Source organism: Mya arenaria, chromosome 8, assembly GCF_026914265.1.
Source record: "Mya arenaria isolate MELC-2E11 chromosome 8, ASM2691426v1".
Taxonomy (NCBI): domain Eukaryota; kingdom Metazoa; phylum Mollusca; class Bivalvia; order Myida; family Myidae; genus Mya; species Mya arenaria.
Window position 1 is genome coordinate 34,267,956 of NC_069129.1, and position 119,822 is coordinate 34,387,777.

Here is a 119,822-nt window from a genome sequence, read left to right on the forward strand (position 1 = left end):
TCAATAACCTGGTAAAATGAATGTGTTTTTTTTTGCGATATTGAGGACTGCCGTTTGATGCTTCAATTCAGCTGGGATAAAGAAACATGCAAAGGTCATCAAAGACTGCACATTCCATTGATTTTAAAAATAGGTGGGAAAACTTGCGAGTTATCATGGTAACGTGTAAACAAAATGGCGACTAACAGCGCGTGCGTCAGCTAATTGATGGCTAATCTTTTATCTTCGTTGTATTGTGTATTGATCGGAGTTGACATTCTCCTGAGTTTAATAGAGATCTCTGATCGCGTGAACTTTTACAGTCTGATTTATTTCATGTGAACATTTCCTAAAAATGGATTTAACTATTGGGCAAGGCCCAGGGGTGGGACCGCCCGGGACAGCAGGGCAGGGGTCAAAAAAGGGGAGACTTACGGGACTGGCGCTAGGAGAAAATATAAAAGAGAAGCAGGTATTTTTAACAAGTTGATGATTGTTTTTTTCTTTACTTTAACTGTGGTCAAAATTATCACAAGCCACAGCTAGAGCTCTGCACTGGTTAAATGCTCAAATCTGGAGTCTACTTAGCTAAAAAATATTTTTTTATAGAATGGTCAGCGCTATTTCACCAAATACATGTATTTTAATTATTTGGGCTACAGTTCATCCAATAGTCTTATTCCCATGATTGTACTTAATTGCTTTGTAATTTATTATTCTAAACCAGTGGTGTGATGTTTTTTTATATAGAATTTAACTTTGAATAGTAAGATAAAATAGAAGAATGAAGAGCTTTTTGAGATCTTTGGGTGTATTAAGTTACATGTTCAATTTATGCATGAAAACATTTTGCTATCACTTCACTTTGAGTGCTTTTAAAAAAGGCTTTGTAATGAATGTGTCATCCATAGTTATATAAAAACTTTGTAAACTGAAAAGGACTCACTAATGTTTTTGGACCAAATTTAATGATTGAAATTTATAAAAACACAAGAAAACATAAAATAACAAATTGATTCATGAATGTATTGTTGTTGTTTTTGTACAAGGGTAATTGTTGATGAAAAGCTACACTTTTAAAGGTCATTATTACTCTAAATACCATAATTACACTTGTTGCATATAACCAACTTTAAAATCCAGTTATTTGGATTTGCTTTTACATCAGTATAGAAGTGGAATTATATCTATCCAATTACAATTAGCCTAAATTTGGTTAAATCCCCTTTGTTCTATAGTTCATTAATTTTGCAACTTGAAACTTTTGTTTATTTATGCATTGGCATGATTGAATATATCATGTTCAGCATAATTATTAAATCTTGACAAGGTCGTATTGTATTTTATTTTTTATACTTCATTTTTTTGACAGATTGCTTACTATTTAATGGTATTTTCCCACCCATGTTTCTACAATAGGACCTTTGTGATTCTTCTTTTTTCCTTGAGCATTCATGTATACATTTTGTAGATATGAAATCAATACAATTAGTAAAAAAAACATCTATGAATATTTTTATTTTATTTTTGGTCTTCAAAACCATTATGTTGGCAGGCTTGATGCAGACTGCACCCTTTTAATTGTTTAGAAGATCAAAAATAAATAATTACTATCTATAAGTGCTTTGCATGAAACATAGCCAACAGTTGGGCAACCATTTTATAATCCACTAAAAAAATGTTAAGTGACTTATTAAATGAAAATAAGGCAGTCGTTTCAGTCAGAAGCTTTCTAAATGATCATATCAAAGCAATAATGGAATTTTTCTTGTGATCCTTTTTGCCCCCCCCCCCCCTCCCCCAAAAAAACAACACAACAACAAACAAACTATTTTTTAAACAGGATTCTGGTAGAAAATGAGAGTATGAAGTATAAATTATGAGACACAAGGGGGAGGGAGGCTGCTTCCCAATTACTCGCAATTATTATCACAGAAGTATTGCAATTTAAATGGAAACATATTTGGAAAAAAACAGACAATTTTTATCTATAGAGAAGGGAAATATTATATTTAGAGACCTGTGTTCATCAGTAAATTAATGTTGTGTGCAAACCAAGGCCTAAAAACAGAGCCACTTGAATATCTAAGTGTGATCTTTGTTTGTTCTTGATCTACAGAAGGGCACAGTGGGAAGTTTATGGCATTTCTCTAAATATTTACTCCCATTCTCAGATCAAACACGAATATTCACTTATCTCAAGACTGGGTGATTTAGAAATTTTGTCTTTAATATACAGTAGAATACCCACATGTTAATTTGTCATGAATTTTGAACAACTTTGAGTTTCAATATCAAGTCCTCCTGTCAAAAAGGGGATTGGTGCCATTGATTTGTTAATTAAGCAAATTACATTATAGAATTAAGTGTTAGAGAGGTGCATAGTACCTAGGGACATGTCTCCCCCACCAACCCTTCAGATTGTCTAAATATATAAGGAATAAACATGATGTAGAGCACTCAAGGTCCAGCTTGTCCTGAGAAAACTCAAATGATATATGTCTAAATGTAATGCATAATTCTTCTGTATTCTCAACAATTTTGTTCTAGAATTTCTAGCACCAGTCACTAAAACTCAACCTTTGGTTGTACAAGCCTAAGTCTTAACACTAGAGCTTGGCAACTGCCATCATATTTCTAAACAAGTTTTGATTTATAAAATACAGAAAGTGAGCAAGCCTGGAGGACACACTTGCTTGTGCCAGTTTTAATGTTTTTTTATTAGTGTGTTAATACTTTCTGGACCGAAGCAGCTGTAACAAAAAATCCTAACTTAATTGTAGAAAGTGTAAAGCAGAACAATTATTAGAGGAATTGAACAATTAAAACTCTACCTCAAAGCAAACCTACAACAATGACATGTTTATCTTTGATTTGAAGAACAAAGGTGATTATGTGTATACATTTTTCTACGTAAATTGCTCCAAAATCAGGCAATTGATATTATTGGAACTACAAGAAAGTACTTCCCTCTCATTATTCTCAATAGAGACTTCTAAATCATAAAAAAATTGTAAAGCCCCTTTAATAATGAATGCCATTCTCTGGTTTCATTGTAATGTGGAAGATTTATTTATCAAACCTTTTGGTGTCTTGGATTTTTTATTGAAGCCAGCTGAAAAAGCTCTATTTAACTATACAAGGACTGTTATTGACTGAAACCAAATAAAAGATTGAAATTTAAAGGCTTTTAATAGAATCAAACCATTGCACGTTCATGATATATTTTTAATATAATTATGTGTATTAACAGCTTAAACTATTTTGGTACAACTTAAGACATGATTGTAATTAGCCTTATTCAGTTGTTGCAAGACCAGGAGAAAAATAAGTTTTTTGAGGAAATTTAAGTGGCATTTTATAATCAAAATTGTTTAATTAAGTATTGCTGGTACATGTATGACTGTGTTCATTCTTGTTGACTGCAGTAAGGCAGGAGAGAAAATCCACATATACCATTGATGAAGTAATGTCCCGCTAATTCTAACAAAGCGCAATATTGAAATAAACAATGACTTCATAACCCAATATGAATCATGCAATATGAACATCCAGTAAAAATGTATAACTTTAAATCCATCCCATTCCCTATCAACCTCCCATCACTTCCAGGGAGATACTTGCTATGCTGTATATTTACTACGTGTACATGCTCCAACATTTATAAAATAATATAACATATCTGGTGCTCTTTTCATAGATTACTAACACAAACAATACCAGAATATTTATAAGGACCAGTGTCCATACTATACAAGCAACTTGAGAATTATTCTAATATTCATCTGAGTAGCAATTTTTGAAAAGTTGTATTTCTTGATACAACTGTGTCTTTAAAATTGTGTTATGGTTTTTAAATTACTGTAGTTTAAATGTTTTAATTTTAATGAGTACACATTTATCATAACTCTTTCTTCTGTAACAATAAAACATTTAAGGAAATTTTTAAATTTTTGGAAAAGGTAAAAATTCAGCTCAAGATGCTTCTGTAATATGTTGACATAATTGGTATTTGACATGGTGCTGATTTACCCTGATTTGAATATTCATAACCATTAAACCTCTGACAAGTTGTACACCTTGGACAAACAAGTGCACATGGACTTGGATTCAGTAGATTTGTTCGTTAAACAAACTTAAAAATTACCATTGGCAACCATGAGTTAAACAGATTTTAGCGTCATGTAAATTCCGAAATCACTTAAGTTAAAAATCAATACATTTTTGTTTTGTTAATTCAGGATGATTGATGAATATATTAGAGTATTTTCAAACTTATGGCTAGTATTTACATAAGCAAACATAACTATCTTAATCAATATTCCCTTGTTTTGTACTGTTTGTCTCCCTTTGCTTATAGTGTTATTTGACAACATTCATATCATCAATGGCTGGTACAATACGCATTTTGTCAATGTTTATGAATCATGATGTCGTCAGCTTATGCCTACACATTTTTTTTTAATGTCGTGATTCCTGCCATCATTGGCTTGTACAGTACGCATTCTGTTGATGTTCATGATTCCTGCCATTGTCGGCTTGTACAGTACGCATTCTGTTGATGTTCATGATTCCTGCCATTGTCGGCTTGTACAGTACACATTCTGTTGATGTTCATGATTCCTGCCATTGTCGGCTTGTACAGTACACATTCTGTTGATGTTCATGATTCTTGCCATTGTCGGCTTGTACAGTACACATTCTGTTGATGTTCATGATTCTTGCCATTGTCTGCTTGTACAGTACACATTCTGTTGATGTTCATGATTCCTGCCATTGTCTGCTTGTACAGTACACATTCTGTTGATGTTCATGATTCTTGCCATTGTCTGCTTGTACAGTACACATTACTGTGATGTTCATGATTCTTGCCACTGTCAGCTTGTACAGTACACATTCTGTTGATGTTCATGATTCCTGCCACTGTCAGCTTGTACAGTACACATTCTGTTGATGTTCATGATTCCTGCCACTGTCAGCTTGTACAGTACACATTCTGTTGATGTTCATGATTCCTGCCATTGTCTGCTTGTACAGTACACATTCTGTTGATGTTCATGATTCCTGCCACTGTCAGCTTGTACAGTACACATTCTGTTGATGTTCATGGTTCCTGCCATTGTCGGCTTGTACAGTACACATTCTGTTGATGTTCATGATTCCTGCCATTGTCGGCTTGTACAGTACGCATTACTGTGATGTTCATGATTCCTGCCATTGTCTGCTTGTACAGTACACATTCTGTTGATGTTCATGATTCCTGCCATTGTCTGCTTGTACAGTACACATTCTGTTGATGTTCATGATTCCTGCCATTGTCTGCTTGTACAGTACGCATTACTGTGATGTTGATGGTTCCTGCCATTGTCGTCTTGTACAGTACGCATTACTGTGATGTTGATGGTTCCTGCCATTGTCGTCTTGTACAGTACGCATTACTGTGATGTTGATGGTTCCTGCCATTGTCGTCTTGTACAGTACGCATTACTGTGATGTTGATGGTTCCTGCCATTGTCGTCTTGTACAGTACGCATTACTGTGATGTTGATGGTTCCTGCCATTGTCGTCTTGTACAGTACGCATTACTGTGATGTTGATGGATCCTGCCATTGTCGGCTTGTACAGTACGCATTACTGTGATGTTGATGGTTCCTGCCATTGTCGGCTTGTACAGTACGCATTACTGTGATGTTGATGGTTCCTGCCATTGTCTGCTTGTACAGTACGCATTACTGTGATGTTCATGATTCCTGCCATTGTCTGCTTGTACAGTACACATTACTGTGATGTTCTTGATTCCTGGCATTGTCGGCTTGTACAGTACACATTACTGTGATGTTCTTGATTCCTGGCATTGTCGGCTTGTACAGTACACATTACTGTGATGTTCTTGATTCCTGGCATTGTCGGCTTGTACAGTACACATTGCTGTGATGTTCATGATTCCTGGCATTGTCGGCTTGTACAGTACACATTACTGTGATGTTCTTGATTCCCGGCATTGTCGGCTTGTACAGTACACATTGCTGTGATGTTCATGATTCCCGCCATTGTCGGCTTGTACAGTACACATTGCTGTGATGTTCATGATTCCCGCCATTGTCGGCTTGTACAGTACACATTGCTGTGATGTTCATGATTCCCGCCATTGTCGGCTTGTACAGTACACATTGCTGTGATGTTCATGATTCCCGCCATTGTCGGCTTGTACAGTACACATTGCTGTGATGTTCATGATTCCCGCCATTGTCGGCTTGTACAGTACACATTGCTGTGATGTTCATGATTCCCGCCATTGTAGGCTTGTACAGTACACATTGCTGTGATGTTCATGATTCCCGCCATTGTCGGCTTGTACAGTACACATTGCTGTGATGTTCATGATTCCCGCCATTGTCGGCTTGTACAGTACACATTGCTGTGATGTTCATGATTCCCGCCATTGTCGGCTTGTACAGTACACATTGCTGTGATGTTCATGATTCCCGCCATTGTCGGCTTGTACAGTACACATTGCTGTGATGTTCATGATTCCCGCCATTGTCGGCTTGTACAGTACACATTGCTGTGATGTTCATGATTCCCGCCATTGTCGGCTTGTACAGTACACATTGCTGTGATGTTCATGATTCCCGCCATTGTCGGCTTGTACAGTACACATTGCTGTGATGTTCATGATTCCCGCCATTGTCGGCTTGTACAGTACACATTGCTGTGATGTTCATGATTCCCGCCATTGTCGGCTTGTACAGTACACATTGCTGTGATGTTCATGATTCCCGCCATTGTCGGCTTGTACAGTACACATTGCTGTGATGTTCATGATTCCCGCCATTGTCGGCTTGTACAGTACACATTGCTGTGATGTTCATGATTCCCGCCATTGTCGGCTTGTACAGTACACATTGCTGTGATGTTCATGATTCCCGCCATTGTCGGCTTGTACAGTACACATTGCTGTGATGTTCATGATTCCCGCCATTGTCGGCTTGTACAGTACACATTGCTGTGATGTTCATGATTCCCGCCATTGTCGGCTTGTACAGTACACATTGCTGTGATGTTCATGATTCCCGCCATTGTCGGCTTGTACAGTACACATTGCTGTGATGTTCATGATTCCCGCCATTGTCGGCTTGTACAGTACACATTGCTGTGATGTTCATGATTCCCGCCATTGTCGGCTTGTACAGTACACATTGCTGTGATGTTCATGATTCCCGCCATTGTCGGCTTGTACAGTACACATTGCTGTGATGTTCATGATTCCCGCCATTGTCGGCTTGTACAGTACACATTGCTGTGATGTTCATGATTCCCGCCATTGTCGGCTTGTACAGTACACATTGCTGTGATGTTCATGATTCCCGCCATTGTCGGCTTGTACAGTACACATTGCTGTGATGTTCATGATTCCCGCCATTGTCGGCTTGTACAGTACACATTGCTGTGATGTTCATGATTCCCGCCATTGTCGGCTTGTACAGTACACATTGCTGTGATGTTCATGATTCCCGCCATTGTCGGCTTGTACAGTACACATTGCTGTGATGTTCATGATTCCCGCCATTGTCGGCTTGTACAGTACACATTGCTGTGATGTTCATGATTCCCGCCATTGTCGGCTTGTACAGTACACATTGCTGTGATGTTCATGATTCCCGCCATTGTCGGCTTGTACAGTACACATTGCTGTGATGTTCATGATTCCCGCCATTGTCGGCTTGTACAGTACACATTGCTGTGATGTTCATGATTCCCGCCATTGTCGGCTTGTACAGTACACATTGCTGTGATGTTCATGATTCCCGCCATTGTCGGCTTGTACAGTACACATTGCTGTGATGTTCATGATTCCCGCCATTGTCGGCTTGTACAGTACACATTGCTGTGATGTTCATGATTCCCGCCATTGTCGGCTTGTACAGTACACATTGCTGTGATGTTCATGATTCCCGCCATTGTCGGCTTGTACAGTACACATTGCTGTGATGTTCATGTTACCCGCCATTGTCGGCTTGTACAGTACACATTGCTGTGATGTTCATGATTCCCGCCATTGTCGGCTTGTACAGTACACATTGCTGTGATGTTCATGATTCCCGCCATTGTCGGCTTGTACAGTACGCATTGCTGTGATGTTCATGATTCCCGCCATTGTCGGCTTGTACAGTACACATTGCTGTGATGTTCATGATTCCCGCCATTGTCGGCTTGTACAGTACACATTGCTGTGATGTTCATGATTCCCGCCATTGTCGGCTTGTACAGTACACATTGCTGTGATGTTCATGATTCCCGCCATTGTCGGCTTGTACAGTACACATTGCTGTGATGTTCATGATTCCCGCCATTGTCGGCTTGTACAGTACGCATTGCTGTGATGTTCATGATTCCCGCCATTGTCGGCTTGTACAGTACGCATTGCTGTGATGTTCATGATTCCCGCCATTGTCGGCTTGTACAGTACGCATTGCTGTGATGTTCATGATTCCCGCCATTGTCGGCTTGTACAGTACGCATTGCTGTGATGTTCATGATTCCCGCCATTGTCGGCTTGTACAGTACGCATTACTGTGATGTTCATGATTCCCGCCATTGTCTGCTTGTACAGTACACATTACTGTGATGTTCATGATACCCGCCATTGTCGGCTTGTACAGTACACATTACTGTGATGTTCATGATTCCCGCCATTGTCGGCTTGTACAGTACACATTACTGTGATGTTCATGATTCCCGTGCCATTGTCGGCTTGTACAGTACACATTACTGTGATGTTCATGATTCCTGCCATTGTCGGCTTGTACAGTACACATTACTGTGATGTTCATGATACCTGCCATTGTCGGCTTGTACAGTACACATTACTGTGATGTTCATGATACCTGCCATTGTCGGCTTGTACAGTACACATTACTGTGATGTTCATGATACCTGCCATTGTCGGCTTGTACAGTACACATTACTGTGATGTTCATGATACCTGCCATTGTCGGCTTGTACAGTACACATTACTGTGATGTTCATGATACCTGCCATTGTCGGCTTGTACAGTACACATTACTGTGATGTTCATGATACCTGCCATTGTCGGCTTGTACAGTACACATTACTGTGATGTTCATGATACCTGCCATTGTCGGCTTGTACAGTACACATTACTGTGATGTTCATGATTCCCGCCATTGTCGGCTTGTACAGTACACATTACTGTGATGTTCATGATTCCCGCCATTGTCGGCTTGTACAGTACACATTACTGTGATGTTCATGATTCCCGCCATTGTCGGCTTGTACAGTACACATTACTGTGATGTTCATGATTCCCGCCATTGTCGGCTTGTACAGTACACATTACTGTGATGTTCATGATTCCCGCCATTGTCGGCTTGTACAGTACACATTACTGTGATGTTCATGATTCCTGCCATTGTCGGTTTGTACAGTACACATTACTGTGATGTTCATGGTTCCTGCCATTGTTGGCTTCTACCACACATATTCTGCTAATCCTACACAAGTACTGTGGGACATTTGAATGACTAAGTTAATTTCAGTTTTAATGATGGTTTTTTTTTAAATGAAATTTGACCAATATGTCATGATTTTGGTGAGACCTGAACCTAAACATCTTTGCGGTCCAGAGTCAGAAGCTTAACCAAATGAGCTATCTTAAATGACATGTACATGAATTTGATCTTAAAAAGTTTAAATATAGAAAACTATATCCCCGCAACAAGTTAATATGGTATACATAAGGTGAATGTGCCTGCTTGACAAAGCGTATATCATTTAGAGAACCTGTATATTGATTTGTACTCAAAAGTCCCATAGATATGAGTATCCTTCTTTAATAAAACGTTGAAGGTAGACTTAAATACTGTATTAATAATCAATAATCCAGCTCAAAAGAGAAAACCTAAATTATTAAACTGTGTTTATCATTACACATTACATCATGAAATAGTAATATTATGTTACCAAATACTATTCAATTTTCTAACTTCATTCTGCGTAAACAAATAATAATAAATTTGAGAGCCTGCTTACCAAATATTGCCAAATCTTTAGTTTTCTGCAAAATGCAATACTGCTGTTTAGAGTCTCAAGTACTCATTAAACAGTCCTTGAGATAACTGCATACCAAAAATAGGTTAAAGTTTTGTGTGCAAGCACACATAGGTTAATATCTCAGCAACTACTTGTATTGCATTGAGACTTGATACAATGGTACTCAACCATACAACGTGCTTACTTTACCAAGTTAGATAACTCTAGTTTGCATTTAATGCAAATAATAGGCCTTTATTATTTGACTTAGAAATTCTGGTTAAGGTTTTGCGTGCAAGCACACATAGGTTAATATCTCAGCAACTACTTGAGGTATTGCATTGAGACTTGATACAATGGTACTCAACCATCCAACGTGCTTAATTAACCAAGTTATATAACTCTAGTTTGCATTTAATGCAAATAATAGGCCTTTATTATTTGACTTAGAAATTCTGGTTAAGGTTTTGCATGCAAGCACACATAGGTTAATATCTCAGCAACTACTTGACGTATCGCATTGGGACTTGATACAATGGTACTCAACCATCCAACGTGCTTAATTTACCAAGTTAGATAACTCTAGTTTGCATTTAATGCAAATAATAGCCCTTTATTATTTGACTTAGAAATTCTGGTTAAGGTTTTGCGTGCAAGCACACATAGGTTAATATCTACTTAAATAACCAAGTAAGATAACTCTAGTTTGCATTAAATTTAAATAATGGCCCCTTTTTTATTCAACATAGAAATTCGGGTTAAGGTTTTGCATGTAACCACTTTTAAGTCAATCCTTCAGCAAATACATCATGTATTGCATTGAAACTTTACACACAGGCTCCCAACCATTTAACCTTCTTATTAAATCAAGTAAGATAAATCTTTCATATTATATAATTTTTGCCCCTTTATTATGCGACTTAGAAATTCTGGTTAAGGTCTTGCATGTTAGCACACATAGGATAATATCTCAGCAACTACTTGATGTATTGCATTGAGACTTTATATAATGGTATTCAACCACCCAACCTAATTGAATAATCAAGTTAGATAACTGTGTTTTGCAAATAATGGCCCTTTATTAATACACTTAAAATTCTGGTTAAAATTTTGCATGTAACCACATTTATGTTAATATCTCCACACATCATGTATTGCATTGAAATCTAATCTAACAGTGATCCATGCATGTTTCGCCAAAACTTTTCAATCCTTACACTGAAAAGCAGCGGAATAGTCGAGCGCGCTGTCTCTGTGACAGCTCTTGTTTATATTTTTAACCAAAGGGAAACCTTAAATTGTTATTAGAATGATGTACACCATTATCGGGGCAGGCCGGCATGAGGGTGACACCAAACGCACCTATGGTATAGAATAATTTTAGTTAGTTTGACAAATGGTGACCAAACTTGATATATAAGTTGAGTTTATTGAGACCTTTCATTGGATTGCATTTTGGCCTCTAGGATCAAGGTAAGGGTCACTGTTACTTAGCATAGAAAAGTGATTGGTACTGAATAAATTTAGTAAGGGTTGACATATTGCATCCAAACTTAGTATAAAGGAAGAATTTATAGAGACCTTTCAAGGGCTATGAGAGTTATGGTCAAGGTCACTGTTACTAAAAATAGGAGAATGGTTGGTACTGAATTCTTTAGTAAGTGTTGATATACTGTGACCAAACTTGGTAAATATGAGTTTATGGAGACCTTTTATGGAATTGCGTTAGGGGCCCCTAGGGTAAAGGTCAATGTCACTGTTTCTTAAAATAGACAACCATTTGGTACTGAATAGAAAAACAGTTAAACCTGAATTTCACAACGAAGGCTGAAGTTGTTTTGTCAATCACTGAAAACATTGTTTCTGCATTTTTTTTATTGAATAGACATGCAAATAATACATCATTATTATATTATTTACTAAGACAAAGCGGCGTATAGTTGAGCATGCTGTACTATGACGGCTGTGCTATGACAGCTCTTGTTTTAAATATTGGTTCACAGGCACCTTAAATTCGTGCAATTTTGACATAGGATATCTTTAATTTTTTTGTGAAACCAGGCTCTAGCTAAAAATTTCCAATTATACCAATTACTATTTTTTAATTCAGAAAGAACTATAAACCATGGTGTTTTATTTCATCAATAATCATTTCCATTAATTGAATGGAATTTTAATTATGAAAACATCCGTAATGGCATCCTCTTTTCAAACACTTTATTTAGGCATTCAGTAGCTTCATGGATTAGTGGATATAAATTGAAAACGTACATTAGAAGTCAGAGGTTTTTTTTTCCATTTCATTGATGTATTGAAAATTTTATGTGCAATTCACTCAGGATCTGTAAAGGAAGTCTAAAGAAAGATGTTAAAGGGACTAAATGTTCACGTTTCATAAGTTCGGACATTCAAACAATTACATTTTGTGTAAAATGTGAATAAAACGTTTGTTGTGTATGAATGATAAAGCATCATGAAAAGATCAATTTAGAACTCATTTTTTAAGCAATATTAAACCAAAAATGGGTCAGAAAATGCAGAAAAGCCATAGTGACGCTTTTGAAAATTGAATCATTTAAATTAAAAAAACATTGTTAAAATGTGTATCTTTGGTGTTTGTTCATAGAAGTCCGTATATTATCTCATTTTTAACAAAGTTTAAAAAAAAATGTTGCGAACATAAAATCTGTGAGTGAGTCCCTTTAAAGTAAGTGGGTTTGAATCATGATTTGCATCTCATATAAATATTGCTAGCTGAACCATAGATGTTACTAGGGATTTTGGTGAAACATTTAAACATTCCTTGCTTCTAGATTGATTCAGAAAGCTGCATTTGTTGGATGTTCCCTCATAAATTCTGTTGGAAACGGTATTGCTGAACTATAGGTTATTTTAAGACCTTTATAACATAATAGTTGCCACCTTTGATTCCTATTGAGTTGATGCAACAAAAAGAGTTTTATTCACTGATTATTGATGATTGTTATTGGAAAGTCTGGGTGACTTGTGTGTGAACTATATTGAGTATGTCTGGAGACGAGGAAAAGAAACAACAGTACAAAAGACGTCAGAGTGTCTTTGTCATTCCAGACAAGATTGTTAGGGTAAGTCATTTTTCTGTATCAAATCCTGATTTCTGTAACAGGCATAGTACTTATATGGAAATTAAAGTCAATGTGGTATCAAAATGTTATATCGTTTTTTTAGAAAAGAAAAGAGTTTGAAAATCCCATTGCCAACCACCTATTTTAGCCATGCCTGCAAGTAATGAAATCTTCAAAGAAGCTAATATTTATGTTTATTAAAAATATTTTTTATTAATTTTAATGATTTTTTTAAACTTCTGTAAAAAAAGGTAAGCTTATGAAAACAAAGAAGAAAATAGTAATGAAATATTTATGCTTCTGGATGGATTCCCTCAAAAAAACCTTGAAACCCTTAAAAGATTTGTAGTCCTGCTTAACAACATTGGCTTCAGCATTAAATTTGAAAAAAATATCAAGTGGAGGTTTTCATAAGGGGTGTGCTACCTAAAGGCAGCATGGGGAATGCCAATGTGTGATATGTGTTTGCCCATTTAGGTTGCAGGGATAGTGGCTATATGTGATATGTGCTTGTCAATTTAGGTAGCATGGAGAATGGCTATATGTGATATGTGCTTGCCCATTAAGGTAGCATGGAGAATGGCTATATGTGATATGTGCTTGCCCATTAAGGTAGCATGGAGAATGCCAATGTGTTATATGTGCTTGCCCATTTAGGAAGCATGGTGAATGCCTATGTGTGATATATGCTTGCCCATTTAGGAAGCATGGTGAATGCCAATGTGTGATATATGCTTGCCCATTTAGGAAGCATGGTGAATGCCAATGTGTGATATGTGTTTGCCCATTTAGGAATCATGGAGAATGGCTAAATGGGATATGTGCTTGTCAATTTAGGTAGCATGGAGAATGGCTATATGTGATATGTGCTTGCCAATTTAGTTAGCATGGAGAATGGCTATATGTGATATGTGCTTGCCCATTTAGGAAGCATGGAGAATGGCTATATGTGATATATGTTTGTCCATAAAGGTAGCATGGAGAATGCCAATGTGGGATATATGCTTGCCCATTTAGGTAGCATGGAGAATGGCTATATGTGATATGTGCTTGCCCATTAAGGTAGCATGGAGAATGCCAATGTGTTATATGTGCTTGCCCATTAAGGTAGCATGGTGAATGCCAATGTGTGATATATGCTTGCCCATTTAGATAGCATGGTGAATGCCAATGTGTGATATATGCTTGCCCATTTAGGAAGCATGGTGAATGCCTATGTGTGATATATGCTTGCCCATTTAGGAAGCATGGTGAATGCCAATGTGTGATATATGCTTGCCCATTTAGGAAGCATGGTGAATGCCAATGTGTGATATGTGTTTGCCCATTAAGGAAGCATGGAGAATGGCTATATGGGATATGTGCTTGTCAATTTAGGTAGCATGGAGAATGGCTATATGTGATATGTGCTTGCCAATTTAGGTAGCATGGAGAATGGCTATATGTGATATGTGCTTGCCCATTTAGGAAGCATGGAGAATGGCTATATGTGATATATGTTTGTCCATAAAGGTAGCATGGAGAATGCCAATGTGTGATATATGCTTGCCCATTTAGGTAGCATGGAGAATGCCAATGTGGGATATATGCTTGCCCATTAAGGTAGCATGGAGAATGCCAATGTGTGATATATGCCTTCCCATTCAGGTAGCATGAAGAATGCCAATGTGTGATATGTGCTTGCCCATCTAGGTAGAATGGCGAATGCTATTGTGTGGTATGTGCTTGCCTATAATAGGGGAGTTTTTTCTTACAAATTACAATTAGGTGATGTGAACATGACCAAGCTGTAGCTGGCACAGAGGATGCCAGTGAGTGATGTGAACATGACCAAGCTGTAGCTGGCACAGAGGATGCCAGTGGGTGTTCACAGTAGGTGATGTGAACATGACCAAGCTTTAACTGGCACAGAGGATGCCAGTGGGTGATGTGAACAAGACCAAGCTGTAACTGGCACAGTGGATGCCAGTAGGTGATGTGAACAAGACCAAGCTGTAACAGGCACAGTGGATGCCAGTAAGTGATGTGAACAAGACCAAGCTGTAACTGGCACAGTGGATGCCAGTAGGTGATGTGTACAAGACCAAGCTGTAACAGGCACAGAGGATGCCAGTGGGTGATGTGAACAAGACCAAGCTGTAACTGGCACAGTGGATGCCAGTAGGTGATGTGTACAAGACCAAGCCGTAACTGGCACAGTGGATGCCAGTAGGTGATGTGAACAAGACCAAGCTGTAACAAGCACAGTGGATGCCAGTGGGTGATGTGAACAAGACCAAGCTGTAGCTGCTGGCACATTTTCTGCCAATGGGTGATATGTAATGCTACGTTTACACTATGTTCCCAGCAGCCACGGCAGCCCCGTTTGCCTGAAACGTATTGCGCCGTGGGATTTTGGCCATTTTTGTCTCCATAAACAAGTTTTGTTAGGTTGTGCTAAGTTTCCTCACTTTTTATCAAGGTAACCGTGACAAGCCAAAAAGTGGTTCATCCAAGCCCCACTAACGTCTGGGCGCGGTCTACCAGGGATGCATGTACGTTGCGTCCCGGTCCGATACATTCTGATGGGATCCCTCACGTTGTTCACGTCTTCATCCAGGTCGGATGCGTTTTCCACGTTTGGCCTCCTATGCATCGAAAGCAAACACCGCAGAGCTTTGGATTACGTTTGTGTCCATGGTATAAAGAAAATCCCCCAAGCAACAGCAATCACTGTATCAGAATACTTCGACAAGTAAACATGAATTCCCAAGATGAAGAAGATTTTGTGATTTCACCGCAAATGAAATGTAATGAAAAGGCTATCGTCCACCCTAGCTTGCCGTGAAAACCGTGACAAAATGAAGCACAGCGTGACAAAACTGGAAAGGAACTTCAGATGCCGGGGATTACATATGATTCCCGCCCCCCTACGGACAATTTATAAGTTGTGTAAAGGCCTATTATGTACTGTCACAAACTGTCGCGTACTGTCACGTGTCATAGGGGCCAAAAAGAGGTTCATCCAAGGCCCACTAACGTCTGGGCGCGGTCTACCAGGGATGCATGTACGTTGCGTCCCGGTCCGATACATTCTGATGGGATCCCTCACGTTGTTCACGTCTTCATCCAGGTCTGATGCGTTTTCCACGTTTGGCCTACTATGCATCGAAAGCGAACACCGCAGAGCTTTGGATTACGTTTGTGTCCATGGTATAAAGAAAATCCCCCAAGCAACAGCAATCACTGTATCAGAATACTTCGACAAGTAAACATGAATTCCCAAGATGAAGAAGATTTTGTGATTTCACTGCAAATGAAATGTAACGAAACGGCTATCGTCCACCCTAGCTTGCCGTGAAAACCGTGACAAAATGAAGCACAGCGTGACAAAACTGGAAAGGAACTTCAGATGCCGGGGATTACATATGATTCCCGACCCCTACGGACAATTTATAAGTTGTGTAAAGGCCTATTACGTACTGTCACAAACTGTCGCGTACTGTCACGTGTCATTGTGTTTACCCCGTTTTACTACGACCTACTACGTTTCTCATCCACACCGTGGCTGCCGTGGCAATTTTTTTGACAGTTTAAAATTCTGGCCCGGCATGTAGGCTATAACGGTCTGTCACGTTTGCATATCTCGTTCCCCCGCGCTGTCTCACGTTTTTCCCGTTTTCTCCACGGTGGTCTGAAACGGGACTGCCGTGGCCACCGGGAACATAGTGTAAATGTAGCATAAATGACCAATATAAGTTGTAGTTAGCCAAAAGTACTTTAACTGTTGATTATTGATTGCCACTGAAGAACTTTTGAGAACAGTCTGATCAAGTAGTAATCTGCTGAAATGCCAGAAAAAAAAGTTTAAAACACCCTTTGGCCAGTCAAAGTTTTGCCATATTTAGACCTTAAATTTAAGGTTGTTGTGTTTCCTTTAAAAGGTTTACTTAAATGTTTTCTTGTACTCGCTTTATTTCAAATTAATAGTTAATTTATATTGCTTTGGATTCTGGAAAAGAAAACATGCAACTTTATGAAAAAAGCTAATTGCTTGTATTAAATGGAGTTAAAGTATGTTGTGTGAATGAAATGTTATGAAAGTTGTGTGTTTTTAAAGAGTATATTGCAGTGTGCCTGCAAGACTGTAGTAACTACCTGTAATTACAGAAGGACATAATACAGTGTTGTATGCATCCTTCGATAGATGGATTGTTTTTGCCAAGATCTGAGCTAAACAGGATCTGTGTCAGATTATACGATGTTTATGGAAGTTGGTTAATCTGTTCGTATGTTTGTCATCCATCTTTCCACAAAAGGTTCATTGAAAAAGATGTCAACAGAAGAATTCCTACTATTGCCCGGTAGCTGATATAATATAAGACAAAGATAAGGGTTCGATTTTTCATGATATCCTGTTGATTTTTGCTTATTCTAAGACAACGTCATTACGTAGGTTTGCCTAATCTTAAAATTTAGGCCATATGTCAATAAAAAGTTGGCAAGTTGATACCCAAAAATATGCGTATTTGCAGATGGATACTCGTGAACTAACTTTTTATGTGGATTTCTTTTTGTTTAGTTTTTATTTAGATGTGAAAAAGGAGGGTGTTTAAACAACATAAGAATTGTTCTTTACCGCTAAATTATGCATGCTGAATAATGAAGTCAGAAAGAAACATTTAATTTGTGGATTTCCAATTATTTAAATTTTATTCAAACTTTATAGTAAATAGAAATTTCAAACGGGAATATATTCTCATTATTTGTATATTACTCTTATCCTTAATGTGAATGAAAAACAATAGGAGTTGTTTTTTTTATTAGATGACATCTTTATTTTTCTTTCAATTATGCTTGCTGAATGATTATTGGTCAACATTAAAAGTTTGACATTTTTCTTTCTAAGCAACAAGTTCCTAAGCAGGTTAAAGAGATTTATTGCTTAAAAACTGTGTTTCATAGGTATTGATGAATTCTATCAATATTAAAGTTACAAAGACAGAAATACAGTGGTAATTGTTTGCTTTTCAAACACATATATCATAATTGTTCTTTCATTTGTCAGATGGGTGTAAATCAGGGATTGGTTCTTCACTCTGTCTTATCAGTAATTTATGGAAGAGTGCAAAAGAGCACAATTGCTCTTGATTGAAAAACATATATATGCTTGTCATTGCTGACTGGATTATTCTAATCTTAAAGATGCAATAAAACTTTTTTCTAGTTTAATATGTCCAGAGGTTTCTTCTTTAAATATACAGAGATAAAAACATACAAAAAAACCCCTTCTATTTCATTGTAAATTATTTAAAATTTCAATAAGTTTTGGTTTAGTTTGGTTGAGTTTTCTTCAACTATGGAACTGGTTTACACTTGCAGTGTTTCATTTTCTCCACCCATTGTAATTTCATGTTTTTGATTTTATTAGCAGAGAAGTGAAAATATTTATGTGAATCTCCAAACTGTTTTCTTATTTATTATATAAAAATATCTTTATGGAATTGAAAATGTAATAGAATATGAAAATGGAATGAACTAATACATTTTACGATTTGAAATACTGGAGGCTTAATTGTTGATAATGAGTCAAGAAAAACGGACTCGTAAAATCAGCTCTGCGCTACAGGCCCCAAATTTTGGGGATGGACAACTTTCTACAATAGACGAATCCCGTCCTTTGAGAAAAGTTAGTCAGGATGCAACAGCTGCTGGTAGAAAAGTTAGTACGGAAAAAGGACTGGGGAAGTTCGATAGGCGGCGAATCAGTTCTGAAAATAAGGATGGTGCTGGACGAAAAGTTAGCACGTTTAACGTTACTGGGAGAAAAAACAAGCACCTACGTGCAGCCTGAGAGACTAATGGCTATGCAGGTGAGGTTATTTGAATCTGTTTCAGAGTTCAGCCTTATTTTTGCACTGATTAACTGTGATCCAAGAGTTTCTGATGTATTGTCATAGGAAGACTAAAAAAGAATGGGGCCATCTTATCAATATTTGTGAGACAAAATTTTTTGTAATATCAAGAATTTTAAAGTGGAACAAGTTCTATAAATTAAGTTATACAAATTTCAAAATTACTCGACTCAACTCAATATTCTTTTATTATATCACAGTTTACATTTAAGTAAAAGCATGTGAAAACGCAATATATATATGTTAACACAGGTATAGATATGTGGGTTAATGGCGGCTTCACAACAGGTTTAGAGTTTATCATTATACAAAACAAATAAAATTAGTACGGGGAATGTGGTTAGTTTAAATAGTATTATTTTTTTATGACAAAACAAATTCATTTATTTGAATTAGGATACAATATAATCGATATAGTTATGAGATATCAAATGAAAAACTATAAAATACATGATCAGATTCGTTTAATAGTGATTAACTAAGATTTTAACAAAAATTGCTGTTTTCCGGTATCTGGGTTCTTACAATTTAAAACTTCACTAAAGTGTAAGACATTAGGTCTTGAGTAAAAACGACTACTTACGTATTTTTTTCTGGTAGGATATAAAAAATGTAAGTAAAAAGTGCAGTTCGTCACCGATATCGTTTAGATTACAAAACGTACACTTTCTATTGACATGTGGTATAGCATTCTGTCTCCATCTACCGACTTTGATAGGGAATTTATGATTACTAGTGCGGAAATGCAAGAATGTAAAAAGTAGAGATTTGGGTAAAATATTAAGGTACTCCTCAAATTTAATATCAGACTTAAACAGAGAATACATTTTACCCTTAGATGAAAGATTAAATTGTTCAAAAGAGGTTTGCTGAAATTGGTCTACAAGGTTAGATTTCACAAGTTTACTGACATGTTTTACAGGTACTCTTGTTTGGTTATGCCAATCGTATGAATAATCCGACTAATGACAATTAACCAAAGCACGGTTTACAAATTCCAAAATTACTAATGACAATTAACCAAAACATGGTTTACAGTGTTGTATGCAATTCACCTTGGTCTCATTGGCAACTTATGACGCCTCGATGCGAGATGTAAAGTTTTATTCTCATCTCTGCTGACTCTTTCGTCCAGGATTCGTTTGAAATTATTATGGATATTTGGATAGATATGTTGTTGAACATACTTCAACACGGTGTTGTTGCAAGGTTTATGCAAAAGATGTGTTACCAGGGCACATACCCAGTGTAGGCCCGTAGGCGACATTGGCATGAACACTGGAATATAATTTGTAGACTGTCCACATTTGGATATTTTGTATCCATAGGTGAACAAGAGTCAACATTGACTAACAATCTTAAGGTTTCATGAGATATATTTTCACTTTACTGAAAGTAGAATATAATGTAATCGAATAATAGTAAATGGGTGCTCAATAATGATCATCCATTGTCAGTTTCGTAGAACTTAATTATTTTATAAAATACAGGTGTATAGTATAGTTTTGTTGGGTCATAACATCATATATCTAAATTGGTGCTATGAATGTACAGACATGATGTTTTGACCTACGTTTATTTTATGAAATATAGAAGACATAAAGTCATTGAAATTAATATAAATAATTTGTTTATACTGATATTTAGTGTTGAAGTCCATTTTTGGTTATTTTCGGTTTCCTGGCCTTAGAAGTTGCAAGAATAAATAGTATGTATGAGGCTATCAAGGGAGTTAATTGAGATAAATATTTTTGAAATGTTCAGAAGAGTTGTGCTTGTTGTCTCCCTTGTTGCTGGGACTTTCACTTTGTTTATTTACATAATTGCCCCTAGCAACCAGTTGTATATTTGGTTATTGAATCAAGGGTATTATAAAATATTGGAAACCCATAAAGCAATGATAAACGACAAAGGTGAAATTCTATACACATATCTTACAGTATGTACTGAAAGTAGATTTCAAGGAGGTCTTACAACTTGACCCTTTCAAATTTTATTGGTCTTCAATAGTTTACTTGTGGTACATTTCTTATAAAGAAAATTAATCAGCTTCATGTATAAGCTAATCAGAGTTGTCAAGATAAACATATCAATGGACTTACATACTGGGTACCACTTATAACTTGAACAAATCAAGAAATACATCCACTGAAACGCTTCATTGGCTTGTGCAATATAATGTTAACTTAAAATGAAAAAGATGTAAAAAGAAATCCACACTTTTATGAACTTGTGAAGTACCAGGGCTTTTTCTGCCCATTTTGGGAAAAAGACCCTAGACATTTTGGGAAATTTTGCATCTTGAAAATGCGGAAATTGGGAAATTTTACAGCGAAAAGAAAAAGCTGTCTAGTCTCCTGTGAATTAGGAAATGATTTAATATTAGTTTATTTTCTCTTTAAAAGACCCACAATGGCTGAAATATCAATCCTTGGGGTGTAAATATCTATTTCAATCAATAAATAATTTCATATCTCTGAATGTGATGAAAATCAATGATTTCTGAGTTCAAGTACCAAAAAAAACTTCACATCACATAATTTATTAGACTGTTGAAAATGAACCAGTACAGGTATAAAGAATTTCTAAAAAAAATTTTTTTTTTTTTTTTTTTTTTTTGGATTGGGATTTTTTTCTGAAGATTGGGAAAAATATCTTATATTTTGCTTTGGGAATGGGTCCGATAGTCGGACCCGTGGGTACTATAGAAAAAGCCCTGAACTGTACCCAATTTATTTTTCCACTGATAGAAAAATAGATGGTCAATGTCATGGCTATAACTTTAAAACTTTTGTGATGTGTTTCCCCTACACCTGTCCCGTCAGCCCCTTTTGTTTTGAAAGTTCCCTTCCCAGTGTAACATTCTTGATATAATTTGTTTTGGTTTTTGCAACTATACAGTATAGAATGTAAGAATTTGAAATATTTTTAGGATATTGGGGTTGTCTTAAGAAAGCATGTCAACATATCTATTGTAGAGATGCATGAATAAATCATCATATATTTAATTATCAATACACCTTTATAAAATTATTCATCATGATGAGTCTTTTATTATTTTGAATATTTCTTTTTAAAGGTGCACAATATAAGTTGATGCAAAAATGATTTTTTTAATGCATGATTGTTTCATGCATGATTATGTTTTATTTTTTTCTTAAATGATCAAAACAATAAAATGTGTATGGATAAAAACATATTGGCAGCATTTTGGCAAGATTTTGAAAGGGGAATGTGAGGCAACGTAGCTATAAAAAGACATTTATAAGGGCTCATATTTTTTCATCTGTACACAAATCATATGTTTTTTTATTATTATTAAAGTCAAATGTGTTAAACATGATAATACATAAAATAAACAAATAAAAGTTTGCATCAGTTGTGTGCCTTTAAATGAATTTTCCATTATTCCGTTTCAAATCAAATTTCTTGATTAATGCTCAAAATTGTTTAAATAATTAAAATATCAAAGAATGAATTGTCTCAGAAATTGAAATTAAAGTTTGAAGTTTTATTTACCGTATACAGCATTAATTACTTTACTCACCATTTCAGTCTCATGTATATAAAATTATACTTTAATATTTGTACAAAGGTTTTTAATAGTACATTCCATGGTAAAATTTACTGTTCTAGTTAAGTGATGACATTATTACAAATTCAAATAAAAATTAGAAAATATCCTGGATTCTTTTTTTATAAATGTGAGTTACGGATTATATTAGATTCAGGGCTCAATTCCAGAATTTGATTCAACTCTGCATCACAGTGAAATTGTACTAGTTAATTGCTATTTGCTTGTATTACAATGATTGTTTGATAAAGTTCAACGTAGTTTGATTAAAGCTAGATACATAATAATGAACAATGCATAATTGACCAAACAAATGAAATATTAACATTCTCCTGGGATGCATTGTCCAGGAGGAATTACCCCAGGAACATGTTATTATTGCACATGTGGGGGCAGGGGAACATCCAGTAATCAAAGATTAATGAACTTTTGAAAGTCTGGATGCTTGTTCTCAGTTCTTCTCTCATTTACCTGCAATTCTTGTAACTACACAGTTACAATATGTAATGCAAAGTGTTCCTTTCTTGATGTATAAGACATAGTGTCATATTTGATTTTGTCATGGCGTAAGATTTAGCAAATGAATATCGACAATCATACTAGTTTGTGGATTATTTTTTTCTGCTGAATTTTGTTATGAACAAGAAACACAATATTCTTGTTGCTGAAATCTTATGTTTTTCACAGTGGTTTTAAATGTCAAGACTATTTGTAGCGACAGGGAAAGAAATATATTTTATAGCACATAATAGTATTTGTAAGTATTAGAGGATATTTTTGTCACTTTGTATTATGGTCCAGGATAAAAAATAAAGACATGTTTAAGATTTGTAATCAACTATGGGCTGAAATAATTCTTTGTGTCTTTATGCAGATTATGGTTTGGATTAAGGTGTATTAATTAACTGACTACAATACCTGTTTTGGATTATCTTCTTAAAATGGATTGTTAGGTAGATACGTCCAACATGTGTCAGCATTGGCTGATATTGTCTTTTTTACTGTGAATGTTTTAGTTCCATATTTAGTTATGACATTTGTTAAAACTTTGGGAAAAAAGAATGCTATTTACAACTCAAAGGATCTATGAAGAAAAACAACTCTTATAGGAGTGTATTGAAAAAAAGGAATTGAATGAATATTAAAAAATAAAACCTAGATAGTAAGAAGTTTTCTTTTCCAAAATGGAATAATTCGTTATAGCTAGAAGGGATAATTATTTCCAAGAATGTTGGCGAAGTTTAAGAAACTTGCAAGAAAGGCTAGCGCGGATGGGTTGGGTAGTGCACGGTCCTCCATTGTCCGCACGGCGTTAGTCATCGGAGATGTTCAGGTATTTTACATATGTTAAGTTTGTTTTGTTTTTCTTATCCCATCCCATATAGCTTGATTGTGTAGAAAGCTTATATCTTATTGAATCACAATAGAGTTCATTTCCTGGGTAGAAACCAGTACACGCTATTACAACTTATATTAATCACTCTCGTTTGCACGATACTGCGTGAGAGTGTGGTCTTGTGCTGTGGGGGAAACCAGAGTATCCGGAGAAAACCCAATTGTCCGGCTTGGTGACCACTAACCACTAACCAAACTCACATGCACCCAGGTCGGGAATCAAACCCGGGTCACCTTGGTGAGAAGCGAGTGCGCTAACCACTGCGCTAACCAATGTTACAGTTGATTACTCCTCCCTTAATGTACACAGTATAATCAGTGGCTTATTATAAAGAACTTGGGACACAAAAGCACAGAAACTCAAAATTTGTCATTCTTAGGTACCAGACTCTCAAAAAATGTTATTGTATATGTTATACAGAGTTCGGAAAGGAAATGAAGGCCTATTCACTTCTGAGGAGGAGAAGGTGAATATTATTCACCCTCGGTACTGTTCTCCATTTTATCCACGAAAAAGTGTTCCTTGCGAGGCCAATACCCACAGCCTCCTCAGTACCAAAATTCAAATGTTCCACATGAGTTTTGAATTAAAAAATACAACGCCCCCTCAACCCATGTTTTATGTGAGAATCTAAAAAAAATTCCCTGCTGATCTGATTTAATACTACTGTTGTAATGAACTTAGTATTTCACGGTTTTGAAAGATCAAATAATCATGGCTTTTGCTCTGCCCAAAACAACCAAGTAAATTTTATCTAAATGCAACATCTATGGCCTGTCTCATTAAAGAAAAGCTGTCTGCCACTGCCAGCAACTTGGGGTATTCTTTTAACTAAGTATCACATGGAACTAACTACTGAAGAGGCAAGCTGTTTACACCCTGTATAGTTTGCACTGGCTTCACTGTAACTGGCCAATTGAATTGTAGTTTAAAATTATATTTGTTTCAATGACAAACAAAATGCTTTAAAGCATTGAAACAGACTTTCTCAAGCCACCGCATTGTCGCCTTAGTGCAAAGTGGGATGAGCAATGAATATACTACTGTTTGCATATCTCAGCAAATAGTCGCTCATCAATCATTTAAACTTCATCACATCCATGTATGGTGAGGAGGAAGATGGCGGTCTAGTGGTAAAAGTGTCCGCCTCTTGCCTTAAAGGTTAAATGTCAGTGTGATTCCATTTAGGGGCACATTGTCAAACAATAAATAGAAACACCATCAAACAGACATGCTGTCTTCACGTGAATTACTTCATCTAAGGACAGACTGCATTATTATTCTATGTATATAAAATATAACAATTTATTATTGATTATAAGCAAATTATGTTTTGTCCAATGGGATGACAGTATTTATTTGGACTTAGATATTTTAGGTAATTCAGTGTTAACCTTTGATAGATATTTAGCTGGGTAAATCGGTTAGTAGACAAAACATGCACTGGTTAATCCTTTTAATATGCATTTATCTTATTGAATTGGACAATTGCCTGACCATATTTGATTTGAAATATGTGTATACAGTATAAAATAATGCATTTAAGCAAAGATAATTTACCTTTATATGCATTGGCTTAGCTCCATGATGGAAACTGTAGGGTTGACCGGAAAGGAGGACTAAAACAAAAACCAGGACAGTCTAAAAGACAGGGCGTAGCTATGCCCCCGCTATTCATATTTACGCCCCCACGCCTCCCCCTTCCCCTCCCATGTTCTACTTGTAGCAATTCAGCTAGTCAGTGGTTGTCAGGGAAGTGTTTCCGTGTATGTGTCTTACATGTCTTCTTGCAATCATCTGTTTAATGTTAGCTTGTACAGGCTGTTTCTAATTGTCGTGCATTGGGGGAATTCAAAATGACTTAGAACAAAATGTTCAGTTGGTTGGTGACCATGATAAGGCAATGTGTCAAATGCAAAACATCTTGGCCATGCAATGTGGGATCTATAAGTATAACTTGGAACAAATGTTGGTCATGAGAAGAAGGTATGTCATGTACATGACCCATGAATGTAGGTCAAAGGTCAAGGTCATACTTATATGTAAGGTTGTTTTAATGTCTGTCTTGTTTGACATCATTGTCATACATCAACTTTCCAATAGTTACATTCTTTGTGAAAGAATTATTCTTCTCAGAACTGTTCCATGATTGTGACAGTGGAAGACTCAACCTTCACACAAACTACCGTAATGTCAAAAAAACACCTGCCCCCACCCCACCTAATCTGGTATAAGGTCAAAAAGGGTTTTGTTAGGGTTATATCATTTTCAAAAACAGGTAGGAAAGGTAGACTTTTTTTAATAAATTTATTTTTATAGTAGGCTTTATGTTAGGACATCATTTTTTACCAACTGACTATAAAACAGGTAGGGTCCTATTTCGTAGGTAGGGTCGGGTAACCCGGACCAAATGTTGTTGTTTTTAGGCCAAAGACCGATAATTTTTGTGAATTCAGCAAGAGTGGAAACTGAGGGGCTGAGTCCCTGACTGTCCCTCTCATGTACCATAGAGCAAGAGTGGGAACTGAGGGGCTGAGTCCCTGACTGTCCCTCTCATGTACCATAGAGCAAGAGTGGGAACTGAGGGGCTGAGTCCCTGACTGTCCCTCTCATGTACCATAGAGCAAGAGTGGGAACTGAGGGGCTGAGTCCCTGACTGTCCCTCTCATGCACCATAGAGCAAGAGTGGGAACTGAGGGGCTGAGTCCCTGACTGTCCCTCTCATGTACCATAGAGCAAGAATGGGAACTGAGGGGCTGAGTCCCTGACTGTCCCTCTCATGTACCATAGAGCAAGAGTGGGAACTGAGGGACTGAGTCCCTGACTGTCCCTCTCATGTACCATAGAGCAAGAGTGGGAACTGAGGGGCTGAGTCCCTGACTGTCCCTCTCATGTACCATAGAATAAAAGAGATGGGCTCTTGCCTTCCATATGATAAATCGATAGTTTGTGACATGGGCAACATGCGTGGCCCATGCAGAATTTTTGCAATAAATCAAAAGGTTCGTTGATTCATTTCTATCATATTTTTCTGCTCACAATTTATTACCAATTGTCACACATAATTATGTAGCTGCGAGATAATGGATGGATGGCAGTGCCAATTGTAACATTTTATAATGAATTGATTTTTGCCTGTCAATAATGATTTTTCCTAAAAGTGCATTGTCAGTGTTTCCTATCAGATTAAGTTTCATATTTATTATTTTGTTTTCATCCATTTTGAATGTCATTCTAAGAAACATTTTGCATAAAACATCTATTTCATTTTTCCTAGTTTTAAATATTGAATTGAAAATGAAAACACAATTTTGAAACCACAAACCCTTGTATTGGTAGGCTTTAGAAATCCTAGTAACTGGACACCACCAGCTAAGATTGGATCAGTTATGTGCAAAGTAAATGAGTCGATCTTAATGAACTTGTAATTGCAATGCTATTTGAGTTACATGTTTTCAGGGAAAAAGATTAAAGTTTAAAAAGTTTTAAAAATAATTGTTTCTCATCCCAACCTGGGTGCAGTGTTAATTGACATATTAATGTCTCAATCAAATGTGTGGATTTAATTGCTTCAGTAACTCCAGAGTTATGCCCCTTTTACATTGAAATAGAGCTGGCTGACTTTTTGAAGCATTAAATATGATAATCAGACAATGTGTTGTTTTACTTCTTAGTTTTTGCTCATGAGAATTGTTTTCTTTTGCCTAATTAATATGCTTTGCAGACTTGAGAGATGCATACAATACATGATTGTGTTTATTATTTATTCATGCATTTTAATTGATTTTGATTAAACTTGTTACTGAAGCTTTCAAATTGATACATTATCATAAAAAAAAATTAAAATTAATATTCTAAAATGAAGAAATCTGAGAATATGCTATTCAGAAATCCGCAATGAGTTAAAATACTTGCATGTTTTATTCATAACCTTTAGAAATTATTTGGTGGTGTATTTTCCAGACTATATCACTTTCTGCCAACTGTGGGAGATATTCAAATGTTAGAAGTTAAACTTGGAGCTTTGATTTTGTGGAAAGTTTACATTGGGATAAAATTACTAATAAAATAGAATCATTATAAATTAAAGCTGTGCAAATAAGCTAAATAGCTTTCAAATTTTTAAATCAACTGAAGTTGAAATGATGAACTTTATGTGTCTGCAAACATAAATGAGGGTTAAGTTATAAACATAAGCTAAAACTTTTTAGGTAAAGTGGACTGAGGACATTTAGTAACTTCAATCTCCCATCATGCTGATATTTAGGTAAAGTGGACTGAGGACATTTAGTAACTTCAATCTCCCATCGATGCTGATATTTAGGTAAAGTGGACTGAGGACATTTAGTAACTTCAATCTCCCATCATGCTGATATTTAGGTAAAGTGGACTGAGGACATTTAGTAACTTCAATCTCCCATCATGCTGATATTTAGGTAAAGTGGACTGAGGACATTTAGTAACTTCAATCTCCCATCATGCTGATATTTAGGTAAAGTGGACTGAGGACATTTAGAAACTTCAATCTCCCATCGATGCTGATATTTAGGTAAAGTGGACTGAGGACATTTAGTAACTTCAATCTCCCATCCATGCTGATATTTAGGTAAAGTGGACTGAGGACATTTAGTAACTTCAATCTCCCATCGATGCTGATATTTAGGTAAAGTGGACTGAGGACATTAGTAACTTCAATCTCCCATCGATGCTGATATTTAGGTAAAGTGGACTGAGGACATTTAGTAACTTCAATCTCCCATCCATGCTGATATTTAGGTAAAGTGGACTGAGGACATTTAGTAACTTCAATCTCCCATCGATGCTGATATTTAGGTAAAGTTGACTGAGGACATTTAGTAACTTCAATCTCCCATCGATGCTGATATTTAGGTAAAGTGGACTGAGGACATTTAGTAACTTCAATCTCCCATCCATGCTGATATTTAGGTAAAGTGGACTGAGGACATTTAGTAACTTCAATCTCCCATCATGCTGATATTTAGGTAAAGTGGACTGAGGACATTTAGTAACTTCAATCTCCCATCGATGCTGATATTTAGGTAAAGTGGACTAAGGACATTTAGTAACTTCAATCTCCCATCGATGCTGATATTTAGGTAAAGTGGACTGAGGACATTTAGTAACTTCAATCTCCCATCATGCTGATATTTAGGTAAAGTGGACTGAGGACATTTAGTAACTTCAATCTCCCATAGATGCTGATATTTAGGTAAAGTGGACTGAGGACATTTAGTAACTTCAATTTCCCATCGATGCTGATATTTAGGTAAAGTGGACTGAGGACATTTAGTAACTTCAATCTCCCATCGATGCTGATATTTAGGTAATGTGGACTGAGGACATTTAGTAACTTCAATCTCCCATCATGCTGATATTTAGGTAAAGTGGACTGAGAACATTTAGTAACTTCAATCTCCCATCATGCTGATATTTAGGTAAAGTGGACTGAGGACATTTAGTAACTTCAATCTCCCATCGATGCTGATATTTAGGTAAAGTGGACTGAGGACATTTAGTAACTTCAATCTCCCATCATGCTGATATTTAGGTAAAGTGGACTGAGGACATTTAGTAACTTCAATCTCCCATCCATGCTGATATTTAGGTAAAGTGGACTGAGGACATTTAGTAACTTCAATCTCCCATCATGCTGATATTTAGGTAAAGTGGACTGAGGACATTTAGTGACTTCAATCTCCCATCATGCTGATATTTAGGTAAAGTGGACTGAGGACATTTAGTAACTTCAATCTCCCATCCATGCTGATATTTAGGTAAAGTGGACTGAGGACATTTAGTAACTTCAATCTCCCATCATGCTGATATTTAGGTAAAGTGGACTGAGGACATTTAGTGACTTTAATCTCCCATCCATGCTGATATTTTATGTTGAGATATTATTGTTTTGAAAAAAAAGTGCAACAGTTTCATGTTCCGCTGTCAGTAATGTATGGTTCTGTTGTCGATAATATTCATTAAAAGGAAAACTGTGTTAACATCCATATTATTGCCTAAAAGGGTTTAAAAGCTTGAAGCGCTTTAGTCTCCTGCAAGTCAGGTAGTGATTTTTCCCTGACAATAAGTTGACAAACATAAATTCAATGAGACTTTCCTATTGTGACTCTTCCGCATTTTAAGTTCTTGGGAATGACATTTGTTATCATTCCGCCACTAATTGATTTCTACCATCTTTGATATGACAAAAGAGATATTAATGTAGCCATGCTGACTGATAATTTCTGTATTTTTACTGGGAGTTAATTTGATGCTACATTTGTGGAAATCAGTGTGAAAACAAAATTGAGGAAAACATGGCAAGTAAAGCAACATTTAAGAAAGCGTTTAGACGTGTGCGTGTACAAGTTCGACAGCAGATTGTTGTTGGGAAAATGGTAAGGATATTTTGGTTATATTTGCGGTAATTATAATGTTGCACAAAGTATTTTTGTATTATATGTAGGATATGTACAACCTGTTTGCAACTATAAGATGCACATTTGTGGATGAATTCCTTAAAATTAAATTTTCTCAACCTGGTTGAACCAAAAAACACAAAAAACTTTGCAATTGCATGCAGTGGAAATCAAGTTTAATCCAAGTGTAGATTTAATTTAAGATATAAAGTTTAAGTATTACAAAATACTAAAGCATCCCTTACACCGTATTTAAATTTGGTACCCTCTTTGCCATGACCACTTAAATTTTCAAGATGTGCTCTCAGATCCTAGAATTTATGACCAAATGATGGTAACAAATTATGGAAAAGCTGTAAATGTGTCATTTTTAATTAAACCAAAAATGTTCTGCAGTAAATATTTACGGTTTTATTGTGTTTCTAGAGTTCTAGGGTGGGTATCTGTGAGTAGCATCTACTGATTTGTCTGAAAATATCTCCTTATTAAGCGAAGAATGGTTTATAGGTTAGGGTAATGTTTGGAAAAGTCTCAGAAGTGGTGCTTGGATATGAATATCAAAGAATTGTTTTTATGAAGAATTGTGGCAATATTTTTTAATGTATTATTGCTTTTTATTGAACAATTTAAGACTTTTTGTATGAAAAATGGAATAGTAATTTTTTAATATTAAATATTCTTTAAATCACCTCAATGGGAAAAAATATTAAAATTGCTGCTTTTGGCTTAATGAAATGTGTAGCGATATAACTTCGATGACTCCGTTTGATGATCATAAAAAGTGACCATGTTTCTACATTCTGAACATGTTTCAAAAAGATACCAAACTGGAATCTACAACTTAAGCATGGAAACTTTCAAGATACCATACCTTAAGTAACAGAGAAAGAAAATAATGGAAGAAAATATGTCGGCACGGCTTCCATATCTGATTTCTGCAACTCCGTATACAATAAGAACTTACGGCATGCGACAAAATCTGCAAAAACTTAGAGTTGTACGAGAATTTGTAAGTCACAATTTACTTGGTTTCTCTATATCAAATTAGCATAAAATTTGACAATTGATTCCCAGCAGGTATTGTAAGCGTTCTTTTTTCATAATTATGCTTCTTTTGGTATTTTAAGGAAATTTTTTAGCCTACCGACACTGGCTATCAGAAATTTGGATAATCTACACTCAAGTCTATGCCAGTAACGAACCACTGGATTGATTCTGATTTAATTTTTACAAAGCTAGTTTCAGCTACTGACAAAGCCAACCCCAAAGTTCAATTTAGCTTTTAATTGGTTTTATATTAAAGTCAGTTATTTAGAAGTGTGGGTATGTAAATTGGTTAGTATAGAGATATTTCACGCTCAATATTAAGATAGTTATTATATATTTTAGGTTTTCTTCAATGAACTAAACAATTTAATTCAGATTAAAATTATGCCCACAAACACACCAGTGTTAAACAAAATTCTTTGAATAGTTGAAATCGACCATTCGAAGCCACTGTTGAGATGGTATAAAGACTTAATGTCTTGTAAGGCTATCAGGTTTTAATTATCTTCTTTAACAATGAAGAATAATTGTAAAATGATAAGGAGGGTGAGTCTTGGTCCAAGAGTCTCAGCATAGAGGCTACAGCTTGGCCCAAGCATGTATTGAGTCTCATCGTAGAGGCTACAGCTTGGCCCAAGCATGTATTGAGTCTCATCGTAGAGGCTACAGCTTGGCCCAAGCATGTATTGAGTCTCATCGTAGAGGCTGAAGCTTGGCCCAAGCATGTATTGAGTCTCATCGTAGAGGCTACAGCTTGGCCCAAACATGTATTGAGTCTCATCGTAGAGGCTACAGCTTGGCCCAAACATGTATTGAGTCTCATCGTAGAGGCTACAGCTTGGCCCAAACATGTATTGGGCCTCATGGTAGAGGCTACAGCTTGGCCCAAACATGTATTGAGCCTCATGGTAGAGGCTACAGCTTGGCCCAAGCATGTATCGGGCCTCATCGTAGAGGCTACAGCTTGGCCCAAACATGTATCGGGCCTCATCGTAGAGGCTAGCTTGGCCCAAACATGTATCGGGCCTCATCGTAGAGGCTAGCTTGGCCCAAACATGTATCGGGCCTCATCGTAGAGGCTAAAGCTTGGCCCAAACATGTATCGGGCCTCATCGTAGAGGCTACAGCTTGGCCCAAACATGTATCGAGCCTCATCGTAGAGGCTACAGCTTGGCCCAAACATGTATCGAGCCTCATCGTAGAGGCTACAGCTTGGCCCAAACATGTATCGAGCCTCATCGTAGAGGCTACAGCTTGGCCCAAACATGTATCGAGCCTCATCGTAGAGGCTACAGCTTGGCCCAAACATGTATCGAGCCTCATCGTAGAGGCTACAGCTTGGCCCAAACATGTATCGAGCCTCATCGTAGAGGCTACAGCTTGGCCCAAACATGTATCCAGTCTCATCGTAGAGGCTACAGCTTGGCCCAAACATGTATCGAGTCTCACTGTAGAGGCTACAGCTTGGCCCAAACATGTATTGAGTCTCATGGTAGAAGTTACAGTTTCAGGCCAACACATATATTATATCACATTTTGGCATTAGATATTTAACACAATAATATGTGGCACTATTTGATACTTACTTCTTGGCAGTTATCTTTGACCCAGTTTTATAAACCCTTCTGTGTGTTAAAAGTTGATCAAGGGTGGTATTCAATATTAGACATAGTCAATCCTATGGCTATACTTCTTTGAACTTATATGTTGGTTATTTATACCAACAATCAGATTCAGGGCTACGTCAATTTTTTATCCAACTAAGACCAAATCGTATATGACCCCAACTGTGGTGGGGTCATTTTTGAAAACTGTCCCCTGGAGTATTCGCATCCTGGTTGACAGATTTCTACGTATTCAAAACATGTTTAGGAAGGTTTGAGCTCCAGCTCAAAGAGTTTTACATGCAATGCCAAAATGCATGTAAAAATTCTTTGACGTTTATTTTAACTTTTATTTACCATTAAAGATTGCTAGTGACATTTGTTCACATACTGAATAAGGTAAATAATTTGTGGTATCAATATTTGGCACTTTGGTATTAATATTTAACATAATAATGTGGTACATATATTTGATATTTCTTGCAATAGGAAACTCAAACAACTTGTTTGCATGCTGAAAAAAATTGTTATTGTTTATTTCCAATTTATTCATTAATCCCACGGAGGTAATGTCAATAGCTTAACATTGACTGTTAGACCCTTCTTATCTACACGTTATCTGTTGCATCTTTAATTATGCCTTGATTGGAATGTATTCTAAATGGAGCAGGTACAACAAGTACACACTGTTTTGCATGGCTTTTGTTGAACGTAATTCATTCAATTAGAATAAAGATTGTGGAATGATACACATGTCAGCCAAAAATACTATAAATGACCTTACTGACTCACATGCACATACTTACATATCAAAGAAGGACAAAACATGACTGGCCAGCCATTAAAACTGTTTTTTAAATCCCCTTACTTACCTTTCCCAAGCAGCACTGACCCCCCCCCCCCCCTCCCCCCCTCTTAAGAGAAATCATCCTTAAACATGATGTGACACTGTAATGATTCAGGGCCACTACTGTAAAAAAAAAATAACTGTTAAAATAATATACCTCTCCCCAAATTGATGTTTTGTCGGTCAGATTTACTGCACCTATCTTTTCAGAAAATCATCCCAATACATGTTGAAGTTAAGGGTCATTTTTCATAATTGTCCATTGACCCCAATAACTTCACCCCGGTCAGATGATTTCTATGCATTCGGGTCTAGGAAGTTGTAGGTTTGAGCTTGCGCTCAGCATTGCAAAAAGCTAGCCAGTTGCATTGTTGCAGGTTTTTATTTTTTCCACAAACAGTCAATTTTTTGCATTTATTTTAAACTTAAAATTAACCATTAAAAATGACCTCATTATTATAAGTGATCAAAATTGAAAAACGATAAATTTTCAACAACTGTTTGTCAGGGTCTTTTTGCAATATTGATAACCTTTGGCCATTTCAAAATTTAAATTCTGACAACCCCGCAGCAGATTGTATAAAACATGTATTAGCCGAGTAATTGAAGGTCTAAAGTTTTAATATATTTTAGACCCACAAAATTATACAATGATGTTATAGAAGGCATGTCAGAGGCAGGATTTGGTTGTTCTGTGTGATAACTATCCTGTATTAATTGAATAAAAGGTGAACACTTTAATATGTTGTAAAGCAGTGACATGTATTGTCCTTTAAAAAAGCTGAACCAATTACACTCTGGTTGCCTGGTTAATGACTTAAATGGTAAATATGCACACCACTACCCATGAAATATGTGGCACTGAGTTGACGAAAGATGCATACTACAGAAAAAATCCCTACATACCTACCCACTCCAAGAAGTTTTGAGTAGGGTAACTGCAAACAACCCTTTTTTAATTTTGACCTTAATATTTTTTATGTCCTGCTGCAGTAGTTTTTAAAACATAGGATTGTTTAGTATATTATTACATCCCTTTGTTTATTAAACATGTTTTGTTCTTTTAATATTTGTTGGTTAGGTCCTCAATGGAAATTATAATATTATTTGTAAATGTCCACAGAGTGCTTATTAAATCTGTAAAAAATTAAAGTCTTTCCATTGCAAGTATTTAACCTTAACAGATATTAAAGTAAAGCAAAATCACCAACCAGTGTCAAAATAAACCCTTTTAATAAAAAAGTTTTTCTTTATTTCAATTATAAAGAAAACGAAGGTTACAAATTGAATGAAATTGTCCACTTTGAATAACCATACAAATACTAGTATTGATTCTTGACCCAAACTAGAATAAATATTTGATTATTTTAAATGATCTATTGAACACACAGATATAGCGAAATATCATTGAAGTCAGTCGTTATTTACATTATACGTATAGGCTTGTTCGGCATTATATTTCATAAAAGAATTTCCCTTATAGATTTTGCATAGTGACATAGAAAAGCGTTTGTTATCTGTTTGTTATTTTAACGCATATAACTAGAGCAAAATAATTTTTTGTCCAAACATTCAAACATGGGACTTATATTTAATTGCTATTTGGACAAGTTTCATTCTGAAGCTTTGGTGCTTTAGTCAGAAAGTGGGAAAAGATCAGATTTTTATTAAGTATTTGTGTGATTTGGTCAAAACTTATCTCTTGTTTTATCTTAGAATGCGGTAGTTGAAAATTTAGTTTTTGTTTTCTAGTGTGGTTAACATCATGGGGAATAAACTTCTTGGTGTGTAGTGGATTTTCGTGTCAAACTGATATTTAGATGAACTTAGATGACATTTTCTAGTAGACTTGAGAAATAATTCAGGATAAAAAATGGCTACCACCGCTGCTACAAAGATCCACAAGGAGGCTCAGATGGTAAGTATAAACACAAGAAAATGTTTTATTATCAAATCTTGTGAGGGTTTTAGAATAAATACAACAAATTCGGTGGTATATTCGTTGGTTCAAGAGACACCAGTCGTAAATTCTTTTGGCCTTTTGAGAGTTACTGAGTAAAGGCCTGTATCTCTGGATTGCCTTATTTTCAAGTTTTGTCCCTTGATTTACTGAAAAAACTCACTAGAAAAGCATTTGTATCTGCTTGCTGTACTCTTGTCCATTCGGTCTGGTTCCATATAAACTGTTTTTTATTCGTTAATTCTTATGTGCAGTAATTGTTAATTGAGCACTGAACACAATTTATTTTTATTGCAGTTTTAGTGTTTGGCATTTATCTCGATTCTTACAAGCGGTTTTCTTTATTTGGTGTAAATAATTGACTAGTAACATCATTACACCCAACCTTCAGTATTCGTTGGAGGAGTTTCATCAATAGAAACTACGGTAGTTTGTTAATAATTAATGATTCCTCAGTGGACTTGGTTTGGGACAGAAAATATTCTGCTGTCAGTTATCTTCCAGATGTTATAAACAAAATTTGTGAAACAATGTTTTTTTGTGTGCTTTTTTTAAAAGAAATAACAAAAATATGACAGTGGTACATTTCAATTTTGGCCTAGTTTCCTGGATTTTTTACCTTTTTAGGCAAGGCTAAATTTTGTCAGACAGGCTCGGCAAATGGGACAGGGTCTAAGAATCTAACAACATTTTTCTCTAGCCTTGCTAAAACAATGTCTAGAGCATTTTGATTTAGCACAGTACTGAACTCGGAATTTAAGTCCTCCTCCTCAAACTTTGTGTTCATATGTGCAATGAAGTGATTTTAGTCAATATAATATGATGATATTATTTTGGAATATTTTTTCAAGAAAGTGTAAATTGAAAGATATCTTGTTTAAAGATATTTTATTATAATTTCATCTATGGCGATAAATAAATCAGTACTGGTATATTTTTATGACTATGTCAATTTCAGATGCATTTTAGGCTTATAAAATAAAATTAACATTTTGAACAAAAATGCAGGTCAGCTTTTCATCCATATCAAATATTCAAGATTCCTTCTCAAAATTTAGCAGATTATCAAAGGTAAGAAAGAGTGTTTAAAAAGAACTTAAATAAAACATAGTTTCATTGTTGTCTAATGTCCATACATTCATACATTCATTCTATTTTAACTGGGCTGATTATTCAGAACTGAAACGTTAACAAATTTTTGTTAAAGACATCATTGTTAACTTTTAAGGGTGAAACATTTTTTGATAAGCTTATATATTTTAATAAATTCAGCACATCTTTTTAGGCCAAATCTGATAAAATCTTTTGTAAAATTTGCCCAACTCCTTTTTGTACCTGCACATTTTGTAAAGGATGTATTGTATCAATATACTTATGCATGCTAAATATTGATGGAAACTTAAATAAAACATGAAATTTGAAACATTTTATCTTTTGGTCTCTTAAATGAACATGAATCTCGCAACAGCAAATAATGGCCCATAATTATTTAACTTGGAAATATCTGGTTAAGGTTTTGCATGTTACCACATTTAAGTCAATATTTCAGCAAACACAACATGCTTTGTGTTGAAACTTTATACCAGAACTTTAAACCATCCACCCTCCTTAATTAATCAAGTCACCCCTTTATTATTATTTGACTTAGAGTTCTGTCTAGTTTTACAGTGAATTATTAATGTTTCACTTAAACATATTGCACTCTTTAAACTTAAAAGTGGGTGTAATAGTCATAATAGTTGAGAGTGGTCACTTTATTGCAGTCTCTGTGACAGCGCTTGATTTTTTTTTTTTTTTTGAATATGTTTTCTTCAACATAGATTTAAACATTTAATAGTGATTATTTTTAGTCCTCTAATTAGTTTTTGTGTTTACATTTATGTATCTGCCTGGAAATGAGATTGCCAGACATATTCTGATGCCTTCTTGTGCGAAAACAATTGCCCATTTTTCAAAAAGTCATTTATTGTTCTTATTTACTAGGTTATTGAGTGATTCGCACATGTGTGCCATCTGATGTTGGCACCAAACACTAAGAAAGGCATTATTTATTTTCGCTTTACAAAAAATTGATTTAACTTTTTGCCGAAATAATGGTTTGGTAAAGCAAGAATAAACGTAAATATATCTCATTTGTTTTCTATAAACTTAAACACACTCACACACGCACACACATTCACTTTATGAACGATAGACTTGGTTACGCTTTTGTTTTGTTTTCTTTTAAAAAAATCCACTATGGGTATTCCATTGTCTTTAAAACGAAATGCCAAATAGGGCCTGTAAGAGCTCAGCTCATGAAAATTCACAAAAGAAAGGTGATTTCATGAATATACAATTTTCATGTTACTCTCAAATAACAAAAATGTATTGATCTGATCTGAGATTGTAGAAAAATAATTGACAAGTTTAAGTGCTCATGTGTACATGGGTAAAAAGGAAGATCTTAATGCATTCTCTGTATGGCTTTATTTAAAAAAATTGATTGCTTTTTTTGCTTCGGTGCCATTTTCGTAACTGTATTTATCGAACTTTGAACAAGAAAAGAAACTTTTGAATCTGTTGATATACATTGATATACTTTGATAAAAATTGTTGTAAGAAAATGGTAACTAATTTTGTTGAAGTATTGTTTATTTAAAGAACTTTTATTTGCCTTTGTGAAAAGTTCTAAGGCCTCAAAATGAGTCAAATCAGTCTACAAATAATTCTATAGCGAAACATATTCTTCAAATTGATTTTGCAGGTTAAGTCAAACAAATTTTCTCAATTGTCATGTTGAACAAGTCGATATGTTGGCTGTTACTAGGGACTGTTTAATTCTGTTATATCTTATGTAAATATTACCAGCATACTGTTAATACTAAACAGTATAATCATATGGGGAATTTTGTGATCTAATCATGCCTGTTGATAATTAAATATTTTCCTCTTAAAGAGCTTTCTCATAAATAGATATGGTATAAGTTAGGCATTTGCGTTATCTTTCATTTTAGCAAAGTCCTTGACAATGTAATAATTCAAAATTAAAAAATACTTTCACAGGACGAATTCATTTAAAGATCAATAATCTTAAAACTTCTTAAAAAAGCCTCTTCCACCACAAACTGCTGTCATATCATGCAGGAAAGATAAGACATTTCTGTATGAAAGATGCCACTTATTTAGGTTTTGATTAATACTGATGAATATTACTGTTGATATTCTAGCTATTTGCAAGACATGGATGTAACGTCCTGGTTGGCCTTGGCAGTAACTATAAACACACTATGAAAGCAGGCTTGTGTAGACAAAGCACTATTTGAGAATACCAAATTAGGGCCCTCCAAGATAGAACATAACTTTGGTTACGAATGGATTTACAGTCAACCAATAGTTAAACATGGGGAAAGGTTAACCCTCACCTCTAGAATATCCACTAAGGGTTCATTTTAGATGCAGATTTTCTATGCAACGACCTGAAGCAAAATAGCATTAACATCAAGGCAACAGAACTGTAGTCATGGGAGATATTTAGTGAGAAAGGCTGTCTAACGTAACCTACGATTTCTTTTAGGATTTGTTGCATACAGCTTACTGCAAGATTTTGTGTAACAAACCACCCTCATAATTATTATCGTTTTTACAGCTAAAACCTTTCTCACACAGTTTTCCTGGTAATCCCCGAAAAATGCAGATTATTTTCATCAAACCCAGGCATTTTGGATTTGTTTTATATCTTTCACTGGAAATTTGGATACATAGCAAACAGGTGTGCACGACCATGGCACCTGAAGTAGCAAAGACAAAGTCATTTGCCATTAACTGAAACTGTTTTTTGTCAATTCAGCAAAAGTTGAAGGAGGAGCGAGAGGCGAAGAGGCAGCATCTGGATGACCGCCACATCTACATCCTGCAGACGGTTGCTGACAGCCTCGGTCTTGAACTCTCTGAGGTTGAAGATGCCGTCCTTGAAGGATCTCAGGTATGATGTCATTATTTTAGTATTATTATTGTTAAAATTTGCAGGTCAAAAATTAGCAGTTTGTCTTGGTCACCATGCCAATCTTGGAGCTGATCGAGGTAATATGTTGTTTAAGGAAGAGTCGAATGTGAGGATGTAGTTCAATCCAGTAAGAAAAAGGTTGCAGAACTCAATGAGGTGGAGGGTGCCATGCTACGGGAACTCTCATACGATGTCAGGAGTTTTGTGTTATTACTTTAATAGTGAAATTTAGGTTAAAAATTCATTTCTTGTTTGTAGCTACACATACAAGTTTATGCCTTGTTTGTAGCTACACGTACAAGTTCATGTCTTGTTTGTAGCTACACATACAAGTTCATGTCTTGTTTGTAGCTACACATATTAGTGCATGTCTTGTTTGTAGCATCATGTACAAGTTCATGTCTTGTGTGTAGCTACACATACAAGTTCATGTCTTGTTTGTAGCATCACGTAAAAGTTAATGTCTTGTTTGTAGCTACACATACAAGTTCATGTCTTGTTTGTAGCTACACATACAAGTTCATGTCTTGTTTGTAGCTACACGTATAAGTGCATGTCTTGTTTGTAGCATCATGTACAAGTTCATGTCTTGGTTGTAGCTACACATACAAGTTCATGTCTTGTTTGTAGCATCACGTAAAGTTCATGTCTTGTTTGTAGCTACATGTTCAAGTTCATGTCTTGTTTGTAGCATGATGTACAAGTTAATGTCTTGTTTGTAGCTACACATACAAGTTCATGTCTTGTTTGTAGCATCATATAAAGTTCATGTCTTGTTTGTAGCTACACACACAAGTTCATGTCTTGTATGTAGCATCGCAAACAAATAAATGTCTTGTTTGTAGCTACATGTACAAGTTCATGTCTTGTTTGTAGCATTACATGCAAGTTCATGTCTTGTTTGTAGCTACACACACAAGTTCATGTCTTGTATGTAGCATCGCAAACAAGTTCATGTCTTGTTTGTAGCTACATGTACAAGTTCATGTCTTGTTTGTAGCTACACGTATAAGTGCATGTCTTGTTTGTAGCTACACATACAAGTTCATGTCTTGTTTGTAGCATGATGTACAAGTTAATGTCTTGTTTGTAGCTACACATACAAGTTCATGTCTTGTTTGTAGCATCATATAAAGTTCATGTCTTGTTTGTAGCTACACACACACAAGTTCATGTCTTGTATGTAGCATCGCAAACAAGTTCATGTCTTGTTTGTAGCTACATGTACAAGTTCATGTCTTGTTTGTAGCATTACATACAAGTTCATGTCTTGTTTGTAGCTACACACACAAGTTCATGTCTTGTATGTAGCATCGCAAACAAGTTCATGTCTTGTTTGTAGCTACATGTACAAGTTCATGTCTTGTCTGTAGCTACACGTATAAGTGCATGTCTTGTTTGTAGCTACACATACAAGTTCATGTCTTGTTTGTAGCATCATGTACAAGTTCATGTATTGTTTGTAGCTACACATACAAGTTGATGTCTTGTTTGTAGCATCATGTACAAGTTCATGTATTGTTTGTAGCTACACATACAAGTTGATGTCTTGTTTGTAGCATCATGGTCAAGTTCATGTCTTGTTTGTAGCTACACGTACAAGTTCATGTCTTGTTTGTAGCATCATGTACAAGTTCATGTCTTGTTTGTAGCATCATGTACAAGTTCATGTCTTGTTTGTAGCTACACATACAAGTTCATGTGTTGTTTGTGGCATCATGTACAAGTTCATGTCTTGTTTGTAGCTACACATACAAATTCATGTCTTGTTTGTAGCATCATGTTCAAGTTCATGTCTTGATTATGCTAGTTTTACATTAGGCCACGATTACCACGATGTCCCCGATTCCAGAGCATCGTGGCGAACGTAACAGAGCGTGGAGTCGAATCGGGGTGATCGTGGGGGAGCGTAACGGAACGTGGTTGAATCGGGGACATCGTGGGCATCGGGACAGATTTTAAATCAAACTTATATTTTACCACGATTGCTGCGATTCATTTTCTAATCCTGACAGAGCGTGGCCTTCGTAACAAAATGTAATGGAACGTAACGAAGCGTAAGAGAACGTGGAGTACAATCGCAACAGATCGGGACCAGCGTGGACACATTTTTTCATCCCGCTTCGCTGCGACGTCTCACGATAGCTCCACGCTCTGCTACGATCTACCACGATCTGTTACGATATACACTTTTCTATCATTTATTGCTCCACGTTGCGTCACGCTCTCCTACGGTATCCCCGATTGTCGTTCACGTTCTGATACGCTCTGACACGCTCCAACACGTTTCCTCACGATAGCCACGATTTCCACGCAGCTTTATCTACTGGTACTCTATCAGTTTAATCATGCCAGCGAAACGAAAAGGTTCCAAAAGAAATTGAAGATGCTCCGACATCCCGACACCGGAGTTCGGGGTTTAATAGTTGTGTGTAATGTCCATATTGAAGCCTACTTTCAACACTTAACCATGGCTTAACCCAGCATGACCTAGGCTTTCTATTTCTTCTTTTGACTTCTAATCCGATATTTATATCACGTGTATGCTGTGACCTTTTCTTTCGTTCAACAATATATGCGTAAATTAAAACAGCCAATTCAGGATCGTCTATATCCAGCTGGTTCATTGTTGCGAATAATAAGCCTAAAGTGAATTATTTCTTGTTTAAATATCAAATCGTGACGTAAAACGTGGTCATTTGTCTCAAATCGTAAGTCAAATCGCAGGAGATCGCAACAAAGCGGCTTTATCGTGGGAGATCTTAACCGGACGTAACGGAACGTGGTGGAGCGTGGAAGCCAATCGTGTTGATCGCAACAAAGCGTAACAGAACGTGATGCAAATCGTGGGCTCGATCGTAGCAAAGCGCAGTAGAGCGCAACAAAACGTGCTGATTTCGTAAGGAAGCGTAACAGAACGTGGAGTAGACCATTTAATCGTAGAGCTCCCCGATTTTTTAGCCTCTGGCTAATCGGGGAGATCGTGGCCAGATGTAAACCTAGCATTATAGCTACTTAGACAATTTTGAGTCTTGTTTGTAGCTACACATACAAGTTCATGTCTTGTTTGTAGCTACACATACAAGTTCATGTCTTGTTTGTAGCTACACATACAAGTTCATGTCTTGTTTGTAACATCATGTACAAGTTCATGTCTTGATAATAGCTACTTAGACAATTTTGAGTCTTGTTTGTAGCTGCACATACAAGTTCATGTCTTGTTTGTAGATACACAGACAAGTTGAGTCTTGTTTGTAGCTACACATACAAGTTCATGTCTTGTTTGTAGATACACAGACAAGTTGAGTCTTGTTTGTTGCTACAAATACAAGTTCATGTCTTGTTTGCACCTACACAGACAAGTTCATGTCTTGTTTCGATTCTGTCTTTTGTCTGATTTCAATTATCCATTTAGCACAGTGGTTAAAATTTGATTCTTTGCCCTGACACATGCATGTCTCAGGATGATATCTACGAGGTAGACAAGTGGGTTTTTGTATAATTACTCCAGTTGTCTCTGTGTACATTTAAACCTGTGAAATGGAATTACTTATAAGTAGAGAGACATACATGAATATGTTTTAAATGGATATTCTGTTTTGCAGTTGTAACTTTTTCATTAACATGAATCCTTTTTTACCCCCAGATTGAGACGATGGACCTGTTCCTGGATCCTAAAGGCAAAGCGGGGATCAGCCAGCTGATGTTTTACTACCAGGAGCCCGAGGACAAGGAACATCATGGTAGGGCATGGGCTTTTTACCAGTGTGGCTCAAGTATTGTACCCTATCAAGATTTGTGGGTGGAAGTTTCAATATATATTGTTCATGTTTTCTGTGCTCAGATCATGTTTTTAAACAATGAACATTTTTTATAATTAATACAGTTCGTTATTTGTAGTACATAATGTTAATAAGGGGGTTAGTGTACAATACTTTCTTTGCTACATTTATTGTTTGAAATATTGTTCCAATATCCATCAATTGTTTACTTTTTTTGTCAATTCTGAGTAAAAAACAAAGTATTTTACACGTTGAAGATTCATAATAAAGCATAACATTAGTAGTGTGTGTCGCCAGATTAGATATTTAGACATCTAGGAAAAACACATTTACATTTCTGCATGCAATAAATGCCCTAAAGAAATGGTTAGTGCTCAATGATTATTACGGTATTATCCATATGCTTGTGTGTGATTGCACCTTCACCTTTCCTAGTGTTTACGTCCATGTCTCCACCAATAGCATTCTGATTTAATCATTAAAAAAGCCTCTCAGATGAGAATGACTATCAAAGGTCCATTTAGTCATTAATTGTTTTTAATAACTGAGTAATTCAACATTTTGTACATGTGCACTGGCTAATATAGAGACCTTCACACCAACAGTTAATTTTGATTTACTTTAAAAATTTAATTGGCAGCTATATGCTGCAACCAGTTGAACGGTTTAGTTAGGCATAATTAAAATAAAGGTTTAAACACTTCTTTGCTCATTTAATAACAAAATAATCTGAAACACTGGTGCAAATTTTGTGAACTATGTAATTGACATCAGCTTTATAAAATCAAATCCTATTTGTTCTTCCTAATTACTGTAACATGTTTGATTAAACATATTCCTGTCACATTTGTTAGACCAGGGCTTAAACAACATCATTTTCACTGGATTTAGGGGTTTTGTGTCATACCTTATATAATATCAACTCCTATATAATGTATCATTGCCCCCAAACCTTCCATGTACGACAAGCTGTTCCCTTTGTCCACTTGTATGTCTGTATGATCGTGTTCGTATTTCAGCCGTCGGATTCAAGCTTCATCAGCCAGAAGATAGAAAGAAGAGTAACCCATGTACGCTTAAAAAATATTATCTCCCCTTGTTTTAGGCCTTCTACCCTTCTACCTATAATAGTCATATAATTATTACATGCTTCACCCAAACTGAGCTATCACATTTTAAATATATCCTGCTGGGGTTTTCAGCTAAAAGAGGCTTGTGGTTCCTGGATTTGTATAAAAATATGCTGATGTCATACACTGTTTAATGACAACGTGTCATTTAGTGGCAAAACAAATGATACTGATGATGTTTTTTTTTATTAAAAATATATACTGACGAGAAAAAGAAACGCCTCATCGAAAAGTGGCGTTTATTTTGTTGCCAAGTTTACATTTATATGCAAACGTCCAAAATGTACATGTATTCTGACCAACAAATCCAACCAACCGAAACTCCCACGATTTTATTCAGCCAATTGTTAAATTCACGTACCTGCTCACGATTTCCTCGTGCACTCCGTGCGTTTTAACCATGTGGCTTTATCAAGTAAATTCTACACCGATACATGTGCTAGTCGACATACAACCATATATCCGTGTCTTTTTTGACAATTACCCAGTTTCTGATAATGCCGAAGCTAAATAGTGAAGAGAGAGTCAGGGTTTTGGCAATGCTTGAATGTGGGCGAACGCAAGAAAAAGTCGCTAGAAGTTTTAACGTCTCTTGTTCGACAATATTACGTCTCATTCGACGTGTCAGAGACACGGGAACGTTTGCAGATAGGCCACGTTCAGGCAGACCCCGTGTAACGTCAGTACGGCAGGATAATTACGTACGTCAACGCCATCTACGTGACAGATTTGTGACTGCTGAATCAACGTCACGCGTAGTAGTAGGTAACCATGGACGCCCTGTTAGTCGACATACGGTGAGAAATCGACTACGAGAACGGGGGATTAGATGCCGCAGGCCGTATCGTGGTCTAGTGCTTACGCGACGTCATCGTCAACAACGTGTTAATTGGGCCCGCAACCATCGCGGTCAGCGCTGGCAAAATGTAGTGTTTAGTGACGAGTCACGTTTCAACTTGTCGAACGCCGACGGACGTATTCGTGTCTACAGGCGACGTCATGAACGCTACGCTAACAATTGCGTTCTGCAGCACAATCGTTACGGTGGGGGCGGAGTTATGGTCTGGGCAGCTATCAACCATAGATTTAAGTCCCAACTCGTCGTTTGCCAAGGTAACCTCACAGCCAGGCGTTACATTGACCAGATATTACGTCCTGTAGTTGTCCCTATGCTTCGCCAACGTCAGGGCCTCGTATTCCAGCAAGACAACGCGCTTTTTACAGGCCAATAACATTGCCGTCTTGCTTTGGCCGGCGTGTTCACCAGACTGCAATCCGATTGAACACGCCTGGGATTACCTTGGACGACGGTTACGTCAACGTCAACGTCAGCCTGCCAACGTCCAGGAACTTACAGCAGCGCTCCATCAGGAGTGGGCCAGAATGCCTTGGTATTTGCTACGTAACTTGTCCGGTTCGATGGCACGTCGTCTTGCTGCTGTAATTGCCAGTAGAGGAGGTCACACGCGCTACTAAGCATGTCAGTGAATTTGCTCTGACCATACATTGAATATTCAATATTTTAAGCATAATGTGACCATGAAATGCTGTATAATCAATCATCAATTCTCTTAAATGATAAATATTGTAAATGCCACCGTTCTTTTCTAATTTTTAATCATACTTAATAAAATATAGTACAAACAGTTTGAATGAGGCGTTTCTTTTTCTCATAAGCATAGTTTATAAGCCTGACTATACATTGTATGTGCCCTACTGTTCTTAAAGTAAATAGAATTACTGTGAAACCATTGAAAAGATCTCTCGACACTTTTTTCAACAATTTCTATTTTAAACAAGTCAAGAGAAGATAATTCTAACCATCGAGATAATTAGTCAAAAAATGACAGAAAATGCAGTAAGCTTAAAGCTATGCATAGCATAATAATGTTCTTTGTTTTTGCCACAATTAACTACAAGTAATTAGTGAGCGTGGAGTGCATGTAAAGATAGCTCAGTTTGGGTTTCTAAATTGTATCCTAAATCAGGTTGCCTTTTTTTCTCAACCACCCTCCTACTTTTCCCTACCCATAGGTTGATACCATAGGTGGTGATATCAGTCAGCCAGAGATGGTGGTTTGTTATATATTATACGGTTTTCAAGACCATTTTGATAAAACTAAATTAATAAGCAGAACAATTTAATAATTTCAAATGCAGGTATATGACCATTTTTTGTTTAATTACTTAAAAAATGAGTGAAAAACAGTCTTGGAGACATTTTATTTGTGTTTTATATATATATATATAAATGCCTGACTGTAACTGCCACCTATGGTTGGTATGGTTATTTTTTTATGTTACTATGGCATCATAGCTTAAATGGCATGGTAGCAGTACCCAATCAGTAATGCATGCATTATGCATGACATGGATATTCAGTAGTATAATATATAAAACACATTGTGAAGAACTCAAATATGTTATAAATTATAACATTTTAATACACATGGCATTTATATTTTGATATTTCTTTAGTAACCTTACAGTATTTTATAAGAAGCTTTTACCGGGAATATGTCTAATATTTCTTCGTTTTGCTGTTTTTGATATATTTTTGTCAGGGTGGTCTAAGTATAATGAATATTTATGTAAGGGTTGTCTAACAGTTATGAATATCTATGTAAGGGTGGTCTTACAGTTATGAATATTTATGTAAGGGTGGTCTAACTGTTATGAATATTTAAGTCAGGGTGGTCTAACTGTAGTGAATATTTATGTAAGGGTGGTCTAACAGTTCTGAATATTTATGTCAGAGTGGTCTAACTGTTATGAATATTTAAGTCAGGGTTGCCTAACTGTTGTGAATATTTATGTCAGGGTGGTCTAAGTGTAATAAAAATTTATGTAAGGGTGGTCTAACAGTAATGAATATTTATGTAAGAGTGGTCTAACTGTTATGAATATTTATGTCAGGGTGGTCTTACTGTTGTGAATATTTATGTAAGGGTGGTCTTACTGTTGTGAATATTTATGTAAGGGTGGTCTAACAGTAATGAATATTTATGTAAGGGTGGTCTAAAAGTAATGAATATTTATGTCAGAGTGGTCTAACAGTAATGAATGTTTATGTAAGAGTGGTCTAACTGTTATGAATATTTATGTAAGGGTGGTCTAACTGTTATGAATATTTATGTCAGGGTAGTCTAACAGTAATGAATATTTATGTAAGGGTGGTCTAACAGTAATGAATATTTATGAAAAGGTGGTCTAACAGTAATAAATATTTATGTAAGGGTGGTCTAACAGTTATGAATATTTATGTAATGGTTGTCTAACAGTTATGAATATTTATGTAAGGGTGGTCTTACAGTAATGAATATTTATGTCAGGGTGGTCTAACAGTAATGAATATTTATGTAAGGGTGGTCTAACAGTTATGAATATTTATGTCAGGGTGGTCTAACAGTTATGAATATTTATGTCAGAGTGGTCTAACAGTAGTGAATAATTTATGTAAGGGTGGTCAAACAGTAATGATTATTTATGTAAAGGTGGTCAAACAGTAATGAATATTTATGTCAGAGTGGTTTAACAGTTATGAATATTTATGTCAGGGTGGTCTGACTGTTATGAGTATTTATGTAAGGTTGGTCTGACAGTTATGAATATTTATGTCAGGGTGGTCTGACTGTTATGAGTATTTATGTAAGGGTGGTCTAACAGTTATGAATATTTATGTCAGAGTGTTCTAACAGTAGTGAATATTTAGGTCAGAGTGGTCTAACAGTTATGAATATTTATGTCAGAGTGTTCTAACAGTAATGAATATTTATGTCAGAGTGGTCTAACAGTAGTGAATAATTTATGTAAGGGTGGTCAAACAGTAATGATTATTTATGTCAGGGTGGTTTACAGTAGTGAATATTTATGTCAGAGTGGTTTACAGTAATGAATATTTATGTCAGAGTGGTTTACAGTAATGAATATTTATGTCAGGGTGGTCTAACAGTTATGAATATTGATGTAAGGTTGGTCTGACAGTAGTGAATATTTATGTCAGGGTGGTCTTACAGTTATGAATATTTATGCCAGGGTGGTCTAACTGTAATGAATATTTATGTAAGGGTGGTCTAACAGTTATGAATATTTATGTAAGGGTGGTCTAACAGTAATGAATATTTATGTAAGAGTGGTCTAACAGTAATGAATATTTATGTCAGAGTGGTCTAACAGTAATGAATATTTATGTCAGGGTGGTCAAACAGTTATGACTATTTATGTCAGGTTGGTCTGACAGTAGTGAATATTTATGTCAGGGTGGTCTTACAGTTATGAATATTTATGTAAGGGTGGTCTAACAGTAATGAATATTTATGTAAGGGTGGTCTTACAGTAATGAATATTTATGTCAGGGTGGTCTAACAGTAGTGAATATTTATGTCAGGGTGGTCAAACAGTTATGAATATTTATGTAAGGGTGGTCAAACAGTTATGAATATTTATATCAGTGTGGTCCATAAGTTATGTATATTTATGTCAGAGTGGTCTTACAGTAATACATAAGTCAGGGTCACAGTCTAAAAGTTGTGACTTTTTATGTCAGGGTGGTCATTGCCGTGTCCATTGTGTGGGTTTTCGAAATATATCAGTTGTATTTTTGTTGGACTAGAATCTTTATTTGTGTATAAGTGTAACCATTTGTGCTGTTGATAACAATAACATCTCCATTATACTAACATTACCTGAACTTTTTGTCTTCCTTTTTTTATTACTTATATAGTTCACTCCCTCATTTTAAGCTTGTATGTTTTTCAAAGAATAAAACTGAGATATTGTCATAGCCTGGTTGTCATTGTTGCTGTCAGCATCGTAGGCGTCATTGTGCAAATTCTTTCACAATGGCCATAACTCAAAAACTGACAAAATAGTTTTCTTATTTTAATCAATTTAAAAGTTATGTTAACTTTGCATAATCAATAGAATTTTCTGTTGATAGTCATTGTTCTGTATTACTTGTATAGAAAATCTACATGTATCATGAGTGCATTTATTTCTTAGACATGAAACCTTATTTGTGTTTTTTGAACTTTAGTATAGAACAAAAGGACACATTGACCTCATTCACTTAAGGTCACATTTTAAAGACTTTACCCCATTAGTTCATTAACGACCTGAAAATGTATTTAGATATTTAATACATCACACTTTATATCCCAAGCCTGTTTTGATTCAGTGACGGGATAATGCTGATCTGCATATTAAATGGAATTAATTTTACACAATATAATATATAGGTTTAATCTGTGTGTAGCATAAGTAATTCAGAGAAGCTTAATCCTAGGGAATATATACATTATATAAGGCAATAGATAGTCTTAGATTATAAATCATTCAATAATATGGTATTGGATATGTATCATGCTAAACCATATACAAGGAATGAATAATACAAGGGCTACAATGCTTCATGATAGGCTATTAGCTGTTCTGTTAAATCCATAGATTTTAGAAAAGAGTTGCAAAGTAGCGTTTTGTCATAGAAGAAGAGTTGAGGTTTTACCGCGGCCTTGGTGTCAGTGTTGGTGAAGGCGGTAGCAGTTGTGAAGTTGTGGAAAAAAAACCTTTTTAACCTCACTTACTCATTACCATGATGACATACTATGTTATAAACAAATTGCATGACTTGAGTAATTCCTCAGCTGAATGGAGAAAAAAACAATGCCATCAGTTTTGACAACTGTGCTCTTCAATTATTATGTTATACACAGAAAGTACAGATTTGATGCCATAAAAAAATATTTCCTTTTAAACAAATAAAAATTGCCTTTCTTTTTTCATGCATCACATAAATTGATATTTAATTATTAACTTACTCCCTTACTTTTCCAGTGGAGCAAATGAAGGTTGGTCCGCCACAGACGAAGCCCGCCCGCCAGCTGAAGCCCAAGGTGTTTGTGGCCAATGGGTCTGACATTCCTCTGAAGGGCACCTGTCTGCTTTTCTTGAAGACGGGTGACCCGAACGCAGCCATCAACGAACAGACGATGGTCAAGGTATGGTTAAGTATGAAACCATATGTACCAAGTTTTCACTATGGCAAAAAGCATAAGAAAGTACAAATTAATGTGGCCTTAAATGTTTGTTGACTACATAACCTTGGAAACTTCATGGTAGAATTCAATGAGTGTTTCCTTTCCTTATGAAGTTTTTAATGTGCAGTGATGTCATGCTTCTTGGTTGATGGAGAAAAACAGGCAAACATTTGAATACATGACCATCATTTATTCCCATCAATATGATTTCCAGGAGATCAACTTCACCATCCTGGACACGAACGGCCATGGGAAGAATGGAGCGGGACTGTTGTCCGCTGTCGAGCACCTGCTTTCATCCATCTTTATCCCTGCCCTCAAGAGTCTCGACAAGGGTTGGGGTGCGCTAGAGTCAAAGGGAGCTGTTCAGACCAGGATTGATTTCCTAAACACTCTTGATTCCTTTGTGTCTGTGCTTGTGGGTGAGTGAGGATAACCAAGTAGATTTTTTATGCCCCCCACTTAAAGGGGGGCATACAGATCTGCCCTTGTCTATCTGTGCGTCTGTGTGTGATTCCATCCGTAAGAATTATGCAAATTTGTGTCATTAAATTGGCATATTCAAACTCTAAAACTATATGACCTAGGGTCATGAAACTTTAGGGTTATGTTGTTGGGGTGAATTAGTTGAACTCAAAGTTAAAGAAATAAAACAAAAACAGACTTGTTGCCATTGAGACAGTTTGTTGAGATTTATGATTATTTAAGTTATGACTAAGATCCTTTATTGGATCAGGCCCAAAAGTTGTAAAAAACTTCACCATTGAACATATAACTACATAACTACATTGTATATATGCCAAATGAAAGCAGTTTTGGCATAGTTTAGCTGTTTGATGCACAGGTTCCATGATCACATTTTCTGCACTCTTCATGAGGCCCCAAAGAATTTTCTTTATGCATTAACTTATATTTAAATCAAACTATGATAACATTTATCCATAAAGAAGTGAAACAAATGTGGCCAAAACAAGTCAAAGTTCCTCAAATAAGACAGTCAGTGAATGGAAAATTGCAGCTAATTCATGCGGACATCCTGGTCACAAGTAACAACATTGTGGGTTGTATTTAAAAAGGTATCAAAGCTGTCTCCCTCAATTCTGATCTTGTCTTCATTGCAAGGAGCACAAGAGAGCCTGAATGAGAAGGTTCAGTTGAAGCCCTGTGAGACATACGACCTCTCACGCATCCAGTCCCCTGCTGACTACCAGGCAGTCGCCAACAGCACGGATGCCCTTGAGGGTATTGAGGCCTGCATGGAGGTCTGGATCAAGCAGATTGAGCAGGTATGTAAAAGGGCCGCATATAGAAGTTCATTCATAGAATTAAAATCAAAGGGCTTACAGCGAACTGGTTCTGAGTGACATTTTATAAAGAAGCAGATTGATTTCACCCCTGGAAATGGTCATGTGCAGATAGGGTAAGAGTACATGCAATCATGGAGGTTCTTGCTAGGATCATTTAAACCAATATTGAGGTATTGATGGTGTATATTAAACTTGCCTCCTATAATTGTTTAGTACAACATGAAAGATGGGTCAACAATTTTGTCCTATAATTAATTTTTTTTTTTTTTTTCCTTCCCTCGACAGGTCATTTTTTTCAACCAGATCTCGTAGAGCTTTGGCAAAATTCACCTTCTTTTGAAAGCTTGTTACCCATTTAAAACTATAATATTCAGGTAGATGACATCACACTGAGGGCTGTTGTGGCCCTCTTGGTTTCTTTGCTCACTTACATTTTTAGGTATTTAATTAAATTGTTACAAGGATTTTTGTTGAAAAAAATAAGAATGCTTGTCCACTCATGGTATAAATATGTTGACTGTCATTTAAAATGTTCTAGGTGTTGGCTGAAAGTGAGCAGATGCGGAAAGAAGCTGATGACATTGGTCCCCGTGCAGAGCTCGACCACTGGAAAAAACGCATGTCCAAGTTCAACTACCTGCTTGACCAGATAAAGGGGTCTGATGTAAAGGCTGTGCTGGGCGTCCTCCACGCTGCCAAGTCAAAACTCATCAAGGTTCGTGCAGTGACAAAACATTATTGATCTAATACTCATTACATGTGTACACATATCTTTCCAATTTAGGCTGTATGTTTTAAAAAATGAAATACTTTGGAATGGTATATTTCTAATATCCAGATTCATTAATTGTTCATTAATTATGTATTGTGAAATATAAGAAACAATTTGATAAGAGCTATGCATGTAACTTGTGGATTTTTTTACACATTTTGAACAGAATTAGTTGTAGCCGTGTTACAAAATGTATTTGGATTTACTTTACGTGAAATTTAACTTATCACAACTCTTTAATTTCCCATACAGACATGGCAGGAGCTTGATCGTCGCATCACGGACACCGCCAATGAGGCTAAAGACAATGTCAAGTTCCTCTACACCCTGGAGAAGTTCTGTGACCCACTGTACAACAGCGACCCTGTTGGCATGCTTGAGGGGATTCCTGGGCTAATCAACACGATCCGCATGATCCACAGCATCTCACGTTACTACAACACCTCGGAGAGGATGACCTCATTGTTTGTCAAGGTTAGTGGGCTGAATAGGTGGAGGTGTTTAACTGTTATTTAGTGTGTTCACTACTAAAATTGATATAGCTTGAATCACTATAACTTGAATTATGAAAATCCGAATTGAAAGTTAGAATGACCTTTTTTTTACAAATGAAACAAAGTTAATTTTTCTGAAGTGAAATACAGTGTGGAAAATGGTTTAAGGTGTACTCATTGACTGTATTTTTTACTATGTTGACTAAGATTTTATCAATCTTTGTCTTCCAGATCACAAACCAGATGATCACAGCGTGCAAGTCGTACATCACGAATGATGGTTGTGAGACTGTCTGGACCCAGCCCCCAGGGGAGGTTATCAAGAAACTCAACGACTGTATTCGTCTCAACGAGGAATACCAACGCTGCTTCCATAAGACAAAGGAAAAGCTTGAGAAGATGCCAAACGAACGTCCGTTTGAGTTTTCGGAGATGTACATCTTCGGGAAGTTCGATACCTTCACCAAGCGGCTCAGGAACATCATTGCGATCTTTGATGTGTTCTCCGTGTATTCGACACTGTCAGAGTCCAAGATTGAAGGTAAGAATCATTTTACTGAATCTTTCAACTTAACTTGAAAATAATACACACTAAATTTTAGTCAATTAATAAACTGAAATGCAAATAATTTTTATGTCTTAATGGTACAGGTATTTTAAAATTCCAGCATATTTATTAACTTGTTCACACCGAGGGTACATCATACATGCCATATCCCCCGGTGGGGGGAAAAATCCCCCGGAATTCAGACCCATACCCTGGTCCCTTGCCGGGGGATCCATATCCCCTGGAATTTAAAAAAATAAAAAATAAAACTTGCAGGTTGACAGTGGAAAGCATCAATAATATTATTATGAGTGTGAAATTCCATGAAGGACCATGATGACTTAGTCCAAAAATTATTGTTATTAGAGTGTTTTTCTGTATTTATTCTTATATTATAAATGCAGATATTGCGCAAAAATTTCGCCGCGTAAAAATCCCCTGGTGTAATATCAAAATCCCCTTGAATTCAGACCAAAATCCCCTGGGAAGCCTCTCAGAAATGTGGCATGTATGGTACATTAGGGTGTAGGTTTATATGAATGACATCATCAGGAGCTGAAAAACAAACTACATAATTCCAACTGTGTACTTATTGACCATATGGTAAATAATGATTTAAAACAAAATATTAAACATATCTTTTATAGGGTATTCAATCGCAATGTTATAATGGTATTATTTATTAGTGTTTAAAGCTATGTAGTGGTCTAGGGGTCTGCCTCTTGTCCAAGAGGTTATGGGTTCAATTTCCTACAGGGTGAGGATGATTTAGTGGTATAGGTGTCCACCTCTCACCCAAGAGGTTATGGGCTCAATCCCCAACAGGGTGAGAGTGATTTAGTGGTATAGGTTTCTGCCTCTTGCCCAAGAGGTTATGGGCTCAATCCCCAACAGGGTGAGAGTGATGCCGTGGTATAGGTGTCCACCTTTCACCCAAAAGGTGATAGACTTGATTCCCACCTGATTGGGAGTGGTCTAATGGTATAACTGTCTACCTCTCACCCAAATGCTTATAGGTTTAATATCCACGAGGGGAAATCTCATGGCCTCTCAAGCAGGACACCTGTACTGATATCTACCCTGGTAACATACTGAAAAGTGATTCATATACCAGCATCAGCCCCTAGCTGTCTTCACAAAAAAACAACACAATATGAGTAAAATCTAAAATGATATTATAGGAATTGAGCTGATGGCAAACCGGTTCAGCGTAACGCAGACCCAGATCCGGAAGAAACCATATGACTTTCTTGACCAGAGGAAACAGGAATTTGCCCAAGACTTCGAGGATTTTCAAAGATCCGTCAAGGAACTTCATGTAAGTACTATTTTGTCAGTCTGTTTTAAAGTTGCAACAAATTGTCAGCCCTTGACAGTGATTATACATATTTTTCCTTTTTTTATAGTCGATATTGTCTGTGTTTTTTAAATATTTATTACTTGGTTCAGATACAATGTGGTTTTCCTGGTCTTATACCTCACACAAATATATCAGTCAATACTTTCAAAGATAAACAAAGTTTGCAGATGAATATAAAATATCCCTTTATCATATTACCAAAATAAATTTGTGAATGAATGTCTCATTTCATATTTCAGAAACAAATCTGTGACTTCATGAACGCAAAGTTTGACAAGAACATGACCACACAGCGAGCAATCAGCCTCCTGGTCAAGTTTGAGCGCCTGAACCTGCCAGGGCTACCAATACAAGAGAAGTACACACGCATCCTTGCCCACTATGGGCGGGACATTGAGATGGTGTCACGTATCTACCAGAAGAACAAGAACGAGCCGCCCGTGGCTCGTGATCTGCCACCAATTGCTGGTATTTATACAAATACTGTTTAAAGAATAAAATATATTAATGTGCAATATATATTTTAAGCATATATTAAAACAGTCTCAAAGTATCTTGTTTTAGAAATCATATAAATACATTAATATTTTTTTGTAAGTTGTAGTAATAATTTGGAAAAATATTTACCCATGACTAAACATTTTCGCCAGTTTTTACCAAAGCATATGCTTCTGTTTAACTGGTCGGTTAATGTAAAACGAATGTAAACTGTACATGTATGGATGCTTTGGGAGAGTATGCATCCACCTGTTCTGTTATGTAGTCCTGGTGATATACATCAAAAGTATATTCAAAATTGCTGATGACTGCAGTCGGCTTCCTATGATGTGGTAAGTAGATCGACAGGCTATAGATGTTGCAATGCACTTGTACGATGAGGGTGGACTTATAGCCATGATGATTCAATACATCAAGGACTTGAAATGCTTCATTTACAAATAGTAGTATTTGACATGTTTTATACAGTTGCCTGCTGGGTTTTTTACCAGGAGTAACAAAAACAAAATTCAAAATTCTTTCCAACAGGTAAGATATCTTGGTCTCGTCAGCTGTTCCGGCGTATCCAGGAGCCGATGGAGGTGTTCCAGCAGCAGCCCAAGCTTCTGGAGAATGCTGCAGAGTCAAAGAAGATCATCAAGAGCTACAACAAGCTTGCCAAGGTTCTCCTAGAGTTTGAACTACTCTACTACCGTGGATGGCTCCGTCAGGTATGGTTTGCATGACCAGGGCCAATCTTGACTGAGGGTCTCCAGTCTCAAAACCCTGAACCTTTAATTAAATGTACATGTACTGAATTGAGAAATTTTTAAAATATTTCTTCTGTATAATGTATTGTAAAAAAGGCATTTTAGTTATAAAACATCCTTTGTTCCGTAGTTTTGAGGTATTGAACATTCACTATGGATAAGAAATAATGGTGAAAATTAATGTATTTGTTCAACCATTTACAAATGTTAATATTTGTCACTAAGATTTGGTTAAAGCTTCATTGTTTATTTACATATAGTTTACTAGTTTAAACTTATCAAAGACAGTAGAAATTTTTTCGCTGCAACAATGCATTTTTCCGGATTATATCTTTAAGACTGGTAAAACAGCATAATTTTGCTATAATAGATTTGAGACTTTACATGGCATTGTGTACATGAAAAAAATGGTTGACTTGACCTGAATTTGTCCATAAAACCAGAACCATTCTCCCATGACAGTTGATTAAATAACTTTTTGTGCTCAAACATAAATGCAATAAATGAGGCAACCATAACAAATCTGTTAACTCTTACATCCTGCAGGTGGAGACTGCAAAGTCGGGGCTGCAGGCATCCATGCTCGTGAAGCACCCAGATACGGGCGAACTCTATGTGAACTTTGACCCCCAAATCCTGATCATGATAAGGGAGACAGAGTGTATGGCCCGTCTCGGGCTCGACATTCCGCCCATCGCAAAGATGATGAGGACCAAGCAGGTGGAATACAAGGAGAACTACAACGCTCTGCTGGTAGGGTGGTTAAGCTTTCTGATTCTGTTGAAAATCTGCCTATTTTATTTTTAAACAACACAAGTTAAAACCATATGGGGAAAGTCAGTCATGCCATTACAAAGAGTGTATTAAGACTTGCCTAAGAAATACTGTCTTGTATCAGCATATTTAACATAAGCAACAGATCTTGAACTATTTTCTCTCCCCCAGATGATGCTCCAGGAGAACAAGCGTGTTCGTAACAAGATCCCGACCGCATTTGAAGAATTGATGGGCCCCCATATCAGTAGGGCAGATGATGCCATCGAACCAGGCATCAATAAGCTTTCCTGGACATCACTTAACATTCAGGAGTATTTGCAGGTAAGGAGATTAGGGGGTGGGGTGTGGGAGGTTGTACAAGTTAACTTAAACGTGTGGTCCCCATATCTGTCATATGGACAAACCTTCAATCCGGGTTTCAATAAGCTTTCCTGGACTTCACTTATCATTCATGTAAAATCCAAAGCCATAATTCCAAAACAGCAGTATTCCATTGACTTAATCTTGCAATCCACTGTGTTACACAGACTGTGTACAAGCGTCTTGAGGAGCTGGAGCTGTTGATGGTGCGTGCCAACGAGCTGACAGAGTTCCGTATTGATGCTGTTCTCAAGGAGATGGCTGCCACAACGCTGTGCCAGCTTCCCCAGGAGGAACCCTGGACTGTGGAAGAGTTCCTGGATAATACACAGGTACGTGAAGAGTCGAACAATATTAATCAAGCTCTTGTGTTTTTCGAGGACAAACAGTTTTGGTACTGTCATCACCTTGACCTTAAATTATTTTCGTCAGATTTCACCATGGCCATACCTTAAAGAATGTACAATATTTTCAACTGAAACTTGGTTTACAATTGGCAAAGACAATAACAACTAAGCAACTTGAACAACTGAATCCTATTCTAGTATTAGGAACTTGGATGATTCAATTCTTGTTAAAACTATGTGTTCCGTCTTTATGGGCTCCACTCAGATATATTATTGAGCAATTTTTATTTTCGGGAAGTGCCTCTGCAAGAATGATCACGTAGCATAAGACGCTTGGTTGATTTTAACCTGAATGCAAGTTAAATGCAGAAGAATGGTGTACGCTGCACTAAGACTTAAACACACATATATTAAAAGTCGCTTCAAATGCATTTATCATGACTATTATTAACTATTTTTTCCCTGTTTCAGAACCTGTGTAACAAGGGAGCAAACATCCTGCAGACAAAGAGTCTGGTTGTGGAGGAGGCTGCAACTGAGCTGATTGAGATGTTGCTTGACCTTGAAGAGCCGGAGGAGGATGAGGTGGTGGAGGAAAAGAAAGAGGGTAAGGGATAGGAGAGCAAGGGAAGATGGGAAGTGGAATATAGGGTCTGGTTGTGAAGGAGGCTACATCTGAGCTCATTGAGATATTGGTTGATCTGAGGAGCCCACAGAGGTGGTGGAGGAGAAGATAAAAGGGTAAGGGAGGGGAGAAAGGTGGAAAGAGCAAGGGGTGAGGGAAAGGGGAATTTAGGGTCTGGTTTTGGAGGAGGCCTCTGCCGAGCTGATTGAGATGTTGCATAATTTTGCTGAGCTGGACTAGGAAAAGGAAGAGGTGGATAAGAAAAAATGTAAAAGAAAGATAACACTAAAATGTTGCAAATGTATACAAACAAGAAAAATCTTGTATTATTTTTTCAATAATTTTTCCAGAAGAGGATCATCGTGAGGGCAGCCCAACAGGGTCTGGAGGCAGGGCCAGCAGCCGTCGGTCGCGCCCCGTCTCCTCAAAGGCAAACCTTGCAGCTAAACGTAAGAGGGAACAGCGTGAGAACATCGAGCAAGCTGCTGCGGACCTCCTGAACCATTTCAACCACCGTAACCTTGAGGCTCTGATCAAGGTCACCAAAAACACCCTGGAATCAATGAGGAAGAGGATCACCTCAAGCTCAATGGTCCACTACATTGGTATGGAAAACTTGGACATGTAGCAATAATTAGTCTTATTTAAATATGCTGTAATCCAGAAATATTATATCAAAGTTTACTTTATTGAAAATAAATTAAACTATTTCAGTATGGGAAACGAGTCTGAAAATGAACATGACAAGCAGATATTTGTGTTTCAGAGTATCATTAAAGGATTACACTTTCAAATATTCCTGTTTTGAATAATGGAACAGATCTTCTCATTTTGTGTCAAGTATGACACTATTCATCAAACACTATATTTCATTTTTAGCTCTACTGGCCAAAGGCCAGAAGAGCTTATGCGATGGTAATGTGTACGTAGTATGTGCATCCGTGCATCCGTGCGGTCGTGCGTTCGTGTGTCTGTAAACAATTGCTTGTGAACACGATACAGTCTTCAGTTTTGATTGTATCTCGATGAAACTTGTACAGTATATAGATATCCATTAGAGCTCGGTTCCTTTCGAAAACCAGATCCGTCCATAAATGCCTAGATTATGGGCCATGAAAGTTTTAAAGAAATGCTTTCTATTTTTAGCCAGGTCTGCATGAGCGAATTCTATTTTTAGCCAAGTTTACATGTACATGTAAATTCAAGTCTAGAGTTAAGGGAGACAATTTGCAAGTCTAGGATTTTGAGACTTGTTCTTGTTGAAAACCCAAAGGCCTTTTTTCAGCTTTAAGTTCTGTAGTTTGCACATTCATCTTAACAAAATTGGTTGTGAATGTTTAAGTTATGCACCTGGTGTCATTACTGGCCTCACCCAGGGTTCACAGGTTTGGTAAACATAAATCTGGAAAGGTTTGAAAATCTTTTTGTGTGTTCGTGCATCCATCTCAGCACAACTGATTGTGAATGTTTGTTCAAATTGATCAATGTTGTCCTAGGATGCCCTTGACTTTGACCAACTTTTTTTAACTTTTAAAACTACAGAAATTTTTACTATGAGTACAGTTTTGAAAGCATTTTTTTTTGTCAGATGACTTTTACTTGGCACATATTAAAATAGTTCATGCAACTAATCTGCTTACAATACTTTCTGGGCTCAGATGTTGAACGTGCTACGTTTTCAGGTAACCCAAACACAAAACATAAAGTATATGTCTGTTGCCTTTTACCCATACATACATGCTCTGGATTGATATGACCACAAAAGCCATGCCAGTAGAGCATAGGCCCTTTTGGGCCTCTTGTATTATTTTTCGTATCTTGTAGGCGAGTCCGGTGGTTTTGGTGGAGAGGCGAAGAAGGACAACCGACCATTCTTTAAGACGTTTGCCACTCTGGCTATTCCGAACATCGTGATGACTCCTGGCCTAGACGAGGTCCAACAGACCGTCAATAAGGTACAGAAATTAATTAAGTATGGCGAATGCTGTACGTATTGCTGGCTATAATAAAACAGAACTGAGCCTCATATCTAGGCATCATTAAATGCTACTGATGAGACTTGCCAATACAAAACATCATGCTATTCTATGGCTACTTGTTCATTAAGTACTAGTTACTAAAGATTGAATGGTGAAGGGAAGCATGCCCTGGAAGACTCCTAGCTGACCACTGACTTATAAATTAAGTGGAGTTTAACAATTTTTTTTTAGAACCTTGCACTTCAAAGATGATACATTTCTTACAATTTTATATCTTATTCCAGGCTGCCCAGATGGTTGTAAGTGTTGCTAAGGGAATCTCCCAGTGGAAGAAGGACCGTAAACGCGCCATGCACGAGCGTCCTCACTCAGGAGAGCGTGACGGCCACCATGACAGACGCCAGAGCATTGGCAGCGTTGCTGCTTCTGAGGGATCACATGGTGATAGGAAGATGGAAAGGGAGCCAACCAACTACACGACCTTTACGACAACGATGAAGAATTATTACAAAAATGTGTCGGAGAACAAAGAGGTGGCTAAGCTCGTTTCCCTGCTGTCGACGTCCATCAACTCCACAAAGAAGGTGAGACAAAGGGATTTTATTGAGAAACATGTTGTTAGAAATATATTGTGTTAAAAAATTAACTCAATCGGCTTTTATTTAAAGGTGTTTAGGTATAGGAAATTAGGATTAAATTTAGGTATGTAAGGTTTCCTGATGAACATTTAATTTTGTTTACTTGATTTCAAAACAGTTATAAGTTTCTCTTGTATGATACATGATCAATTTTGCGATATACATGTCAACCATTAGATTCCCCATGTGTCTTTGATAGATTTGGTAAAACAATTATATCACAGGAGGTGACAAATTCCCTAAGGGACTATCACATCATCTGACAGGAACGTCAAAAAAAACTCTCTCAAGTATGATTTCCCAGCTATGATTTATTTTATAAACTACCACAGGAGGTGACAAATGCCCTTGAGAAGTTTGGAGACTATCACATCATCTGGCAAGAAGATCGGGAAGAGTCCCTCGAAAAGTTTATGAAGGACAATCCAAAACTGTCGGAGTTTGAGTCCAAGATCAAGTACTATGAGGAGATGGAACGGGACATAAACAGCGAGCCTGTCTGTTATGATGTTGGACCAATTGCCCTTTTCACTGGTAAGCTCTTTTTTTTCTAACCAACAGTTGGAGTTGGAGTTTAATACTAAGTATTATGAGAAGATGGAATTATTGGAGTAATAGTGAGCTCTTCTACTAGGATGCCAGACCGATTGCCATCTTCACATGTGAGTTTGGGGTTTTTCTTAGAAAATGTCAGAGTTTGAGTTGAAAACTAACAATAACAAGAGGATGGAAGTTGATATTAAGGAAACCTAAGTTAAATGATATAAGTCCATTTCCCCCTTGACAGGTGAGTTTTTGTGCTTTGTTAAAAACTGGCGAAGATTTAATACCAGGTAAGGATTTGGTCTTTAATTTATAAAAGTTAAAAGTCAAAGTGTTCTGTTCAATCAGGATTGATTCAAACATATCAAAATGATGGTATATCCAATTTGAGCAACATCGACACAAATATTCTTGATTAGCTAAAACATAAACACAGTTTGATTGCAGATGGATACTCATTAAAACAAGCCATTCCAAACAATTGAAAGAAATTCTAAGTTCAAATGTATCTATGAGGATTAAAGTCAATACAAAGCGTATAACAAGTTTCCATAACAAACCACTCAAGTACATGACAAATAAGGAGGTATATCAAATATTCATTAAGCAATTCCATGAAAAGTCATACAGCCATGGATATTGGGAAAAACAATTACAGGAGAATATTCGATGGAACTCTTGGTATTAAATTGTCCATAATCCATTGTGGATAATAAACTCAAAATGTTGTAAATAAAATTATTACACAATATTTTAGCAACAAACTTGAATTAATTCACTTGGAAATTGAAGGATTGTCCATTATGTATCTACTGTGATGAAGTAGAAGATTATGATTTTTTTTTGTTAAATGTAACACTTTTTTGCACTTACAGGCAGTTTTTGAAAGATGTGGAATATAAAAATATCTTAAAAATATTAATCATATTGTTATAGGCTATATAAATAATATTGTAAACATTTCTTATCTTAGATTTCTTATTGTTTTTACAAGACATAATTTATTGATGTATGAAGATCAAAAAAGATAAATATTATCTTCCATTTATATAATGATCTAATAGTTCTTCAAACTCATTTAAAAAATAAGAATATTTCTTTACGTTTTCTGAATGATTTTGTTAAACAATTAAAATATAAGGTAACAACGTTTTGTTTAAAAACCTTTCAAAGTATATCTACTTATTATTTGACACCTTGTTTGACTGTTTTGTTGAAGCTATTTGTATATTTGTATGTTTTATGACAAAATAAACGGATTGTTGAAGGTTGGCAATTTCAAAAATAAAAGAACACGTAGGCCAGTTTGGAGGCAATCCAGGGTAAAAGAATAGTAGTAAACAATTGAGAAAGACTACCACAGAAAGATTTTATATTATATTTGCTAAGTCAGCATATTTATGATTGTTTGAGCAGTACTTTAATTATTTTCTTAGTAAAATCTGAGTAAAATCATTTGTAATGCAGAGAAGCTGAAGTTTGCCCTGAATGTCGAGACAAAAGCATGGAGGATGCATTATGGGAAGGCCTGTAACAACAAATATCGCAATGAAATGGAGGAGATATTCACATTCATTGATGATCTTAACAAGCGTCTTAATCGACCAGTCAGGGATCTGGATGATATTCGCTTCGCTATGGCTGGCTTGAAGGAGATCCGGGAGAGCGAGATCAAGATTGACATGGGCATTACTCCCATCGAGGTTTGTAGAATTAAAAGGGATCTGTTGCTCAACTTTTTTTTAGCTTGACTCTTCGAAGAATAAGGAGGATATACTACTCACCCTGGCATCGGCATCAGCTTGTGCTTCCGGTTAAAGTTAAAGGGCAAGTTGGCATTTTCACCTATAACTCCAATACCCTTCATTCAGTTCACTTAATACTTCAGTACCATCACACCATGATAACCCCATATTATTCCAAATACAAATTATGGCCCTTTATCGAAAAAAGTTTGATTAAAGTTTTTTGGCAACTTTGATCACTAATACAGATCATTCAATGACCTCCATACTTTACACAGTAGCTATCACACAATTTGGGGCCCCTAGGGTCAGTTCAAGGTCACTGTTACTAAAAATGGATAACTGTTTGGTACTGAATAACTCTAGTTAGAGTTGACATATTGTGACCAACTCCTTAGTATGTAGGAGTTTATGGAGGACTTCCATGGGATTGCATTTGGAGCCCCTAGGGTCAAGGTCAAGGTCACTGTACCTAAACATAAAGAAATAGTTGAAACTGAATCCCACAACAATGGCTGAAGTTCTTCTGTCAGTCATTGAAAACCTTGTTTTGTTTCATTGGGGGATGTTTCTTGTTTATTCTTTACTCTTTTTTATTGCTTTTGACAGGCACATTGCATCATTATTGTATTAATTTCTCAGACAATGCAGCATACTGTCGAGTGCGCTGTCCTACGACAGCTCTTGTTTTTTTTAACTGGCTGTGATAGCCCGGGTGTAAGCATGATTTTTCATAATATTAGTTCAAATATTTACTGAGGTATGCCCTTAAATGCTTTGTATGCCTTAATCCATTTTACAGGAGTCATACACAATGTTGGCTAAACACGAGTTACCTGTAGTAAAGGAGGAGACAGAGCGCTGTGACACACTGCGATACTCATGGGAGAAGCTGAACGTGCAGGCTAATGAGGTTCAGTCCCACCTGCTAGAGATACAGCCCAACTTCAAGTCTGGCTTGATCACCGATGTGAAGGAGTTCATCACAGACTGTGATACCTTCTACAATGAGTATAATGAGGTAATAGATTAATATCAGGCCAGATTCCCATCTCTGCCTCACTGTTGTAATTTTACACTCAACAAAATATATTAAGGGTCACATTAGTAAAAAAATTATAATGCTACCAAAGGTGGGCATCGAAAAATTGCACCATCTGTCTGTCCGCACACACAAATGGTTCTATAGTGGGCACTAATTCCTTCATTTCTTATAGAAGATAAATTTGTTAGCTGTTGCTTATTGGTTATGATTAGTTAAGGTTTGTAGGGCATAAGTGGGTATATATTTATAATGGGAGTTATAGGAAAGTACCTAAAGAAGGTTGATATATGAGAACGTTGGCCAGATTTCAAAATAATTTCACACAAATGTTTCTAAGGTGGTCCTTTATCAAATTCCTCAAAAACCAAGGACCTTCTTTGCAACCAATGACCTTGCCAACTACCTTCATCCATAGCATACATTGACCTCCTTAGGAACTAAAGACTTTCTAAGCAACAAATGATTATCTTAGTAACTACCTTCATCCATAGCAACCAATGACTCCCATTGCAGCGATTGATTATCTAAGCAGTCAGTTACTTCATTAGCAACCACTAATCACTTAAGACATCAATGATTTCCTTAACAATCAGTGACTACCTTAGCAACCAGATTATTCCCTAGCATCCACTTACTTTCTGTGTAACCAATGACTTCCTGAACATACAATGGCAATCAATTACATCTGTACCAACCTCTTACTTCTTAGCAACTATTTACATCGATAGTAGTCAATGACTTCCTTAGCAACATATGACGTTCTTAGCAACCAATGATTTCCTAAGCAACCATTTACTTCTAAGCAACCAATGACTTTCTTAGCAAACAATAATCACCTTGGCAACTTTCTTTATTCATATCAACCAATGACTTCTTATTACAACCAATGTTTATCCTAGCAACCATTGACTACCTTACCAGCCTATTACTTTCTTAGCAACCACAATGTATCTTAGCCACCAATGACTTCCTTAGCCACCAATGATTTCCTTAGCAAGCAATATCTTCTTTAGCAACTACCAACATCCACATCAACCAATAACTTCTTAAACAACCATTGACTTCCCTAGGAACAGTCGGATTCAATTGCCATCAAATCCATTGTCCCTGGGAACAACCTGCTGTCAATGTCTTGACTTCTCGAGAAATTCAATTGATTCCCTGTGCAAGGACCAACATTGTTATCAACCGTTAAATTACTCTCCCACTCTGCAAATTTTAAATCAGCTTCTGGAAGGTTGTTACAAACAGGCTGAAATAAAATGATAAGTTTTAAATTAAATTGAATTATGTTTAAAATCTAGTGTTTTGCTCTTTAAATCTATTATTACCTTAAACTTTTTGTAACTACAGGATGGTCCAATGGTCCCAGGAGTTGCACCACGTGAGGCATCTGACCGTCTAGTCATCTGCCAGAACCAGTTTGACATCCTTTACAAGAAGTATATGACATACACGGGTGGCGAAGAGCTCTTTGGTCTCCCTGTCACAGAATATCCCGAGCTTCTCAAGATCAAGAAGGAGCTTAACCTGCTCCAGAAGCTTTATGGCTTGTACAACACGGTTATTGACACTGTGCATGGGTATTACGACATTCTGTGGACAGAAATCAACATCGAGAAGATCAACAACGAGCTGATTGAATTCCAGAACAAGTGAGTGACAATGTTGCCCAGTAATGGTAATTGTTATCTGATTCAAGTCTTTAATATAACCAATTTGTTGTAAACTATTTTTATTTTACATGAGTGCTAGTTTTGTGAATAAAAGTGATATAATTCTCAAAAAGACATCTGCTTGGCACACTGAATAGGATATTTACTGTAATAAACATCACAATGTTAACACTTAAAATTGTACAATTGTAAAAAAACACACAAAAAAACAACAACAATTAAAAGCAATATACTTACCATTTTCCTGACAGATGCCGCAAGCTCCCACGAGCCCTCAAAGACTGGCAAGCCTTCGAAGACCTGAAGAAGACAATTGATGATTTCAACGAGATGGTTCCCCTCCTTGAACTGATGACAAACAAGGCGATGAAGACTCGTCACTGGAACCGAATGGCAGAGGTCACTGGACATGTGTTTGACATAGAAAATGAGAATTTCACGCTAAGGAACATCCTCCAAGCGCCACTGTTGGAGTTTAAGGAAGATATTGAGGTATAAACAATGTCAATAATTATGTAACAACATATTATCCTAAAATACTTACACTAAAAAAGATACTTCACAATATTTATGTTATAAAAAATCTGAGAAAAAACAAACAGTTATAATTTAAAATAGCAAAATGGTAATGTAAAGGTTAAGAGGATTTCATAGTCTCACTTTGTATGGATTAAATTTGTTATTTAATTTTAAACATATTTTTTGCAGGAACGAATTATTTTTAAACTCCTTTTAAGAAATAGCATTGTGTGCAGTTACATTTGAGTGTTTGTCCTTTTGTATTCCAACTGTGCAGTGTGATGTCTGATCATTCTTTGTTTGTGTGCATTCTAGAAACTACAAAGTCATTTAAATATTAGGCGTACTGACCAACTGAGTACTGATGAGTACAAAGATTATCAGTTACGGGTAATCCTTCATGGAATCAAGTATCTCACAGTAATTTTATGTTTTAGTAACAACAAAAAATGCATGTTAGCAGAAGTATGAATGATTATGTGTATGCAAAGTGATGTCAGCTGAGATTTACTGATTGTCATTGCTGTCACGTCATCATTGTTGTTGTCATTGGGGTGCAAAAGCTTGAATGTTGGCCTATAATGTAACCATTAATTAATAAAGTTATATTTAAATTGCAAGATTAAGCAAAACAAGATTAGACTTTGTCTGTTGTATTGAGAAAATTAGTGTATGAACCAGTGGATGTCATGACGTTATTGTTTGTATAAGTAGCTGAATTGTTGGACCAGTGTGACATCATTTAATCAATGGTATATGATGTTATTATATAATAACTATTGGCTACCGGTATTCTTATAAACAGCGGTATCTTGCTGATTTGTTTGTATCTTGTGCACTTGAAAATGTTCATACAGCTTAAAGACACAAACATATGTGGTTAGCTCTTTAAACATGTGTTCAGACACTGTTGCAAGAATTCCCAGAATTGGCTAAACTTTTTAATCTAATTGATAAAATGAGGCAAACAGACAAGTGTGGCCAGCCGTTTGCAATGCCAAGTTTATAACAAGATTAAGTTTGCATGTGATGGAAAAGAAATCATTCACTGCTGTTACATGTATTGTTTATTGTTTAGGGTAGCCATTTTGAGGCTTACAGGTTTATACTTCAAAGATACCATGTCCATATAACAATGATGAAAGCCCCAAAATTGCAAGGAACAATTGCGGTATTATAAAAAGACACACAAAATATATTATATATTATAACAATTGGAACGTTTTCATATTCTGTATTTCATACATGGGGTATAATTTTCACTGAAGTTTTTTATCACATGTTCAGTTTTGATCTTTGATTTTGTTCCCAGTGTGTTGTCATGTTCACGACATGTTTCATATACAAGCTTGTCATGTTCTGTCACCAATTGTTGTCACTGGTTGTTTCTGCATACATAATGTACATATGGATTTGTTTATGTAAATAATATGTGTTTTAAAAAATTCCAACATTTGGTCTAGCCTGTTATGAAATTGAACATTTAGCTATGAACAATTGTCCAATGTTTAGTGCTTTTAATAGAAAAACTCCAAGCAAATATCATTCCTATCAAGTATAAAATTAAACATTTTTAGTGATGATAATGCTACATGTGTATTTACTGTCAAAAATGGAAATCAAACAATGATTTTTTCTGTCCTGTAAACATGGAATTGACATGTCTTTCTAAGAAGTGGCATTTAAGTGTACCTCTCTTATAGTGTAAATGCTGAAGAGTTGAAACTGTAACTCACTTATTTGAATTCCAGGACATCTGTATCTCAGCCGTGAAAGAAAAGGATATTGAGGCCAAGTTGAAGCAGGTGATTGCAGACTGGAACAACCAGGAGTTTACGTTCGGAAACTTCAAAAACCGTGGAGAGCTTCTTCTTCGTGGAGATACAACCAGCGAGATTGTCTCCCTTATGGAAGATTCCCTCATGGTTCTCAGCTCTCTTATGAGTAACAGGTGGGTGGGAAAGGTTTAAAATGACTTAATGAGGAACAATAATACAATAGAATAGCAACTTCAAGAACCATGGAGATAAAATCAGTCACATTATTTCTTCTATGGAAGATTCATTGTTCACAGCTCTCTTTTAATAAAGGTGAGGTGGAGGGGCTTAGAATTGCTAAATGGATTGCACTTTTCTTAGGAGTTTTGTCATGGATAGATTTAGCTACTTCAAGAACTGCGGTGAATTTCTTCTCTGTGTAGACTCAATGAGTGAAATTGTCTCCCTTATGGAAGATTTACTTATGGAGATATGTTACTCAGCGCTCTTTTGATTAACAGGTTGGGTGGGAAATGTTAAAAACTACAAAACAATAATCATAGTGTTTTAAAGTACTTCCCTAGTGATTTAAAATGTCTGGAACTACTAAATGATCAGATTTAGCATAATTTCTGAAGCTTATAAGACAAAAAAATAAAGTAATAAGTTAAATCATATATGATGTGAAGGCTTCTGATGTTCAGTAAAAAGATAAATGAATACTAACAATTGCACTAAATATTCGATTAGAAAGCCAACCTTATGAAGACCATTTGTTATTCAATACTTCTGATCACATTCAGGTACAACACACCATTCAAGAGACAAATCCAAACATGGGTACAGAACCTGACAAACTCGTCCGAGATTATTGAGAATTGGATGGTTGTACAGAACCTCTGGGTTTACCTAGAGGCCGTGTTTGTGGGCGGAGACATTGCTAAACAGCTCCCTAAGGTATGTAAACACTCACTAAAAGATCAGTTGACTTGAAATTAAAGGGGTTTAATCTGCCTGCCTCAATGAAGTGTTACTCTGTATTAATGACTTTTGTTTTGCAATCAGTACATGTACCCTCAGACATGTTTGAAAGGCTGGAAAAAAAGTTTGGATAATGAAAAAAATCAGAAAGAATAAAATTGCCTCAATTATTTATACTAGTTTTTGTTTCCTTTCTCCAAGTTGGTTTGATTTAACTATAAAAAAAAATGCACATGCTTTATTACTCTTTGGCTACAATTTCTCGATACTAAAAATAAATGCCTTTGACCATGAAACAGGAAGCTAAAAGGTTCAGCACAATTGACAAGTCGTGGATCAAGATAATGACACGTGCGCACGAGACCCCGAACGTCGTGCAGTGTTGTGTGGGTGACGAGACTCTCATGCAGCTGCTACCCCACTTGTTGGAGCAGCTGGAACTTTGCCAGAAGTCTCTCACTGGGTAACACACTCCTTCCTCCTTTTTTAATTCTTATCAGATCTTATGATAAATAATACACTACAATAGAATATATGCCAGTGAAAAAGTATGTGTAATGTGATTTTATTTGCAATGTACTTCAAGATCTTTCTGATATCAGACGGACTTTGAAAAAATTGTGAAAATCTTAACATGATGTATAGTACAACTAGTAGGTAGGCAATAATTTTAATCATATTCTGTGGAGAATAGCCATGTAATATCTATCGTAAGCCAGTTCTCTTTAGAGATTTTACTGACTATTACTTTTGTTGGCATTCTTTTTGCCTCATATGTTCATTTAAACACATTGCAAGTGTTCAATATTGATCTGCATGGTCAAACAACCTTCTAAACGGTCCATTGATTATAACATTAACTTGATAAGAGATTGTGAAATAGACTAAGTCATGGTACTTGTAGACTATAAAGTGGAGTTTTCTGGTTCCAATATTTAAGTAGAATCTTGCAGTCAGTAGTACAGTGTTGTATTTTCCTCTCATAATACATTCATGTATGTATGCCATTTTAAATTCAAATAACACAAAGTTTTATTTCTCAGCTACCTTGAAAAGAAGCGCCTCCTGTTCCCAAGATTTTTCTTTGTGTCCGACCCCGCCCTTCTTGAGATCCTAGGTCAAGCAAGTGACCCTCACACAATCCAGGCCCACTTGCTCTCCGTGTTTGACAACATCAAAAGTGTCAAGTTCCACGAGAAGTTCTACGACGTCATCCTGGCCGTTCACTCCTCAGAGGGAGAAACTGTGGAGGTTAGATGTTTTTTGTTTGTTTTGTTTTGATCCTAAGTTCAATGGTACAGTTAAGCCAGGATTCATTTAGCTGTTCTTGAGCCATGGGCCATTAACCAATGCTTGTATCCATACTGGTTGATGAGTAAAAAAACTAATCTTTACTTTTCTCTTCAATTTGACAGTAATGTTGGGTTTTGGCTTTTCATGTTGCCAACAGGTGGATAAGAAATCTCTGCATGAAATAATTCTTCTTTTACATCAAACACCTTCTCAGTATAAACATTACCTGCCAAATTTATTAATTGTTTCCCGCGCTTTCAGTTTGAGAAGCAGGTAAAGGCTGAGGGTAATGTTGAGGTCTGGCTCATGTCGCTCATGATGATGGCCCAGAAATCTCTGCATGGTGTTATCCGTACGGCTGCCATGGCGATACAGGACCAAAGCTTCCAGCTGTTGGAGTTTCTTGGAATGTTTCCTGCTCAGGTCAGTCGGGCATATTTAGAATTTAATGGTTATCTACATATTTGTGGTTCAAGTTCAAACTTTCTTGACGTAAGCAAAAGAAATTAATATGAACTATTATATAAATATTAGATGCCATGGATAGCATATAATGTTAACTGGAAAACGTAACTGTCAACGGTGGAATAAGAAAATTCCTTTAAAATCACCTTGATACTTAGTTTTCACAAGTCTAAACTGACCTTGACATTTTAAAAGTTTGCAATATTTTGTTGTACAGGTTGGTATCCTGGGAATTCAGTTTATCTGGACGCGCGACGCAACCGATGCGTTGACCACCACGAAATATGACCGTAAGGTCATGAGTCAGACGAACCAGGGCTTCCTTGAGCTACTGAATATACTCATTGAGCAGACGACACACGACCTGAATAAGATAGAGAGGACCAAATTTGAGACGCTCATCACCATCCATGTGCACCAGCGTGATATCTTTGATGACCTGGTCAGTATGGATTACCTGTTAACACCTTTCAGCACTATATGAAGTTATATTATAAAAATTTGTATTTTGTGGTTTTAAGTAGTAACTCTGTTTTAGACATACATAAGTTCAATTTATATTTGATTGACACAACAAAGCATGCTGTCTTATAAATCAAACTGACTGAAAATGGTGAAAGTAGGAGCGCAATTGTTTTTATAAAAGGTGAAATGATAATTGTTTTATTGACTCTGAAGGACTTATTTTTTTCTTGCATAAACCCTTTAATAACATGTAATTTCAATTTTTTTTTTTTATTAAAATGCGTGAATAATTCGAAATTATTTAAGGAAATAAAGTAAGTACTTTTACTATATAAAAAAAAATGAATGATAGAAATTATTTAAAAAAAATCAAGTTAGTATTGAAAACACATGACTAGTTCGAAATCATATCTGAAAATGAAGTATGTACTTATTATTTATGTAATTCATTTTAGTGCAAGATGCACGTTAAATCTCCCACGGACTTTGAGTGGTTGAAGCAGTCTCGGTTCTACTTCATCGAGGACCAAGATCGTTGCCAGATCTCCATCACGGACGTAGACTTCATCTACCAGAACGAGTTCCTCGGATGTACAGAACGCCTTGTCATCACTCCACTCACTGACAGGTTTGAGATTCTACAAGACTTTACACAAAAATGGAAACATTTACATTTTATGTGCTGCTTAATTTATCAGCACTTTAAATGATGCTGTATTCACTTCCAATTTTCATTGTGATAATCATGCCTATTTTCGATACATTTTTTGCTTTTCCCCATTTTTTAAAAATTGTTTTATGGCTGAACTCAAATGAAACTTGTGAACCTTGATGAATACCTATACATGTCTAATTGAGTATTTCATTTCAATGATCTTGTTTAGAGGCAGAGGGACCTAAGTCACTTGACAAGAACATTTTTACAAGTTAATTTGTTTATGTTAAGTACATCACCTACCTTATGCAAATGTTCAATCAAACCTCACCTTACACTTTGACTAGTAGTAAATAAGTCTTATATGATCATTCCTTTTAGATGTTACATCACTCTTGCCCAAGCCCTGGGTATGTCTATGGGTGGAGCCCCAGCCGGGCCCGCGGGTACCGGCAAGACAGAGACGACCAAGGACATGGGTCGATGTCTCGGCAAGTATGTTGTCGTCTTCAACTGCTCTGATCAGATGGACTTCAGAGGTCTCGGAAGAATCTACAAGGGTGAGTTCTTTAGACTAATGATTGCATATCGACAAGTTACATTGATCATCTGAATGCGTAATAGGTCAAATCCATTGCTTTTCTTTACTGGAACTAAATCAGGTTCGGAATAAAAATTAATTTTTTTTATAAAATAATTAAAACATTTGCCAATTTGAGGCTATGATCTTAATGAAATAAGGGTGTAATCTACATTTGATGATAAGAGTTCAGTTACCTGATTGTTTTTCCCATTGTACAGGTCTTGCCCAGTCTGGCTCATGGGGTTGTTTTGATGAGTTCAACCGTATTGAGCTGCCGGTGTTGTCTGTGGCTGCCCAGCAGATCGCGATCGTGTTACAGTCGAAGAAGGAACGCAAAAAGAGCTTTGTCTTTACTGATGGAGACACCGTCACAATGAACATGGAGTTTGGAATTTTCCTGACCATGGTGAGAATTTTGGGAGTTATGCATTGATCCAATCCTTAAGCCACAATTGATAAATAGTTTGTTTTGCGGTTTCCAACCCACACTTCAAGCCGTGTGTAGGTCAGTGAGTTTGTTTTTTAATTCTGTTATGAAAAATGAAAAAAAACATGACCATAGTTGCGGAGATTTTTATAATGTGGTCATGATACGCCAAGTAAACTATTTATTGATTGTATTCTTCATTTGATACCTTGTAACCAACTGAACCATAACCCATATTGATACCTTGTAACCAACTGAACCATAACCCATATTGATACCTTGTAACCAACTGAACCATAACCCATTTTGATACCTTGTAACCAACTGAACCGTAACCCATATTGATACCTTGTAACCAACTGAACCATAACCCATATTGATACCTTGTAACCAACTGAACCATAACCCATATTGATACCTTGTAACCAACTGAACCATAACCCATTTTGATACCTTGTAACCAACTGAACCATAACCCATATTGATACCTTGTAACCAACTGATCCATAACCTATTTTGATACCTTGTAACCAACTGAACCAAAATAATAAAACAAAACCAGGCCCGGGTACACAATCATGTTTGATGTTGCTTTAAGGTATTTTAAGTACTTGGCTATTTCTTTATGAAATAAATTTAGCAGATCATAGCCAGTCATTTAAATCATATTTTTTTGCACTTTCAATCATTTTCAATGTTTTGCAGAATATTCAAACTTTTAAACTGCTGGTTCATTTTGAATGGGTAAAAAACGCACAAAAGAAGTTCTTACAAAGAAATGTGTTTATGTTACTGTAAGAGGTTTTATGTAAATATATATGGAAGAAATTAAGCAAGTGGTCATTCAATACAGATATGATTAAATTGTCTTTCTAATATTGATAAAAACCGACCTTGGCAAGTTAAATTAATTTTGTAATGAATAACCATGAATGGTATTGTTTTTATATCATAAGCAGTATTTTGATTATTTACAGTGCTAATTAAACAAAATGGCACTATAATAGAGCACACATTTTGAACACTTTTTATTTATGGCGTCATGTCATAAGTTATTGCACAATTATATATATCAAAATAAATATACACTGATTAATATACTAGTTGGATTGTTCTCCCAATTTTATTAGTTATCTTTGATTTCTAACTTCAGTTCAAAATATAAAAAGAACACTTTGTGTTGACATTTACCATAAAACTTTTTAGCATATGTTTTATTGCTTAAACCTGTAAATTTTAACAGACGAGTTGCAGTTTATTTTATTTAAATTGTTTCATTTTAAATTCAGAACTTTGTTAAAGTAAACAACATTGTTAATTTGAAGAAAGTTCTGAGCAATTAACTCACTTACTTACCAATATGTTTGCAGAATGTTTTATTAGGCTTTAAAGGACCTATCAAACAGTCGGATTATCAGTCGGTATAAACTAGTGACTCTAAAAATGGAAAATGTTGACTGTCTTTAAGTTGTCATGAGTCAAAAAAACTAGTTGTTTAAGCCATCAAGTGTTTAGCTTTATATCGATCAATGTGTATGAGTGTTTCCAAGCTTTCCTCATTTAATGATATTTTTACCAACTCCGTATTTATGCTTTTCAGTGAAGTATCATGTTATTTTTGCTGCTGTTATTTTCACTGCTTTTATAGATTTTTGTTCCAATGTTGCTTAAAATAATCATAGCCCTCACACTGCCAGGTTATAATTGTTTGAAATGATGTCACCAAAAAGACATCATGATTTTATGTTTCTCTCTATTTTCATAATGCAGATATGATTTGGTATTTTCCTATAATTTTAGCCAAAAGAAAAAGATATTTTGTTGATTTTCGGTGTAAGATCTTATTTATTTCACTCTGGATCAAAGAAAATTGATATTTTCACTAGTTGCTGTTCCACTTGAAAAATTATTGCTTCCCATGATCAATCAGTGGTATAAATATTGTTCTTACACCAAAATGCAACGATATTTAATGAGCATTGTTTTTGTATTTGTGCAGTTGATTTATTTCCACACTTTAAAGTGATGTACCTATTAGCTTTTCTGTTTTTCACACAAGAATAGTCGAGCCATTGTCATAGAATTGGTGTCGTTGTTGTCGTGGTTGTTGTTGTCATGCAAAAACTTTAACCTTGGCCATAACTCTAAAATTCTTCCAGATATTCAAATGAAGCGCGATACACATGTTGTAAGATAATATACACATTTGTATAGAATAACTCTGGCTTAGAAAGTGTCAGGTTATAGCCCTCTTTTGACTGAATAACAGCCAGACTAGTGATGAACTTGTTTAGTTAATTAATAACATTAACAAGAATCAGTAGAGGGGAAACTTTTCTTACTGTAGGATTTTATGAAAACAGAATTTGACCTGAAGTAGTACAAAATGAGTTTCATTGCAGCTTCATCTATGTCATTGAGTAAAAATGTATACTGCATGGTTGCAGTCAGTTGCTTATGGTGTAGTTGATATATATTTAAGAAATATTACACACCAGACTGGCCGGTCATTATACTGCCATATGGCCCGAAGTGGTGTGTAATATTTCTTATATTATACTGAACATTTTATATTACCATTCAATAATTTTAAAGCACTTTAGATGTGTTTTATTGAATATAGCTTATAATGTTTACTTGCCACAATTTTGCTGTTGTAAAAAAAAACCAAGCCGGACTTACCAGTTGTATGACATCAGCGGTCCATATTATATGACGTCAGCGGTCCATATTATTTTTCGGTGAGGTCCGGACCGGCCAAAAATATAATATGGACAGCTGAGGTCATAAAACTGGGTTTTTCATTAATATACACTGATATATGGACCGATCTACTTTCTTTGTACATATAAAGGACACATTTATGTAAGGTATAATATATCTGTATAAAACATGCAAATAGAAAAAAGCATGGGCTCTGTACATATTTCATTCAATGAATTCTTAGTGATCATGTTAGCATGACATTATCTTTACATTTTTTCCCATTTTTTCTTTGTAGACATATAATCATTCAATGCAAGACTTATGAAATTATAATAATAGTTTCTCATTTTATTTAAACTGTTAATTATTCTGCCATTAGTGTAAAAAACTAACTGTTATTAAGAAAGATAAATGTTCATTTCAGAACCCAGGATATGCTGGTAGACAGGAACTTCCAGAGAACCTGAAGATCAATTTCCGTACAGTTGCAATGATGGTACCAGATCGACAGATCATCATTCGCGTGAAGCTCGCCAGTATTGGTTTTATGGAGAACGTGATTCTGGCCAGGAAGTTCTTCACGCTGTACAAGCTGTGTGAGGAACAGCTCACCAAACAGGTGAATACTTCAACTCTTTTTTTGTATTTGATTTTGTTGGACCATTGACTGTTGTGTGGCTGCCTTCAGGTCATTGGCAAACTGGTCTTGTGTCCACCAACCATAGTTAGTTACAATTGTTCATACAGTAATGTTAAAATAATGACAAAATACATCATTTTTTTATGGATCTGGATAATTTAAGTACTTAATTAATTATAAAAAATATATCTGGCTTTATAAGCTGTGATTTATTTATTTATTTTCTTGTAACTCTAGGTGCACTATGATTTTGGACTCCGCAACATGTTGTCATGTCTGCGTACCCTCGGCGCGGTAAAACGTGCAAACCCAGATGACTCTGAGTCAACAGCTGTGATGCGCGTCCTGCGTGACATGAACCTCTCAAAACTTGTGGACCAAGACGAGCCCCTTTTCCTCTCGTTGATCAATGACTTGTTCCCGGGAATCACCCTTGACAAGCAGGGTTATGCAGAACTTGAGGTGGCAATCAGAAACCAGATCCTAAATGCCAAGCTTATTGACCATCCATCTTGGTTCCTGAAGCTTATCCAGGTAGATTTTCAAACTGTTTAGTTCATGATTGACATCTACATTGTGCCAGCATCTCCTACCCTTATAAAAATATTTTACAGCAGATTGCAATAAATGAACAAATTATTTTTTACTATAAAGTGACTTTTTGACTGTCTCAGATTATTCAATTCTGATAGTTTATGATATTATATACAACTTTTTTTGAACATATTATATTTAAGACAATATAAAATACTTTTTTGATGGATTAGGATTTGTGAAGTGATGCTTAAGAAAGCATAATGAAAAAAAATATATATTGTGATAGTTTAAGTAAAAGAATGTTAAAATGTTTTGATATTGATTTTGGTTATCATGCAAATAAAGGAAAGTATTATAAAAAAAGAAACAAGTACGGTATAATATAGTAAATTAAAAAAAATAATCTCTAAATCAACCAAATGATTTTTTGAATTTATTCAAACATAAAACCTATCCCATTGTTTCAGTTGTTTGAGACCCAGCGTGTCCGTCACGGCATGATGGTCCTTGGGCCCAGCGGTGCGGGGAAGACATGCTGCATCCACACGCTCATGAAGTCAATGACAGACTGCGGAGAACCTCACAAGGAGATGAGGATGAATCCGAAGGCCATCACCGCGCCCCAGATGTTCGGTCGTCTAGACGTGGCTACCAATGACTGGACAGACGGTATCTTCTCAACACTGTGGAGACGAACGCAGAGGGCAAAGAAAGGTATATTGCACTGGACCTTCTGGTTGACACTGTTTTATGTAGCCAAGTTTTCTTGTTTTGCATGTAGCTGACTTACATCAAATCATGTGACCAGCACACACCAGAATTCAATGTTGTATGAAATAAAATGATCAAGTTTATTAATTTTTAATACTTTATCAAGTATCTAGCGAGTTCGTTTTCTCATTTTTTTATCTCTTTGTCTAACATACTTGTAGCAGTGTTCTGCCAAGGATTTGAAAGTATGTGGCCAGAAAGCTTATCAGGCTTAAAACTAGGGGCCACTCTCAGAAATGATATGCAAGGGACAAAATGATATAAATCACATGTATACATTAACGTTTCATCTATTTGTTGATCGCTGCCACCTGTTGCAGCGAAATCCTATTGATTATTGAAATTGATAGTACTTATTTTTAAATGGAATTTGCAAAATACACAAAATTAAACCATACTGTCTGCCCCGATTGGCCCATGTAGAAGAATTTTGATGCTCCATTTGAACTTATACTGTGCTGACGGCATGGCCTTGGCAAATCACTGCTTAATGAAGTATGATGTTTTATTTCATTTCATTATAAACAATACATTAAATTGAGACTACTACTTTTTACAACATGACATCTTATTTTGAATTACAATTCTTAGACCCTTGTGAAACTACATGTAACAAAATGTGTATATCAATAATGAAACTACATCAAACAAAATGTGTATATCAATGATGAAACTGCATCAAACAAAATGTGTATATCAATAATGAAACTGCATCAAACAAAATGTGTATATCAATGATGAAACTACATCAAACAAAATGTGTATATCAATGATGAAACTGCATCAAACAAAATGTGTATATCAATGATGAAACTGCATCAAACAAAATGTGTATATCAATAATGAAACTGCATCAAACAAAATGTGTATATCAATGATGAAACTGCATCAAACAAAATGTGTATATCAATGATGAAACTGCATCAAACAAAATGTGTATATCAATGATGAAACTGCATCAAACAAAATGTGTATATCAATGATGAAACTACATCAAACAAAATGTGTATATCAATGATGAAACTGCATCAAACAAAATGTGTATATCAATGATGAAACTGCATCAAACAAAATGTGTATATCAATGATGAAACTGCATCAAACAAAATGTGTATATCAATGATGAAACTGCATCAAACAAAATGTGTATATCAATAATGAAACTGCATCAAACAAAATGTGTATATCAATGATGAAACTGCATCAAACAAAATGTGTATATCAATGATGAAACTACATCAAACAAAATGTGTATATCAATGATGAAACTGCATCAAACAAAATGTGTATATCAATGATGAAACTACATCAAACAAAATGTGTATATCAATGGTGAAACTACATCAAACAAAATGTATATTAATGATGAAACTACATCAAACAAAATGTGCATGTCAATGATGAAACTACATCAAACCAAATGTTTAAACCAACGATGAAACTACCATCAAACTGAATGTGTATATCAATAATGAAACTACATCAAACAAAATGTGTATATCAATAATGAAACTACATCAAACAAAATGTGCATGTCAATGATGAAACTACATCAAACCAAATGTTTAAACCAACGATGAAACTACATCAAACTAAATGTGTATATCAATAATGAAACTACATCAAACCAAATGTTTAAACCAACGATGAAACTACATCAAACAAAATGTGTATATCAATAATGAAACTACATCAAACAAAATGTGCATGTCAATGATGAAACTACATCAAACCAAACATTTAAACCAACGATGAAACTACATCAAACTAAATGTTTAAACCAACGATGAAACTACATCAAACAAAATGTGTATATCAATAATGAAACTACATCAAACAAAATGTGCATGTCAATGATGAAACTACATCAAACCAAATGTTTAAACCAACGATGAAACTGTAACATCAAACTAAATGTGTATATCAATAATGAAACTACATCAAACAAAATGTGTATATCAATAATGAAACTACATCAAACAAAATGTGTATATCAATAATGAAACTACATCAAACAAAATGTGTATATCAATAATGAAACTACATCAAACAAAATGTGTATATCAATAATGAAACTACATCAAACAAAATGTGTATATCAATAATGAAACTACATCAAACAAAATGTGTATATCAATAATGAAACTGCATCAAACAAAATGTGTATATCAATAATGAAACTACATCAAACAAAATGTGTATATCAATAATGAAACTACATCAAACAAAATGTGTATATCAATAATGAAACTACATCAAACAAAATGTGCATGTCAATGATGAAACTACATCAAACCAAATGTTTAAACCAACGATGAAACTACATCAAACAAAATGTGCATGTCAATGATGAAACTACATCAAACCAAATGTTTAAACCAACGATGAAACTACATCAAACTAAATGTGTATATCAATAATGAAACTACATCAAACAAAATGTGCATGTCAATGATGAAACTACATCAAACCAAATGTTTAAACCAACGATGAAACTACATCAAACTAAATGTGTATATCAATAATGAAACTACATCAAACCAAATGTTTAAACCAACAATGAAACTACATCAAACAAAATGTGTATATCAATAATGAAACTACATCAAACAAAATGTGCATGTCAATGATGAAATTACATCAAACCAAATGTTTAAACCAACGATGAAACTGTAACATCAAACAAAATGTGTATATCAATAATGAAACTACATCAAACAAAATGTGTATATCAATAATGAAACTACATCAAACAAAATGTGTATATCAATAATGAAACTACATCAAACAAAATGTGTATATCAATAATGAAACTACATCAAACAAAATGTGCATGTCAATGCTGAAACTACATGTAACCAAATGTGTATATCAATAATGAAACTACATCAAACAAAATGTGCATGTCAATGATGAAACTACATCAAACAAAATGTGTATATCAATAATGAAACTACATCAAACAAAATGTGTATATCAATAATGAAACTACATCAAACAAAATGTGCATGTCAATGATGAAACTACATCAAACAAAATGTGTATATCAATAATGAAACTACATCAAACAAAATGTGCATGTCAATGATGAAACTACATCAAACCAAATGTTTAAACCAACGATGAAACTACATCAAACTAAATGTGTATATCAATAATGAAACTACATCAAACCAAATGTTTAAACCAACAATGAAACTACATCAAACAAAATGTGTATATCAATAATGAAACTACATCAAACAAAATGTGCATGTCAATGATGAAACTACATCAAACCAAATGTTTAAACCAACGATGAAACTGTAACATCAAACTAAATGTGTATATCAATAATGAAACTACATCAAACAAAATGTGTATATCAATAATGAAACTACATCAAACAAAATGTGTATATCAATAATGAAACTACATCAAACAAAATGTGTATATCAATAATGAAACTACATCAAACAAAATGTGCATGTCAATGCTGAAACTACATGTAACCAAATGTGTATATCAATAATGAAACTACATCAAACAAAATGTGTATATCAATAATGAAACTACATCAAACAAAATGTGTATATCAATAATGAAACTACATCAAACAAAATGTGTATATCAAGAATGAAACTACATCAAACAAAATGTGTATATCAATAATGAAACTACATCAAACAAAATGTGCATGTCAATGCTGAAACTACATGTAACCAAATGTGTATATCAATAATGAAACTACATCAAACAAAATGTGTATATCAATAATGAAACTACATCAAACCAAATGTTTAAACCAACGATGAAACTACATCAAACTAAATGTGTATATCAATAATGAAACTACATCAAACAAAATGTGTATATCAATAATGAAACTACATCAAACAAAATGTGCATGTCAATGATGAAACTACATCAAACAAAATGTGTATATCAATAATGAAACTACATCAAACAAAATGTGTATATCAATAATGAAACTACATCAAACAAAATGTGCATGTCAATGATGAAACTACATCAAACAAAATGTGTATATCAATAATGAAACTACATCAAACAAAATGTGCATGTCAATGATGAAACTACATCAAACAAAATGTGTATGTCAATGATGAAACTACATCAAACAAAATGTGTATATCAATAATGAAACTACATCAAACAAAATGTGCATGTCAATGATGAAACTACATCAAACAAAATGTGCATGTCAATGATGAAACTACATCAAACCAAATGTTTAAACCAAAGATGAAACTACATCAAACAAAATGTGTATATCAATAATGAAACTACATCAAACAAAATGTGCATGTCAATGATGAAACTACATCAAACAAAATGTGCATGTCAATGATGAAACTACATCAAACTAAATGTTTAAACCAACGATGAAACTACATCAAACAAAATGTGTATATCAATAATGAAACTACATCAAACAAAATGTGTATATCAATAATGAAACTACATCAAACAAAATGTGCATGTCAATGATGAAACTACATCAAACAAAATGTGCATGTCAATGATGAAACTACATCAAACTAAATGTTTAAACCAACGATGAAACTACATCAAACAAAATGTTTAAACCAACGATGAAACTACATCAAACTAAATGTTTAAACCAACGATGAAACTACATCAAACAAAATGTGTATATCAATAATGAAACTACATCAAACAAAATGTGTATATCAATAATGAAACTACATCAAACAAAATGTGTATATCAATGCTGAAACTACATGTAACCAAATGTGTATATCAATGATGAAACTACATCAAACAAAATGTGTATATCAATGATGAAACTATTATTTTGTAGAAGCTTTGCTTGTAATTAAGTAATCAGAAGTTGTATTTTGCAGCATTGGCAACAAAAGAGATTTTTAAAGGAGTCCAAGCTAATTTGTACTGTTCCAGCAATTTCATTTGCCAGATTAATTTTGTTTGAAATAAAACTTAGTACTTATGTTGCCAGAGACATCAATAAAACTTGTGCACATGTAAAGCCTATAACTCCTGCTTTGATATTTGTTGAGTAATGGCTCTTGCCTGACTGAAAAAACAAACAGCTTTGTGTTTGCTCTACAGCATTTTGGTTATTATATTTAACGTGTGAGTCCACTTATGCAATATATGAGAATTATGAGGGTTTGGAACTGTTGAATATATAATTATGATTGTGTAGCTTTCTTTGTCAAATGCTGTTACTATTATACACACTCTTGAACAATAAAAATGGTTCAAAATAGCAACGGGATGGGTAGTATATTCTTTCCTATGACTTATATTCATTGATTTATCACAACTTTGGTTAGGGCCACACTAGGTTAATGAGATTCATAGATTTATGGGTATAGTTACTTAATTATTATTTTTCAATCCCTGAAAAGGTCATTATATCAAATTATTTCAATTAGTTTCTGTTTTAGCATCATGATCAAATAATCTGGAAGACGTTTTTTTGGAAAGCATCTGACAAAAAACAACATCTAAAAAATAGTTTTGTCAAATTATAACAGGGAGTTTTTAAGTATGCTCTTTACATAGACCTGAGAGTTTTATAAATTGTTCCTATCATAAAACCACAGGAGAGCATATCTGGCTGGTGCTTGATGGACCTGTTGATGCCATCTGGATCGAGAACCTCAACTCCGTGCTTGACGATAACAAGACCCTAACTCTTGCCAACGGAGACCGTATCCCAATGGCGCCAAACTGCAAGATTATCTTCGAGCCCCACAACATTGACAATGCCTCGCCTGCCACTGTGTCCCGTAATGGCATGGTGTACATGAGCAGTTCTGGCCTCGACTGGTCGCCCATTCTTAGAGTGAGTAACAAAACAGGCTGAAGATTTTTTTTTATATCTTACCAAATAAATATAAACAATTAAGACCATTAGTTAATGGCATAAACTCTTGTTTGTTTGTTTCATTGTTGAGAATTTTTTATCATAATAATAGAAACACATTTTTTTAAGTAAACCATTGACTTAAAAATTAAAAATCAACTCTTTGCGACAAAGATTTGTTTAAGTAATTATAAACTTTTGATTTTAAATAAAAGACTGTTTCTTAACAAAAGTTTTTGTTTCTAGGGTTGGTTGAATACACGCCCGACTAATGAGCAGAGTGTGATATTTGACCTGTTTGAGACGTCATTCCCGTTTATCTATCGTCAGGCCATACAATGCTACACCTGGAAGATCGACATGCTTGAAGCATTTGTCATTTCACAGGTAACATATGAATAATTAAAGGGTTTTAAAAAGTTTTGATGGAGCAATTTCAATTACCGTACACCATGCCTTAATTTTTTTTCTAATGCTTCAAAGCAGTGATTCCTTGAGATGACATAATTTTAAAACATCAGTTTCATCTACCTTTTTTTTTTTAAATATACATGAATATGCCCCAAAAATGTGTGCTTTTATGTTATTGCTGTCATGTCAACAACAAATATTAGACAACGTCAGAACTGTGGAGTCAGAGATTTTTCGCCACCTTTTTAGGCTTGCAAGCTTCTGGCGGGTCTGATTCCAAAGCGTGAAGAAAAAGATGCGCAACAACTGACGCGGGAGCATTATGAAAGACTCTACATCTTCACCGTGATGTGGAGCATTGGTGCATACTTGGAGCTCGATGACAGAGCCAAGATGGAGGAGTACATGCGGAACTCTGAGGACTTCAAACTCGACCTACCGGCCATTCCCGATGGAAGTGAAGCCACTATGTTTGAGTACCTGGTTGATGAAAAAGGTATGGTGATAGGTGAATAAACTGCAACTTAGGAATAAACAAAAAACGACAACCTATAGTACAATGGCGATAATCATTGCAACAGCATAAGCACACAAAAGATTATACATGTAAGGGCATCTTACATAATTATCAGTATTAAAAAAGTTATATAATATTGAAAATGTATGCCAGAACAATGTTATTACATTTATATAATATAATAATGATTCAAGTTAATAAAACATTTGGAGATTCAGTAAAAAGGAAATGTCATATAGTAATTTTATAGATTAAATATTGAAGTTTAAATACAATAGAATATAATGGTGGTATAATATGTACCATTGGATATTTTTTTCCTCATAATTGTTCAATATAACATTACATTCTTACAATTATATTGGTTGATGATGCTTATTGTATGGGATTCATAACAAAAGTGGCTAAATTAAACGTTTTATTTCTTTGACAGTTCTTACTGTTTACAACTGATTAGAACCCAGTTTACGTTCCATTCATGAGAGTTCATTTATCCCCTACAAGGTAACTGGGCTCACTGGGATACCCGGGTGACTGACTACGTTTACCCGTCTGACCACACCCCAGAGTACTCTTCAATCCTTGTACCTATGGTGGACAACGTGCGTACAGAGTACCTTATTGACCTGATTGCCAAGCAGAGCCTTGGAGTTCTGCTGATCGGTGAGCAGGGTACAGCAAAGACCGTCATGATCAACGGGTACATGGGCAAATACAATCCAGAATACCATCTGGAGAAGTCTCTCAATTTCTCCTCCACAACAACTCCGTACATGTTCCAGGTAGGCATTTAATCTTCAACTAGCTGATTGCTTTATTTCTTCCATTTCTGAAGCCATCAGATATTATTCAAACAGCCTTATTGTACGCTTAGAGTGCATTCCTTTTTAAATAATTGTCAGAAGTAAAAGTTATCTTGCACATAATAATGTATAGTTGTTTGTAAAATAAAACAGTACTCTTATTGTATAATTCTAAACAACATCATGAGAGAAATATTATTAAGTTTTTGCTTATGTTTCAATCCGTTTCAATTATGTTTGTATTATAAATGTCATTATGAATATTATACATCAATTTTTGAATAAATTATGTTTAAGCTAAGGTATATGTGTTAATGAAAAGGCTTGATATTCAACTGAAGTCATTTGAAAAGAAAAGAATGTATTGTTAAACAAAGATGTTTGCATATCCAAATCTTCATGATATGGCCAAGATTACAATGTGTTGTTTCTGCTCACTGCCCCCAATTATAGGGTAAGTATGAAGCAAGAAAAACATGTTCACTAAACTAACAGGAAAAAACTGTCTGAAGGCAATACACATTTTGGGATTCAGCGAAATAAATAAGGTAAATCAGGCATCAGGAAATAAACATTTTTGTTTATAGGAAAGGTGCAAAAACTAATGTTGAATTATACAAAACTTGATAAAACAAACCTTTTATTTACAGCGAACCATTGAGAGTTACGTTGACAAGCGAGTGGGAACCACATATGGTCCTCCCGCCGGCAAGAGAATGACAGTGTTCATTGATGACATCAACATGCCCATCATCAACGAGTGGGGAGATCAGATCGCCAATGAGATCGTTCGTCAGCTTATTGAGTATTCCGGATTCTACAACCTGGAGAAGCCCGGGGACTTTACCAATATCACTGACATGCAGGTAAAATGAAATATGTTCTGTGGTAGAATGTAAAGTGATCAATTTTGAGATAGTTAAACTTTTTCTCTGAAATATTTAATTAAATGATTTTTATGTTACCATGTTGACAAATAAATCCCATTTAGAGACTCTTGAAATGTATTTTTCATTTTAAGAATAGTTTGTTAAAACATTTCTCTTTATAGAACACAACTATTGAATATGGCAAATAAAGCCCCTAATTTAGGGAACTTACCATACTTTTAGGTTATTTATATTAAAATGTTATCATTGAAAAGAAAGTTTTGGTATTATATGTCATTTAGATGTAGAATCATTATTACAGCAACTTATGAATGTGTAATGTCTCCAGTTCCTAGCAGCCATGATTCACCCAGGGGGTGGTCGTAATGACATTCCCCAGCGTCTGAAGCGGCACTTTGTTGTCTACAACTGCGCCCTTCCCTCAAACACCTCTATTGACAAGATCTTCCGCGTGATCGGCACGGGACATTTCTGCGAAGAGCGGGGCTTTAAGGATGTTGTGAAAGACCTCATTGGGAAGTTGGTACCCATCACGCGTAGACTTTGGCAACTCACCAAGGTAAAAACCAGAATTGATTCATTTTTTTTAATTTTTGATCAACATTTTAAATGGCTTTCCAGATAAATGGATCTACTTCAAGGCTGATTGGGGGGAAAATGCCAATTGTTTGCAAATTGTTAACATTTTCAAAATAAGTTTCCTTATTTCATTATCATTACTTTCATAAGCTATGAGCATAGAAGATTCCGATATTAACCATAATATTGATATTCATACCCTACTGTGCATTAGCTAATAAATACCTTTAAACATCACAAGTATAAAGAAAAAATGACATTCATATAAAATGATATGAAGGGGGCTATGACTTCATTTTTCATTTCAATGTTACAAAAATATTAACATTTGATATGAGTTTATCTAATGTAAATGAGGAAATCATCAGAAAGTGAATGCGGATAGTAATCAAAAACGAATGTCACAAACAGACACGGAAGTTCATAGTGGTCTGGTGGGATATATGTACAAGGTGTCGGCGTCTTGCCCAAGAGGCCATGGGTGAGAGTCCAGGAGCACATAGTTTTGGACTCACGTAATGACAACTTGTTCTAGTTTCTACCCAGGAGACTGACAAATAAATAGTCATTCATATTAGCTCACATCTGTTTTCACAATCAAGCTTAAATAAACAGTTTAATAGAATTAGTTTAATTTTGAGTCTTAAAACTAGCTGATTCACTTCCAGATCAAGATGTTGCCGACACCTGCCAAGTTCCACTACATCTTCAATCTGCGCGACTTGTCTCGTATCTGGCAAGGCATGCTTAACACGCTCTCGAGCGTCATCGACTCAGAAAAAGTCACCCTTCAACTGTGGAAAAATGAGTGTTGCCGCGTTATAGCTGACAGGTATGCATGGACCTCTGATTATCATACTGTTTCGCAGGGCTTATTTAAAAGATTTATATGAATTATGATTTTAATAGTTTGGTATAATATAATGAACAAAGTTTAATAAATTCTATGGACATTTTGAACAAACAAACATTGTGAAGAATTAATTAAAATAAAGTCTCTAAAATTTGTTAGATACTGTGAAAATAATATTTTCTGTTTTCTGATTTAATCCTACTCATTATGTTAACCATTTGGTAAAATACATTTACATGTACATTTATGTATGTTGGTAATACATTGGTTTTGTTCTATAACATTGGATTGTGTGTTGTTTACCACTGTTTTAGCATCCTTTGTTTACAGATTCTTAGCCTGTTCTTTTTCAGAAGATACACCTAAATGCTTATAATGCTAGACAACCTGTTTGTGACATGTTTACAGCTGTGCTCTCAAATCATAAGACAATTTCTATCGTAAAAGATGCAGAAAATGAGAATAGTATGAATTCGCAGACAGCAGTTTGCAGGCCAATCAGAGACAATTATTATGCGTGCACCCTATTTCCTTTTTATGTGTACGTGCCAACTGGGTGGATTCATACATAGGGCCATAACAATATACTTCATGACAACATTGTTGCTTCCTTCGAATACATTTGTTTAATTTGTAAAACATGAACTATACCAATAATAAAATATATGATACCAGTAAGTACCTATCAGGTTAGACTGCCTGATTTCAATGGTTTGCAATTGAATATAAACAAACTGTAATGTTTCTTTGATAAAAAGTACAGCAGATTAACATACTGTTTTGACTTGAAATCATCAGGTTTACAGAAATGGATGATTTAAAATGGTTCACAAAAACCATGGGTCGTGTAATTGGTGAAGAGATGGGCGAAATGTATGTCTCATACGTGGAAGAGACCCATTACTTTGTTGATTTTCTGAGGTAAAGTATGCCTGGGCGCTTACCATGCCACCTCCTTGTTGTTCCTAGCCTCTATAGCACCACCTCCCCTTTCCCTGTATCTCTCATATTTTATTTATACTTACAAGTTTTGTTAACTCTTTTGTTTCAGTTATTTTAGTTCTTGCACTGATATTGCTGACTGACTCCGAAGTCTTCTGTTGCTTAGTTGTTATTGAGCACCTATACTAAACTGCCGTTGCTTGCTGTTTTAACAAGTGGAGTTTCTTTTGTTGAACAGCATGGATTACCAGAGAAATAAGACAGAGATTTAGCTGTGAAGAGCAGAAAAGATTTTTGTGCTTTTTGTTTAGTTGCTATCAACAGTTTTAGTTCAGATATGCTTCTTCCAATGAAGGATTGGTTTAAATGAGGTATAATATTAAATTCTCCTAAGTGATAAAAATAATTTGATTTCTTAAATGAGAGTAGATTTTTTTTCATTAAAAAGGAAAAAACAATTATTAATCCAATCCTTTTGGAGAAAGTACTTTTTGAAGTGTGTAGTAACCAATCAGATGCTGAGAACTGCCTTGGAGAAGGAGCCACAAAATGCCTACAGCCAATCAGGCGGCTTTGAAGGACTGAGTGACGGTTGGACTGACCAATCAGTGTTGTAGCTTAGGGTAACACCATAGTTCTGCAGTATAATATCACAATTTTATACCATCATTTTCACCATGTATTTTACTACTAATTCAAAAATAGGTTTATAAATCTGGAAGATTATGCATGGTTTGAAAAGACAATAACAAGAGTAATTGCCGAAGATCTTGATGAAGAAGTTTATGGGCCATTCGTGAAGCAGACTTATTTCTTTGGAGATTTCATGAGGTATATCAAACAACACGCTGGGATAAACTAAGTCATAATGTTTGGCTAATATTTAATAAGAGTTGATGATGATTTGTTTTGTGGTATAGCTAGTTATGTAATGGTTAATGCGTTTTGGTTAAAGCTTGGTGGCTGCCAATTGACTCAGAAGTATACTGAGTGGCTTCATGGTGTTTTCCCTGTTATTTTGTTTGAGTGTGATTTTTACATTAACCTTGCATTCATATAACATGATTAGAGGCAAATGAAATTGAACAGTAAATTATAGGCTTTTAAGGTGTTTGTTGTATTTTTTTCTTTCGTAATTAATGAGTATTTTATGCATGCAACTATTTTGGATATACACAATGTGGTATATTTTCCCTTACATGAACAGTATTTTTTTTTAATAAGATGTTTTTTCCATTTAAATATGTTTTTGTATTTTGATATTTTTATTGTCAATTTCTTAATTAATGTACCATTTAGAGCTAATATTAAAAAAAATTAAGACCATTATTTAAGCCTGTGATGAAGCAAGAAGCAGAGATGTTAGAATAAAGAAATTAAGAATTATTTGAATATCATAGCATAATTATCAAAGTTGCCAAGAAATATTGCTTTGCTTTTATAAATATTTTTTTTTTGTTCAAAGAATCACAACTGTAATGTTAAAGAATAAAGGAAAGAAAAAGAAGAAAAAGAAAAAGAGGTTTGAAAAACGGCTGTACTTGTATAGTACAAATGGCGTTAGTGTGATCAAGTAAATCTATTGTAAAATTTGGATGTTCAACATCACATTAGTGAAAAGATATGGCTTTATCACTGAGCTGTGAGCCTTTAATGTTTTCGCACAAGATTTTTTTCTAGCATTCAGACGAGAGTAAGTATACATATGCTTAAGAATATGTCTGAGAGTCTAAGAAATTCAGGTTTTGTACTTTGTAAAGGTACAGATTATGGCTTCAGAGAAGAAATGTTTTAAAGATGTGTTGTTATTATTATGTGTAAAAGAATATTGATTAATTTCAATGATATTACTCATTATCAATCTAACAATGTGTGCACAAAAACTAACTGTTGTGAAAATTGTAACATTGGTGTGTGTATTAACTGTGTGGGATTGCTGAAACTATCATTAAGACTAACATCTCAATAACCTGTCAATCATTTATTAAATGTCAGTTAATTCATATATTTATATTAATAACGAAATAATAATAAAAAGGTGGTTTGTATATTACAACAGAGGAAACTGGGAAATTATCACCATCCTGATGAAGAAGACATTGTAAACTTGTTGTAGTAAAAAACATTGTTGGCTAATGAGCAATTTGCATGGCACTGAAGTTTTTAGCAAATTTAATTTCAATCTTTAAACAAGTTGAACACTTTCACTTACTTATCATCAATTGAACATTCTATTTTTATTTTATTTTTAAGATAGTCTCACGTTAAATGTAAGGAAAAATGATATAGAATGGCTTTGTTTGATAGTAGAACAGTATTTGGCTTAAGTTCTTTTTGTAGTTTCATCACCAAGCTAAGAAAGAAATTCTAGAAATATTTTATTTTGTATCTAATATCAAATAAATGCAGAGATAGTCAGGGTGACTCATGATCCAGTCATGGTTTATTATGATATTATTCTTTTAGTTGATTATTTTGTAAAATGATCCTACCTATTATTAAAGTCATGTTATTGATAAAAAAATATTATGTAATTATTAGAAAAATGCAGCCCTATTTGTCAAAGCAATTTTATAAGTAGAGCTTTTCCATAATTCAGCCTGTCTATTGGTTAAACTGCTATGTAAATGTGGCTGTTCCAAACTGAAGTTATTAAAAATAATCATTTGTTGAATCAATTTGTAACGAGGCTATCCCTAATTCCCTGCAGGGATGCACCAGAGGCTACGGGGGAAGAGCCTGATGATACCGATTTTGACATGCCCAAAATTTATGAGCCGGTATGTTGCTTTGCAAGTTATTTTGATATTTTTGCATATGATTTTGATATTCAATATTTGTTTATCAGCCAAGTGTTAACATCAGAACTACAGTTTAGCATGAAGCTGCAACATGTTTTTTTTTATTGTTCAAACTGCTTTTACCTGATATTTACCTATTGCATAAATGGTTGAATTAAAGTTACTTATTACCATTTTTGATAGTAAAATTATAAAGATTATACTAATAATAAAAAGAAAATCACAGGTGCAAGCTGTTAACTTTGCAGTCTTCCATTCAAGTTGTAAAATTGTCAAGGAATTTATCAGTTCAATCACTATAATTCATGCTTAAGACATTTGTCTAAATTCTAGTTGGTATTTTTTCAGATCCCAAGTTTTGAGGGCCTGGAAGAGAGACTACACATGTTCCTACAGCAGTACAACGAGAGTATCAGAGGCTCTGGCATGGACCTCGTGTTTTTCCAGGACGCCATGACCCACCTCGTGAAAATATCACGTATCATTCGTACCCCACGTGGTCACGCCCTCCTAGTTGGTGTGGGCGGGTCTGGGAAACAGTCGCTCACCAAGCTTGCATCATTCATTGCAGGATACAAGACATTCCAAATAACACTTACTAGGTATGATATTATAACCTTGCATAAATTGCACTATCATTTGATTTTTAACTTGAGCTATTATATAATAGCAAGCTTCATTTTTCTTTTCATAGATAAATATCAATACCCCCAGAAATACTTATGTTAGAGCCATATAGGACTTGTGTTCCTCATGTGACGTTGTATCATGTCACCAAAAAATTGTGTTGCATGTAGCTACACTCATGAAACTTCATAGAAATGTGCTCAGTCAGTATGGCCAACATTTTACCACTCCTATCTTCAGGCGGTATCTAGGGGTATTCTTCCTATGTCCGTGATAGCTCTAGCTTTATATTCCATCTGCTAGCTTTTATTGTGTGGCATCACAGTATTTAGGGACTTCAATTGGATTTATATTTCAAAAAAAGGTCACAGTATCACTGACAGAATTATTTCAGCTCATGCCGGGCAATAATTAGTGTATTTGACTTTGATGCACAACATAAGTTATATTTTCATGTAGTTTTACCGGTACATTAAATTTGATAAGATTACAATAAGTAATTTGTATTTTTAAGCCTTTATGTCAGTGTTACTAAAATAGTATGCATTTTATCTCTAGTGATGGGATGAAGTGAGTTTTCTTTCTCTGTGGTGTAAAATATTCCACTGTTGTCTTTACTGATCATTGGAGTTTATCTAAATTTCATCATTAAAATAAATTCAATGAAATAATTTATATGATCACAATTTTATTTTTCTGTTTTTCTAATTAGTGAAACCTCTCTTTTAATATAAAAAGTAATTTTGTTCTTTAATTTGGTAAGAAACTATTACTTTGGCAATTCTTTACCTTGTTAAAGCCTTGGGCAGCCGTGAGTGCAGTGAATATTGTCACATGGTTATTGTTCAGTTGTCATTCAAAATATTCATACAATGTCAACCTTGTTCAATAGAATTATTTACTGTAAATACACATTTCACATTCAACATATCCAGTCACCTTTTCATTATACATGTACAATCAAGATAAGAAAAAAAAAACAGCTTAGTAAATAAGTAATAAAGGTTGTAGAACATAATTTTCTTAATTATTTGCATCTACAAATGATAGAATTTTTAATATAATTTATACTGTTTTACAACCATGTTTGAAGTCTTGTACCATGTAGAATAATAATTTACATTATTACATTTAATATCTAAAATATGGTAGAGGTACAGTAACATTAACAGTTGTATCCTATTGGGAGTGTCCATATGTCTCAATCCCCATCTCTCACATGCCTATAATGTTCTTACATGTATTTAAACTACTGGAGGACCTAAAGTTGTATTATCTGAACTAAGATCATATATTAAATTGGGCCTTTGGATTTGAACACATGACAGAGATATTACTGCAGCATATCGAGTGTGTCTGTATGCTTCCATCACTATATCTCACACTCAGATCCAAGAAGCTGTGTCAAACCTACTGGAGGACCTAAATTGCTGTTTAATAAAATAATATCATATATTTGGGCCTTTAAATTAAAACACATATATATTGTTGTATCATATTGTGAGTATCCATATGCCTCAATCCCCCTATCTTGCACTCAGATCATACAATGTGTCAAACCTACTGGAGGACCTGAAATTCCTGTACCGAACCGCTGGCCAGCAAGGGAAGGGGATCACATTCGTCTTCACCGACCAGGAGATCAAGGATGAAGGCTTCCTGGAGTATCTCAACAATGTCCTGTCTTCTGGTGTGGTGGGTTGCTTTTGAAATATTGATTGAATTTGCATGGGATGGTAAATGTTAGAAAAGAAGACATGGTGGGATGAGTATGCTTTCAGCTGAAATGATGTGCTGCCATCATCCTTTGTGGCATGTAAGAGTGTTTGAATGCAGAATTTGTAAGCATTATCAGTGTTATCTCTCGATTTGTTTGTCATTGAAACGAGATTGGATACTAATACTATAAGTCAGTTCAACAATGTTCTGTGAAAATGACATAAAGATACCAAGGATTCTTTGTATCTGGATTCTTAGTCAGCATGGTTAGGTAATTATGTCAAAACTTTTGTCTAAAACACCTAAACTAAAGGAACATAAAAAAATTAAACACATAGAAAAAACTGGTTGTATTAAATGATGGTCACCAATTACAGGTTGCGAACCTATTTGCACGTGATGAGATGGATGAAATCCTAGGAGAGCTTATCCCAGTGATGAAAAAGGAGTTTCCAAGGCGACCACCATCCAATGAAAACTTGTACGAGTACTACCTGTCGCGAGTGAGGAACAACCTCCATGTTGTGCTCTGCTTCTCACCTGTAAGTATTTAGAATATAAAGTGGAACTTTCCTTGTCATAATAGTTTAAAACTTACTTGACAATTTATATGGCTTAGACTAAAAATGTGGTATTTAAGAGAACATATTGTGAAACCTGGTATTAGAATGATGTACTTTGTTGTTTTGGGGGGGCTGGCAGGAGGGTGGCGTCAAACTCACCTATGGTATTGAATAATATTAGTTAGATTTGACATATAGTGACCAAACTTGGTATATAAGAAGAGTTTATAGAGACCTTTAATGGGTTTGTGTTTGGGTCAAGTTCAAGACCACTGTTACTAAAATAAGAAAAAAGACTGGTACTGAATAACTTTAGTAAGTGTTGACATATTTTGACCAAACTTGGTATATAGGAAAAGTTTATGGAGACTTTTCTTTGGATTGCATTTGGGGCCCCTATGTTCAAGGTCAGTGTTCCTAAAAATAGAAATAAACAGTTGACACTGAGTCCCACAACGAAGGCTGAAGTTCTTCTGTCAAAAATATTTGAGTTTATTTTATTGCTTTTGACAGGCACATAATACATCATTATTTTTTCATTTCTTAGACAAAGTGGCATATATTTGAGCTCACTGTCCAATGACAGCTCTTGTTTATTCTGGTTAAAAGCCTGCATTTTATACTAAAATAGATTTAACTTTTGCACTTGAACAACAAAATATCAAGGCACATTAATTTTAATCCAAAATTAAGTTTCTAATATTGTTATTATAACTCAATACAATAGATGAAATAGAGTTGTTGAGTGTCATTTTTTTTTCCATTTAACAGGTAGGTGAGAAGTTCCGTGCACGTTCGTTGAAGTTCCCGGGGCTGATCTCCGGATGTACAATGGACTGGTTCCAGCGCTGGCCTCGTGACGCGCTCATCTCTGTTGCAGACCACTTCCTGTCACAGTTCAACATTGACTGTACGCCGGAGGTCAAGAAACAGGTCATACAGACGATGGGCATTGTACACGATGGAGTGGCAGAGAGCTGTGCTGAGTACTTTAGGAGGTGGGTGGAGGGGGAATATTGAAGTTATTATATTTTAGTAGAGGAAATCAACAGTAATTTAAATATCATATTTACCATTGAAGCTATCTTATAACTTCTCAAAATAGTTAAAAAAAGGCTTTGATGTACTGGTACATTTTAACTACTTTTTTCAAGTTAAAATAAAAAATATACTTACAGGATAAGGCATAATAGTGTCATGCAATTTCATATAATATCTTACTATTGATCCTGATTGAATGTCTCACTACATCTTTAAACTGAATTCAGATACCGTCGTTCAACCCATGTGACACCCAAATCCTACCTGTCCTTCATTAACGGCTACAAAACCATCTACACAGACAAGAGGAATGAAATTGGGGACCTAGCTAACCGGATGAACACAGGTGACTGAAAGGATTACGAAAGTTTGTATCCTGGGTAGAAACAAATACTGGTGTCAAGTCTGAAAAATAATGACAGGACATTAACCCACGACATCCTTAGTGATATTAGGATTATTATTGAGTAACAAAAGTTACTGAATGAAACAGTAAGCAGTCTCTTTTAGCAGAGGAATCAAACTTGAACAATAAATTGTAAATACGAGCATAAGTCAGATGTATATGATGCGTAAATGAACTACATGTTACAACCAAAATATAGGAGTAAAGTTTAAAACCACATAATACATATAGTTGATCAACTTAATGTAAGGCGGATTGATTTTGCTAGATTATCATACTAAGATTGGGCCTCAATGAATGAATAGTTTGTTTATTATGTCCTGACTCCTTCACAAAAACTTAATGTAAGGCGGATTGATTTTGCTAGATTATCATACTAAGATTGGGCCTCAATGAATGAATAGTTTGTTTATTATGTCCTGACTCCTTCACAAAAATACCTGCATCCCATTTTGCATCAGATTATATTGTTCTTATTTTTCATTAAGGTCAATTTACTTTTAAGGAAGTAAACACAAGATAAAGCCTTCCTACCTTCCCACAACTAAATATGAGCAAAAGGAAATGCCAAACAATTGATTTCATATTATTTAACAAGCAATACATGATTACAGAAATGATTTCTCTGTTATGTAGGTTTGAAGAAACTCATTGAGGCCTCAGAAGCAGTTGCAGAACTTGAAAAAGAGCTTGCTGTAAAAGAGAAGGAGCTTGCCGTTGCTTCTAAGAAAGCTGATGAAGTACTGAAAGAGGTGACAGCTAAGGCTCAGGCAGCCTCTAAGGTCAAAGAACAAGTACAGAAGGTAAAAGACAAAGCTCAAGCTATCGTAGATGCCATTGAAAAAGATAAGCAAATTGCTGAAGCCAAGCTTGAGAAAGCTAGACCCGCCCTGGAGGCTGCAGAGGCTGCTTTGAACACGATCAAGCCAGCTGATATTGCGACTGTGAGAAAACTTGGAAAGCCACCACACCTGATCATGAGGATTATGGACGCGGTGCTGCTGCTTTTCCAGCATCGTGTGGATACGGTTACCCCTGATCCAGAGAGGCCATCTGTGAAACCTTCTTGGTCCGAATCTCTCAAGGTTTGTTTAACATTTATATCCCATCATGCAATTGTTTGTTGCGCTACTGTAGTTACTGTCTGATTTCATGGCAGGAGTAACTACAGTCTACCATTGTGGTGTCATTTTTAAAAAAATATGATATGCAATGGGCCTTTAACATGTTCTTCAAATTACAAAATGCAAGGCCATTGACATATTTATGCCCCCACAAAGTGGCGGCATATAGGGTTGCCCTTGTCCGTACGTACGTACGTACGTCCCGAAGATTGTTTCCGATCTAATTCTTGAAAACCGTTTGTCCAATCCTCACCAAACTTTAAACACATGTTTGTGACCATAATATCTTGATCAAGTTCGATAGTCATGGAAATCGCTTTAGTCATTTAGGAGTTACGGCCCTTTTTTGCCAAAAATTCCCGAAGATTGTTTCCGATCTAATTCTTGAAAACCGTTTGTCCAATCCTCACCAAACTTTAAACACATGTTTGTGACCATAATATCTTGATCAAGTTCGATAGTCATGGAAATCGCTTTAGTCATTTAGGAGTTACGGCCCTTTTTTGCCAAAAATACTTCAAAAATATATGTTTCCAATCTAATTCTTGAAAAGTATGTGTCCAATCCTCACCAAACTTTACATACATGATTGTGACCATAATATCTTGATCAAGTTCGATAGCCATGGAAATCGCTTTTGTCATTTAGGAGTTACGGCCCTTTATTTGCAAAAAAAGACTTGAAAAATACGTCCCGAAGATTGTTTCCGATCTAATTCTTGAAAACTGTTTGTCCAATCCTCACCAAACTTTTAACACATGTTTGTGACCATAATATCTTGATCAAGTTCGATAGCCATGGAAATCGCTTTAATCATTTAGGAGTTAGGGCCCTCAGATTATCCTGAATAATCATTATGGCTTATTTTCTGTGACAAAAAATCGAAGTGGGGGCATCCGTGTCCTATGGACACATTTCTAGTTTTAAAATAATATCAAAATGAAATTTCTGTGTTCCATCAATTTATGGAAAGTAATAACAAAAACAGAAAATACATAAAATAGTAACATTGCAATGTTATCAGTCTCTAAAATCCAGACTTTTTCTTATAACAGTTGATGGCCGGAACCAACTTCCTAGCCCAGCTCGTGTCTTTCCCGAAGGATTCGATCAACGATGAGACTATTGAGCTGATAAAACCATACCTTGAAATGGAGGATTATAATTTTGAGAATGCAAAACGTGTGTGTGGTAATGTGGCCGGACTCCTTTCCTGGACAGTCGCTATGTCTGATTTCTTCTCCATCAATAAGGAGGTTTTACCATTGAAGGTGGGTTATAGGAAATGACATGATGCTTAACAACACTTAAAGTAATATTTGTGTGTGTTTCATTGAAGGAAAAATTTACTAGTCACATGATGAACCTGGACAAAAGGTGGATGTGAATCTTGGTTCAATTTATTCTTTGGACAGTGAGTTAATTATCGAGGGCAGTCATAATCGGACTTAAGCGCCTTATCAATTAAAAAATTTAGAGGTAAAAAATCTTTTAGCTTTCCTTTGATGAAAACTTAAATCCTTTCAGAGGTCATGAGAAACAATGAGAATATTGAAGAGCACCTCGTTGATAAGCAGTAGAAAACTGTGCAAAAACATAACCCAAACACTGTCAGTAAAATAGGATATAGATTTGTTTTCAATATTGTTGATAGTGTTGGATGACTATGACATAGAGTAAACAAAACTATGACAGCTTGCTGTCCTGAGAATTAAAGTATAGATTAATGGTTGACTGGTTAGCATATCAGACTCTGGACTTGAGGGTCTCAGGTTCAATCCCTTCTCAGCACTTCGTTGATGGTTATCACTGGTTATAGCCTAGGAATTGTTTATGGTAATTGATCTAATATTTGTTTTATAAAAAGCTTTCAACAAATTATGGTTTTATGATTTGTTTATTGAAGACACATAAAAAATAATTAGCTTTCAATAAAACAATCTTAAATTGTGTTGATTTTTTTTTATTTGAAAACACTCTTCCAACCTTTTTTTTGGCTTCCGTATTTTTATAACAAAAAATAAATGTGACCTTGACCTTATTTCAGGCGAACCTTGCAGTGCAGGAGGCTCGTCTAGAGATTGCTATGGGCGATCTAGCAACAGCCCAGGCCCAACTAGATGAGAAGGAGCGGGAACTAGCTGCTGTACAGGCAGACTATGATAAGGCCATGTCTGAAAAACAGGTACAATTTCATATATGCTCTCTATAAATGCACACCGGACAAGTATTATTTAAAGGAACACTTTTGGCAAACATGTACATGGTATCTTTTAAAATTTGATAACAAAATGGGGTGAAAGAACTTGTGCATACAGTGAGCACCCCAGCTACACATATTCCTATTTTTGTTACATCTTATGAATGATCACATGTTTTTATGCCCTCCACATACAGTAATCCCACTGCCAATCTGTCTGTCTGTTCATTCCTGTGACAACACCATTTGAAGGCAATGGGATTTTAATGAAATGTTTTATTCTATAGGAATCATCAAACATGGTCCAATCAGGGAGATTTTTAAAGTTCCTTTGAAGCTCTTATTAAAATATTCTTTACAAAAAATTGTAAATAAAACACATAAAACTACAATAGTAAAAATTTAATTCTTCAGAAACTGATGGATGATGCAGAGACGTGTCGACGGAAGATGAATGCAGCGGCGGCTCTCATCGAAGGTCTTGGTGGGGAAAAGATCCGGTGGACCGAACAGAGTCATGAGTTCAAGGCCCAGATTGGAAGGTAAACTTTTTTGTGAGCCCAATGCTTCACAGTCTTATTTATAGGGATAGCAATGTAGGTAAATATCTATATGCTGTAAGTCGTCGCATGTAGAATCATGAGAACTGTGGATGTCTGGTGACCCAGTATTATTCTGGTATCCTTTGAATGGTTTCATGACAAGAGGAAGAATATGTTAAAATATTATAAACAAGACTTTTTTAAATTAGATAAGGTCAGAAGGTTCAAAATTTTAGATAGTTACAACTGTCAAGCTTGCTTTTACATCGGACACCTGAAATTGGTTAGCGTTAAAGGGCCTATATATGGACATGAGATCAGTAGGCTGATAAGCCCTCTTAATTAGTAAAATATTGTTTTTGAGAGCTAATCAGTAACAAATATAAGTATTCATGGCAGAAAGATGAGTATTATAAATTAAAGGACGCTTTTCTGACATGTATCAGGTGAAGTTCAGTGTGTTAACATGTATTGGTCGAAACTGTGCATAGATATTCTGTCAATAGGTTCTTATCATTATACTCAAACAAAATGAGAATCTAACCACATATACAATGGATTTGTTTATGATATGCTGTCTTGTGTATGTATGAAGGCCTTCCCGATTTGAAAGGTTCTGTTATAATTTTGTTAAAATGGCTTCCCCGTCACAAAGTCCAATTTTTCCTCATGAAACAAAATGTTCCCTTCCATTTCAATCTTGTTACAAAATCATTTCCCGTCTCTTTGTTTGTTTGAATTTGGAAAAAAAAAATCAAGGTAATGTCATAGCCTCGAGATGTCCTTGGCATCGTGCATTTTATGTGATGTCGGTCATAACTCTAAACTATAAAATATGTACATGTATAGCAATGCATTCAACTCTGGCTTTGATAAATTTGAAATCAGGCACCTTTTTTGACTGAAAAAGTGATGGCGTTCGCTCCATAGCATGATTGTTTCCTATATTTCAATCTTATTCTTTTTACTTAATATCCCGTTTGTAGACAAGAAAACAAGCCTTTGACCAAAGTCAAGTACACCGCATTTGATAGGTACCCTGGCACTTGTTGACATTGTGTAGTGTTGTCGATCATGGACATTTATATATAAGATTTCATTGAAATAATAAATCATGGAAATTGTGAATTCATGAAAATATAACATTCATGGAAATTAGCATTTAAGAAATATGCTTCTTTAAACTTAGTAATTTAAGTATGTTTTACTGTTTTCTAGTTTGAAAAACAACAACATAGGACAATGAAAACTTTAAGGATAACAGTATCTTTTGTTAATTGACAAAATCTTTGAAACACTGATTTGAATGTTACACGTTTACCTCAGATAGAACCAACATGGATTGTTTAGAGCCATGATTAAATATTGTTTATGTTTTAATGTTGTTAAAAAATGTTGTTAAGTCATATGTTAAGTATCATTAATGTAACTGGAAATGACCTTAACAATCTGTAGTCTTTTACAATAAAAAGTACTGAATTATGTAATGTTACAAATACTTACATTCAACATATCATGTAATGTTATATATATAAGCTTAATGTAATGTTATACATAAATTATATTTAAAATTAAATGAATACACAGCAGCTGTAAAGGGTCATTTTAGATATTCAAAATGTTTGCAATGTTGAAAGTATGTGTATAGTTTTATCACATTGATTAAAACCTATTTGGTGTTTGGAGTTACTAAGAGTGAAATACGATAATATATCAATGCTTGCATGTTCAATGATTTAAGCGTAGAGATTTGCCCTTGTTTTGTTTTTGTTTATAGTAAAGTATTAAATGAAATCTTCCAAAACGTGAAATTCCTTGTCTCTTTTGGCACAAATCTTTTTCTTTTACCCTAAATCAAATTGTCAGTATTTTTAGCTTGTTGTTGTTTTGGAGGAAAAACATCAAGGCATTGTCATAGTCTTGACATGTTTTCATCGTTGTTCAAAACTTTAGCTGTGGCCAGAAGTAAGATTATGTTCAAGGTATTTAAAGGTGTTTACCTCTCAGTCAAGGGGTTAGTATTTTACCTCTCAGGCGTTAGGCGATTACCCTCAGCCCAGGGGTCAGGCCTCTAGTCCCTCACTGGCTTTTTCTCTGGCTCCTAAAAAAACAACAGAGATGAGGAATTTGCTAAATCTGTCCTTACTGTAAATAAATAATTTTCTAATAATAGCCTAACAGAACATGCCCTGACCCAATTTATTTTATCTATATACTAACATAAAGTTCTTCTCTCCCATGTAGACTGGTAGGTGACGTTCTTGTGAGCACAGCGTTCCTGTCATACTGCGGACCATTCAACCAAGATTTCCGTTCCATACTCTTCAAGAACTGGTTTAAAGAACTGAAGATGAGAAAAATCCCATTCACACTCAACCTCAACATCATTGACATGCTCGTAGACCCCAATACAGTACGTAATTCTAGCTCGCCTGGTTTTCAAAGAAAAAACCTTTTATTCTCAAAAGAAGTTCATGATATTCAAATGGACACTTGTTGCCAAAGACAATATGCACATAAAGCAAGGACAGTTACTTTGGCTGTAATATTTTTTGAGTTATGCCCCTTTTTTTACTGAAACACAACAGACGAATATTGGCATTCACTTCCTATCACTAAAGACTTGTTTTTCCAATTATACTAATGTATCTAATAGTTTTTTAAAGTCCAAATAGGAATGGATAACAAATGGCCCTAATATTAACTTTTTTTTCTAAAAAAAAGGTATGAATTAAACATTGCAGGTGAAACCAACTGTAATCAATCTTTAAATATGAATGTCTGCTCATATAACATACAATTTCTGATAAAATGTACTGATTTGATTGAAACAATTTAATTACAGTAATGATAAGTTAGGTATTTATGAATTTTCACTGTCAACAAATTGATGGCTCCTTGAGAGATTGGACATTACAGATATGAAATGGAATGATTGCATCCTTCCTGTGTCAAGCCCTCAATAGGCTGGCATCCACTTAGATAATAATTACAAGTGGTGTTGGTATTCCAGGTTGCTGAGTGGAACTTGCAAGGCCTGCCCAATGATGAGCTCTCCACCCAGAATGGTATCATTGTCACGAAAGCTGCCCGCTACCCTCTCCTCATTGACCCCCAGGGACAGGGAAAGAACTGGATCAAATCTCGGGAACAAAGCAACGAACTTCAGGTATTGACTTGTTGAAGAAATGTAGAAAATATTTTGTAAATATGTACCATACCAAGTTGCAGCATAAATGACAAAATTAACGCCATTATGCTTAAATTCACCCATAATTATAACAAGAGAACTCTTATTTGAACTGTTGATGAAATGTTATCATTGTAACAAGCATTTTGTTCACATTTCACACAAGACTGATTTTTGATGTCTAACCCTATAAAACAATTCCTATTCATCTACTTCAACTTTGAATTTAAACTATGTTATACTTGATATAATAATATTTGATTATGCAACAATTTGTCTTTCCCTATATTGTAGCTGACTGCTCTGAACCACAAGTACTTCCGTCAACATCTTGAGGATGCCATGTCACTTGGCCGCCCACTCATGATTGAAGACATCAATGAAGAGCTTGACCCTGCCCTCGACAACATCCTCGAGAAAAACTTCATTAAGGTCGGCTCTACACTCAAGGTCAAGGTTGGTGACAAGGAGTGCGACATTATGAAAGGATTCTGCCTGTACGTTACAACGAAGCTGTCAAACCCGGCTTACACTCCAGAGATTTATGCGCGCACTGCAATTATCGACTTTGCAGTCACTATGAAGGGTCTTGAAGATCAGCTGCTTGGACGTGTAATTAAGACAGAGAAGGCTGTAAGTTCCTTCAAGATGTTTTTAATTTTGCACAAATTGATCTTTTTATAGTATATTGGCTAGTATGTAAGAGGGTTCACTACCTTACCTTAGAACCTGAATTAGAATTGATAGATAGGCCTTGGTAGGGCTCTCTGTTAGGATTATAACATTGCTCATGTCATTTACACCAAATCACCATAACTATATTTTAGTGTTCTCTGTTATCTTATGGTATAACGTACTAAATATTTCTTTGTATAACATAATTCTAATGCTGTCTTTCAGGAACTTGAATCCGAGAGAGTGAAACTGATGGAGGATGTGACAGCAAACAAGAAAAAAATGAAGGAGCTTGAAGACAACCTACTTTTCCGCTTGACCAGTACACAGGGATCCCTCGTTGATGATGAAGACTTGATCAATGTACTCCGCATCACAAAACATACATCGCAGGAGGTTCAACAAAAGCTGCAGACAGCTGATGAGACAGCGTCGAAAATAACAATTGCACGTGAGGAGTTCCGGCCTGTTGCCACTAGAGGCAGTATCCTGTATTTCCTTATCGTGGAGATGAGCATGGTGAACTGCATGTACCAGACGTCACTGAAACAGTTCCTCGGGTTGTTTGACCTTTCAATGGCAAGGTGAAATGATAGTTGTTAACAGATATGATAGTTGTTAATAGATATAAATATAGAATTAAAAGTGTTTCGCAGCGAGACCTCATGAAATATGCAAATATATTGCATGTTTAAGTACAGTTCAAAATTACCATTTAATAAAGTTTGGCAAATAATCCTTTTTATTGTTGTTAAAAGTAAATGAAATTTTAGCTTGTCTGTTTTTCACAAATGTTAATATATCGTCATAGCGTTGGTGTTGTCGTTCAACAATAAAATTTGGTAAACACGTTGCCAGAGACAATACGCACATGCATAGCAGTGTAGAGTTTCGGCCCTTTTTACTGAAAAAACAAAACCAACAGACATTTGTTCTGCATCCCTCTTGTTGAAGCTTTATAATTGTAAAGAAATATTCGAATATCAAACATTCAGGATCAGTTAATTTACTAAAGAAATATTATTTACACTTTATGTATTTGAGTTTAAATGATTTATAGACAACAATTAGTAATCATGTAATGTTTCTTACAGGTCCACAAAATCCCCAATCACACAGAAGCGTATTACAAACATCATTGAGTATATGACATTTGAAGTGTTCAAGTACGCAGTACGTGGCCTGTATGAGAAAGACAAGATGACCTTCACCTTGCTCCTGGCCTTGAAGATAGACATGGCCGGTGGCAAGGTCAAACATGAGGAATTCCTCACGATGATCAAGGGTAGGTTTATCAGCTTAATGTTTTTAAGGTGTTAATACTCATAGTGTATGTGTCATGCTTAAATCCTGACCATGGGTTAGGGTTGGAAAAATTCAGTTGTAGGTAAAACCATTTTTTTTTTGTTTCATCAAAGATTTGTTCCCTCATGTAAATAAGCAATGCATCCTGGGATGACATAGTTTATCTAAGAATGTAATATTTTTTTAGTCCATTAAGTATAAATTTTAACCACTTTATTATCCTTGTGTAGGTCCCTAGATCTGAATGTTTTCCATCTAAAGCGCCACAAGTGGATTCTCTATCCAGGAATGAATGTTGTTCATTACATGTAAAGCATATGTTTGTATTTTTTGTCTAGGTGGTGCATCCCTGGATCTGAATGTTGTCCAGCCGAAGCCCCACAGGTGGATCTTGGACTTGACCTGGCTCAACCTGGTCGAGCTCTCCAACCTCCATCAGTTCTCTGGAATACTGGAACAGGTCAGTGTTTGTAGAATATTCCTTATGTTCAAGTATATTGAGCAGTAAAAGCACCAAACCTCTGTGTCATTAAATGCACTCCTTCGTGGTCACATTATATAAGGTCAGACAGCGAAACAAATATTGGGGGTGAAATGTAAGGAAAGCTTGATTCAATGATAAAACATCATCAAAAGTAAGTATTTAAACTTGTTACAACATATGTTCTATTTTGCAGGTAAACATAAGTAACGCTTTTGAAAACTGAAAAAAATTAGGCTTAGATTTACAAAATTCTGTTCAAATCAATATCTGGTGTCTGTTTGTAAAAGATGTTGCCAACATAAAATCTATGAGTGAGTCCCTTTAAAGGGGGGGGGGGACTTTATTCCCACAATGTATGACCCTGCATGTGCCATATCTTGGTAACTGGACTGTCCATCATAACAAAATCTGAATTGAACTATAAATGTATGTATCAAACATATGCAGTCAAACAATCTGCAATCAAACAATATCTTATAAACTAAAATGTCTGATCTACTTTCTTGCCTCTCAAAAGTGAAACAGGTGTGCCAGAAACAGACTTTCAATAAGCTTTTACTAATAGTGGTCTTCATAACTAAGCTAAAATGCATGTAATAAGTATAAACTCACATTGTTTGCTCATTTTCTAACAAACAGATACAACGTAATGAGAAGCAGTGGAAGCAGTGGTTTGACAAGGAGGCTCCTGAGGAGGAGGTGATTCCTGACGGCTACAACAACTCCCTTGACGTCTTCCGACGACTCCTGCTTGTCAGGTGAGATATATGGGCAATGATGGCCCACAGTTAGCAATATGGGTGATGTGAGCACAGTGGTTAGAAATATGGGCTATAACCTCACAGTGGTTAGAAATATGGGCTATAACCTCACAGTGGTTAGAAATATGGGCTATAACCTCACAGTGGTTAGAAATATGGGCTATAACCTCACAGTGGTTAGAAATATGGGCTATAACCTCACAGTGGTTAGAAATATGGGCTATAACCTCACAGTGGTTAGAAATATGGGCTATAACCTCACAGTGGTTAGCAATATGGGCTATAACCTCACAGTGGTTAGCAATATGGGCTATAACTGCACAGTGGTTAGCAATATGGTTTATAACAGTGCAGTGGTTAGCAATATGGTTTATAACAGCGCATTGGTTAGCAATATGGTTTATAACAGCGCAGTGGTTAGCAATATGGTTTATAACTGCACAGTGGTAAGCAATATGGTTTATATCAACGCAGTGGTAAGCAATATGGTTTATAACAGTGCAGTGGTTAGCAATATGGTTTATAACTGCGCAGTGATTAGCAATATGGTTTATAACAGTGCAGTGGTTAGCAATATGGTTTATAACAGCGCAGTGGTTAGCAATATGGTTTATAACTGCGCAGTGGTTAGCAATATGGGGGATGAGGATGCAGTGGTTAGCAATATGGGAGATGAGGGCACAGTGGTTTGCAATATGGGAGATGAGGGCGCAGTGGTTAGCAATATGGGAGATGAGGGCGCAGTGGTTAGCAATATGGGAGATGAGGGCACAGTGGTTTGCAATATGGGGGATGAGGGTGCAGTGGTTAACAATATGGGAGATGAGGATGCAGTGGTTAGCAATATGGGCTATAACTGCACAGTGGTTAGCAATATGGGTGATGAGAGCACAGTGGTTAGCAATATCAGTGATGATGGTCCAGTGGTTAGCAATATGGGAGATGAGGGCGCAAATATAAAAAATGCTTTAAACATATTTGATTTACTGATGAATTTTGTAATAAAAACATCTTTCACTACCAGATCATGGTGCCCAGACAGAACCCTTCCACAGGCAAGGAAGTACATTGCTGACACCCTCGGTGAGAAGTATGCAGAGGGGATTATCCTTGACCTTGAAAAGATGTGGTACGAGAGTACTCCAAGGTCACCTATGGTGTGCCTCCTCTCCATGGGATCGGACCCTACCAACAACATTGAAGCTCTGGCTAAGAAACACAAGATAGGTAAGGGAATTTCATCAACTTTGATTCCTGCAAAGTCAATCAATTCTGCCATTTATTGTAAGCTTGTCTGTTGTTCAAAGTTCAGGTGTTTCAGGTGTAGCCTTGGCATTGTTGTCCTTAACAGTGTTTGCATTGGCTTGCAAATACTTAAAGCTTGGCCATGCCCAAAAACTATGTGAAAAAAACAACTTTGTACACATGTCGCCAGTGACAATATACAAGTTTGAAGCAAGGCCCATAATTCTGACTTGAATGATTCTTGAGGTATGCCCCATCTTAAACTGAAAAATAACAGACATTGGTGCTCTTGTTGTTAGTAATATTGGCCTTGATGCATCATTGTTATCGGGACCACTACAGATCCTATTAAAATTTAATCCTCATACTTGATGCTATACATGTACTTAATTTTAAGAAGTTAATGTACCATTACTGTAGTCAGATTGAACCATCATTACCATTTTTATGTAACAATACTAGGGATGGCAACGAGTACTCGAGTACTCGATCGAACGTCCGAGTACTCGAGTACCAAATCACTACTCGAGTACTCGGGGAAAAAATTCTATAAAAATCACAAAATACACGATTTACAGACGAAGTAACAGATCTGGTTAGTTGCCAAGAGGACAATTTACGGTCCCTCTAATCCCCGCTGTGTACACAATTTACCCTCATGAATTAGTTGAAAGTCGCAAACTGTCAACAAAGGGCCCCTATTTCCAATTAGAACTGATTTCAATTAGCGAAGTTTTGATAGCGGAACTTTCACCTGCACAGTTCTATTGTTTACCATTAAGAGACCTTTCACCAAACAATGGACGCTAACGAGGGAACGAGTAGTAATGGTTAAGAGCATTGATCTCTTAATGGGCGTATTTTAACTATTTTTGCAATGTTTATCACAGTTGATTGGTTGATATCTTAAATCAAGAATTAATTAATGAGATAAACAACAGTACGAAGTATTTCGTTCATTATTTGTATGTATGTTATTAATTTTCGTTCATTGTAATTCCCATTGATGTTCATTATAAATCTCGACTATCTAGACGCTCGAACAAAATCCGGGTTGAACTTTCCAGCTTCATTGAAGCTAATTTGAAGTGCATTCTTTTTTAAAATCATTAAAGTGAAATGAAAAGGACAAAGTTAAAAGCATGAAACAGCATTTGTTTTCCTGTTAAAGTACATAATGAAAGTATGATTTAAAGATGAAAATTACCAATAATACGACCAACGCACAATATACGCCATGAACGATACATGTATACAACAAGTTGAATTGAATGTTGAACATGTATACACGATCTTGTCTTTCCCAAAAACGAATTCATTTTTTCCGAGTAATCGAGTACCCAAGTACTCGATCGAAAGATTGTCCGAGTACTCGAGTACTCGAGTACCAATTAAACTACTCGTTGCCATCCCTAAACAATACACAAAACAAATTCTACTTCTTTACTCCACAGAAATCCGAGCAATCTCTATGGGTCAGGGTCAGGATGTGCATGCGCGTCGTCTGATCTCAAACTGTCTGCAGAACGGAGGCTGGCTTCTCCTCCAGAACTGTCACTTGAGTCTCGACTATGTGCTAGAAGTTCTTGATGTCATTATCGAGACAGAGACCATCCACGATGAATTCAGGGTCTGGATCACCACTGAGGAACATCTGAAATTCCCCATCAGCTTCCTACAGGTATATTGGGATATGGCAAAATATTGAAAATAAATGAAACTTGGTACCCACAGCCTATACACATATGGCAAGGCCCATAACTTTGGCTTGATAATTATAGAGTAATGCCTCTTTGTCCAACTGAAGAAACAACAAAACAAAACACTGCAGCAAACTTGTTATTTGTTTATGGAGTTTTTATGGTGTATTTAAAATACAAAAATTGGTTTTGCAGTAAATTTATTATCTGTATTTTATCTCGATATACAAATCAAATTATAATGCTCATACTTAAACATGCACTTTGAAACATTTTGACCCCAGGTTGCCATCAAATTCACCAATGAGCCGCCACTGGGTGTGAAAGCCGGTTTGAAAAGATCGTATGCGGGAATGTCGCAAGATTTCCTGGATATCTCCAACATGCCACAATGGAAGCCCATGTTATACGGCGTGGCTTTCATGCACACCGTGGTTCAGGAGCGCAGAAAATTTGGCCCTCTTGGCTGGAATATTCCATACGAGTTCAACGCTTCTGATTTCAACGCAAGTGTCCAGTTTGTCCAGAACCATCTAGATGACATGGACTTGAAGAAGGTTAGTAATAATTCAGTTTAACCATGTGGATGACAAAGATTTGAAGAAGGTTAATTATCATTCAGTTTAACAATCAGTTTCTGGAAAGTTCTTGCTCAACTGAGAGCACTTTTAAAATCCTCTGTATATAAAAGATAGGAAGGAAATAAATTCTAGTTCTTTCATCATTATGCCCCCTTCAAAGAAGAGGGGGTCTATTGCTTTGCACATGTCTGGCAGTAGGTCAGTCGGTCCGTCAGTAGACCAAAGCTTGTCCGAGTGATAACTGACAATTCCTGGACCTATGGTCATAAAACTTGACATGAAGATTGGGCCTGACCAGTAGATATCCCTATCATCGGGTCAAAGGTAAAGGTCACAGTGATCTAGAATGTGAAAAGGTCGTCCTAGTGATAGTTATCTTCAGGCAAGTTAATCACAGAATTAATGTTGACTCATCAATATACATGTTGGCGAACTCTGACCAAACCATTACAAGGTCTCCTGTTTAAAACAGTTTTTATCACACACCAATGGCTTCTACTTCCAGGGCGTAGGCTGGACATGTGTACGTTACATGTTTGGAGAGATCCAGTATGGTGGGCGTGTAACAGATGACTTTGACAAGCGACTCCTTAACACGTTCTGTAAGGTCTGGTTTGGGGAAACAATGTTCAACCCGAACTTTGTTTTCTACAAGGGATATCCTATCCCGAAATGCGTGAAATACGCTGACTACATGGAGTACATCAACGGATTGAACAATACAGACACTCCAGAGGTGTTTGGACTTCATCCTAACGCTGACATCACGTAAGTCCTATCTCACACTATTCTCTTATAACAAAAACTCTTAATTATAATGAAAAATGTTTAGTGGAATGCCCCTCAAAATTTGAATTACAATATTTGCTTCTATTGTTTTAGAAGGTGGTCCTTTTTTGTAAAAAAAAATTACTGTTTGTTTAAGCTTGAATGCACTAAATATCTGCTATGATAATTTACAGTTTAGATTTTTCTGTGATCTAAGTGAAACATACATGTAGAATGATATTGAGATATTTTAAAGCTTATTATGTATTTGTTTGCAGTTACTCCAGCAAGACAGCAAAGATCATCCTAGACACAGTCCTAAGCATCCAGCCGAAGGACAGCAGTGGCGGTGCAGGTGAGACTCGTGAATCCATGGTAACGAGGATCTGTGATGATATGCTTGAGAAACTACCCAATGACTACATCGACTTTGAGGTCAAACAACGCCTACAGAAAATGGGCCCTCTTCAGCCAATGAATATTTTCCTGAGGCAGGAAATTGACCGTATGCAGCTTGTGATAGCAGCCGTAAGGTCCACTCTACATGATTTGAAACTTGCTATCGATGGTACGATCATTATGAGCGAGAACCTCCGAGATGCTCTGGACAGCATGTACGATGCCAGGATCCCCAAAGTCTGGGGAAAGGTACGTAAATGTAGACTGGCTGCTTAAGTTGTCTTAGGATTAAGATGTTTAAACTTTCAATGTGTTTTATTTCAATTTTGTTCAATATGAGTTGCTTTCTTACTTTATGAACAAACACCATACTGCAACTTGAACTGAATTTTGTACCGTGTAAATCAAGCCTAAATTTATTTACCGGTAATATTCAACAAAAGCTTAACGAGAGTTTTCCAGGAAAAAGGGCATTTTCTGTCCTATTAAATAATTGTTTAAACCTAGACTGGCAGCAATAATTTGATAAAAGGACTCAATGTTAAAGATACTTTGTTAATTTATCAAAAAAACTGATAATGTTTAACAATTGTTACAAATATCAATATTTTCACATGAAATGATTTTTTTCAATATATGACCCTTTAAAACATGAGTGGGTCCCTGTTAATCTGAACTAATATTCCTATTTTTGTAACCTCTTTTTCATATAGATATCTTGGGACTCAAGCACCCTTGGTTTCTGGTTTACTGAGCTGATTGACCGTAATGCCCAGTTCAGCACCTGGTGTTTTGAGGGTCGTCCCAACACTTTCTGGATGACTGGATTCTTCAATGCTCAAGGATTCCTTACTGCCATGAGACAGGTAATATTTTGATGTCCACCTTCATTTTGCCTCATTGTCTATGTCATTTTCAATTATGGTCTGGTCTGTACAATTGTCACTTTTATTGAACAACTGAATGCTTATGAATTTGAAAGAACTGTTGCTTTCAATTTTGGCCAACTACAGAACAAGTTCCAGTATAATTTTTTGAGTTTTTGAAACCTTGCTAACCTTGCTGTTCTCACATCTCTACAGGAAGTAACTCGTGCCCACAAGGGCTGGGCCCTGGATACAGTCATCCTTCACAATGAGGTGACACGGTCCATGAAGGACGACATCACTCAACCCCCATCAGAGGGCGTGTATGTATACGGCCTCTACCTAGAAGGTGCAGGCTGGGATAAACGCGGGTCCAAGCTGATCGAGTCCAAGCCCAAGGTTCTGTTTGAGATGATGCCCGTGATCCACATCTTTGCTATCAATAGCACCGGCAATGTCGACAACAGGATGTACCAGTGCCCAATCTACACGAAACCGCGTAGGACCGATCTGACCTTCATTGCAGTAGTTGTTCTGAAGACGAACCAGAACCCCGATCATTGGACGCTGCGGGGCGTTGCATTGTTGTGTGATACTAAGTAACTTTTGCACAAATTATTGGACTGTGATGGATTCTGTGTGTACTACATTAGATTTTATTCTACATAAGCTTATTTAAATCATTATTTGGACTCAATAAAGTACATCCGGTTTGTGTTGGAATCCTACTTTTGTGTCGTCAATTCGTGATTGAAAATCTTATTTGTTTAGTACCTGCAAGACTTTTCTTACAATGTCATTTTTTTGTGTGATTTTGTTTTTTGTATAACAGTAGATTTTTGAGCTATTGTACAAGTAATTTTGATTATATTATTAAGTTTATATTTATAAATTCCGTCCACTTTTCATTTTGTAAGATCATTTTTATATGAACTCTGTTTTGTTTGCTTGCATATTATTATGAAACAAAATTACAATTTGTATAAGAACCAAAACGTTGTTTGTTATAATACCTTCATGTATATTTAGGACATAGGACATTTAGGTTTACATGTCAAGTTATTACATTTAATATTTTTGCACTGTCTGTGATTTAAATCAAAGATTTTATTGATCGGTATTTGAAAGTGATATTGTAATTTCAGTGTTATCATATTTGATATTGCCATCCATCCACATGACCTGGGCTGCAGGTCCACAGTGATCATTATTATATTACATTCCACAGTTATTACTCTTTTATATTACATAAAACTGAGTTAACCGTGTATTGTCTGTGATTTTTATTGTAGCTGTTTATCTTATATTTATTAGAAATAAATACTTTTATTCCTCAAATGTTTTGGGTGGTGTTTACTCTGGTTCTCCTATGAATGGTCCTTCCAAGTACATGCACCTTTTAGCGTTAGTGCAGTCGATGAGTTGTGGTAAAAGTATTTTCCGATTTGACATGGAGTCCCGATTACAGACACTAAGATCTACTTAGAGTTATTGAGACCTAACAATAACTTAGAGCTAAGGAAATATTAGAATTTGTTAGAGCTACTAAGATATAATTGAAAGCATTGCTTTATGATAAATAGATATTCAAGAGTTGAAAAAGGCTTATTTTATTTTAAGGACTACATCGAGGGAACATGCCTCAGATAAGATTAGCCATTTTTTCTTTTGAGTGTGAGTTGGTTTTCATACCAATATTAATTGAAAATCCTGCATGAAAGTAACGCGGTGGATTATTCAGAAATCCCCTAGCAAGCTGGGCCTGAACTTCAATTTCGGTCTAGCAACACCAGTGACTTTAACCTTTTGTTTTGTTAAAAGCATACAACTATTCAAAAACAAAACAAGATCAGTTTTAAAATGATTGTATTACTAATGATACATATAGAAAGGTCCTATCCAAAGTTTGATTATATTCTAATTGTCTTGAAATTGATTGGTAGATACAATAATATTGCTGGACATAATAAATTGTATATCTCAACTAGGTTATCAAAATGCATGGGAATATGAATATACTATGTTGCCCAACTTACAATGACAAATGTAAAAAAACAAAAACAAGTTTGACTTGGCCTACCCTCAATAACTTCATATCAGTTATGTCAGGTTGAAATGTTAACACGCTCAATAGAATATTGAAATATTAAACTGGAGCTTTTAACCTAAGAGAGATAAAATTGATCATTAAGCTGTTTACGCATTGTTTTGTTTTTTGATAAATTGAAATTGTAAGAATAATTATTCACATTGTTATTATATAAGCTGTAATGTTGGGTTCTGTAGAATATATGTTCATGTATGTATGATATTCATTTATAAATGAATGTATTGGCCATCATGATTACTTTTTATGTCCCCGAAGATGAGCATATTAAAATCGCACCGTCCGTCCGTCCGTCCGTGCGTGCGTCCGGCTCAATAACTCATGTCGAGGCTGTAACTTTCCCTTGTATGAACAGATTTTAAAATAACTTGCCACATGTGTTCCACATACCATGACGACATGTTGCATGCAAGACCCGTGTCCCTACCTCTAAGGTCAAGGTCACACTTAATGTTTATTCACAATGAAGTGCTGCATATAAGGACATAGAGCATAGGTTGGCGTGTCCGGGCTGTAATTTTCCCTTGTATGAACAGATTTTAAAATAACTTGCCACATGTGTTCGACATACCAAGACAACATGTCACATGCAAGACCCGTTTCAATATCTCTAAGGTCATGGTCACACTTAGTGTTTATTCACAATGGAATGCTGCATATAAGGACATATGTATAGGTTGGCGTGTCCGGGCTGTAACTTTCTCTGGTATGGATAGATTTCAAAATAACTTGCCACATGTATTTGACATGTAAAGGCAAGATAATCTTTTTATGTACTGACCTTGTTCATAGGTCAATGTCACATACTGTGACAGCTCTTGTTAATTTTAATAACCATAGGCAATAAGCTGATTTGGCATTAAACTTTGTTTATATTGAATATAGTACGTGGATAAGGTGATATAAAACCATTAATTTTGCTTCAATGAAAAAATCCATTTCATGATTATCAGTCACAGGACTTGTAAAAGACAGAGATTTTTAGCATATGTTTCTTCAAATGTTCCCATTTGAAATACCACAATCAAGTTGGTCAATATCAGAGGTTTGTCCCTGTAATTTTCATCATAGGTTTGGCCCTAGATGTTCATTCCCTGTAGTTTTTATCATAGATTTGTCCCTGGATGTTCAGTCCCTATATTTACCATCATAGGTTTGTCCCTTGATGTTCAGTCCCTTTAGTTTCCATCATAGGTTTGTCCCTTGATGTTCAGTCCCTGTAGTTTCCATCATAGGTTTGGCCCTTGATGTTCAGTCCCTGTAGTTACCATCATAGGTTTGGCCCTTGACGTTCAGTCCCTGTAGTTTCCATCATAGGTTTGGCCCTTGATGTTCAGTCCCTGTAGTTACCATCATAGGTTTGTCCCTTGATGTTCAGTCCCTGTATTTACCATCATAGATTTGGCCCTGGATGTTCAGTCCGTGTATTTACCATCATAGGTTTGACACTGGATGTTCAGTCCGTGTATTTACCATCATAGGTTTGTCCCTGAATGTTCAGTCCGTGTATTTACCATCATAGGTTTGTCACTGGATGTTCAGTCCCTGTAGTTACCATCATAGGTTTGTCACTGGATGTTCAGTCCCTGTAGTTTCCATCATAGTTTTGACACTGGATATTCATTCCCTGTAGTTACCATCATAGATTTGGCCCTTGATGTTCAGTCCCGGTATTTACCATCATAGATTTGTCCCTGGATATTCAGTCCCTGTATTTACAATCATAGGTTTGGCCCTTGACGTTCAGTCCCCGTAGATACCATCATAGGTTTGTCACTGGATGTTCAGTCCCTGTATTTACCATCATAGGTTTGTCCCTGGATGTTCAGTCCCTATATTTACCATCATAGGTTTGTCCCTTGATGTTCAGTCCCTGTAGTTTCCATCATAGGTTTGTCCCTGGATGTTCAGTCCCTGTATTTAACATCAAAGGTTTGTCCCTGGATGTTCAGTCCCTGTATTTACCATCATAGGTTTGTCACTGGATGTTCAGTCCCTGTATTTACCATCATAGGTTTGTCACTGGATGTTCAGTCCCTGTTGTTTCCATCATAGGTTTGTCCCTGGATGTTCAGTCCCTGTATTTACCATCATAGGTTTGTCACTGGATGTTCAGTCCCTGTATTTACCATCATAGGTTTGTCACTGGATGTTCAGTCCCTGTATTTACCATCATAGGTTTGTCACTGGATGTTCAGTCCCTGTAGTTTCCATCATAGGTTTGTCACTGGATGTTCAGTCCCTGTAGTTTCCATCATAGGTTTGTCACTGGATGTTCAGTCCCTGTATTTACCGTCATAGGTTTGTCACTGGATGTTCAGTCCCTGTAGTTTCCATCATAGGTTTGTCACTGGATGTTCAGTCCCTGTATTTACCATCATAGGTTTGTCACTGGATGTTCAGTCCCTGTATTTACCATCATAGATTTGTCACTGGATGTTCAGTCCCTGTAGTTTCCATCATAGGTTTGTCACTGGATATTCAGTCCCTGTAGTTACCATCATAGGTTTGTCACTGGATGTTCAGTCCCTGTAGTTACCATCATAGGTTTGTCACTGGATGTTCAGTCCCTGTATTTACCATCATAGGTTTGTCACTGGATGTTCAGTCCTTGTAGTTTCCGTCATAGGTGTGTCACTGGATGTTCAGTCCCTGTAGTTTCAATCATAGGTTTGTCACTAGATGTTCAGTCCCTATATTTACCATCATAGGTTTGTCCCTTGATGTTCAGTCCCTATATTTACCATCATAAGTTTGTCCCTGGATGTTCAGTCCCTGTAGTTTCAATCATAGATTTGTCACTGGATGTTCAGTCCCTGTAGTTACCATCATAGGTTTGTCACTGGATGTTCAGTCCCTGTAGTTTCAATCATAGATTTGTCACTGGATGTTCAGTCCCTATATTTACCATCATAGGTTTGTCCCTGGATGTTCAGTCCCTGTAGTTAACCATCATAAGTTTGTCACTGGATGTTCAGTCCCTGTATTTACCATCATAGGTTTGTCACTGGATGTTCAGTCCCTGTATTTACCATCATAGGTTTGTCACTGGATGTTCAGTCCCTGTATTTACCATCATAGGTTTGTCACTGGATGTTCAGTCCCTGTATTTACCGTCATAGGTTTGTCACTGGATGTTCAGTCCCTGTAGTTTCCATCATAGGTTTGTCACTGGATGTTCAGTCCCTGTATTTACCATCATAGGTTTGTCACTGGATGTTCAGTCCCTGTATTTACCATCATAGGTTTGTCACTGGATGTTCAGTCCCTATATTTACCGTCATAGGTTTGTCCCTGGATGTTCAGTCCCTGTAGTTTCCATCATAGGTTTGTCACTGGATGTTCAGTCCCTATATTTACCATCATAGGTTTGTCACTGGATGTTCAGTCCCTGTAGTTTCCATCATAGGTTTGTCCCTTGATGTTCAGTCCCCGTAGTTTCCATCATAGGTTTGTCCCTTGATGTTCAGTCCCCGTAGATACCATCATAGGTTTGACACTGGATGTTCAGTCCCTGTATTTACCATCATAGGTTTGTCACTGGATATTCAATCCCTGTAGTTACCATCATAGGTTTGTCACTGCATGTTCAGTCCCTGTAGTTTCCATCATAGGTTTGTCCCTTGATGTTCAGTCCCCGTAGATACCATCATAGGTTTGACACTGGATGTTCAGTCCCTGTATTTACCATCATAGGTTTGTCACTGGATATTCAGTCCCTGTAGTTACCATCATAGGTTTGTCCCTTGATGTTCAGTCCCCGTAGATACCATCATAGGTTTGTCCCTGGATATTCAGTCCCTGTAGTTACCATCATAGGTTTGTCCCTGGATGTTCAGTCCCTGTAGTTTCCATCATAGGTTTGGCCCTTTATGTTCAGTCCCGGTATTTACCATCAAAGGTTTGTCCCTGGATGTTCAGTCCCAGTATTTACCATCATAGGTTTGTCACTGGATGTTCAGTCCCTGTAGTTTCCATCATAGTTTTGACACTGGATATTCATTCCCTGTAGTTACCATCATAGATTTGGCCCTTAATGTTCAGTCCCGGTATTTACCATCATAGATTTGTCCCTGGATATTCAGTCCCTGTATTTACAATCATAGGTTTGGCCCTTGACGTTCAGTCCCCGTAGATACCATCATAGGTTTGTCCCTGGATGTTCAGTCCCTATATTTACCATCATAGGTTTGTCCCTGGATGTTCAGTCCCTATATTTACCATCATAGGTTTGTCCCTTGATGTTCAGTCCCTGTAGTTTCCATCATAGGTTTGTCCCTGGATGTTCAGTCCCTGTATTTAACATCAAAGGTTTGTCCCTGGATGTTCAGTCCCTGTATTTACCATCATAGGTTTGTCACTGGATGTTCAGTCCCTGTATTTACCATCATAGGTTTGTCACTGGATGTTCAGTCCCTGTTGTTTCCATCATAGGTTTGTCCCTGGATGTTCAGTCCCTGTATTTACCATCAAAGGTTTGTCCCTGGATGTTCAGTCCCTGTATTTACCATCATAGGTTTGTCACTGGATGTTCAGTCCCTGTATTTACCATCATAGGTTTGTCACTGGATGTTCAGTCCCTGTAGTTTCCATCATAGGTTTGTCACTGGATGTTCAGTCCCTGTAGTTTCCATCATAGGTTTGTCACTGGATGTTCAGTCCCTGTATTTACCGTCATAGGTTTGTCACTGGATGTTCAGTCCCTGTAGTTTCCATCATAGATTTGTCCCTGGATGTTCAGTCCCTGTATTTACCATCATAGGTTTGTCACTGGATGTTCAGTCCCTGTATTTACCATCATAGATTTGTCACTGGATGTTCAGTCCCTGTAGTTTCCATCATAGGTTTGTCACTGGATATTCAGTCCCTGTAGTTACCATCATAGGTTTGTCACTGGATGTTCAGTCCCTGTAGTTACCATCATAGGTTTGTCACTGGATGTTCAGTCCCTGTATTTACCGTCATAGGTTTGTCACTGGATGTTCAGTCCTTGTAGTTTCTGTCATAGGTGTGTCCCTGGATGTTCAGTCCCTGTAGTTTCAATCATAGATTTGTCACTGGATGTTCAGTCCCTGTAGTTACCATCATAGGTTTGTCACTGGATGTTCAGTCCCTATATTTACCATCATAGGTTTGTCCCTTGATGTTCAGTCCCTGTAGTTTCCATCATAGGTTTGTCCCTTGATGTTCAGTCCCTGTAGTTACCATCATAGGTTTGTCACTGGATGTTCAGTCCCTGTATTTACCATCATAGGTTTGTCACTGGATGTTCAGTCCCTGTAGTTACCATCATAGGTTTGTCCCTGGATGTTCAGTCCCTGTAGTTACCATCATAGGTTTGTCCCTGGATGTTCAGTCCCTGTAGTTTCCATCATAGGTTTGGCCCTTTATGTTCAGTCCCGGTATTTACCATCAAAGGTTTGTCCCTGGATGTTCAGTCCCAGTATTTACCATCATAGGTTTGTCACTGGATGTTCAGTCCCTGTAGTTTCCATCATAGGTTTGTCACTGGATGTTCAGTCCCTATATTTACCATCATAGGTTTGTCACTGGATGTTCAGTCCCTATATTTACCATCATAGGTTTGTCCGTTGATGTTCAGTCCCTGTAGTTTCCATCATAGGTTTGTCCCTGGATGTTCAGTCCCTGTAGTTACCATCATAGGTTTGTCCCTGGATGTTCAGTCCTGGTATGCTTTGCATTAAGGCAATTTCGAAAAAATAAACATTTCTATTTATTCATTTATTGAAGATTTAGTATACTTTTAGTATTCGACAGCCT

The 119,822-nt window shown here is 35.9% G+C and overlaps 1 protein-coding gene across 6 annotated transcripts; it reads left to right on the forward strand.

Annotated features, from left to right (window-relative positions):
* The first annotated feature begins 209 nt into the window (after positions 1-209).
* Positions 210-113,272, forward strand: LOC128242771 (dynein axonemal heavy chain 5-like). Of its 6 annotated transcripts, none has more exons than XM_052960080.1 (69): positions 210-451; positions 39,722-39,856; positions 43,524-43,620; positions 44,679-44,729; positions 50,622-50,785; positions 51,039-51,246; positions 51,947-52,110; positions 52,670-52,846; positions 53,156-53,377; positions 53,629-53,938; positions 55,126-55,262; positions 55,544-55,772; positions 56,331-56,512; positions 57,098-57,304; positions 57,497-57,649; positions 57,856-58,020; positions 58,507-58,642; positions 59,011-59,265; positions 60,485-60,615; positions 60,924-61,223; positions 61,610-61,811; positions 63,288-63,523; positions 64,368-64,586; positions 65,964-66,265; positions 66,538-66,778; positions 68,557-68,756; positions 69,366-69,519; positions 69,843-70,006; positions 70,587-70,794; positions 71,098-71,259; positions 71,519-71,743; positions 72,222-72,394; positions 72,803-72,981; positions 73,223-73,410; positions 76,562-76,756; positions 77,015-77,311; positions 77,782-78,028; positions 83,680-83,921; positions 84,189-84,329; positions 84,603-84,849; positions 85,375-85,652; positions 86,324-86,539; positions 86,892-87,122; positions 87,811-87,974; positions 88,794-88,916; positions 91,648-91,717; positions 92,087-92,340; positions 93,907-94,060; positions 94,462-94,626; positions 95,419-95,645; positions 95,916-96,034; positions 96,731-97,179; positions 98,274-98,489; positions 99,266-99,403; positions 99,833-99,960; positions 102,205-102,373; positions 102,974-103,129; positions 103,445-103,783; positions 104,051-104,409; positions 104,920-105,110; positions 105,469-105,590; positions 106,254-106,372; positions 107,400-107,602; positions 109,075-109,301; positions 109,605-109,877; positions 110,407-110,669; positions 110,948-111,317; positions 111,782-111,934; positions 112,151-113,272. In XM_052960080.1, the coding sequence occupies exons 1-69, from the start codon at positions 335-337 to the stop codon at positions 112,535-112,537; spliced, it is 14,025 nt and encodes a 4,674-aa protein (XP_052816040.1). In that variant the 5' UTR covers positions 210-334; the 3' UTR covers positions 112,538-113,272. The 6 variants fall into 6 exon arrangements, with proteins under 6 accessions (XP_052816040.1, XP_052816039.1, XP_052816043.1 ...); XM_052960079.1 differs by lacking the exon at positions 88,794-88,916 and adding an exon at positions 89,643-89,768; XM_052960082.1 differs by lacking the exons at positions 210-451; positions 88,794-88,916 and adding exons at positions 12,828-13,136; positions 89,643-89,768.
* The last annotated feature ends 6,550 nt before the right edge of the window (positions 113,273-119,822 follow it).

What these genes read in the sequence shown, in the direction of transcription:
- LOC128242771 (XM_052960079.1), top strand. Translation starts at nt 335, where the DNA reads ATGGATTTAACTATTGGGCAAGGCCCAGGGGTGGGACCGCCCGGGACA. An exon ending in CCGTCCTTGAAGGATCTCAG is followed by an intron (nt 39,857 to 43,523) that starts GTATGATGTCAT and finishes TTTTACCCCCAG; the next exon opens with ATTGAGACGATGGACCTGTT. An exon ending in ACCAATTGCCCTTTTCACTG is followed by an intron (nt 61,812 to 63,287) that starts GTAAGCTCTTTT and finishes TTTGTAATGCAG; the next exon opens with AGAAGCTGAAGTTTGCCCTG.